The sequence below is a fragment of the Chlorocebus sabaeus genome, unplaced genomic scaffold (assembly GCF_047675955.1).
Source record: "Chlorocebus sabaeus isolate Y175 unplaced genomic scaffold, mChlSab1.0.hap1 unalloc_scaffold_152, whole genome shotgun sequence".
In the NCBI taxonomy this organism is placed as follows: Eukaryota; Metazoa; Chordata; class Mammalia; order Primates; family Cercopithecidae; genus Chlorocebus; species Chlorocebus sabaeus.
Window position 1 is genome coordinate 141,884 of NW_027327324.1, and position 144,179 is coordinate 286,062.

At 46.2% G+C, this 144,179-nt stretch overlaps 2 protein-coding genes, 1 long non-coding RNA gene and 1 pseudogene across 14 annotated transcripts; 2 read left to right on the top strand and 2 right to left on the bottom strand.

Moving 5' to 3' along the window:
* The first annotated feature begins 18,853 nt into the window (after positions 1 to 18,853).
* LOC140711102 (uncharacterized) lies at positions 18,854 to 39,766 on the top strand. Its single transcript, XR_012092243.1, has 2 exons — positions 18,854 to 19,394; positions 19,594 to 39,766. It is a non-coding gene; the product is annotated as an uncharacterized lncRNA (long non-coding RNA).
* LOC140711092 (SH3 domain and tetratricopeptide repeat-containing protein 1-like) lies at positions 37,016 to 84,418 on the bottom strand. Of its 12 annotated transcripts, none has more exons than XM_073014008.1 (8): positions 81,698 to 84,418; positions 81,078 to 81,205; positions 51,789 to 52,042; positions 49,347 to 50,227; positions 44,985 to 45,165; positions 43,658 to 43,814; positions 41,992 to 42,114; positions 37,016 to 37,413 (listed from the first exon to the last, which is right to left on the bottom strand). In XM_073014008.1, exons 4-8 carry the CDS (start codon positions 49,507 to 49,509, stop codon positions 37,060 to 37,062), a joined length of 978 nt encoding a protein of 325 aa, XP_072870109.1. In that variant the 5' UTR covers positions 49,510 to 50,227; positions 51,789 to 52,042; positions 81,078 to 81,205; positions 81,698 to 84,418; the 3' UTR covers positions 37,016 to 37,059. The 12 variants fall into 12 exon arrangements, with proteins under 12 accessions (XP_072870109.1, XP_072870110.1, XP_072870117.1 ...); XM_073014009.1 differs by lacking the exon at positions 81,698 to 84,418 and adding an exon at positions 81,323 to 81,521; XM_073014016.1 differs by lacking the exon at positions 81,078 to 81,205 and having other exon boundaries at positions 51,789 to 51,830.
* Positions 84,419 to 104,911: 20,493 nt separating this feature from the next.
* On the top strand, positions 104,912 to 113,530 carry LOC140711091 (zinc finger protein 705D-like; annotated as a pseudogene).
* A 24,618-nt stretch (positions 113,531 to 138,148) lies between these two features.
* Positions 138,149 to 141,490, bottom strand: LOC140711089 (ubiquitin carboxyl-terminal hydrolase 17-like). The gene has a single exon (XM_073014002.1). The coding sequence runs from the start codon at positions 139,844 to 139,846 to the stop codon at positions 138,161 to 138,163; it is 1,686 nt and encodes a 561-aa protein (XP_072870103.1). The 5' UTR covers positions 139,847 to 141,490; the 3' UTR covers positions 138,149 to 138,160.
* Positions 141,491 to 144,179: the final 2,689 nt, after the last annotated feature.

The following is a 144,179-nucleotide window of genomic DNA, read 5'->3' on the forward strand; positions in this document are numbered from 1 at the left end:
CTCCTCACAACAGGTGTCCAGAATGGGCAAATACAGAGAAACGGAAGTCGGCTGGCGACTTCCAGGTGCTGGCGGAAGGAAGGAGCAGGTGCTGACTCTTAATGGGTTCAAGGTTTCTTTGGCCCGTGGTGAAAAAGTCCCAGAATTACATACTAGTGGTTGATGTGCAGCTTTGAGAATATGCTAAAAAGACTGAATTGTATCCTTTAATATTGGGGCTTTTATGATTTGTAAATTCCTTTCAATTTCAAAAGGAACTCAAGAACTTCTTTGGTGTTGATATTTGGATTGTGAAAGAGACAGTATCCAAAACAAGTTACTATGTAACTCACGTCCCCAGAGTTAAACTTCATTTTCTGAGGATCTTAAAGGAAGTGTTTGAGCCTAGGAGACACAACGATCCTATACTAGATGTTACACCCCATCTTACTGATTTCTATCTCACATAGCCGTATTCAGGGAATACCGACACGTAAACGTGAGCTGAATGCTATGCAGAGGCACATTCCTCTTACCCGGATGATCTTTAGTGGTGCAGTAAGAGATGGGGTCATAGCAACGTTAGTTTAGCTAGTTTAATTTCCATGGCAACAGGAATTTGGCACATCTGATGAGTTAGATGTCCCTGCACAGCTCCTAACGAGGTTGCCCATTTCTGTGTGGTGTCTGTGTATATTCTTGCTGTGGAAAAAAGTGATAGCACCTGCACAAACAGTTGCCCGGAAACACGCACGAAGCTGGTGAAGGCAGAGGACAGGTAAGAGGGAAGCATGGCTCAGCCCTGGCAAAGAAGATCGTTATTCCGAACGCAGTCAGGTGGAGAGTCTTGCTGCTGGTGTCTGGGAAATGTGTTGTGTTTGCTTCTATCTGAACAGCTGGACCTGAGCGTGTCTGTGCTTCAACATTTAATCTGTACAGTATCCTCGGCAGGGCGTGTAGCTCTGTGGCAGAGGACACCCCGGCCACAGTGGATGTCAGCGGCGGTGGCTGGACTCAGGGTCCGTGAATGTTGCGTGATCGAACATGTTTGGTTCATTCTCAGCTCCTGCCCAGGTGCCTCCCGAGCTTCGGGTGCTGTGGCTCCCCAAACCCTTCCCATCTGTGTGTAGCATGACCACCACCTTCCTACCATGTGTTTGTCCTACCACGGCTGCCGTGTCTAACGGACACTTTGCTTTCCAGCTACTTTCCTATAATCAAAACCCTTGAACGACTTTGCCTGCGTTTCAGAGATGACAGGGTATTAGTTTTTCATGATTACTCTGAGGATTTCCAAAAGCAAATGAAACTTATGGGATGTAAGATATTAGAAGTGACAGTAATTATAGATGGCTTTTCTCAGTTAGTCTTTTGATTGTGGTAAAATTACATAGCACTCTAAGTGTATGGTTTGGTGGCATTAAGTGTGTTCACACTGTTGTGCCGCGGTCACCGCCATCCATCTCCAGAACTTCCTGGTCTCCCCACGCTTGAAACTCGATCTACCAAACACTAGCTCTCTTTCCGCCCCAGCTCTGGTAAGCAATACAGATTGCTTACAAAATAGGCTTTTTCAGTAAGAGAAGGGGCAAGGAAAAGAGCTCTAAAGACTGTCTTGAGATTTGAGGAAGTGTTTTATTTGTTGCTGTCTGGTTCCCAGTGTAAAGGAACTATTGAAGACATGGGAAGGCGAAGGTCTGTGACCTCAGGAAGTGCTGGACTGGGCAGCTTTCCTGCTGTACCGGGGGCACTTGTCCTCAAACCTACCTGAGATAATCGCATGAGGATGGTGCTGCCTTGTGACAGCTCTGAAATTGGTCTCCTTGAACGTTGTCAAGTACATAAGCTTTGGCGGTTACCATCTAGTGTCTGCGGGAGACCTAGAATTTGAACATTGTTGACTTTAGAACACACTCATTTGTATAACACTCTACCTGTTCTCATCAATGTGTTCTCTTTTTTTGCCTTAATATTCTGTGTTGCGGTAGCAGTAGTTGCAGCGGACGCTACTTCTGGTTCATGGTCATTGTCCAACACAAGCTTCTGGAAACCATGTGAAAAATGAAGGGGAAAGTGCTTTTCTGCAAAGGCTTTTTTTGAATATCTTGTTTTTTCTAGAATATCTGTTGTGGTGTAAAACGTTTTCATATTTACGGTTTTGTAACGTGTTTTACACTAGTTAGCTTTAAAACCTCCTGTTTTTGCATGTCATGGGGCTGCTTTGTCCTGTTATTCTATGATATAGCTGGTTTGCAAAACTATTGGTTATTTCCCTTTAAAAACCAAAGCAGCTTACAGATAGAGTGTGATTCCTGTAAGAATTTAATTGTAAAATTGATTTGTGTTCAATAAGCTTACCGAAATGACTAGATCAGTGGACAAAAAGATAAGAACATGTCAAGTCTCTGGGCCATGAAGGACTTCCAAATAATACACATGATGCACAGTAATTTCTTAACAAAAGATTAGATTTAGTACATAACTATTTAAAACCTCCACATTTTCTATTACAGCCATTCCACAGTGCCCATGGGGGTGGGCTGCAGGACTGCCTATGGCATCCGAGGTCTGTGGGTGTTGAGGTCCCTGCTCTAAAATGGCATGGTGTTTGCATATGACATACGCACATCCTCCTGCAGACAGTCATGTCAGGGTTGCTGGTATCAGCTATGCCATGGACATGCCATGGGAGTAGTTGTTTAATGAATAATAAATTCTGAATGCTTAGTACAAACACATTAAAAAATATTCTTGATCTATGATTGGTTGAATCCACAGGCCTGGAACCCCGGGAGAGAGTACAAACTCTAGAAGCAAAACAAACAAAGAAATTGAGGTCAGCAGTGACAGGTGTGGGATCACACTGAATCTCATGTGTTTTGCTGTGTGTGTCACTGTGTCCCGTGTAAACAGGAATCATTTGTAGCTTAAGGTAAAATAGGTAACAGGAAACATTACAGAATGGGCACGAAGGCGCACCCCTCATTACCCCGTGTTACAGCCAAGTGTCTGCCTCCTGGGGAAGGATCTGTTCTGTGGGGAGACTTCCAGATGTGTGAAGTGAAATGCCCTCCGAGAAGCGTGGCTTTGGCCGGAGCACATCAGACGAGAGTTAGCGTGGCATGGAGTTTCCACAGTGCCCCTCAGGCCTGCTACTTCTCTCCTCTCCCCCCACCCCTGGCCCTGACTCTTACCAAGGGAGGAAAGTTCAGCTCCAGTTGAGCCCCGCGCAGGGCTGTGGATCTCTAGGGCAGATGCCACCTTCGCCTGAATAGGCTGTGTCAGAGGAGGGTCTGGCTGTACTTGAGCTGTGAGAGATGCTCTCAGAGATCCAGCATCCTGAAAACCCAGGTGCTGAAGGTTCCTCCTCCACCGTCCTGCGGGGAAGGGGGTCTTATCCTGCTTCCCCTCAACCCGAGCTGACTTTTGTCTGTTCTGTACACCTAGTTTTTCAGAGCAGTTATTGTTAATCATCTAGCAGACAAACACCATAAGGTGACAGCCTGGGAGGGTAGATGGGGCTGTGGAAGATAGTTTCCTGAATAACAGTGTTCAGATTCCTGTTTTGCCGTCATTTGACCCAAGGCCTCCAGATAATTGAAATATTGTCAGCAAAACACCCATTTTGTATCTGAGTTTTTTTTCATGTTTGTTTTTGTTTTTGTTTTGTTTTTAAGGAATGGGTGCAAACTTCTAACCAGGGACCTGACAAAAGAGAAGGATTTCTTTTCAAAGTGAAGGTCGGGGATGGTTGGCATTTGCCATCTGTGACGAGCAGGGACCCAGGCTGCTTCCCTCCTGCCGCCCGACTCCTGCTGCCCGACTCCTGCCCCTTCAGCTCCTGCCCCTCCAGCTCCTGCCCCTGTTCCCACCAGCAGGAAGAGGAGCAGGAAGGTGCCTTTTCCCCTTTAAGGGGATGAGGTGAGAGTTGCACCTGCCATTTCGCTAGTCCCTGGGGTGATTCTCCAGCATGGGTGGGAGTTGGGTTTGGAGGCCTGAGCCCCGTGAAGCCGGGATTGCTTTTCCCTGAGCAGTGGGAACCTAGACTCTGGGAAGTGGGGTCAGAGGGTAGCCTTTGCTGCATCTGCAGGAGGGGCCTCTCGTCCCAGTTGACATCTTCACTGCAAAAGGGGGTGTGGGCTTCATGGTCCATTGACAGAACGTTACTTGTTTTTGTTTGTTTTTTAAGCACATTGAACCCTAATTCCTTTGGCCTTTACTAAAGTGGCACTTTGTAATTCCACATGATTTCATCGTTATACTCGCAGGAGAGAATGCTTCCTGTAAACCAGAAGGATCTCTGAGACGGTTCTCGGCCCATAGAGAGTTCCTTTTCCCAAGGTTAAAGACACAGCCTCAGGCGGGGTTGAGGACACACTGCGACAGCCTCAGGAGGTCCTGGACATGTGCCCAAGGTGTTTGGGGCACAACTTGGTCTTACACATCTTAGGGAGATGTGAGACAACAATATATGTGAGATGTACGTTGGTTTGGTCCAGGAAGGGAGGGACGGCTCGAAGCTGGGAGGGGTTTCCAGGTCACAGGTAGATCAGACAAATGCGTTTCTGGTGTACCTTTCCAGAGGAAGCAGTCAGATCCGCATTTATCTCCGTGTGCAGATGGTGACTTTGGGTTCTCTCCTCTGTCATGAGGAATTTCCTTGTGGATCGATTGGGAGGGAGGTACATGGCTTGTTTTTTTCTCCCCCAGTATCTGTCTCTGTTCAGAAAAGCATGGGAGGTAGGTTTGCCCTAAGCTGTTCCTTACGTTGAGGTCCCTTTAGCTTAGTGATTTTGGGGTCCTGAGATGTATTTTCAACTTCATGTTTCTGAACACACTGGCACTCTAAACAGTGTTGTAGGAGGCATCTAACTTACTTAGAAGAAGAATCTATTTGGAAGGACTTGAGCACCTTCATCCGTGAGAGAACCAAGCCTTTGTTTAGTTTGCTTTGCCCCGAGGCTGTTACTCTGCCCTGGGCTGTGCGGCCTTAGAAAGCTGTGCCCCTCTGAGCTCCTGCCTGTGGAATCGGTGACTTTGAAGTTAATCCAGCAGCTACATGTTTTGGAAAGCAGATTGCCTCTGAAAGTGTTGGTGATTATGATTCTAACACTAGAATTTCAGTGTGTATTTTCCACCCTTCTTACTTTGTCTCCTCATACACTGAGATGCTGCTGCATTTGCCCTTAGGCTTCACAGAGGGAGGGTCAGTTCTGACCCTATCTTAGATATTGACCTTTGAACAGACAGAATCGGGATTCAGAAAAACCCTTGAGCTGTGAGAGTGTGCTGATATCTATGTAAGTGGGGTTCATGTGTCAAACTCAGGTTTAAGAAAAAACAATTCTAGGCTGGGCATAGTGGCTCACACCTGTCATCCCAGCACCTTGGGAGGCTGAGGTGGGCAGTTCACTTTTGAACCCAGGGATTCGAGACCAGCCTGGGCAACATAGCAAGACCCTGACTCTACAAAAAATTAAATAGGAGTGGTGATGTGCACCTGTGGTCCCAGGTGCTCGGGAAGCTGAGGCTGGAGGATCACCCAAGCCTGGCAGGTTGAGGCTGCAGTGAACCATGATAGCACCACTGTGTTTATGGTGCACTGTGCCTGAGTGACAGAACAAGAACCACCACCCCCCAGACACAAAGTATCAATTCATGTAGAGGCCAGTTCTGCTGGGACCACCTGTTAAGGCTACTCTGGGCCTCACGGTTTTAGAAGGGTCTGTTCCGGGGGCGAAAGGGAGTGGCTTGAGGGCCTAGAAGCCAGTTCTTGTGGTTCAGCGTGATTGCGGATGTGGAGATGGGGGCAGGGCTCTCTAGGGCATGAGTGGGTAAACGGATGGGCTTCCAGGATGAGTCCCTGTGATTTTGCCTGGTTTACATCTGTCCAATACAAATCCACAGTTTCTTACTCTAGAAGCTTCTGCTGGGGCTGATGGACTGGCCTGGGGAGAGAGGGTACCCTCAGAGCCTCAGGGTGCCATCTGGTTTACGCAGAGCACTTAGTCACCTAGATCTAGGATTTATGGCACTACAGGGGACTCATCACACTTGGAGCAGCAGCCATCTGCATTCTAGACTTGGTTCTAGGCGAAGTACTTTGGAGTCTGTTGGTACCCTGTGTTCTGTTTATCTGTAAAACAAGTTAGAGTTATAACTAGTTACAACCTATGATTAAAATTTTACTACAGAATATGGCAGTTGTGGTGGAGCCTGGCCAGAGACCCCCACTCTCGTACGCTGCCGCGTGCTGGGGTTGCAGGCGTTGCCTGCATCAGCTGCCCCTCCTGGCGTGTCTGTGTTCTTGACACTGGTGCCCATCGAGGCTCGGCCTGTGGGACTTGTACAGCCATTTGTCTCTGTGTTCCTCTGAGGTTTCGCAGACTTCACTGTCCCGTGGCAGAGCGTACAGTATCGGCTTGCATCCTGATCTCCCCAAACCCCAGGACCGGTCAAGAGTTCCTGACACACAACTGCAGAGGGCCCCGTGGTGTGGATTTGCGGGTGACACAACCTTTCCCCAGTTCGGCCTTCATCTCCAGAGTTGGCTTTAGGGTGATAGAAGCTTCCTTCAGACTGGGGGGCCCTGAAGCTTTGGTGCTAGGAATTCGGTGACCGGCACGGATGATACCTCGTTTCTCTGCATTTGTAGCAATAGTTGTTAACATGACCACGAGATGTACAGAGGAAGGAAAAAGGAGGTTTTCTTTTCAGAGGAACACTCTGTGCTTTGGGAAATGTGGTCTCGGGGGAGCTGTAAGCACGCGCCCCTCAGGAGGGGAGGAGGCCGCGGTGTTACACGTTCCGGGGTTTGTTGGCTGTGTGTGTTCATCGGGCTCATGGAATGTCGGAACGTTTACAGGGAAAGTGGGGTTTGTTCATCCGGTTCGTGCAATGTCTGAACACCTATAGGGAAAGTCTAGCACACATGCAGTGAGTTAACCTGTAACATCCATGTTCGCCTTGGGGCAAGCGTAACATTTGAAATGAGGTTGACTGGGCGTGTCATGTACAAAGGTGAGCTGTTGGGCGCCGACGTTTATGCGCAGCCTCAGTCACAGCCAGGACTGGCTCAGGGTCTGCAGCTTGTGGCGGGAAAGGACACCCACGAGGTCATTCTGTCCAGTCGGGGCTGCCAGCAGGGTCCCAGGGTGGGGCTGTCTGGTCAGCCAGCGTCTGGAGTCCACCCAGGTCCCGTGGGCAGCGTTCCTCTAAACCAGGCTTCTGATTGTGGAGGAGTCTTCATGCTGGTTAACAGACTGTACAGGAGTAGCGCCGTGGAGCTTTGGGGTCCACCTTCCCTATGATGCCGGTTACATTTCTCTCCGGACCTCATCGTAGCCACAGAGAGTGCACCTCGTCTGACAGCAGGGGTTGCCGTGTTGATATAGTAATTTATTGTATTAACCTTTTTATTACTATTTTATTAACTTTTTTTTCTTTTTAAAGAGATAGGATATTGCTGTTACTCAAGCCAGTCTTGAACTCGTGGCCTCAAGCAATCCTCCCACCTCGGCCTCCCAAAGTGCTGGGCTTATATACGTGAGGCAGTGCACCCAGCCTACAGCCATGTTTTTAAAACTCAGCACTTTAAAAATCCTACTCCTTTCACCCCCTCAAGCACGCTGGTTAGCCTTGTGCAAACTGGGGTGTCAAGATCTTGGCCCCCCTTTTATTTTACCCTTTGACCTCAAGTTCTGATGAGAACAACAGTTACAAAATGGGCATTAGGTGATTCTTCTGTTACTAAAGCCAGAATTCTCACCAGTTAGAGATGTTTGCCCCCAGAGTCCCAGGAAGCTGTTTTGAATCAAGCTGGTAGCAAATAAGTAAGGAACTAAACTCTTGGTCCTCTGCTTAGTACCAGGGGAATGGGTTAGTGACTGATACCCTTTGATCTGTGCTCACGTGCTGCATCTCGTCACGGGAAGCAGAGTCACCCTGTGGAATAAAGTCCGGCTCACGGTGGCACGTCGAGACCCTCTGGGCTGTCAGTCCCTTTTACAGCGGCAGACTTGGAGACTCAGCATCGCGTGCAGAGCCCGGGCAACCGGAGTGCACCCACCTTAGAGACCACACGGCCGGTTGGCAAGGTGGACGTCCGGGCATATGGCCCTGACAGGCCGGCTGCGAGGTGAATTAGGAATTCGTTAGCAAAGAAATCAAACTCGCCTGTGGGTCCCAGCTACTTGGAAGGCTGAGGCGGGAGGATTGCTTAAGCCAGAAGGTCAAGGCCGCGATGAGCCATGATTTTAATACTGCACTCTGGCCTGGGTGACACAGGAGACTCCGACTCAAAAAAAAAAAAAAAAAACAAAAAAGCCAAACCTTACTCTTCATAGCAGGAGGGATAATTTATCAAAGTAACTGCCACAAAATCTTAGATGATGTCGGCCTCCATCAGCTCCTTCCTACCTGCAAACTGCCTGCTTTGACGTTGCCATCATTGGAGATATGTTAGGGACTTAGTATGGATTGACACCCATAGGACAAGCAGATCGTGGAAAGGTGGGAACCAGGGCTGGGAGGATGGTGACCACGGCCAAAATAAGAACCGTGGTGGGCTGGGAGGTCCATCTTCTGTCTAAAGTGTTTTTAATAATAACAAAAATAGTGTCTCAGGAGCATGAGAGGGCAGGCCACAGACGCGGAGAACATATCTGTAAAAGACTCATCTGATAAAGGCTGTTATCCAAACCATGCAAGGAACTCTCAAAACTCAACAAGAAAATGAATAACCTGATTAAAAATGGACTAAAGACCTGGACAGATACCCCAACAAAAAAGATTCACAGATGGCAAATCTACACATGAACAGATGGCCCACGTCTTATGTCATAGGGTGAGGCGTCAGAGTACACCCATCAGCCTGACCAAAATGCGAACTCCGACACCACCATGTGCTGGTGGGTGTGTGAGCATCAGGACCCTCACTTATCTCTGGGGGAAGTGGGGCAGCGGCTGTGGGAGGCAGCGTGGTGGTTTTCCTTGGAACTAAGCTCTCCGACCACAGGAGCAATCACAGTCCTGGACGTTTACTCAGAGGAGCTGAAAGTTTACTTCCATGTGGAAATGTGCACACAGATGTTGACAGCAGCTTTGTAATTGCCAAAACTGGAAAGCAACCAAGATGCCCTTCGTAGGTGAATGGATAAACTGTGGTATGTCAGATACTGGGATATTATTCAGCACTAAAAAGAACTGGACCCCTAAGCCATGAAAAGACACGGAAGGATCTTAAACACATGTTGCTAAGTGAGTCTCCAACCTGGACAGGCTGCCTGCTGTCTGAGTCCAACCACAGCACAGTCTGGAACAGGCAAAGCTGTGGAGACAGTCAAACAGTCAGCGGCTGCCAGGGGTTGGGGAAGGGAGAGATGAATGGGAGGAGCATAGGGGATGTGTAGGGTGGGAAACAACTCCAGGTGGGGCTTTCATGAGAGATCAATGCCGTTCCACGTCTGTGAAACCCACAGAGTGAGCAGCAGCAGGCCGAGTCCTCGTGTGAGCTGTGGACTGTGGGTGGTGGTGCCGTGTTGATGCGGGTCTGTCGGTCGTACAGGCATGCTGGTCTGGTGAGGGCAGGAGAATGATGGAGGCTGAGCCTGTGCTGGGAAAGGAGATACCTGAGGACTCTCTGTACTTTCCTCTTGATTTTGCTATGAACCGAAAATTGCTTTTAAAAACGTCTATTGAAAAGGCAAACAAAAGAGTACTGGCCAGACAGCATCTGTGTGAGGGTGTGGCCTGTGTTCTACGTTCAGAATTTCCCTGTTAGAATACACATATCTAAATTATTCAAAGTTAAACCTTTGCAGTCAGTAACTCACTACAAAGTGACAGTATCAGCTTGAGCGCTGCCAGGATGGCCAGGATCCTATATCCTGACCAGCTTCTCCCCTTACAGGTGCAGTTGACGTCCATGGCCACATCCCAGAAAGCAGTAGGGCTGGAATCAGGAGTCAGGCTTTGCGGGACAGAGAGGAAGTGAGATCTTGTAAGCACGTGGCTGAGGGTAGGCAAGGAGGAGCCCGTGGCAGGGAGCTGGCAGGGATGACTTTTTGATCAGTTGTCCTTATCGCTGAGGCCTTCTTAGACTTGGGGAGTTGGGAGTCCTCACTCTTGGGCGCCTCAGAAACCAAAGGCTGCTCGTAATCCTCAAGTTCCAGATGCCTCAGAGGAGGTACCTGGGTTGTTGGCTGCAGTTTCATTATTTGCTGCTCAGTGGGATTTCCCCGCAGCATTTCTGGTTGTTTTTAAGAGCTGATGTTTGAGCTATTTAAAATCACATATGGATGTCGATTTATCTATAAAAGTTAAGAATGGAATTTGAGTTCAAAGAGTTGTGAAAATGCTCAAGGTTGTGTACTAATGTATACATTACATTTGTGGAAATATCTAAAAGTCTAGGATTTATATTAAACACTTCTCTTGATTTTTGTAATATCTACCTGTCATTTTTCCATTTGATTCATAGATGTCAGAGGGCTTAAATTTTGAGTGTCTGAATTCACTGAAATTAAAACTTCTTACATCAAATGTAATTAAACTGAATGTAGCCAACAGTGCATGTTTTTATAAGTATTGATTAAAATATATATAAAAACACATATCCATCAACATGCAGATGGGGGCAACATATTAAACCATGGAAGTAGAATTAGTATTCTTTGTTTTCTCAGAAAACAAATTTTTAAAAAGCCAGGGGTCTTATAACTTTCTAGTTTCCAACTTATTTGCCCTAAAGTGGAAGATTAACAGCAGCAGAAGAGGAGATCCTGGGCCAGTGCAGGCTCTGGGAGCAGCGGGGTGAGTGCTGGAAGGAGCTGGCTGGAGGCAGAGCAGGGAGGTGATCAGGGAGGCCAGGATGGCCTGAGGGCATGCTGCTCAGTGAGTGAGAAAGGGTTCACGTTTCCTGGAGAACCCTTGTCTCTGCCCATGGAAAACCCAAACTCCTTCCAACTGGGATGTGCATCTCATGTAAAAGTTGTTACTCCCAGAAAGAAAGCCAGTGGATGTAGAATTTTTTTGTATACAGAAATTACTTGAAATTTGTTTCTAACCTTATCCTTTTCTTCCACCATCTTAATGTCCAGTAACTTCCTACAGGTGACGCACACATCTTAGGAGAGCGCTGTATTTCAGTTGCTGTTGGCTCCGATGTGACTTTGTGGTATCTGAGGTTCTGGCTCTGAGGTTCTGCCCAGAACGTGGCTCCTCCCTGCTGAGCGTTACTTGTTGAAGGCCCTTGTGGAAACTTTCCCTGTCAGCTCGTTGACCGCAACAGTCTTGGTTCAGAAACCTTGGACCTCCTGAGACTTCACACAGCCTTCTAAATTTTCTTGCGTGACCTTTTCATTTTAGTGTTCCCCATTAATTCAGCTGTTTTCCAGAATGTAAGTAAGCTGCTGGATGCAGGGTGGGGGGTGCCCTCCGTTGGCTCTGGGGAGAAGCATCGCTGTTTCTCCGGGTGGAGCTTCCCGGCCATCATGTTGTGCTCCAAGACGCAGCAGGGTTCTTTGGCAGAAGCAACCGTCGAAGGCCCGCGTCTCAGTGGCAGGGTGGCTGAGGGTATGCAGCCTCGCGGCCATACCGGCCCCTCCCCATCAATGGCACCACGGAGAGAAGCAGGGGGAGGCCTGGGATCTGTCTCCAGAGTCACAGCTATGCTTCCGAGACTGCGTCGTCCGTTTGTAACTAGACAAGCAGAGAAAGTGTTGGAGATAAGCAGGAGACGGTGTCTGTCCCTAATGTGCTCAGGCGTGCCCTTGAGAGGGTCAGGTTTCTGTGCAGTTGATCCGGACTCAGCCTGGCTGTGGCAGTGCAGGTGACTGCTGGGCTTTGGCAAGACTGCAGCCACTGTCCGTCTGAGATGGCCCCCTTCCCAGGTTCACGGTGCCAGCTGGGCGCCCAGGCCTGATTTCCCGCCAGGACGGAGGCCCTGTGTATGTGTTGGGGGAGGGGGCAAGGAAGGGGAAGGTGGGGTCCTGCTTTATTGCCGTATCCAATGCCACGCGGGGTTAGCACTCAGGAAACACGTGCTGTGTGCGTCAGCGATTAAGTTCAGAAACCTGGAAAATTCAGCAGTGTAGTCTTTGGGCATGCAAGACCCGTTCAGCCCTGGGGCTCTTTCTCAGAATTTCCTTCCATGGCATCCTCCTCATCCCGGGGGCCTCTGTCCCCGCATGGCTGTTGGCAGCTTCACAGCTTCCTCTGCCTCCCCTCCCAGGCCCTGGTGTGGCTGGGGCGGCTAGTGGCTGTGTGGACACCATAGCCAGTAGATCGTTGGTGCCAACGCCTTGGGCCTGGGTTACCTGAGCCAAGGACTCCAGTGCACGGCTGAGCTCACCCCGAATGCCTGGATCGGAAGGCCTAGGCTTGCAGAGGGCTGGGAGTTGGATATCGAAGGACAACTGCAAAGCGGAAGGGGAAATGGGTGTGTTGGATGGGCAGCTGGAGGAGTCTGTGCAGAGCCTGGGACCCGGAGTAGACGCAGAGCTGGCATAGGGAATCCGGTGACACAGCCGCCGTGGAAGTGGACAAAGTTACAGGCCTCAGATCGATATGGAGGGGCTGGTCTAAAACGATCCTCCTTTTCCTTTAATCCTAACAACTGCTGGCTTACAGGGTAGGGGAGTGAGATCTGTGGTGGTGGCGAAGAGAGACAGGGATTTTAATTAAATCCCTCTTTCTAGGAGGGCAAGTAGCCATCTCTGTAGGACAGTGAGCATTTTCATCTGAGTCAGCTCAGGCTGTTGTAACGAAACACCATTGACTGAGTGGCTTACGAACAACAGGAATTTGTTTCTCACAGTTCTAGAGGCTGGAAGGCGGGATCAGGATGCCGCAGAAGGGGGTTCTGGTGTGGGCCGCTTCCTGGTTAGCACACACCTGCCTCTCTGGCCCTGACACAGTGGGAGGGTGAGGGATTTGCTGAGCCCCTTTCTGAGGCACAAACCCCATTCACGGGGCTCCAGCTTCGGGAACTCATCACCTCCCAAAGACTTCCTGACAGCATCGCATTGAGGGTGAGGATTTCAACCTGTGTTTTGGGGGACGGGTAGGCAGTTTGTCACCGTCACCTTCTTTGTGAACTTCTGACTCAATATTGAGTCTGTATTCGGCTCTCCAGGGGACAGAGCCTATGTGGACACTGAGCAAGGTCAGAGCTGCAAGCATGTACACATTGAGGGCAGGGGAGCTGCCAGGGGTGCAAGAACGGGTCTTCAGAGTCAATCGGAGCTGCTTTCCTGGCAAATGTACTCATAAGCTATCCTGGCAGCATTTGCTCTTCACGAAGAGTCGATCAGGCAGTGCGGGCAGCAGGCAGTGTTGCCAGAAGCTTGGAACAGATGGGCAACGGAGAAGGGGCAGAGGCCACGACCTTGGGGTGGTCAGCAGCGCCAGGTGTCTGCCCTCCAGGCCTCACGCCTGTGACTGTGCAGAGACCGAGCCGACCGGGGCTTGCCAGCCAGTGTGGCTCTCATGCAGGTGATTATCGGGGTGTGCTTTCTATGTAATGTTCCCCCAACTCCATGCCCACCCCACCAATTTCTGTGTTTAGCAGAAATCATGCTGCGTTTCCTTGATGAAGTATTGAGTTTTCTATGGAAGTGTAGGAATAGCACAATTTGGCTCACGTCAAAATACTTTGCAGTGAAGCTGCATGGAAGAGGATTCTAGGCTTCCATTTGACGTTTTAGAGAATGCCTGAGTGTTACAGGACCCTCTTGCTTGTTAAAAACCTCCAGATGAGAAAGGCTACTGGTTAATAAAGGAGATTTTTTACATTAGCACAGAGAGGGTGGCTTGAGATAAATTCAGGGTAACGTAGGTGTGTTTGTAAGTCGTCAAAAGCACCATCTCTGTGCTGGCGACACATGTTTTCTAGTATTGATTTTCTGGAAAAGGATGACTGGCATTCGGTAGAATCATTGCAAAATTCACCTGAAAGGCGTCCACATGGTGCCTTGTTTTCTCCTGACATTCTGGTCACCACGAGGAATTATTGTTGTCCTCACCACTAGCGGGGGACTTTTCCTGAACACCTGCTCCTCTTTGGCATTGTGGGTGTGAAGGGGTCAGAGTGATCCTGTCTTCATGGAGCTTTCAGACACCACAGGGACAGTGTGGCACGAGTGTCAGGCTCGGGTGGGAAGGACGCTTTCCCCAGAAAATAGCTGCCGATTCCAGGATGGCCTTCAACCCCTCCTCCCTCTGTTCCTCCGCCTCATGTCTGAATTAAGGCTGTTCTATTGTAGCGGGGGTGTCATGTTAACTGCAAGTGTGCTTTTGTTCTGGGCAGCAAGTAAATTAATGGTATATTTGCCAAGGACAGCGAGGTTTGATTTGATGAACCCAGTGGGGGAAAAGGAGAAGGGACGTGGCTGTGTGGGGATGTGTGTGATGGGAGCAGAATGGAGTAGCCATGCAGGCTGGTGGGATGGAGGGACCACGCCCGCATTTCCATGGGGTCCGTCGATGTTTGTGCCACTATACCTGAACCTCTGTCTCTACTTCTAAAACCTGCATAGTGAGGAAACTCCTGATGGGCCTGAGTTGTTACTTCCTGTGACCATTGCTGGGAAGTGCCTCGGACGCCTCTCTTGGCTGGTGACGGCCCCAGGCCTGGACAGTGGGTTCGTCCTGGGCTCTGCGAGGGGCTTGGGCTCCACACACAGCAGGCACCTGCTCATTTCTTTGGACGTGAGATGTTGGCGCTCGGCTTGGAGGCCACCGCGATCTGGGTGTGGTCAGGACTGGTTCATCCTTTGGGGAGAGAGCGCCTGCCCGGGGGCCCCTCTGAGGTGCGTAGCCCTGCACTGACCTCACAGGATGCCCTGTCCTCCGGGGACTTCCGGCCATTCCCCTGGACCCTCAGGTGTTGGGAGTCAAGTGTGGTGTGTGTGTGTCACGGGCGGGGGTGCTGAGGACACCATGTGTCTGCTCATTCGAAGACACGAGATGCTGCGTGGGCTCATTTCCAGGGCGCCGTTGGCATCTAGGGGTGTGTGGGTGTCTTTCCACTGGCAGGAAATAACTGGTGGCCCATGTTACCTTTTTTGTCTTTTTTTGCCAAAAAGTCCTAATGCCAACGTTGCTGTCCCGCTGTGGGAACTTCCCGTCTCAGGCTCACTGGTCCTCCTGTTTCTGGGCTGTTGCAGGGTTGTGTTGGGATAACTGTGTTAACTTCGTTTGAATTTTCTTCATGTTCTTTTGGAAGAAGTGTTGACAGCTTGTGCTGCTTGTTCACCCCAGAGGCGAGGGTGTCCTTTAGGCCTGGAGGAGCACAGCCCGTGCAGACAGGTGCTCAGCCTCGGCCTCTCCTGTCATTCGCAGCCCTCACAGCACGTTTGCTCTTCGCTCCTCGTGCACACGGCTGGGGTTACAGGCTGCTCGCTCTGCTCTTTGAGATCCTCGGAAAAGGTGGTGTTTACACTGAAGGAGATTGGGGGTGTGCGGCTGATTTTAAATATGAGGAAATGACGGTAATAGAATGAGCAATGCCTAGCACTTAGTCTTGGGCTTGAGAAATTGTGTTTTAGAAGCAAAGTATCCCCAACTCCAGTTTTTTTCAAATGAAATCTTTTAAAGAGTTCACAAATATAAAAAGCCTAAAACTATGCAACAGAGGGCCTTGAGCCCAAGCCACTGCCACCTCTGTCTCCAAGACACCTCAGAAACTTGTTCTTCCTCCTCAGAGAACACCCCTTCTGCTCTCCCCTCCACATTCCCCCTCCACACTCCTCCCTCCACAGCCCTCCCTCCACAGCCCTCCCTCCACAGCCCTCCCTCCCCAGCCCTCCCTCCCCAGCCCTCCCTCCCCAGCCCTCCCTCCCCAGCCCTCCTTCCCCAGCCCTCCTTCCCCCTCCTTCCCCCCTCCTTCCCCCCTCCTTCCCCCCTCCTTCCCCCCTCCTTCCCCCCTCCTTTCCCCCTCCTTTCCCCCTCCTTCCCCCCTCCTTCCCCCCTCCTTCCCCCCTCCTTCCCCCCTCCTTCCCCCCTCCTTCCCCCCCTCCTTCCCCCCCTCCTTCCCCCCCTCCTTCCCCCCCTCCTTCCCCCCCTCCTTCCCCCCCTCCTTCCCCCCTCCTTCCCCCCTCCTTCCCCCCTCCTTCCCCCTCCTTCCCCCCCTCCTTCCCCCCCTCCTTCCCCCTCCTTTCCCCCCTCCTTTCCCCCCTCCTTCCCCCCCTCCTTCCCCCCCTCCTTCCCCCCCTCCTTCCCCCCCTCCTTCCCCCTCCTTCCCCCTCCTTCCCCCCTCTTTCCCCCCTCTTTCCCCCTTCTTTCCCCCTTCTTTCCCCCTTCTTTCCCCCTTCTTCCCCCCTCCTTCCCCCCTCCTTCCCCCTTCTTTCCCCCTTTCTTTCCCCCCTCCTTCCCCCCTTTCTTTCCCCCCTCCTTCCCCCCTTTCTTTCCCCCCTCCTTCCCCCCTTTCTTTCCCCCCTCCTTCCCCCCTCCTTCCCCCCTCCTTCCCCCCTCCTTCCCCCCTCCTTCCCCCCTCCTTCCCCCCTCCTTCCTCCCTTTTCCCCCCCTCCTTCCTCCCTTTTCCCCCCCTCTTTCCCCCTCTTTCCCCTCCCTCCTTCCCCCTCTTTCCCCTCCCTCCTTCCCCTTTCTTTCCCCTCCCTCCTTCCCCCCTCTTTCCCCTCCCTCCTTCCCCCCTCTTTCCCCTCCCTCCTTCCCCCCTCTTTCCCCTCCCTCCTTTCCCCTCCCTCCTTCACCCCTCCTTTCCCCTCCCTCCTTCACCCCTCCCTCCTGCACCCCTCCTTTCCTCTCCCTCCTGCACCCCTCCTTCCCCCTCCTTGATCTCCAGGGTAAGCAGATCGATAACGGGTTATAAACACGGAAAGGTTTTGGAAAAGCCGTCGTCCACTTTTCAACTCCATCTCTCCTGCCCGGAAGATGTAGGGAGAACCTGCCTTCAGCCCATCCTCATCCCGTAACAGGACAGAAAACCAAGAGGCAGAGACCCAAGTCCTGTCAGTGCCCTCAGGAAACCCCCCGTTTCCTCCTCATGGTGGAAGTGGAAACCATCCCGCTGGACTAGATCTTCCCGGAAAGCCCCTCCACCCTGAAAGCAAGGAATCTGGTTTGAACGCCCACACCTTGTTGGGGCCATCACTTTCTGCAGCTGAACCCTGTGTACGTGGCCCATTAGTCTTGCTAGTCCGGTGTTACTGGGTCCTGGGAGTTTCTGTGGGCTGATGGCAGGTGTTTACCATTGTGTTTAGAGAGGAGAATAGAACTTTATTGTGTCGAAATCAAACGATAACCATTGCCATGTGATTCCTTGGGTTGGTTGGGACCGGGGATGCTCACAGCTTTTTCTGAGGGTTAAGTTATTTTTTGAGACACTCTCGCTTTGTCGCCCAGGCTAGAGTGCAGTGGTGCGATCTTGGCTCACTGCAACCTCCGCCTCCTGGGTTCAAGCAATTCTCCCTGCCTTAGCCTCCTGAGTAGCTGGGATTATAGGTGTGTGCCACCACGCTCGGCTCATTACAAAAATGTTTAAAACAGGCAGGGTTTTGCCATATTGGCCAGGCTGGTCTCGAACTTCTTACCTCAAGTGATTGGCCCACCTTGGCCTCCGAAAAGGCCGGGATTACAGGCTTGAGCCACTGCGCCCGGCCTGATCCTGACATCTTTGAAAGCTGCCTTCATGTACCAAAAGCCAGTCTATGTTTGAAAATCAGACTTGAAGAGCCTAGCAGAAGACGGATATACTTCAGCTAGGTAAATAACTATGCATATGTTAAACATATGGGCCAAAATCTACCCCAAATGTTAACTCTTCTGCTTTACGTTTTATATCCATTTATGGTTATTCTTTCAGTATTAAGATTTTTAAAGATTCTTTTGATAATTATGGACAAATTACTAAAAAACCTCAGCTGCATTTGTAACACTTTAAAGTACTAATTGGATGATATTATTTTTCTCAGAGGCATTTTGGATAGCTACATAATTAAGGTTTATCTCTTTGCCAGAAATCTTTTTTTTTTCTAGATCAGAAACCTGAAAAGAAACAGTCCTTTGCATTAAGTGCTATTTCACTGTGTGACAATCTATTGTTGAATGTGAGAACAAGATCATCATGTATTTTTGGGATAATTCTTACTTCATAGTGATAATGCTAAGTGTTAAAATTATGGAACAATTTGTTTCTTTGAAAATTACTGTTTGCCTGCTCATCAGGTGGGAGCTGATGAGAACGTGAATGTAGAAATTAAATTGTATTTAGCTTGCAAAAAAGAAGTTTAAAAAAAAGCTTTTTTGTTTTGTGCTACTACTGAAATTGCTTAGCAGTGGAAATGAGGTAATTGCAGGCACCTAGAATTTTATATCCTTCACTTCCACGCTGGGAAGAAATTCTCCAACAAGCACAGCAATGTGACATTCTGATATAGAGACTCCTAGGCATCAAGCCCCATGGAAGGGGTGGTGATTACATGAGCGTTGGCGTTGATGCGGGGCACCCTCCAAGTTGGACGCAGGGAGCGAGCAAGGGCAGAAAGAACAGGCCCCTCAGGTGCCATGAGAAAACAAAGTGTTGGCAGCAGTGGTCGTGAGGGTTGGTGCCAGGGACCAGGAAGACGTGGCGGAGGGAGCATGTGCCTCAAGGCAGCCGTGGAACCCGCGGTCCCTGCAGTGAGGTCTGGTTTGCAGAGGACGTGGACGGCCACGCGGCAAGGCCTACAGACAGCTTGGACTTGGTTGTCTCAGAACTCTGGTGGGTGTTGCAAACGGCCCCACAGGGTTGCAGTGCACATTCTACGGACAGAAAGACGACGCTTGGAACTGTTCCCGGCACGAAACCAGCGCCCTGCGAACACTGGCCACTGCTGTCGTGACTGAGTGCTGTCCTCACTCAGGACAGTTCTGAACCTTGCTCTGCTCAGTTCACTTAATTGTGAACCTTGCTCTGCTCAGTTCACTTAATTGGGCCAGGAATGGGGTTGCCCTGCCTTCAACAAGTTTGACGCATTGCACGAGGACTCAGTCGATAATGTATTCTGTAAACACGCTCTCCCGCCAAGAGTGAGCGAAGCCCAGGGAGTGGGTGGTTCTTCAGTATTAGCCAGTTGTTTGTGTCGGGGCCAGTTGTGCGGCTCCCAGAGCGAGTGTGACCAGGAAGCCTCTCCCCCCGGAGGTGGCCAGCGTTCCTGTTACACGCGCCGTAAGCAGAAGGTGGGCACTGCTGGGGAACTTGCTCATGTTCCTGTTTTCTGATTGGAAATTCAAGGTTTCTGAGCATCCTACGTCAAATTTGTACATTGCTGAGACTGTACACATTTCAATACTTGTTTTTTTCTGCTTTTCGGATCTATACAGTCTGGCATTTGGCCGTGGCTTCCAGGACAGACTGGATGCAGAGCGAAGTCCTCTCCTCACTGTCAATGTTTGCCGATGTCTTTTTGTATAAAGTTTGTATTTCTTGAGACTTTCAATTAGGTTTTTGCTTAACTAGACTTTTAAAATTGCCATGCACATAATTCTACCAGTTACAATCATGAGCTGACATGGGTTTTTGGTTTTACTTTGATGAATGTTTCACATTTGCATGCTGGATGTGGGGGCGGAGGTCATTTATCTGCTTTTCATTTCCTTCTTGGTTATACTTAGTGACTTTCAGGTAAGGTGTGGAAGGCGTGGTACAGAGTGAATTGCAGGCCGCACTGTGGTTGGTGGAGGACAGGCGTGGGCTGCAGCGGCGTACACAGTGGATGAGAGAAAAGAGGAGACTTCCATCCTCGAGGGAAACACACAACAATTTAAAACACTGATCATCTAGCTTACATGAGGTCCAACAAATTCAGTTTGCAAAGTTTAACTTCCAAGTTAATGTAGTAATTTTTCCCCTAAGTCATTAATTTAGTATCTTATGTTTAAATACATTTTTTTGTCTAAAGCAAGTCATAAATTCTAAAATGAATGACTAAACATGGAATAATTTTGGCATACAGCGCCTGAAGAGAAAACTGCCAGTATGCTAAAATATTGCATACAGATGCTTAAAAAATCGAATGCAGCATTCTTACAATGCATGTGCTTTCAGCATGTAACTTGGTGAGTAGTTTTAAGCTCTATTTGTAGGAATGTGTATCTTGAATATTTCAGGGCACCACTGCAGATGTGTGCGTGAGATGTACAAATACTGAATGTCCTTCTTCCTTCCCTTAAATAAAAATTAGCTCCTTTTTTTAAAATTTAAATTTAAATTTTTTTTCAAGTAAACTCTTGCTCTTGTTGCCCAGGCTGGAGTGCAGTGGCACAATCTTGGCCCACTGCAACTTCTACTTCCCGGGTTGAAGTGATTCCCCTGTCTCAGCCTCCTGAGTAGCTAGGATTACAGGCACCCACCACCATGCCCGGCTAATTTTTATACTTTTATTAGAGATGGGGTTTTGCCATATTGGCCAAGCTGGTCTCAAACTCCTGACCTCAGGTGATCTGCCCACCCCAACCTCCCGAAGTGCTGGGATTACAGGCGTGCGCCATCGTGCCCAGCCAATTCCCTTCTGTACTGATTTATACAGTTGTTTTTACTTTTCGTTTTTTTGAGACAGGGTCTCACTCTGTCGCCCAAGCTGGAGTGCAGTGACGCAAATCTTGGCTGACTGCAGCCTTCCCCTCCTGAGCTCAGGTATCCTCCCACCTCAGCTTCCTGAGTAGCTGGGAATAGACACATGTCACCACGCCCAGCTAATTTTTTTTTTTCTTGTATTTTTTGTATTTTTAGTAGAGACAGCGTTTTGCCATGTTTTCCAGGCTGGTCTTGAGCTCCTGGACTGAAGCGATCTGCCCGCCTCAGCCTCCCAAACTGCTGGGATGACAGGTGTGAGCACCACATCTGGCCCAATTTTTTTTCCTTCCAGGATTAGAAGGAGACTTTCAGAAAACCCTTCAACCTTACAAACTTAATTTTCCGTAATAATATGCCTCTAGGATAAAAACAAGACAGAAACAAAGAAGTGTGTGTGGACTACAGTTAAAAATTTTTAAGGCAATGTAGCTTAGGAGAGTTGACATTTACAAAGAGCAGGAGGTCCATTCAGTGCCCTCTAGGCATTGGGAACGGCGGGCTGTGGGCAACCCTAACGTGTGCGGCGTCCTGAGACGTGATCGTGGCGCTCACGCTTTTACCGAGGGCCTCCCCCCGGAGTACCCGAGGCCCTTCTTCTGCAGTCGGCCAGCTAGGCAGCAGCTGCTGGAGAAGGAACACACAGTAAAAGACAGATGTACACGGTGTTATTGTGGCAGAGAGGTTAAAACCAGGCTCACTCTGTTCTTACTGTTTTAAAAAGCTACTAATGAAGTCCTTAAATATGTATTGCATTTCAGGATTTTAAAGCAGTGGTGGATGTGTCTGTGTTTCTCTCTAGCTCCCGTTCGGGTGCTCCCTGCGAAGAGAGCTCAGAGATGCCACGTTTTCTTGTTGAGATGACGGGGCCTGGAGAGGTGTGAACCCCGTGATGGGGGTTGACTGACCTGTGGGGAGGCTGGGTCAGCGTGGGGATCCACCCCCACTCCAGGTTCCTGTAGGAAATCTACAGTTCTAAGTCTTTCTGATATGGGTAAGATGAACCTGGAAGAGGTGTTATTTTTTAAGAAGTAAGTGCCATGCTCTTTTTTCCTCATACTTCTCCGTGTTTAAGCAGCATTGAAGGATAAGGCACTACTAGCATGTTGGCTTGGAAACAACCTTGTTGGTTATTTTACGTTGAATCTGATATTAAGGTTGTCTGGTAACAGAAGTTTTCCTTTAACAACATGGAACTCTGTTGAATCTGTTGCCCCATTGGCTGAGCCGTCTGAAGTCGGTGCGGTGGCAGCTGAAAACGCCGCTTCCCCTTGGAGGAAGCCTCTGGCTTGGCAGGAGGCACCGCCCTTGATTGAGGGAGTGAGGCGCCTTTGCAGGGCCCCCCACACCGCACCTGCGGTTCTCTCCTGCCCCTGTTGGCTGGCCAAGCAGCCTCGCGACAGTGTGCTCAGCGTGAACGTTCACGGGGCAGGTCAAGGCTTTTGTTCCAATAACACTGACTTTGGAAATGGCCAGTCGTGTGTGTTGAGCATGGCGAGAAAGACTTACGTGTGTTTCAACTTCTTGAACAAAGCAAGTTGATGTTTCGAAGGCTAATGACTTTGCTATGATCAATATTCAGGAGAAAATAGGGTTTGATGAAATAGAAAGACAGGAGTGGCAAGTGACATGCTTGTGCCCCGTATGACTAAGCGATGACCTGGCCCTTCCACACCATGGCCTCTGAGCAGCCAGCATTGCAGATACTGGGTCAATTTAGATGGGACTCCTGGAACTGTCAGCCACCCGGGAGAAATACGAGTAGTTCTGTGTGCCCACGATCATGGTTCCCGCTACTGTGTCCAACAATGTGCCAGGTTCCGATTTCAGCATCGGGGCAGACACAGCCCTGAACGCTATCACCGACGTAAGTCCGTGTGTGCCTCAACAGACGGGCGCCGGCTGACGCCAACCCGAGGGCCCCGGCCCTTTTTATCTACCAGTGCGCTAGAAACAGCCTTTTACAAATACCATGAATGAGAGCTTCTCGTTATTCCTCCTCCGCTAGAAAATGTTTTTAGACTCTGAGCATTTTTTATCTCATTCTCAAAAACTTTTACCGCCTCTTCTTCTGTGTGGCCACCAGCGGGGACGTAGCATGGCCAATACCCCGGGAGTGCCCGTGAGTACCTGCAGTGCTGAGGAGGGCTGGGCCGCAGTCTCCTGTGATTGCACCAGCATTAAAATCTGCTTTTTTTTTTGTAAATGCTGAGCCTAAATTTTCTTTAAACCTCCAATACCCATTATGATGAACCCCTGCCTTGATGCTGAGGGTAGAAATTGAACTGAATATTTTATAATTGTAGTCATTGTCCTGAACGCACCATTGCATTTGTTATTTCTTCGGTCTTGGCTGTTGACCTCATTTTCCCCTGTGTAAACCGGGGATGTTAAATTACATCTAAGGCAATATTGGGGCTAGTTGAGTATTTTGCCAAGAGACAATAATAAAACATAGAAATATATTCTTCTGGTTTTTTTGTTTCGTTTTGTTTTGTTTTGTTTCTTTGTGAGACAAGGTCTTACTCTGTCACCCAGGCTTGAGTGCAGTGTTGTGATCTCGGCTCACTGCAGCTTCGACCTCCTGGACTCAGGTGATCCTCCCACCTCAGCCTCCTGAGTACCTGGGACCACAGGCACGTGCCACCATTCCCAGCTATTCACGTGGGAGTCTGAAGATCCGTACCTAATGCAGGAAGCATTTCATTTTTTTTTTAAATTTTAATGTCTAAAATTTTTCGCTAATTCTCAAGTTTTAATTTTTCTTGTCCAACTTAGTTCTCACGAATATTTTTCAGTTTTTCTTTGCCTTTTTTTTTTTTGTAAACCCTTGGCATGAAACTTATTTCTAGCCATAGAAATAAGTATAAAAAAAGCATTTAACATACAGCACCTGTAGTAAGTAACGTTTAGCACTCGTTTCTTGCTTTTCTGAGCGTCTTAAACTCTCTTCACTTTCTTTGCGAAGGAAATCTGCCCAGGTTTTCCCGTGTTCACTGGCTTTGGGGGCAACTTTCACCTTATTTTTGGCAGTCACTAATCTCTGACCTAGACGTTGCTTCTGTTCTCCTGGTGATGGGTGTCACGGCTTTGCTGCTGCGGGGCCGGCCCGGCTCTGGGCTGACCTTCACGCTGGGAACATGGACATGAGTGTCTTGTTTCAAAGAGGGGATTCCAGCATGGCTTTCGCTGCTCTTTCTCCAGCTTTAGCTGGATTTTTGGGTCTGTGAAAGTTGGGTGTGCAATGGGAGGGATTGAAGCTTCTTTTTTTTTTCTCCTAATTGTTACCTAATTGAATCTTACCCAGAGAGAATGGGTGAATTTGAGAGCAATCACTGCAGTTAGTTGAGCATCTGAAAGATGTGGGACAAAGCTGGTGTTGCGCTCCCTGTGACTTTTTTATTTTCAAGTTTCCACACAAAGTAGAGGTCCTTGTGGTATGTGATGTACACTTCCAGGCTTGAAAAAAATCTCTCTTTAATTCCAGGGTCCTCTGCTATAAATAACTTTCTATTTGTTGTTTTTCAGTTTGTAAATATGTAACAAATGTGTAGGGTCAAAATTTGAAAACCGAAATACGTGAGGCAAACACCCCACAAATGATCAGTTCCACCCGCTTTGACTTCCCTTGGAGGGACTGTGTGATTTATTACGTGATTGTTTTAAATTCAGTTTTTCATTCATTCGAGTTACTCAAAGCTAGGTTAAACAATTTCATTTTCTTTCTTTTTTTTTTGTTTTGTTTTTCTTTTTTTTTTTTTTTTTTTTTTTTGAGACAGGTCCTCACTCTGTTTCCGAGGCTGGAATGAAGTGATGCAATCACGATTCACTGCAGCCTCCACTTCCTAGGCTTAAGCGATCCTCCCACCTCAGCCTCCTGAGTAGTTGGGACTACATGTGCATGCCTGTAGAAATAGAATAATTTTGTAGAATTACAAAATTTTAATTCTGTAGAAATAAAATAATTTTTTTTATTTCTACAGAAACGTGGTCTCCCTGTGTTGCCCAGGCTGGTCTGAAACTTCTGGGCTCAAGCAGTCCCCTTGTCTTGGCCTCTCAAAGCATGGGGGTTACATGGATGAGCTACCGCGCTGGGCCTGAAGTTAACTGATTACAATAGAGAAAGAACTGGAGCGTGTAGTTAGTTGAGGCTTCCGTTGGCCAGGCACAGTCACCTTGGTAAGGGTATGTGTGTGTCCTCATTGCACTTCTGATCCTGAGCTCCGAGGAATGAGGCTGTCTTGGGAGTGCTGTGCTTCTAGTCTCGTGATGGGTGAGTGACGCCGGCCGATCGAGGTCACCCTGGCAAATGCAGCAGCTGCTCAGGAGCCGGGACAGGGATGAAAAAGCTGCTGAGGGTCCCTCTGTGGACGCCTGAAGGGAGAGGGACGGAGATGTGAACATGGCAGCTGTGTTCTCCAGAGTCCTGTTTACTGACGGCCAAACAGGATGAAGCCTGAGAAGGTTTGGATTTGGGTCTGAACTGGGCTCGTCTGGCCACAGAACAGGAGCTGGTGACGAACTCAGGATATGAGGGTGTGAGGCGACTTGATGTGGATGGCTCCGGGTCGCTCCAGCCACTGTCCTGCAGCCGTCGGAGGCTGAGGATGTGTGGGAGTGAGCGTCTCTTCCCTGTCCGGCCACACCCTCTGTGCCCCATGACTCATGGCCTGGTCCTGGGCAGCATTTATGTTTGGGGTCTGTGGATGGCTCCAGTTGTTCAGTAAATTCGGTGATTCTCATTGGGATGATTGTGCCCCAGGGGATGTTTGCACCGTCCAGGGAGGTTTCTGGTTAGAACTGGGAGAAGGGATGCTCCCAGCTTCTGGTGCTGGAGACAAGGGACACTGTGGAAAGTCCCTCCAAGCACAGGGCTGGCTCCATAGTAGGAGTCTGGCTCAGGACGTGGCCGTGTTGTGCTTCAGAAGCCCTGGGCGGATCTGATACGGTGAAGTCGTCATTTTCTTTGGACACGTGTGTCCTCATCCTCACTCGTGATTTCCTTCTTGCCAGCATTGATGCTTAGCTGACGCCACAGCCCCTCAGAATCTATGCAGTGCTGGTGAGTGGGTCTTCTGGGCAGAACAGAATGAATGAAATACCTCAGAGCAGGTGCTACACATTCTCAGGATATGGCTGCAGGGAGTTTCGGTTGGACTCCTTTCATTCCCTAGCGCTGGCTGGTGCATTACTCTGTCCTGTAAGCTTGATCAGGTCACATCAGAAACACAGTAGGTGGGTGCCACGCTGCCGTCAGGTGTCGCGAAGGTGGCGGTGACCACAGCATTGAGAGTAATTCCTTGTCATAGTGGCCCCCCCCACCCCACGTACCCAGGGGCCCGGCTGTGTTCGGTCTTGAGAGTTTTATGCTTTTCTGGGCAGGGTCTCCCCCGTCTTGAAGCTTCCCTCCCCTTTTTTGGAGACTGAAGGAAGGAGAAGAGGAGCGATAGGGAAGGAGGGGAGAGAGGATTTGCAGCAATGGGTCCATTCCCACAGATTTCAATGTGGAGTTAAGGAGCCGAGACCTCCCCCACCTGCCCTCTTGTGTGCCTCAGGCACCAGGTTACACACACCCTCTGGCTTCCAGTGAGGGCTTCTTGGAGAAGCAACCAGCTCCCCGCAGCCAGTCTTGGTCAGTCCTGAGCTAGGGCATTCCACAGTAAAGGAGTGACATCACCTGTCTGAAAAGCATAAGGAGCCCCCCACGTGATGGTGCTGACGGGGCCACATCCTGGGTACCAGGCCAACGAGTATCTCCAGATAAGTGTTTCTGGCTGGCAAGCAGGCTGGCATTTGGATTGAAGTCCTGCACAAACTGCCATGGCCAGAGCCTGCAAGGCAGAGCCTGTACAGAGCAGCCCAAGAGCTGGGCATGTGCTGGGCCTGGGTGGACGTGGAGGCCATGCCATGGGGCGTGGGGGACCCTGCTCACAGCTCACCTCGTGGTCGCCCAGCACTGACCCACCCACCTTACCCTCCTACCCACCACTCTGTGAACTCATCTGCCACAAATCTCTACCCACTGTCGGAAGCCCTCGGCCCACACGGACTCCTGGCCTTGGGATGCTTTGGGTTGCACCAGGGCTGCAGAGCCTGGGTCGCTCACTGTCCAACTCTCCTGGGGCGATGTGGGCCCCGCCCTGCGTCCCAGCAGTAGCATTTCTGCAGCAGATGTGGGGATATTCACAGGAAGAGGGACACGTCCAAGTCCATACACAGTTGGTTTTGCCGCCAAGTGGATGACAAAAATACCTTGCTGTGTGGGGCCGCTTGGAGGTGGGAACAGTGAGCGTGTAGACCTGTCCTGCTGTTACCTTGGTTAACACCTTGAGGTGGAGTCTGGGAAACCCCGGTGCACATGGGCTCCAGAACCGCTCCCCTTTCTGACACCAGAGCCCATTTCCCAGTGGAACCCCAGAGCAGCAACTCGGGCTCTTGCTCACCTGTGTGGCTTTGTGTGCGGCTTCCTGCCGGTGAGCAGAGATGTGGCGTGGGGCTGAGTGTGGCCCGCCGGTAATCCAGCTGCCTGCCTCCTTCCCTGCCTGAGCGTGGAGGCTGCCTCTGCACGATGAAGGCTGTCACTTGGTGTGGTTCTTACAGCTGTGTGCCCATTCCACTGATCGTGGCCTGCCTGCAGGAAGCTACAGGAATGGCTTTGCCTTTAAACCTGCTGACCGCCCCGGCCTCCCTTACCCACGATGAGATGCCGAGAGCTGAGCTGTCCCGCTCGTGACTAACTCGCCACTGCCTGCAACCTGCTCTGCTGCCTGCCTCACCCCCACCCTGCTGTGCTGCCTGCAGGCCTCCCCTTTCACGAGGACCTGGGCTGTGCCCAGGCAGTCCCCTGTGTCGCTGAGGCCTGTCCTGCTACCGCACGGCCTCCAGAGCTCCCCTCGGCCCCTTGACCCGCATGAACCGGCTTCCGCTGGTGATTCAGGCCCCTTCTGTCCCTTCCTGGACCTCAGCGCAGGCCCTGGGGCTGGCAGGTGAGCACCCAGCACCCCCCGCTAACTGCTTGGCCCTGCTGCTTCAGGCTTACGAGAGCGCGTGCGACATGGCCGAGGCGTGAGGCCGCCACCAGGAGCTTTGCATCCACCTGTGTGTGGTGCCGGCCACGATTAGCAACAATGTCCCGGGCACAGAAATAAGCCTGGGCGCTGACACTGGCCTGAATGCTGTTGTCCAGGTAAGAGAACCCAGTTTCCTCCCATTGCTTTCTTTCATTTATTTTAGCAATTTGTTTTTTCTGTGCTAAGAATGAGCCAGATTTATTATTACTCTTCTCCACCCACCCCCACTCTTTATTAGCTTGACTTTATGTCGATCACACTGGCCAGAACAGGGTAAATTTTTTAGCTTCTCTGCCTTAGGGAGAATCTGTCTTTACTGACTAAAAGTGAGATGATATATTCAGTTCTAGGGGTCATGTTTCTATCCCACCTAGACTAGGGGAGCGGTGAGCACCATTTCTCTGGAGCCTGCCTCTCCTGCCTGCATTGACTAGCGAGGCTGCAGGGCCAGCTGTGGGAGCCTGCAGGAAGGGGTTTGAGTGCGTGGTACGTAAGAGCTCTGGGACACAGCCGTGTCCACTGGGGGCCGCTGCCTGGAACCACAGCCTTCCTGGTGAGATGAGAGGTTCTTGAGAGAGCTGCAATCAAGTCCTCCTGGGCAGGCAGCTTCACCAACATGTGCTATGGGAGGAGTGGATCCTGCTGGTGATGGGCGTGGTGCTGACAGCCACATGGTAGCCCCTCAGGTCCCTGATAAGCTGACCCACCTCTATGGTCATGAGCTGGACATGAGGACCTGTGGGAGTTTCACAGGCCTTTGCTGCGGAGAGGGTCCTCACTCAGCTGCAGACGGGACGGTGGCCACCTTGGCAAGTAGGGTCACATCAGTGGCTTGTCCGCCTTGTGCCTTCTGAAGAGCAGCCGCTGTCCTTTACCTTAGATCTTCACGTCCAAACCACCTCCGGAGTTTGCGGTGAAAACTCCCAGCCCTGTTGGAGACTCCTTAGTTCAGCTTGGCACAGAACCTCGGAAAACAGCAGTTCTGTTCCGGGTTCAGCCTCCTGTGCCTCCTACTTGAGCTGAGGGCCATCTCTCTCCTGGGCTTCTCCTTGTCGTGTTCCCTGGTGCTGTGCTGGCCTTGCAGAGGCTGGCCCAGGCTCGTTCCCTGGACTTTCTTGGGCCCCGTGCTTGTCCCCTGTTCATTGAATGCCGTTAGGTTCGGGCCATCGCTGGCTTAGCTCTCCTTTAGCACCTTGTAGATGTCCACACATGCTTCCACCCTCGCACCCCACACGTGGCGCAGCACAACCCCGGCCAGCGGCTGTGCTTTGCTGCGGGTCCCTTGCTGTAGCAGGGACGGGACCCCCACCCCCTGCCCTGTCTGGCCACCGACTTCAGTAGAGGCTCGGCTGCCGTGAGGGATAGCAGTCATGGGAAAACTGGCCTCCCTGCAGATTCACAGAGCAAAGTGGTTCTCACAGAGAAGTCAGTGGCTTTTTTCTACCTTAACGCTGTAGCAAACGCCACCTTATCTTTCACCACCAATTTATAGTTCTTTACACCCACGGAGCAACGTGCCGGTGATGTTTGAACTGTAGCCTGGGCTCTCGCTCCCATGGGACTCCTTAGGGAATTTCCTAGCAGGATCGTGTGTGTGCCCTTGCAGGGGGTTGTGTCTGCCAGGCACATCCCATTGTGTGGCAAGAATGGCTGAGGTCACAGGCTCTGCCTGACGAGTGCGGCTCACAGCTGCTGTCCACACAGGGCCACGCTTGGGATCGGCTTTTTTCTTGTCAGTGCTACTTTGACTAATTGCCTGAGGCACGGCTGGAGTGACTTGCTATTTTTAGAGGCTAATTCAGGCTTCAGATGCCATCTAGGTAATGAGGAGAGAGTTCAGGAAAGCTGTATCTAAGCTCCAGCAAAGGCGGGTTCTTCCATCCCAGCTTTCACTGCGTTTACAATGAGAGGAGCACACGGTCGGGGGCGTGGCTCAGGTGTCAGGGCTGCGCTGTTCCACGCACCCACAGCAGCAACCTGGCGGGAGCAGAACTCAGACACTCTCGGGCACAAATCAGCCTCTTGGGAGAGCTGTTTTGCCTGCGGAATTCTTTTGCCATTAAGTGGTTGATGTCATTCTTTGAATGAGTGACAGTAATTCCCCACCTCAGGGTGGGCTGCGGGGGAGATTCAGTTGGAAAAATAACCCATGAGGCTTTGTGCCTCTGGGGGTCCTGACGCCCCACCCACATTTTCCTTCCCATGCCCAGGATTCTCTAACACCAAGGGCAAGTCTTAAAGCCTTATGGCATCTTAAGTCTTAGATCGCAATTAGAGAGAGAGCCGGTACAGGTGGAACAGTGACACCCTCAGAATTCTGCACTGGCCCTTCAAGAAGGCAGTTGTGGGCTCTTTGGACCCTTGACGGGCTTCTGTCCTCTGTCCTTCCTAAGCACAAAGACAGGAATTCTTCCCATTGCCTGTTTCTCTCCCCACCTCGGCTTCTACACAATGCAAAGTGGCCCGCTAACTAGAGCCCGTGTTCAGTTTTGAATACATCAACCAATTATTTTGGGAGAAAAAGAATCTGTCAAACGAAGTATAGGTTGGAATGGTTTAATCAAGCCTGTGTTTATTCAACAAAGTGCGCTTTTAAATTTCATCCGAGGCACTCAAGTGAACATTTCCCAGTGGGTGTTAAACTTTCGTGCACAGACTCTCATATGGCTCCCAGTCTCAAGTCCACACCCCCACTTCATGCTTTTACTCTTGGCTGAGTCCCATGGAGGCCGGTTAGGGAATCCTGCAGGATCAGCCCTTGACCTGGACAGACGGATGGACAGACGACTGGCTGGGGAATACTGTGCTTATGTCATTCAGTGACAAGTATTTCTTGAGCGCCTGCTGTTTGGGCTCGGCCGGGTCCTGCTGATGGTGCAGTGGTGTGAGCCCAGCCCACCGTTCCTGCCCTCATGGAATTTGCAGCCTAGTGAGGACTGCAAGTCAAATAACCACGAGGTAACTGCAGGGAGAGACACCGGGGTGATTTCTATGAAGAGAGAACATGAGGTGCCCCGAGAGCCCATGACAGAGGGAACTTTGCGGTCCTAGAAACCAGGCGGTGTTTTCCTGAGGAAATGGCATTTCCCTCTGGGTCAGAGCTGAGGAAGGTGCCTGTGTGTGTCCCGTGGCCGCTGTGACCCTGACCATACACCTGGGGCTGGAAAATAATACTCCCTCTCCCACAGCTCTGGAGGGCAGGAGCCATGGACTGAGACCGGAGTGTTTGCTCCAGGAGAGTCCCTCGTGGCCCATTCAGGTGCCCAGAGCTGCGGGCCTTGCACGCCTTGTTCCCTGGCGCCGCCTCCTCCCATGTGGGTGTGCAGCATCCTGCTCCAGGGCCTTCAGCCTCTGCACCCCTCATCTGCCGATGCAGGTCGTGGCACTTAGGGCCCACCTGGGTAGTCATCAGAATTCACCTTTATCACCGCATGAGGGAACAGTCCCAGGTTGCAGGGATTGGGACCGGGATTCCTTTGGGGGTCGCTCTCCCGCCCACCACTGTGCCTGAATGTGACGCACACGGCGGCCAGCGTATCCAGAGGCCCCAGGAGGACCTGGGGTGGCTGGAGCTACAGTGGGACCTGGTGTCAGAACCAGGCGAAGCAGGGATTCTCGAGAAAGGCTTGACGTGTACTTGAAGTGAGCAAAGGGTTTTGAATGACTGGATCAGATTTATGTTTTTTATAGATGGGTCTCCAGTCTGTGTGAACAGATTGGAGGGTGCCGGGGTGGGAGCTGAGGCACAGGTAGAGGCCCCGCGAGGTGGGGTCCAATAGCCATCCCCTCTCCCCTCCTTGGCTATTGGGAGCCATGGTGGACTCATAGCCTGTTTAAGATATTGTGAGTAATATCGTCTCCCCCTCTGGAAATAATGAACTCTTTCACAGACGGGTGTACACCTTCAGTGTATTGCTCAGGGAACAGTGATATAATTAATTATTAAACGTCAAGAATCGATTGTAATAATTATCAGTAATACTATCAATTAAAATTTTACCATTAATATGGATAATTATTTTAAATAGATGATGTCAAATTACCGTTTAATAATTATATCATTTATTAATGTTACTAATTTTTAATATTATCGTTTTTTGCCAGCATCACTCAGTATTGATTTAAGATTAATTGTTGATATCTTTATTTTATTAATAGTGTTAATATTAATACTCATCGTTAATATTTTTAATCAGTATTAATATTTAGTATCTTTATTGTCATTATTAATCTCGATGATTAACATTAATTTGTATTATATTTATTAATATTAATAATAGACTTGTTCCTCATATGCGGTGGGTAGAAGATGATATTCCTCCCAATATCGCAGAAAGTGTACATTCCTCTATGATGTTTTTCCTAATAACCAAGGGATAGAAGATGATATTATTGAAACTACCGCAGTGTGTGTACATCCTTTCGATCATCTTGTTCCTTCTATCCAGGGTACGAGAGGATGATATTACTCCCAATATCGCAAGGGACCTGGACCTCCACTGTGATATTTTCCCTCACATCCAGCCGGGGAGAGGAAGATATTACCCCTCATATCACAGGGGTGTACATCACCTTGTGATGTTGTTCTGTATATCCTGGGATGGAGAAGATAATACTAATGGCAATATCGCAGGGGTTTTACACACCCACTATGCTATTGTTCCGAACAACATGGTATGACTCCCAGTATCACAGGAGGGGTACATCCTCCTGTGATATTGTTTCTTATATTCAAGGGGAGAGAATGATATTACTCCCAATATCGCAGGGGTTGCACACACCTCCTGCGACATTGTTCCTAATATCCCGAAGAGGAGAGCATAATATTACTCTCAATATCTCAGCGGGTGTACACCTCGTTTGTAATATTTTTCATAATATCCAAGATGGGAGAGGATGATAAGACTCCCAATAGGCCAAGAAGTGTACATCCGCCTGTGATATAGTTCCTAACATCCAGGTGGGGATAGGATGGTATTACTGCCCAAATCGCGCGAGTTATAAAACCCCTTCGATATTTAGTCTACGATCCTGTGGGGAGGGGATGATATTACTCCCAATATCAAAGGAGGTATACACCCCCTTGAGACACTGCACCCAATATCCACGTTGGGTGACGATGACAATATGCCCAATATCGCAAGGGATGTACACAAACCCTGGGATATTGTTCCTTATATCTAGAGTGGGAGAAGACACTATTACTTCCAATAACACAGGGACTGTGGCTGTGCACCCTTCCTGTGATATTATTCTTAATATCCTAGGCAAGAGAGGATGATACTACACCCAATATCGCAGGGGGAGTAAACCCACCCCGTGATGTTGTTCTTAATGTACTCAACCTCCCACCTCCATGGATATCGTTTCTAATATCCAGGGGAAGAGAGGATAACATTATGCCCAATATTGCAGGGGAGTGTGCACACCCTCTCTGATGTTGTTCCTAGTATCCAAAGGTAGAGACAATGATGTTACTGGCCATATCGCAGGGGGTGTACACCCTTCTGTGATATCATTTTTGACATTCAGTGGGGGAGAGGATAACATGAATCCCAATATCGCTGAAGGTGTACAGACCCCTGTGCTGTAGTTTCTAATGTACAGGGATGAGACAAGAATATTGCTCTCAATATCACCGGGGGTGTAACCACCCTGCCCCCTGTATGTTGTTCCTGATATGCAGTGGGGTGGAGGCTGATAGTACTCCCAATATCCCAGAAGGTGCACACACACCTGTGATATAGTTCCTAATATTCAGCGGGAAAGAGGCTGATTTTACTTTCGATATCGCAGTGGGTTTACACCGCCCCCAACCCCGGGGTATCTTTCCTAATATCCAGGCGGGAAGAGGATGACATGGCTGACAATATCGAAGGGGGTGGACACCTCTACTGTGATATGGTTCCTGATATCCGGGGGGTGAATGGATGATATGACTCCCAATAACGTAAGAACCGTACAGCCACCCTGGGATTTTGTTCTTAATAACCACAGCGGAGAGAGGATATTACTACCAACATTGCAAGGGGTGTACCCCCCTCCTGTGATACTGTTTCTTATATCCAGGAAAGAAGATGGTATTACTACCAATATTGAAGAGATATACAACCCCTATGGGATATTGTTCTAAAGATACAGGTTGAAAGAGGATGAGACTCCATCCAATATAACAAGGGGTGTACACACCTCCTGTGATGTGAATCGTAAAACCTAGGAGAGAATGACATTGCTTCCAAAAACACACGGGGTGTACACCCACCCTGTGACTTCGTTCCTGTCATCTAAAGGAAGAGATGATGATACTAGTCCCACTACTGGAGAAGGTACACACCCCTCTGGGATATTGTTCCTCATAACTTGTGGGGGAGAGCATGATATTATTTCCAGTACGACAGTGGCTTGACACCCAGTCTGTGATATTGGTTCTGCACACCAAATCTGTGCCCCTCATTTCCCATGCATTCTCTCCACACTTTTGGAACCTCGGGGGAGGCTTTGTCTTTGGTTACAGATGAAGAGACGAAGGGTCTGAGAGGTTAAGCAAGTTTGTTACTGGAAAGCAGTTCCGATCCAGACCCCAAGAGAGGTTTCTTGGATCTCACGTAAGAAAGAATTCCGGGCGAGTCCATAAAGTGAAAGCAAGTTTATTAGGAAAGAAAAGGAATAGAAGAATGGCTACTCTGGCCAGGCGTAGTGGCTCACTCCTGTAATCCTATAACTTTGGGATGCCGAGGCAGGTGGATCACCTGAGGTGAGAAGTTCGAGACCAGCCTGTTCCAACATGGCAAAACCCTGTCGCCACTAAAATACAAAACATTAACTGGGCGTGGTGGCAGGTGCCTGTAATCCCAGCTACTAGGAAGGCTGAGGCAGGAGAATCACTTGAACCCAGGAGGTGGAGGTTGTAGTGAGCCAAGATCACGCCACTGCATTCCAGTTCAGCCAATAGAGCGGGACTCCATCTCAAAGAAAAGAAAGAAAAAAAGAATGGCTGCTCCATAGGCAGAGTGGCCCCAAAGGCTGCTGGTTGCCCATTTTCATGGTTATTTCTTGATCATACGCTAAACAAGGGTTGGACTATTCATGAGTGTTCCAGGAAAGGGGTGGGCAATTCGCAGAACTGAGAATTTATGCCCTCCCTTCTGAGACCACGTAGGGTAACCTCCAGATGTTGCCATGGCATCTGTAAACTGTCGCAGCGCTGGTGGGAGTGTCTTATAGCAGCTAATGCATTATAATTAGCATATAATGAGCCGTGAGGAGAATCAGAGGTCACTCTCGTGGCCATCTTGGGTTTGGTGAGCTTTGGCGGACTTTACTGCAACGTGCTTTATCAGCAAGGTCTTTATGACCTGTATCTTGTGCCGACCTCCTATCTCATCCTGTGACTAAGAATGCCTAGCCTCCTGGGAATGCGACCCAGCAGGTCTCAGCCTCCCTTTACCCAGCCCCCATTCAAGATGGAGTCGCTCTGGTTCACGTGCCTCTGACAAGTTGGCCTGGGTTGAGTGTTCCCTAGTGTGTGGTTGTTGGAGCTGTTCCTAGGAGTAAGAGGTATTGCCAGTAGGAAACAGGTCTCTGTTAGCCCGGGGGCTGGCACTCTGCACCAGTATGTCGGCCTCATTTTAGTGGTGACAAAACTGGGGCTCAGAGACATCAACTCCCTCATCCCGACCCCCAGACTGTCAGTGGTGGGCTGGGGTTTGAATGTGGGGCTTGAAGACCCATCATCTCCTCTGGTCCCCCAGTCTCTTCTGCCCAAGAGGAACAGGATCCCAGGATCCAGGCCCCTCATGGCACCAGCCAGGGTGGGTGGAGATGGGGAGGCAGAGTTCCAAAGCCCCCCGGACTCTGAGGCAGGTCGGGGACCAAGAGCAACCCGGACCTACGGGCCCCACCCCGAGAAGAATGGCTGCAGGCCCGGCCCAGCGGGCAGGAGGTCTGTGTCCTCACTCAACGTGACGGCGCTTCCGGCTGCTCCAGCCAGGCCGTGCTGTCTTCAAGTTTCCAATCATGCGGCCTCCTCTCCAATTCCCAAACCCAACCCACAGAGACAGCGATCTGGGGTCTTCGTGAGGTTTGTCAGCAGCTCTGACCCGCTGCTTCCCACCAGCCCCGCGGCCGGTTCTGGAAAGCTCTCTGCTGCCCCCTGCTGGGGAGGCTCAGGGTAGGGCTCTGGCTGCAAGCATGGGGTCCCAGAACCTCCTGGCTCTGTCACCTCTGCTGGGTGGAAAACCAACCCAGGATTGAACCAGCAGATGGGTGCCTGATTCCTTATTATCAGAGCTCCGCCCACTGGCAAGTCTCTCTCGGGGCCTCAGTTTCCCCTTCCATTAAACGAGGGGCTTGGGGGATCCCAAGGAGGGGTAACTGCTTAGTGAGGATGGGAGGTTTCTTCTGGGGAGATGAATACATTTTGAAACTAGATGGCGTGAGTGGTTGCACAGGACTGTGAATGCACAAATGCCACCACATTATTCGCGTTGAAATAGTTGCATGCGATGTGAAAGTCACCTCATTTGAAGTGTTTAAAAGAGGGGCCTGGGAGAGTGCAGTGTACGTGAGAATCACGTGGGACACCCATAGTCTCTGAACCTCTGTTTTCTTGTGTAAACTGGCAAATAGACCGTGTGAACTGTATTCCCTGGGGCCAAGAGATTCCAAGAAGGAAAACCTGGGATTCCTGGCTCTGGGATGAGGTCCGGGGGCCAGAAGGGGAGGGGCATGTGGGGATGGCTGGGGTCAGCCCAGATAAGGCTTTCAATACTGGGTAGCAGCGTCTACACAGGTGGAAATCCCTGCATCTCACTTCCCGCAGGGCTGACCAGTGGCCAGAGGTGGGACTGGCCAGGCTCGGCCCAACCAAGTCTGGGAGCAGAGGAGACTAAGTGAGGGATCCCCGTCGCCACCCTCACTGGCCTGTGGCTCTCCTGACACCACAAGAGAGCTCCAGGAGCTGACCTTGGGTCCTAATGGGGGACACCTTCCTCGCTGCAGGCTGGCAGGGTGGTGTGGTGGTCAGTGTACTGGGCTCTTCGTTTCCACCCCTACCTGCTGTGTGACGGTGGGCCAGACACCTAACCTCTCTGTGCCTCTATTTCTTCAATGGAGCCCCCACATTTGGGCATAGTGGCCTGAAGGTTAAAGGCAAGGGCAGTACGAGACCTGCAGTAAAAGCTCTGAGCAGGGAGAGCAGGGAGCTGCCCAGGGAGTTCCACCACCATCTCCCCTCTGGCCGCCGAGGAAACCGAGGCTCATGGTGACCTGGCCCAGGTCTGTTGGACTCAGGGTCCTTCTCATCCCCAAGATCAGAGGGCTGCCACAAGGGAAGGAGCTGGCCCCTAGACCCAGCCCAGGAAGCACACAGGGAAGGATGCCCTGGGGACTTCGGTATGTTATTGCAAAAAAAAATTTATTGCTATATGAACCCTGCTTTCATTCCTCCATTTCCCAGAAAATGAGCCATGGGAGACACCAGGAGAGGCAGGAGACCATCCTCCTTGCACAATACCCACTCCCTTGGATGCTGTCCTCAGCGAGGGTGGCTGGGGTCAACCAAGGGGCCCACCCGCAGTGTGGCAGAGGAGGTAGGTTGACCCTGTGGACGTTGAGCTCGGTGGCAAAGGTCCTGGCCTTCTGGTAGAAGAAGAGCGACTTCTCGCGGTCCAGGAGGAAGTTGTGGGAGATGGTGGCCAGCCGCGTATAGATCTTCAGCTGTGCCTTCTTGTTGCCCAGGTCCACGGCAGCTGCCAGTGCCAGCTGGTAGTACCCGGCTGCATCAAATGGGTTCTGAAGGGGACAGGCCATGCTCAGCAAAAGGGGGACTCGGAGCCCATCTTCCCAGAGGCCATTCCTGTCTCCAGGTCATTCCACATGTCCAGCCAATGCTGGCTCACCCCATGAACCCTGAAGCCTGTGACACTGCTGTGGTCTCAGCTGCAGGAGGTGGGGACGACCCTGATACCCCTGGAAGCCTTCCTGACTGTCCCTACACCCCACTCACCCCAAGCCTCCTGCCCCAGTGCCACCCTCTCTGCAGGCAGTGGCTGCTTTCCCCATGGGCTGAGGTCAGGGCAGATCGTGCCTGCTCTGAGAGTTCCATGCAGGACCCGTGGCTCCAAGCCACAGCAGGGGCACAGTGTTGAGTGACCCAGGCTCCCTTCTGGCCCCTGTCCATGCTGACCATTTCCAGGCCCTCCAGGGGCCAGGCAGAAAACCATCTCACAGGTGTCCACTCTGGCAATGTTCCCTGAAATATTGACGGAGTGTGACTCCCCAGACATCCACTCTCATTGTCAATGCATCTTTGGCTCAAACTCACCATCGCTGGGATGGGATGCCGTCTCCCAGACCTCCTCCTTGACCCTCCCATCCCCCACCCGGCTTCTCCCCAGGCTCCTCCTCCACATGGGGGTCACCTAAGGGACCTCTCTAAGACCCATGCCTGGCCTGTCCCTCTTTACCATCTCAAGATGGCTCCCAATGACAAAGTCCAAGATGCAGCAGTCCATTCCCTCACTGTCCCACCCCACACACAGAGCAGGGGCGTGAGAAGGCCCCAAGTCACCGCCACTGCTCATCCAATGCCCCCAGCCCAGCCGAACACTGGACTCTGTGCTGGGTGCGTGGCTGAGCCTAACGTCCTTGCTCCCAGTCTGAGGGCCTTGGGAGTGAACACTGACCACACAGGGTGGTCCGGGCTGTGGCAGAGGGAAGCCCAGGAGGTCCCAGACTCAGCCAGGGGTGAAAGGCAAAGGCTTCCTGAAGGGGTGGGGACTTCCCAACTAAACAGGAAGGAGCCAGCCAAAGCATATGTCTCTACATGTGCCTGTGTGTACGTGTCCCTGTGTGTGTGCGCGCACCTGTGTGTGCCTGTGCCTGTGTGCATTTTCATCTGCCTGTAGTGTGTACAGCAGCTACTGAGTGGCAGGCTGAGCCAGGACACACCTAATCCACCCTATTCCAGGGCTCACTCTCATGTGTAGACTAAAGGGGACACCATTTTAGAGGCAGTTGGCAAAGATGCCCATTTACCCCTGCTTCTCTGCCAACCTTCCAGGTCCCATCCAGCCCGGCTTTTTCTCCCACTCCTCTGGGCCCTGGGTCCAGAGCCTCCTATACAAGGAGGAGGGTGTAGCCTTGGAAAGACAGCCGCCCTTGGGGAATTCCAAGGGGGCCTCCCTGTGGGAAGCTGGCCTGCGCTGACAGCATACTCACGATGAGGCCCAGAGGGCTGTGCATGGGAAGGAGGTGAAGGAGGCCACTGTCCCCCGACCCCAACCATGGACTTTGGCCTCTCAGGTACTACTTGGCGCTTTCCTTTCTCCTGGACAGGCGGAGTGGGCGGCAGGCTTGACCAAGAGAGAGAAAGGCCTCTTCTGGGAGGCCCGTCCCCCTGGGTCCCAGGCAAGCCCCTGAGCAGTGAGCAGCGTCCCCCTAGGCCTGACACCTGGCACCTCCATGTCTGGCTGGGACTTGGGAGGCCACAGGGACCACATCTGACCACCAGGTGTCACCAGCACTGGGCTGAGGCATATCGGGCCGCTGTAGGCCTGCAGTGGGGGATACAGGGCAGGGTCTTAGGGCTGCCCCGCTCCTCAAGTTGTTCTAAGGCCTCCAAGATCTCGGCCCCTGGACTGGAGTGCCCTGGCCCCTCAGCCCATAACGAGTACTGACGCGGTGCCGGTGTGATGCTAAGGAAGGGCGGTGCCTGCTGGGCAGAGGGGTAGAGACACCCCAGGTCTGAGTCTGCCAGTCCCAGCTCTCCAGCCCTGCAAGGCTGGGGCAGACAGAGCACAGCACGTCCCCTCCAGACACACCCGACCCAGCAAGGCCTCAGCCTGGCTGGCTGGGGCCCCGCCCCACTGCACCTGCCCTGAGCTGGGGTTTCCCTGTTTGTGAACCCAATGGTAAGATACTGGTCCCACCCCACCCTTCCTGGGTGATGTGAAGATTCAAGGTGTCTCGGGACTCCAGGAAGGAGTTGCTCCGTGCAGGCTGGCACCCTGCGCAGGCTTCCTAGAGGAGGTGCCAGGATTTGGGTTGGATCTTGCAACGTGGATTCAATGTGAGGATGATGCTGTCCTCCGAAATGTCCTTCTCCCGACCCTATTTTCTTTGTTAAATGCACCTTGACACTTGACTGTCAAGACTCAGCTTTGATGTCACCTCCTCCAGGAGGGCCTCCCTGACTACAATCCTCCTTCTTAACCCAGAGGCCACCATTGCCCACTCATGTGTCAGCCTCCCTGGCTGAGACTGAGTTCCTGAGGGTGGGGCCTGGCCATCTTGGGAGCTGAATTGTATCTGCTAACCTTGCTGGCTCCTCCAGCCGGGCATAGAGCTCCAGGGCGGCCACTGGGCCATTTCTAAGGAAGGCTGGAACCCAGGCCTCGGGTCTGGGTGGAGATCCCACTCCAAGGGGACTGGGAACACCCCGAGCCCTGCCCCTCCCTCCCACCTTCAGGTCATAGAAGATGATGTCACGGAGCATCAGGTACACCTTCACGTAGTAGAGGGTCTCCTCGTCGAACCCCAGTGGCAAGTTGCAGAGCTACAGGGTCTTGAGGTAGAAGTGCTCCGCCAGCTTGTCATGGCCCAGCCGGTGGCAGGCCACGCGCTCATTCAGCCGGTCCCCTGGGGTGCAGGCCAAAGGGGCAGGTGTGAGGACGTGGCTCCCTGGGGCAGGCAGGGCACAGGCCCCTCAGGAGCAGGTATACAGACCCCAGGCAGCACTCGTGGCTTGCCTCCAGGCACCTGTGGTCACCTGGGCAGCTCTGGCCATTCCCTTCTGGGTTCCCAGACTCACTTTCCCGTCTGGAAAGCAGAATTAATAAGGCCTGCCCCTGTCTACTGTGAGGCTTTGGCAAAGTCGGACCTGGATGGCCCAGCTCTGTGTCTACACATAGCCACCTGCCTCTGCTCACTGGTTTTAACCAGGGGAGCCCATGCAGTTCAGGTGCTCCCGGGTACCCCAGCTGCAGGCAACCCACAGATGTGACATCTGACTCCTCCTGGGTGTGTCACGATCAGATCCCCCTACCTTGGGAAGTCAGCTGCACACCTACTGTGTACTGGTCCACAGGACACAAGGCACTGGCACATGTGGCCTGCCTAGGGTTCGCTGTCTCTGGAGGGGGACAGACGACCCTGGCACAGCACCAGGGGATGCCCGGCCTTAAGGGGCAGACTGCTGGAAGGGGAACTGGGATTTTATCAGCCAGAGAGCCGTGTGGTTGATGACGGTGGGAAAGGCACAAGACAAAGGGAATATGCCACTCAGCCTGGCACATACAGGGACCAACGAGATGCCTGGCATGTCTAGAAGGCAGAGGGCACACTGGGCGGCCCTTGTGGTCAGCAGCGGGAACAGGCAGAGGAAGCAGAGCTCAGTCAGGCAGGGAACTCTGCACTGCGTGAGAGACCTCGGGCTGTTCCTCACAGCCGGACGGGGAAGCCAGTTGGGCAGATCTGCCTGCCTGGACAGGAGACCAGGAAAATCCAGCAGCTGTTTCAGCTCCTGGCCTGCAGACCCAGAGGCTGGGCTCTGGCAAAGTGTGGGTCCTGGCAGGGTGGGGGCTCAGGGGACGTACCCAGAGTGATGCTGAGTGCTAGGACCATGTGGGCAACCTCCAAGCCCTCCTGTGGCTTCTCCATTGTGACCAGGAGTGCCACCAGCTTGCTGCACAGCTGTAGCTGCGGCTCCACCCTGCGGTTGTCCGTAGTCACTGCCAGGGGCAGGGCCTGGTCCTACCACACAGGCAGGTGGGGTCAGGTTTCCCACAGCACCCACCTTGCGCAGAGTCCTCGTCAGAGCTCAAACATGTGCTTGGAGCTTCCCACACCCCAGCTACTCCTGCACCTCGACACAGCTCTGTGCTGTGGGATAACACATAGTTCAGACACCCAAGTTGGGGGCTGAAGAGTCACCTGAGGCCCATCCAGCTACTCCCGACAGCCTCAAACCAGCCTCTCCCACCTGAGCACTGGGGGTCTGACTGGGGGGAGCCAACCTCCTCTCTGCTCTAGAAACACCACACTGATCTGTGCCCAGGGCTGAGCCACACTGTGAGCTCAGAGGAAAGGAGAAGTCGTCCCACTTCGGGGTACATGCAGACCTGGGCCTCCCACTGATATGCTGTGTGTCCTTTGACATGTCCCTGTGCCTCTCTGAGCCTCAGTTTCCTCATCTGGAAGATGGGGACAGGACTTCCCACTCATGGTTGCTTGAGGTCATCAGGTACAAGGGTAGAGCAATTGTCACGTCCAGGCTCCGAGCGTTTTTCCCGGGCAGCGGCATGGTCATATGCCTCAGACCACCAGGTGCCCCACTGAGGCCCACCCACATCAGCCCACAGGCCAGCTCACTCGGTAGAAGGACATGCCTTCCTCCTGCTCCCAGGGCCCATTGAAGAAGATGTCTCCAACTGCCTCCAACAGCTCCAGCCCCAGGTTGGGGTCGCCTGTGTGCACGTCCACATTCTGTGCCACCTGAAAGGAGACAGAAGTTCGCTCCAGACCCACACCTAGCAACGTGGCTACGCGCACCTTTGCCAGCCTCTTTTCTCCCACACACTACAGGTACACCTGAGCATTTTTCAGACCCTGTGCATGGAGGCTGCCCCCACCACTGGCATGAGGACAATGAACTGATGCACCTGAGTGCCAGGAGGTGACTGAGCAGCTGCAGCCCAGGAGCCCGACACCTGTGAATCCTACCACCAGGGGTAGCCCTAGCCTACTCCCCCTGCACTCAAACCAGTCTCCGTGGCCCCTAAATTGCTGGGAGCCCAGCCCCTGTCTCCTTTCTGCGTTGTCACATCCCTGCCACATCAGCAGTGTTTCAGTGTTTGTGGGTGGGCCTGGTCCCCTCTTGGCCATGAGCTCTTGATCCCTCTCCTCAGCTCAAGGAGGTATACAGCAGGTGCTCAATAATGAAAGCTTCACCAGGCTCCTGGGCTTCACAATTTGTACCAGATCACACAGTGTTTCGGAAAGCCTCTGAAAACAGCCACTATGATAGATTCATTTTGTAAGGAGGTGTGCCACGTGTCGCTTGGAGCAAGTTCTTCTGTGTGTTAACTGAGTGGTCACATTATTTGAGGATGTGCTGTATACCAGCAAGTGCTGTGCACTGTGAGGGGCCGTGCCTCTGCCCTCAGGGAGAAGATGCTGGCCACCGGAGGAGGATGTGAGGGAACCAGTTGGAGGGAGGGAAAAGGCACACAACAGGTGCTCAGCAGTGGCTTAGGAATGAGTGGATGGATGGATGAATGGATGACGAGATGAAGACACATGGATGGATGGAAGGGTGTGTGGATAGATGAATGCTTGGATGGATGGATGGATGAATGGATGGATGGGTGGGTGGGTGGAATGATGTGTGTATGTATGGGTGGGTAGATAATGTATGGATGGGTGGAGGGTAGATGATGTATGTACATGTGGATGGATAGATGGTGGACAGACGAATGTATGGATAAACAAATGGACAGATAGATGAATGGAGGGATGCATTAATAGGTAGATTGGTGGGTGGGTGGATGGACGAACGGTGAATGGATGGATGGGTGAGAGGATGGATGAATGGAAGGATCAATTGGTAGGTGGATGAATGATGGATGGATGATGGATGGATGAACAGGTGAATGGATGGATGATGGAAGGATGAACGGACGAACAGATGGATGGATGGTGGCTGAATGAATGGATGATAAAGGGACGGATGGATGAACAGGTGAATGGATGGATGGATGGAAGGATGAGCAGGCGAGTGGATGGATGATGGATGATGGATGGATAGAAGAATGAACAGGTAAATAGGTGATGGAAGGATGAACGGATGGGTGGATGGACAGGTGAATGGATGGATAGACGGGTGAATAGATGGATGATAAAAGGATGGATGAATGATGGATGGATGATGGATGGATGGAAGGATGGACAGGTAAATAGATGATGGAAGGGTGAATGGATGGGTGGATGGACAGAGAGTGAACAGCACAGGAGTCCTCCTGCATCCCTTGCCACTCACCTGGATGTACAGGTCCACCAGCTCGCTCTGCCGCAGGAGGTAATAGATCTTCCCTGCTTGCAGCCAGGCATGTGCCTCCTCTCTCCTCTGGAGGTCAATGAAAATCCCCAGACTTCGTTTGGTGTAGTCCAGAGAGGATTTGTAGGCCCTGGAATCACTGGAATCAGACACAGGTGTCAGAACAAGGGCTCTCATCCTCCTGGAACCAGTCTGCCTCCTCCCGTGGGTCTGGTGACAGATGAATCTGGCATGTGGGGACTGGGAACGGCCCTCTTGTGTGTGCAGTGTTCTGCCCTTCCCAGGCTGCTGGGATGGCCAGAGTGAACACACACGGCATGGAAAAGATGAAGGACATCCTTCTGAGGGAATCGAGCATCATGCTGCCCTGTGGCAGGAGGAGTGTGCTAGTCCATCTCCCCTGCCTCCCAGTCATGGCCTGTGTCTCCTCCAGACGCACCAGGAGCCGTTAGTGTTCAGAGGCTATCTAGGCCGATGGTTCTCAAGGTGTGCAGGCATCACAGTCACCCGGAGGCCTGTCCTTATAGCTTGCTGGCCCTGCCCCCAGAGCTTCCAACTCCACAGGCCTGGGGCAGGCCCTAGAACTCCCACTTGCCACAAGCTCCTAGGTGACATGGATGCTGCTCTACTGGTCCAGGGACTACACTTTGAGAAGCATGGCTCTAGCACACTAGCCCATTTTCCTTCTGTGAACTTGAGGCCAAGACTACAGTCAGTCTCCCAGGTCCCTATGGAATCTGGCTCCTTCTCTGCTCTCTCAGTAAGTCCAACACTCAAGGGGCTGGGACTGCAGCAATGTCACTGGGCCCTATGGGTGGGGTGGTCAGGGCCATGGTTACCCCACCAGGTCAGGATGCTTGGGGGAAGCTGACTAGGCCAAATATGGGATGTGAGACCTTGAAACCCTGCCCCAGGGAAGCAGGTGACACAACTGGATCTGTCTTCTGTGGGAGAGAAGCCACAGGTGGCTGCTGTGGTCACATTTAAGGGGACAGACGAAGGCCAGGAGTGAAGATTCGGGGCAGGCACAGGTAAGATGACAAAAGCCACCATAGTAGGAAGAACAGCCCAGAGTGCACCTACTGCCTCTGCTGGGGTTGAGGTGACCTTTGCCCCAACAAGGGAGGCTCAAGCTGGGACTCATGGGCCAGCAGCAGCCCTGGGATGACCCCAGGCCGGCCAGCTCAAAGCATCTGATGCCAAAGCACCAAATGATCAAAAGGAGAGGGGCTGCTGGGCCCTGGGCCAGCTTCCCTGTGCCCTTCTCCCTGCCCGCCCCCACCTCCACCACTGCAAAACCAGCCCTTACCGCTCCGTGCCCAGGGACAGGTACAGCTGACTGATGGTCTCCAGGAGCTGCCCCTCCAGCACCTTGTCGGCCACCTTGCGGGCCAGGGAGAGCTGGAGATCGTGGTAGATGACATACTGGGCCTCGCTGGGCATGACGGCGCTGTAGAAGTAGCACAGCCACTGGACGGCCCGCAGCTGGTCTGGGCAGAAGACAAAATGGAAGACGTTAGTCTCCCAGCATCGAAGCGAGGCTGGCTGGGCTCGGAGGCCCCTGCTTGCCTCCTTCACACCTCTGTGAGCCTGGGCCCCATAGGCGGGGCGCCTGAGCGCAGACAGGCCATGCACCTGTGCCAGGGCAGACGCCAAGCACACTGTGACATGGGCACATCTTGGTGTAGATGCTCATGGTACAGGCCGGCCTTCTTTACAACTCCCAGGGCCGAGGTTGTGGATGGACACAGAGTGAACAGCAGGGGCTTGGCACCTGCACCAGGCCATCTATTTCTGCTTCACAAAGACCCTCTGGCCAGGATCAGGGCTGCCTTCAGCCTGAGCTGATGAGGCCAGGGGCACAAGTGGCCCCTGTCACAGATGGAACCCTGAGAGAGCAAAGCCAAGCATCACGTCTGCCACACATGGCATCATGTTGGGGGAATGGGATTCAAAGCTGGCCCCTGGCGTTCCCACACATGCTTCTCTCATGCAACCAGGCTCCCTAGCCACAGGCTCACTGGCCTCTCCCAAAGCCTGATTTTCTAGTGTCAGAAACATTCCGGAGATTAACATAGGAAACCAGGTACGCCGAATGGACATCTGTCACACACGCCACCCAACAACAGCCGAATACACAGTCCTCTCGAGCACCCATGGGACATTCCCCATGACAGACCATGTGCCAGGCCACAAAACGAGCCTCAGTGAATGGAGAAGGACTGAGACCAAAGCAGAGGTGTTCTTCAGCTGTACTGGCACAAAACTGGAAATCGACAGTGAAGGAAATGTGGGAAATTCAAAAAATATGTGAAAACTACACACTCCTAAACAACCAGTGAGTCAAAGAGACCAGCAGGGAAACCAAAAACTAATTTGAGAAGAATGCAAACAAACGCACAGCCCCGGCCAGTGCGGTGGCTCACGCCTCTCATCCCAGCACTGTGGGAGGCCGAGGCAGGAGCATCGCTTGAGTCCCGGAGTTTGAGATCAGCCTGGGAAACATGGTGAAATCCCGTCTCTATATTTAAAAAAAATACAAAAATTAGCCGGGTGGAGTGGTGCACATCTGTAATTCCAGCTACTCGGGAGGCTGAGACATAAGAATGGCTCTAACCTGAGTAGAAGTTGCAGTGGGCCAAGATTGCACCACTGCACCCCAGCCTGGGCAATAGAGCAAAACTCTGTCTTTAAAAATAAAAATAGCACAACGTATCAAAAATTCCAAGATGCAGCTAAGGCAGTGCTGAAAGGGAAATTTATAACTGTAAATGTCTACATTCAAAGAAAGAAGAAAAATCTCAAATCAAAAACCTAACCTTCCACCTTGAGAAACTAGAAAAAGAACTAAACCCAAAGTGAATAAAAGGAAGAAAATAATAAACGTGAGAGTGGAAATGGAAAGTAAAAATACAGAGAATGGAAAAACAAAAGAGATAACAGAACCGAAGGTGGGTTTTTTGAAAATAACACAATTGACAAATTGTTCACTAGACTGACCGAGGAAAGAAAGACGGGACACAAATGACTAAAATCAGAGACTGAGCACCATGGCTGACGCCTGTCATCCCAGCACTTTGTGAGGCTGAGGTGGAAGGATCGTGAGGCCAGCATTCAAGACCAGCCCGGGGGAACATGATGAGACCCCATCTCTAATAAAAATGAAGAAATAAAAAATTACAAACCCAAGTTTCTAAAATCAGAAATGAAAAGGAAACATTATTGCCGACCTGACAGAAATAAAAGGATTCCACGAAAACACTACGAACAATTGTACACCAACAAACCAGACCATCTAGACACAACAGCCAAATTCTTAGAAGGACACAAACTACCGAAAGTGACTCAAAAATGACCCCAAGGAAGCATGTGGGGTATCAGCCCCGCCCTTGGTCTCCTCGATCGTTCAGCGCAGGGTGGGGAGACAGGGAAGCATGATCCCCGTTCCCTGGCCTGCATTTCCAAGTCTGAATCCCCCAGCACCCCGGGGAGGGCCTCGTAGGAGGAGGTACCACAGGCTATTGTGCCAAGAGCCACTGGAGGCTGCAGTGGGAGCTGGGGCACTGGGTTCCTGGAAGGTCTCCTTCCAGTAAGAGAATGTCCCTGGGGAAGAAGCCTGGGTCTGAACCCCCCAACCCTCCTTGGGCAGATGTGTGGGACCGGGGCCCCTTCACACGGTCCTTTCCAAAATCTTATCCCTCCTAGGGCCAGGAGTGGGTGCCAGGCCTGTGCTGGAAATGGGCAGGTTTGGTCACAGCCCCTGGGGCTCTGGTCCAGGTCACAGGAGGCACCTCTGAGTGGTCTCACTATGCCATGACAAAGCGCTGCAAGACAGAGGGGACCCACAACAGTATCCCTTGTCTCAGCCATTTCCCTGGACTCAACTTCCTCATCTATTCTCTGTGGCCTAGATTTCGGACAGCCCTGCACACCTACTGTCCGTTCACTGCTCCGTCTGCAGTGACTGTTCGATAGCACTCCATGGCTCCCCAGTGCTCTTGGGGAAAAGGCCAAGCCACAGCCTGAGGCCCCAGGCCCTGCTTAGCGCTCCAGAAGAGCTTCTCACCATCCAGCACCCAACCCACCCCCTCCCAACTCTGCACCTCCCTGCATAAGCCCTGTTCACTCATCCCCGCTCCCACCCCACTCATCCCCGCTCACACTCCCACTCATCCCCGCTCCCACTCCCACTCAACCCCGCTACCACTCCCGCTCACTCACCCCCACTCACACCCCACTCATCCCCGCTACCCCTCCCACTCACTCACCCCCACTCACACCCCCGCTCACTCACCCCATCACACCCCACTCATCCCCCCTCACTCTCCCGCTCACTCACCCCATCACACCCCACTCATCCCCGCTACCACTCCCGCTCACTCACCCCTATTCACTCATCCCCGCTCACACCCCACTCATCCCCGCTCACACCCCACTCAACCCCGCTACCACTCCCGCTCACTCACCCCATCACACCCCACTCATCCCCGCTCCCACTCCCGCTCACTCACCCCCACTCACACCCCACTCACACTCCCGCTCACTCACCCCATCACACCCCACTCATCCCCGCTCACTCTCCCGCTCACTCACCCCATCACACCCCACTCATCCCCGCTACCACTCCCGCTCACTCACCCCTATTCACTCATCCCCGCTCACACCCCACTCATCCCTGCTCACACCCCACTCAACCCCGCTACCACTCCCGCTCACTCACCCCATCACACCCCACTCATCCCCGCTACCACTCCCGCTCACTCACCCCCGCTCACACCCCACTCATCCCCGCTACCACTCCCGCTCACTCACCCCCAGTCACACCCCACTCACCCCGCTCACACTCCCGCTCACTCACCCCCACTCACACCCCACTCACCCCGCTCACTCTCCCGCTCACTCACCCCATCACACCCCACTCATTCCCGCTCACTCACCCCCACTCTCTCACCCCTAGGCCTTCACACAGGCTACACCACCAGCCTCTCCTCCACCAACTATTACTTGACTAAATGCTCTCAACCCTCTGGTTCTAGACTAAAGAGGCTTCCCTAACCCAGGGCCAAGTGCTGCCCCGCCATCACGCCATTCACCCTTTTGTGGCTTCTGTGGCCTGAAGCTCACATTCCCACGCTCAGTCTCTGCCACCCGAGGACCCCACAAGCCCCATTTGTGGGTGGGGCCTGGCACACTGCACAACGAGCTGCTTTTGCATGAACTGCTCTGCGGCTTTGGGCAATCACCCGCCCCCGTGTCCTCTGTGAAGTGGGATGACAGGTGCGCAGGCTGCCAACATACCAAGCAGATAACACGGGCACAAGAACTGGTGTTCAGGGCCTGGCTCATGGTGGGGCCCGAAGTCCCAGCGCAGCCGAGCCTGCCTTGATCCCAGGGTTATGTCTAGGAATTCCCAGCATGCAGGACTTTCAGTGCCCAAGGCAGGATGGTCCCTGGGCAAACCAGGAAGAGCTGGCTGCCTCAGTAGGCCACAGAGGGCCTGGCCCTGCATGGGAACCGCCTGTCTCCAGGGCGCTTGCCAACATCTGCTGCTGGACATGGCTCAGCACTTTCGATGGTAGAAAAACCACCACTTGTTTCTGAATCATAAACCCCAGGTGAGCCCTGACCCGAGTGGCCCCAGAAGGCTCACAGGAGGAACTAGGGCACTCACTCTCCACATGGCCTATTTCTACGGTGACCAGAAGGGCCCACTCATAGTAGCCCTTGCCCTGCTGGGCTGGGCCCTGGCGGGTGCAGAGGTGGCCCAGCTGCAGGAGTACGTGGGTGAAGTCTCGGCCACACTCCCTGCAGGGCAGCCTCGAGAACAGCCGCATGGTCCCCAGGAGGTAGTGCTGGGCCAGCCTGCTGGCACTTGCATGCAGGCACAGGGTCCCGAAATTGGCCAGCACCACTGCCTGGTTCCTCCAATGGCCCAGGTCCCAAGCCGCTCATAAGGCGCAGTAGTAGCCCTCAGCTGCCTGCCTCGTCCGGCCTGTCCTCTTCACAGCCACGGCCAGCATGTTGGCCATTACACCCTCTGGTCCTCTCTGGCCACCACTGCATCCTGGACAGACTGCAGGATGTTCAGGGTCACCAGGCTCTGTCCATGAAGCACGTGAAGCCAGGCCAGGGCCACCAGGCAGTCCACGATGGCACGGACTCTGGTCATGAAGAGGCCAGCTTTCTTGGCCGCCCCTCGGGCATGTGCCAGGCACTCAGTCAGCTCCTCCTCGTCGCTAAAGCTGCAGAACATGCCGCTCAGCCATGGCAGTGCCACGTCGTACAGGCCACAGAAGCTGGCCTTGTACCCGGGGGCGTTCAGGAACAGCAGCAGTGAGCTCAGGGCCTCTGGGTCCTCCCAGTCGTCCTCAGCTTCCAAGAAGAAGGAGGGGTCCTCGGGGTCCTGCAAGCTCACGTTGCTGGATGCCGCACAGAGACCCCAGGACGCTGGCTCCAGGGGGCAGCCTGGGCAGGTCTTGCATTGTTCCAGAACATTCTTCACCTTCGACAGGGTCTCCTGTGGATCCAGGCCCAGACAAGATGGAGGTATTTCTGCAAGTCACAAAAACACCTAGACATATTAGAGTCCGGCAGTGAGTCCTTGGTCCACTGGGGGCAGGGTCCCCCCATCCCTGCCCTCTGTGTCCCCGGCGCAGCTTGCCATGAGCCCTTAAGAATTATGTGCAACGCAAACTCGGGGCCTGGAGCACGTACGAACTCCGGCACTACGGGGACAGAGAGAACACGCAGGCCCGTGGCCCGACTCTCCTACAAAATCACCCTCCTGTCCTGTTTTGTCGCCCACCTGACAGCAAGGTTTTAGGAGACTGTGTCAGAACAGTGACCCCTCAGAGATGCCTTTCCCTTTAGAAAGAATCAAAGCCTTCTAACTGGACCCATGAATATGCAGCACCACAACTACAAATGTAACTTCTGTCAGCATATTGGGCCCCCCGGTGGGGTACAGGAATCCATGAAATCCTCAACAGCCAATCAGAGCTATGGATCAGCTCAAAAGCTGCTATGCAAAATTGGTAAAGCCACCGACGGCACAGGACAGGGGTGTTGTACCCATGTGCCCAGCTCCGTGCAGGGAAACGGACCATCCCTGCAGGAAGGATGGGAAAGCTTCCAGGCCCCTGTGGCCACCTTCACCGTGGATGGTCTGAAAACCTGAAGCCCACGGTTCCTAAAGGGTTAACAAAGGCCAGACTGCTCCAGCAGCCCACTGGTGTCTGCTGGCTTTGGTGGATTCCTAGCCAAAGCCCCCTCCCAGAGGTGAGCAAACAAGCGCATTTCCTGTTGGAAAACCTGGGATGAAAGGAGGCATTACTGGGAAGGGAAAAACCTAGATTTAAACCGACCCTCTGTTTCAAGCTCACATGCAAAAAATATGTTCAATACAAACTGCCTCCTTATTCATCTGTAAAGCCTTAGAATTAAAAAAATAAATAAATATGATTTAGAGGCAAATGTCTGACTTGACTACACTAGATTAGCTAAGAAATCGCCCCCACCCAGCAGAGGCACACAGCCCCTCCCAGCCACTACCCTGGCCTCCGGGGCAGCTGGAGAGCCACGTGCCTTTGCTCCAGTGACTTTGGCAGAGGGTGGAACCACCCCCTCCCTGAGGCAAACCTACAACAGCCTTCCCTTCCCCCCTGGCTCCCCTCAGGAAGGAGAAGACCCTTCAGGGACCTCAGTTGAGGCCCCTGCAACCTAAGGCTCTGAATTCTGCTACCCGCTGAGGGCAGTGTGGCCTCCCATCTCTGAGGCAGAGCACAGGGTGAACTGCAGCTTCTCCAGGTCATGAAAAAGGAACCCACAGCTACATGTGGGTCCCAGCAGTGGAAAGGATGCCCCATCTCGGTTGGGGACCAGGCGGGGGTCAGCATGTTCATTGGAAGAAATGTGGGACCTCACGGCCTCCAGTGTCAGAGTAGACGGGAGGTTCAGGCCCACCTCAGGCGATGTCCCTCAAGTCCCCGGCCCACACCACAGAGGGGTGACAGCCGCATCCAATGCCCACCGTACTCACCTCTGTCCCCTCCCCTGCCATTACTCCAAAGCCCAGCTCATAACCAGAGAAGCCTGAGCCACGGGCAAAACCTACCTTGTTCCTGCGGCTGCTCGGTCTCAGCTTCCTCTACTGAGTCTGGCAAGGGAGAACAGAGAAGCAATGAACACCCCCAGCCAGCACCTCTGGTCCCATGTCAGGTTGAGCTGGTGTCGGTGTTGCAGGATGAGAGCATTGCAGGGTGCAAGGGTTGAAAGTCATATCGTCCTCTTCCCTCCTGGATCATGGGAACAACATCACTGTGTGGTGTACACTTTCTGCGATATTGGGAGTAACATCGTCTTCTGTGCCTTGGAATATTAAGGACAATATCACGGGGGGACGTGTACATCTTCTGCAATATTGGGAATAATATTATCCTCTCTCTCCCTGCATACTAAGAAAGATATCACAGAGTACGTGTTCACCTCCTGCGATATGGGGATTAATACCATCTTCTCCCCTTCCAGATATCAGGAAGAGTATCACACGGGGGTGTACGGTGTCTGAGATACTAGGAGTAATATCAACCTCTCAGCCTTGGAATATTAAGAAGAATATCACAGGGTGGATGTACACCCCCTGCCATATTGGGAGTAACATCAGCCTCTCCTCTCCATGGATATTAGGAACAATATCCCAGGCTGGGTGTACGCCTCCTGCTCTATGGGGAATCATATCTTCCTCTCCCAGGATATTAATAACAATATCACAGGGTGGGTGAACACAGCCTGCGATACTGGAATTATTATCATCCTCTCCCCCTCCAGATACTAGGAACCATATCACAGAAGAGCTGTACCCTCCCTGGGATATTGAGAGTAATATCATACGCTTCTTCCATGAATATCAGGAGCAATATCACCGGGTGGCTGTTCATTCATTGCTATGTTGGGAGTCATGTCATATTCTACCCCTCTCAATATTAGGATCAGTGTCACAGGGTGAGTGTATACCTACTGTGGTATTAAAACTAAAATCATGCTCTCTGTCCCTAGATATTAGGAACAACATCACAGGTAGGTGTGAACCCCCTGCAGTATTAGAAGCAATAATATGATTAATTAGCAAACATCAATCATCGATTTTAATAATTATCAGGCTAGTCTCGAACTCTTGACCTCAGGTGATCTGCCCGCCTCAGCCTCCCAAAGTGCTGGAATTACAGGCGTGAGCCACGGCGCCCAGCCAACACTACTTGACATCCCTTTTTGGACCTCAAATTTAGCATGCGGAAAACACACTTTTGATTCCCCCTACTATAACCCACTCCTCCCATAGTCTTCCCGATCCCAATAACAGCATCTCTAGTCTTCCAGTTACTCAGGCCAAAATCCTTGACATCATCCTTAATACTTCTTTTTCTCTCTCTTGTCATCCAACCCATTTAAACTCTCCTTTCAAAATATGTGCCAGACCTAACCACTTCTCACCTTCCTCATCATTTCCAACCAGGTCCAGCCCTCATCATAGCGCTCTGGGTTACGGCAAAAGCCTCCCAATCGCCAGGCACAGTGGCTCACGCCTGTAATCCCAGCACTTTGGTAGGCCAAGGCAGGTGAATCATCAGAGGTCAGGAGTTCAAGACCAGCCTGGCCAACATGGTGAAACCCCTCTACTAAAAATATAAAAAATTAGCCGAGCATGGTGGTGGGCGCCTGTAATCCCAGCTATCCGGGAGACTGAAGCAGGAGAATCACTTGAACTCAGAAGGCAGAGGTTAGAGTGAGCCGAGATTGTGCCATTGCACTCCAGCCTGGGTGACAAGAGCGAAACTCCATCTTAGAAGGTTTAAAAAAAAAAAAAAAAAAAAAAAAAAAGCTTCCCAACCCACGTCTCTCCTTCCACCTTTCACCCTGCCCTGCATTCTACCTTCCTCTCTCAAACATTTCAGAAAAAAAAAAAAATTATATCCACAGAGAGGGAAAGTACAAATGGGGTGAAATGTTTGGGGAATCTGAGGGAAGAGTATATGGGAATTGTCTGTACTATTTTTGCAACTTTTCCATAAGTCTGAATTATTTCGAATTCAAGAGTTAAACAAAGAAAAAAAAAAAAACATTATCTCCCTTTGTGAATCCATCCTGTCTTTCCCCTGGCAACTTAAGGACACTCTCAACTAACACATCTATTTTTTCATGAACACTAAAAGAACCCTTGCCGAGTTTTGACTTTCTGTGCTTGGCAGTAGAAGTGTGTGTGTGTATGTGTGTGGTGTGTATGTATATATAGAGAGGGAGAAATATATATATGAGTGTATATATATAAATATATACTATATTTACAATGGTAATGTATATATATATATAAATATATGTGTATGTGTAGATATATATAATACGTACCCCATAGCCTGTCCTTAACCAGTTCTAAACTTAGTCCGAAAAACACACATCTAAGCACAGAATTTCAAAATAATACGATGAATATTTTGATAGAGGGATGTGTTGCTATGGAACACGCTGCTAAGACACAAAACCTCCTAGATGGGACAATGAATGAACGAAGTTTGCACCTATAGGCACCCCCTCTGATATCCCCTCAAACGTTTATAGTTATATGCATTTGCTTCCGCCAGGACCCCTATTTCATAAGGGTTAGTTCTAGAGTCTAGCAAGTTCCTACTACAGCTGGCACACATATGCCATTCAAAAAACAGTGGTGGAGTGAATGACGAGTTAAGAACCGTTTGTCAGCCAGTGCTCAGTAATACAACATGCACTGGTATGCAAATGATATTTTTGTTGAAAGCAACAGCAGGATCACAAATTATCTTTCCAGAGAAAGCAAACCTCAAAAGCTTCTTTACCCTACTAAAGCACATTATAAGAAGCTCCCCTTATATAAAAGAAAACCTCCTCATTCGTTATCAATGGCATGTAAACCTAATAAGCCTCCGTCTCTGATGACATCTCTTCCATCCCCAGGGCTAGATAAAGGAGGTTCTGGAAACCCTGGGAGTTGTGAAGGTGGCTCCCAGCTCTGACAGTCTTGAACCCTGCATGCGTGGAGGTCACACAGCAGAAGAACAACAGAGGGAAGCATCATCAGACTTCGAATATGTTTGAACCAGAGATAGCAAATAGGCTGCAGCCAACTGAAAACACCAGAGATTCATGGTGGCCACCTGAGGGGTTGTGCTCTTAAAAAACAAAAATAAAAAATAAAAATTAAAAAATTAAGAAAGGAAGGGGTCAAGAATCCATCAGGTCTGACTGAGACGTGTATCAGTGACTAACACCCCGTATGGCAAAAGTACTCCGGTGCGCTTTGGGTACTCACAGCTTCAGCAGTATTCAAAGGCGTGTGCTCCCCTAAGACTAAGCCACGGGAATACCCCCAGCAACACTGCCAGGAGAAACATCTCCCATGGATTTGGCTAGAAATACAGTTGTCTTTAACAAATTCACACTGAATAAATCCTGACTTATTAGAGCCTGTGAGAATGGCATTCTCAATGATAACAGGTATCACTACAATCTCCAAACATCTGCGATCCTGCAGGGAGGAGCTGTGACAGTGCAGGCCACAGGCCACATGTCCAGAATGTTTCCCAGATTGCCTGTTACAGAATAAAAGAAATGAATCCCCCCCCAAGAATGTCTTCACTCACATTTAGCCAGTTGTTCCTTTGTGTGCATCTCTGTGCTAAAATGGCCATTCTTCCCCACAGCCTGAAGTCATATGCTAAAATAAGAGACTCACATGAAGTCAGAACCATGCAGATGCAAGGAAACCACCACAAAGGAAATGGGCTGGAGAGTGTGGCCAGGAGGATGGTACTTCCCAGGAAGCAATTACTTCATCTCTGCCCATGAAGCAGGCAGCTGTTATTGTCCCCCAGGCCCACGCCAGCCACTCAAAGTAGGTTCTAACCAAACTACCTCCAACAATCAATATAAATACACCACACAATTGGCTTCTGAAAGGACACCTTGCAACCAACAAGAAACTGTTAGCACAACTTTGACAAACTGTACAACTAAAAACCTTGGAAAGGGATAAACACTGCCACATTTTGACTCAAATACTGCTACGTGGTAGCACCGCAATAATTCACTGAAACAAAAGAATGAATGAGGAATACGTTTATATAGGAATCAGAGGAAGCATGACTAATCATTTAAAGAAATAGGTCAAGAAACTGCTAGGTTCAAATGCTACCGTGAGACACTGTCAGGGCCTTAGGCAAATTCACTTCTCTTGGTCCTGTTTCTAGGTTCATCAAAAACCAGCTTTGGATTAGGGAATCTATTGCTTCCCCAAGTCTTCCTTCTGTGATTCCAGCCCAGATTTTAGGACTGCTCTCCCACTTGGTATATGAAAGCACTTTCGATGTAGAATAGCACTAGTACATTTCTGTGTTGAATGCGGTTTGGGACCTACTCTATGAGGCAGAATATCATCATGTAACTTTAAACGTGACGACAAGGCGCACTCTAGATAAGGATAACACATAAGATGTGGCCATACACCTGTGCATGCCTGACAGGGAGATGGGGAAGTCTCATTTAATGAAGCCAGGGTGCCTGTTGCACCTGAACATCCTCAGTCCACGTCAAGTTCACAACGTCCTTCTGACATCAAACCACAGGTATCACATACTTTTCCATACTTTCCACCCAAGATTAAAATATGCAGAGCACCGTGATAAAGACACCTCCATTCCCAGCATGTTGGCTTTCATTCCATAGAATTACATACTTTCGGTGCAAAATGGTGACCAGGTTCCAGCGGCAAGCAAGACTGGACTCAGTGGGGACAGCAGGCCCTGCAGGAGCCACCACTCCTGTCGCCACAGTCTGATGCAGCTGCAGAGAAGCTGTGGCTGAGGCCATTCACTTTGTGAGAGAACTGCACAGGAGGGAAAAGGTAGGGAAGAGGGCAATGTCATGCTTCTGAGCCCAAGCCAAGGAATCGCATCCCCTGTGACTTGCACTTATATGCCCAGATGACCTGAAGTAACTGAAGAATCATAAAAGAAGTGCAAATGCCCTGTCCCAACTTAACTGATGACATTCTACCACAAAAGAAGTGAAAATGACCGGTCCTTGCCTTAAGCGATTATATTATCTTGTGAAATTCCTTTTCCTGGCTCAAAAAGCTCCCACACTGAGCACCTTGTGACCCCCACTCCTGCCCACCAGAGAACAACCCCCCTTTGACTGTAATTTTCCTTTACCTACCCAAATCCTATAAAACGCCCCCACCCTTATCTCCCTTCGCTGACTCTCTTTTTCAGACTCAGCCCGCCTGCACCCAGGTGATTAAAAAGCTTTATTGCTCAAACAAAGCCTGTTTGGTGGTCTCTTCACAGGGACGCGCATGACAGGCAGGTGCAGAGCCAGGGAAGGACCAGTGATGAGAACAGAAAGGAATGCGTCTCCCTGTACACACACTCGGATTTTATGACAATGTGCGCAGGGGGCTGAACTGGATGCCTGAGAACATTCCTCCAAGTTCTTTTGCTGATTTTCTAAATATTGGTGTAAAATCTGAACTCAGACAAAATTTTTTTAAATCGCTTCAATCAACATCTTTGTCTAGTGCTCAGCATCATATCTACATGATCATCTAGAAAACCAACTTCTGTTCTAAGGCTCACATCTTCCTATTAAGTCCCAGGGATTTTACAAGGGAATGCACCTCTCATTCGCATCAAGAACACACACAACTACTGTTAAAGAAATGATTAAATTGCTTACATAATTTTTTAAACACCCAGATTTGAAATACAACAGAGACAACTTTTTGATAGCCCTGCTTTCCAACTGCGAACTGCGAGTGGAGAAAATAACCTACCATGATTTCTAACCAGTCAACAACCTGTCTTCCCTGGCTGCAGTAGGAGCAATCTTTCTGAGCTCAGGATGAAAAAGAACCCAGCTGGTTAGGGGACAGACAATCTTCAGTTCTCAGTGGACTTCCCGGGTCCCAAATCCCCATGTGACACGTGGAAGTAAACAGCTATCATTGACCAAGCATCTGAATGCTTATCTCACCTCGCCATCTGATTCTCCTGCCATGCAAATTTAAAATTAATAAGCCTGCTATTAGAGAACAGAGTTGGTGCTACATCTGTCTTCCTAAAATTATGGATAATTACCAGCCCACAATGGCTTCTAATCAGATTTGAGTAGTCCCTTAGACAGGAAGCTAAAGTGCCTCAGCCCTAAACTGAGAAGAAAACAGAAACTGGAATGCTCTAGGTTTGATTTTTTCCCCCTTGTTCTAAAGTTGCTGTTCACGAATCTCCTTCTACTGTCTTGTTTATAAAATGTATGAGAAACAGGGAAATTCAAAGACATGATAGAAATGGCCACGTTTTCTAGGTACAAACTTTGTGAACATTATTTTTAGGTGTTGGGCTTTTTCTCCACAAATTGTGAGCCTGGAGTACATTTTCTCCCTCGTGGTTACACATTCAGAGTCAGGGAAAGTGGCTTTAGGAGTAAAGAGGGGAGTGCAGTGAGAAGTGACCGGACACTGAGAAGGACAGACAGGGACTCTACCTTGGTGGCCTACAGCATTCCTGGGCCTCCGACTTTACTTTTCTATCTGTACAAGGGATCTAAAGGCCCGTGATTCTAGGCCATGACAGCTCTTCATACACACATAGGCAAACATCACACGCCTGTGTGAAAAGCTGTGACACTTGGCTGATTTCCTGAAGAAGTTATCTTGTATCATTTCTACTCAAGTACTCCACCTCCTTCCAGACAAGTATCTGAGGATGATGGGCTATCCCACAGCCATGTGTGTAACCTCTGCTGCTTATGATCCCTGTTCATATAGCATTTTCCAAAAGCATTTGGTGTGAACTGACAGAAGAAAGAAGAATAAGGTTCTTTCAGCCCATTCATTCATTCATTCATTCATTCAACAAATATTGACTATCTATGTGCCAGGCACTGGTGATATAACAGCGAACATATATTTTTGTAGGTAGCGACAGACAACCAAAAAGTATGTTAAAGAGTGATCAATACTGTAGAGGAAAATACACCAGGAAACAGGAAAGAAGAATACCCCTAGCCACCCTACACTGGGGTGACGCTAGTGTTACAAAATGGAAACAGCGGCCGGGGGCGGTGGCTCACACCTGTACTCTCAGTTCTTTGGGGGACTGAGGCAGGCAGATCACCTGAGTTCAGGAGTTCAAGATCAGCCTGACCAACATGACGAAACCTTGTCTCCACTAAAAACATAAAAATTAGCTGGACGTGGTGGCACACAACTGTAATCTCAGTTACTCAGGAAGCTGAGGCACAAGAATCACTTGAACCTGGGAGGCAGAGGTTGGAGTGAACCGAGATCGTGCCACTGCACTCCAGCCTGGGTGACAGAGCAAGACTCTGTCTCAAAAAATGTAATAAAAAAAAAAAAATGTAAACAGAGAATAAGATACCAAAAGAAAGAACATGAACGATTAATTGTAACAAAAGCCTTTGTAAGCTGATTCTTTCCTTCCTGGATCCTTGTCCCTTACAAATGGAAAAAGAGGGCGGAGAGGGGGTAGTATCCAAATGATGTTGTAAGATGGCTTCGGGTTTCAGATGTCTGACAGCCATACTCATGTACTTCAAGGAAAAAGCTCTAGCTCTATAAGCAATCTGGGCAATGGTTTAATGATCCTGTAAGATCAGTACCATATTCTCTCATTTTTCATAGATGAGGAAACTGAGGCATAGAAAGGCTAAGTAAATTGTCCATGGTCACGGGTGATTTAGAAACTTTTCTTCAAACTTTCAAAAGTTAACTACTGCCACTATTACACATGGGTTTTTGTTTGTTTGTTTTTGTCTGTTTTGAGACAAGGTCTTGCTCTGACCAGGCTGGAGTGCAGTGGCGTGATGATGGTTCACTGCAGCCTCGACTTCCCGGGCTCAAGTGATTCTCGCACCTCAGCCTCTCCAGTAGCTGGGATTACAGGCATAAGCCAATACACCTGGCTAATTTTTTAATTTTTATTTTTTGTAGGGATGGGCTTTCACCATGTTGCCCAGACTGGTTCCAAACTCTGGGCTCAAGAGATCCTCCCAGGTTGGCCTCCCAAAGTGCTGGGATTACAGGTGTAAGCCACTGTGCACAGCCCTACAAATGTGACTCATACAAAGTGAGAGCAGTGAGCAGGAAGAGAACAGAGACTTCAGCGAGTCTCCTGGCTGTGTCAACGCCATATCCCTCCTCCATACCGTAATGTGTCTACACCCACCAAGCTCCTAGACGTTGAAGGCAGGCCAGCTCAGAGACGAAACAGCAGTCAAGAAAGAGAAGATGCAGACATGCGTCTTGATTTCAGCTCGAGCGTGCCTCTCTGCCCTGCAGCTGCACAGGCAGAAACCAGGGGCCGTGAGTCTCAGGCAGTGTGTTCGGTTCCTGGCTGGTAATCTTTTGGGAGACCATCCCATACAATTGGTGTTACACTTCTCAAAAAGGAAGTGTGAGTTTTATAGAAAAATCGATTCCGTTTGGGAGAAAGGCCTAATAAAACCACAAAAGGATAACACATTCATACAACAACAAATTCAATTCATCTGTCACAAACTGAAATCCCAAAGCCATCTGGGCACACAGCTGCTTTTCTGAGCTGAAATTCAACTTCAGTTGAGAAACAGGTCAACTTTGCTAAAAAGATTTCTTTTTCACATGCCTCCAATAAAAATTCCTTTCCCTCACTTGTCATTTTCCAGATTTAATGACTCTGTTGGCCTTTCTTTCATTTAGGCTGTGAACACTGACTACATGTCTAATACCGCCAGGACTCCAAGGGAGGCACCCTAGGGAACACAGATGACCACAGCACAGCGACAACCTCAAGGAGCACACACAGGGAAGGCAAGATGATACAATCGAAGACTTCACACAGAAAAGAACTTGGCATCCATACCCCGTCCCATTTCTAGAAAACAACGATGCTGACTTAGGAACATTTACCGAACAGCCTGCAGTGTGGAGGCAGCACGAGGGGGTTCCATGCGGGGAAGAGCACCTTCAGAAGGGGGCATGCAAGCAACGTGGAGGCAGGAGACGCCCCCACGCACAAGGGCCAGCCTGGGGGCCTGCAGAACTGCCCATGCATCTGGGAAGAGGGAGAGAGGACAAGATACTTAAATGCTCCAAAACGAATAGAAGCCTCCCAAGAACCTCCCCCGAAATGGGGCAGGGATTTACAAAAGACCAAACCGAGCATGCGCAGTTACCTGAACATAGCGCCACCAGAGCGAGCTATCAAGGAAGAAACAGGGTCACTAGAAGCCTGAGCCTCTACTCGCAGCTCTGCGACTCATTCACCCTATGACCTTGGTGAAGGCTCTTAGCTTCTGTGAGCCACAAGAGAATCATGGGAAAGCAGAAGATATGAAAGTGCTCTACCTTTTTCACAGAACTGCTAAGGGAATAAAATCAGATAACGGATTTTAAAATTCTCTGTGAATTACAAAGCAAAATGCAAACTTATGAAATCATTCTTAGCGTTAATAGCAGCACTGTAAAATTAAGAGCAGAGTTAAGACCACAGCATTTTCCATCCCCCGACTCCCGAGACAAATAGTGAGTCCAGCTGACGTATTTGGGCAACCCCAGTATCTAGGCTTTGAGAGTCTCAAACAGCTCATGAACTCTGACAGTATCACTCCAGCCCAGTGCTCATGAAGTTCTCCAAGACAGCCAACTGACCTAAAATACTACAGCTTTTTCAGCTGGACTTGAAGCCCTCCAAGCTCACAGCACAGCTAAACAATGAAGAAGAGGTTTTCTGCCACTAGACTCAAAAGCTGGCTTTCGTAGATTCCCATAGAAAGAACATTCAAGGCCAGGCATGGCGGCGCATGCCTGTAATCACAGCAATTTGGGAAACCGAGGCAGGAAGATCACCTGAGGTCAGAAGTTCAAGAACAGCCTGGCCAACATGGCAAAGCCCCATCTGTACTAAAAATACAAAAATTAGCCGGGCATGCTGGCAGGCACCTGTAATTCCAGCTACTCAGGAGGCTGAGGCAGGAAAATCCCTTGAACTCAGGAGGTCGAGGTTGCAGTGAGCTGAGATCACGCCACTGCACTCCAGCCTGGGCGACAAGAGCGAAAGTCCATCTCAAAGAAAAAAAAAAAAAAAAAGAAAGAGCATTCTTTTTTGCTGATGTTAAATTTCCTGTGCTTAACACAGAGAAATCATACAACACTGAAATCCCAAAAAACATATCATAAAAAGCATTTAGTGACTGAAAAGACATTCAATATAACCTGTAACAGTGAGTTCTCCTCCTCTTTCCAGCCAGCTCCACTAACGCTGTGACCCTTAACAATGCTTTCACTAACACAGAGGAAAATTAATAGGACTGCGTACCCCTCTCAGCTGACAGTTAAACCACTGTTTCTCCCTGGGCTCACTAAAGATGACCTTTACTCAAAACCAGGCTGCAACGACCCTGTAGATGTTGACTAACAATTTCAAAATTCCCATATTCTTTGTCCACTCCTAAGGAAGATGAACTGAAGCCAGGTGTCTCCAAGTCAGAACTAACAGAGGCCTTAAACATCAGATGGCCCATTCCCTTCTTTGACAACCGGGGGATCTAAAGCAGAGCTTATGGAAGAAAACAGCCTGTTTAGTAACAAAGCGAAAACCAAACCCTAGTCACCCAACCTCTGGTCCAGAACTCCTGCGACATTCCAGCACCCATACAGGATGAGTCTCCCTAACCAGAAACTCTGAAATCCACAACTTTTGAGTGCTGACGTGACGCTTAACGAAATGTTCATTGGAACAGCTCAGACTCTGGATTTTTGAATTCAGGATGCTCAACCAGCAAGTATAATACAAATATTCAAAAATCCAAAAATCTAAAGAAATCTGAGACACTTCTGGTTCCAAGCAGTTTGGATGAGGGATATTCAACGTGCATTTTTTTTTTCCTCTAATGAAGGAAATTAAAAACGAGGCCCAAGCAAAGTCATTCAATCCATACTAAAGTCATTCAATAGTTTAATTAGTACCCATTTAAAGTTAAGTGCTACCCGCAGATATTTAAAAGGATGAATACATACATGCCTATAATTCCAGAACATTGGAAGGCGGAGGTGGGAGGATCACCTGATGTCAGGAGTCCAAGACCAGCCCGGCCAGCATGGTGAAACTCCATTCCTACTATAAATGCAAAAATTAGCGAGGCGTGGTGGAGCACACCTGTTATCCCAGCTACTCGGGAGGCTGAGGCACGAGAATCGCTTGAATCTGGGGGAAGCACGTTGCAGTGAGCCGAGATCACACCACTGTACTCCAGCCTGGACCACAGAGCAAGACTGTCTCAAAAAAAAAAAAAAAAAAAGAAAGAAAGAAAGAAAAAGAAAAAAGAAAATTTAAATTGTGTTTTCACATGGAGCCCATGTTCCCAGAACACAAACCCTGCTCTGTGCTCCAAGGGCACACAGGGTGCCCCTTTACCTTAATGTTCACCATATTCCATGGCAGCCATTGGCACGTGTCTGTCCATCGCACTAGACTTCCTATGCGTGAGGCAGGGATCATTTATTATTACCTTTCTGTCCCCAGTGTCTGGCCTAGAAGACACTCGGTAAATGATTCCTGAATTAAGTCAGATACTAAAATATGTTAAACTTGTATTAACAAAATTGATTTAATAAGTTTGCCAATGCAGCGTTCATACCACACAGCTTAAATCTCAACCTGCAGACTTATCTTGTGTTCTGCTAGATTATCACCTATTAACATTCAGGAGGCACCTAGTATGTGCTAGGCATTACTAATTGCTGGAGACCTAGCAGTGACAAAACAACATTCCTTGTTCAAAGAGAAGTTCTAGTATAAAGCGGAATAGAAGGAACAGGCTAGATTGATGAGAGAGCTAAGAAAAGGACAGGCTGCCATGGGAAGCACCTGGTCTTGTCTGGATGGTACACAGTTAACAAAGTCTGAGTGCTTCATATAGCATAAGATCATCTCCTCCAAATCAGCGAATGAAGCTTTGATTCCCCAGTACCAGAAGTCACCATAAAGGTGTGCACAGCCACTTGCTTAGTGCAGGAAGTGAAAGCAAACGAACAAACAAAGCTCCAACTTCCAGAGGCAATGGTCCAATTATGACATCCTCTGGCTACGTTCAATTGAAATTCAAGGTATTCAAGAGGCCAATATTTAAGGCATAAATTAACCCAACCACTTAAAACTAAAGTAGTCAAGGGGTAAAGGTATAGTACCTTTTACAAATTTATTAGCTCTTAATATTTACATTTAAATATGACGATGATGGTGTAATAACTTTATTAACTAGTTATTATGTGTTAGGCACGAAACTAAGCACTTTACACACACATTTGCACGATCCTGTGAGATGATAATGACCCCTTGTCATCCCATTTCATAGATGAAAGTCAGGTTTATATAAGCTTAAAAACTTACCCCAAATGACACAACTACTTAGCAAAACCCAGGCAGCCTGACTCTATAGGCCTTGTTTAAAGAAGTAATATTTATAAACTGTCCAGCACAGCAGTGGTACAAACAAGAGTTCAATCAATGCCTAAAGAGTACTTCATACCCAAAATCGTTTCCCGCCAATCAAACTAGACTTACTCTGGTTCTGCATAACCAACTGTCAAATTATTGTTCCATGAAGAAAAGGTGGAATGGGTTGAGATCAGAATAGAGTGAATAACTGGGAAATATACTTGATGGCAGGTAGTAACAGGATGTGGCATTTAGGCTGTTTCCACATTTGTTTGGGTAACACTTTTTTTTTCACAGTTCTAAAGCACAAGAGCCATTCTAAGCTAGTGAAAGCATAAGGCATGTCTATGATCCAGGACTCCAATTCACTGTGGATCAGTGGATCTCAACCTTTACGGTATATCAGAACCACCTGGGGGTTTTTAACAGCACTAGAGCTGCCCAGGCTCCATTCCTACAGGTTCTATTTCAACTGGTCAGGAGTAAGCAAGCATGCTTTTTTCACAGCCATCCAGATGCAGCTAGGTTTGCAAACCACTGTCCAAGATGCTCTCACACTTCCACTCAGATCAACACACACTCACTGAGATTCTAAGCACTATGAATCGGGCTAAGTTAGCAAGTCAGGCTCCACTAACTAATAATATTGGCAAATAAAACAACATCAGAGATTTATTCCAGTCCAAACCAAACAAATTGCCGGGTGAAAAAAATGCCCTGGCATCGTTTGCCATGCGGAACAGCTTCCTGTATCTTCCCAGTCAGTAGCCTAGAGACTGACTCTGAGCCATGAGAATTCAAAGTCAGAGAAAAATGCCAGTCTGAGGCATCTGCCATACTTCTAGCACACCCCCAAAAGCGCCCATCCACTGTCCTAACAGGGGTCGAAACAGGGAAGAGCAGTGTAATACAGAAAACAGAGCCTGCTGGGCATCAAAAGGCTGGGGAATTCCAGTCCTAGCCCTGCTATCAATCGGTCTGGTCACTTGTCTCTGGTCCTGGTGTGGCCAACAGTTACGCGAGAGGGTGAGGCATAAAAACACAGATGTCAGGCAGCTCCAGCATCCAAAATACATAGAAATCAAAAAGCATTAAGGTGATATCAAGGAATGTATGCCATCAACCAGAAAAGTAACTGAAGTATTCCTTTTCCCATTCATAAGAAATCAAAAGTGGAAGCAGAAAATTGAGCAAACAGCCTACTAAGTTGACTGGGGCAACAGAATACACTCACGGATTCTGCTCACAACAGCGGGGGTGACAGACCAAAAGGAGAACTGCAGAGCGTCCCTCTCTCCTCTGTCCACCCATGACACCAGCACGTGAGTGCGTCCACATGCAGCTCCCAGTCTCCTGTCCCACTGACGCCAGAGTCCACTCACCGCAAGCCTACTAAGCGCCACATGTGCTATGATGCTCCCTCATCTCATCACCATAGACGTCCCTGCTGGAGGTGAGTATGTGACAGACGAAAATCACGGAGGCCTAGGGAGGTTGAGACCCGCATTCCCACTGCGGTGAGGGTGTGCTTGAGAGGGACCCCACGGCTGGGGCCTCCATGCCGCTCTCCTCAGTAATCACTCCCAGACCAGAGCAGCGAGGGGGAATTTTCTTCTTCTCACTATTTTCAGCCCCTTGGCTGACCCACCGTTGCCCAGAAAGCTATCGAGTTCTGGCAGCTCTGAGGCCACAAAGCCATAAACGCACGGGACACACAGCCCATCTGTCTCTAACGCGTCTTTTACTTGTCATGCTGGTCATGTCAAAGAGCAGATGGGTTAAGAAAGACTTGGCAAGTTACCACGAAATGACCCCTCCACTCCTTCCTGGGGGAAGGGTGACTAGCGAGCAGTCAGGCTGGCTTTCTTCCCCCACTCCCTGCATTCCTGTCACCAAGGAGCCACAGACAATCCCACCAAATAGAGGCAGGAGACAGCCGCCTCCTTCCTACAGCTGGAGGGGGAAGGGTCCTCTCGGGCCTTTCTAACTGCATGAAAACCAAACTGTGAGCTGTACTGACCCGGGCCTCACCCATGTTGCAGGCATGTACAACACAGGTGCCCAGTGGTATCATCAGGCAGAACTACGAATGTGCTTTCCATCGTCTTCATACAATGATTCCAGAACCGTTATCCACACAGCTCCACTTCTCACACATACGACGTACTTCAAGGATTACACAGCATGTTCATCATACCCCTCATCTGCTCCTCCCAGCAGCCTTGTGTGATCCCTTGAGTATGTTTTCTCATCTCCATTTCTTAAGAAATGGAGTTTCTGAGGTTATGAAATCAAAACTTTCCCAAGAACATCCAGCTAGTGTTAGAACCAGGATATGAGGGCTTCTGATTCTAGAACCGGTATTTGTGCCACTATTCCACATGGGCCCCTCCAGGGATTTCTGGCTGATCTTAAAATGCAGACAGCAAATCCGTCTCTCTAAAGTCCTGGGGTTCCCTATAGACAAGAAGTCAAACTTCTAACAGAAAGCTTATACTTATTTGGAAGGCTACCTGGGATATTTCTTTTAAGTTAGTTTGTTCATGTTCTGGAAAGATTGCTCCAATGGCAATGTGGGGCATGAAGTGTAGAAAGGATTCCATGATGAGGCAGAGAAACAATTCGGGGGCTCTTACAACGGTTCAAATGAGGCATGAGGCGCAAACAGAAAGGACAGAGGGAAAATGCATTGGAAAGAAATGCAAAATGAAGTCCACTCAGACCCAGGATGGAAAAAAGGGGATTAAGCATGATGGTGGTTTCTAGTTTGAAAGACTGATGAACAAGGATGTCATTAACTACTACAGAGTGGTACCTGGGGCCTGGGTGCAGCAGTTTGTTTAACCATTCACCTGCTGAGCAGTCTCCAGGTTGTTTCCAGTTTCCAGCCTTTATAAATAATGCTGCTATGAACAGATACATATAGGCTTTTGTGTGAACACAAGTCCTCATTTCTCTGGGATAACAGCTCATGAATGTGAATGCTGCCTCCTACGGCAATTGTACATTTAGTTTTTTAAGAAACTGTCAAGCTGTTTTCCAGAATGGCTGTACCGTCTTCCATTCCCACCAGCCAAGTGTGAGTGATCCGGTTTCCCTGCATCCTCACCAACATTGGTCTTGTTACTACTTTTTATTTTATGCATTCTGATAGGTGTATAGTGACGTAGCTTTAGTGTTCATTTTTCTGATGGCTCATGATGTTGAACATCTTTTCATGTGCTTATATGTTATCTGAAATGTCTCTTCAGGTCTCCTATTCATTTTCAAACTAGATGATTTGGTTTCACTGCTAAATTTGGATAGTTCTTTATATATTATAGATATGAGTACTTTATCAGACATGTGGTTTGCAAATAGTTTCTCCCAGTCTCTATCTCCTCCTTTCATCTTTATTTTGTATTTCACATTTTAATCCATGATCTATTTTGAGTTAATTTTTGTACGAGGTATGAGGTTTAGATCAGAGTTCAGGTTATTTTTCCTATGAATAATCAGGTAGTCAGTAACTTTTTTTAAGAGACAAGGTCTCACTCTGTCACCCAGGCTGGAATGCAATGACAAGATCAGAGCTCACTGCAGCCTCGACTCCTGGGCTCAAGTTATCCTCCTGCCTCAGTCTTCTGGAGTAGCTGGGACCACAGGCAGGTGCCACCATGACCAGTTCATTTTTTTAGTTTTTGTAGAGACAGGGTCTTGAGCCATGTTACCCAGGCTGGTCTGGAACTCCTAGGCTCAAGTCATCATCCCACTTATATGGGGCCAGGCAGTGGTACATGCCTGTAATCACAGCACTTTGGGAGGATGAAGCAGGAGAATCACTTGAACCCATGAATTCCAGACCAGCCTGAGCAACAGAGGGAGGCCCTGTCTCTGCAAAAATTTTAAACATTAGCTGGGCATGGTGTTGTACACCTGTGGTCCCAGCTACTTGGGAGGCTGAGGTGGGAGGATCTCTCGAGCCTATGAGGCTGAGGCTGCAGTGAGCCATGATCGCACCACTACACTCCAGCCTGGGAGAAAGTCAGACGTTGTCTCAAAAAAAAAAAATCCTAGAGCTTTACCCATATTAAAGACAGGTATTGTCTTTTTCAAATTTAATTACTGTTATATAATGGACATGTAAAATGTCCAGTTTGAAAGTTTGAAAATATATAACTCTAAGTATTCTTACCTTAAAATTCTGATTCCTACCTAAGATATTGCATACTGTTTACATAAGTATCACAATGCCGGGACAACAACTAAAAATGTGTAAGAGTAAGAAAAATGAGCATGTATACCTATTAATTAAGGTACATTTCCCCCTTATTACATAAAAAAGTCATCACTGCAAACCCCTATGACCGTATCCAAAGTAAACCTACAGTTTTACTTCTCTATATTATAAAATGCAAGGTTAAAACTCAAATACTAAACATTTCCTGAAGCCAAGAGTAGTTTACTTAAAATAAATGCCTAGGGTCTATATCAAAAATGTGAAAAAGCTAGCTACTTCATAGCCATTCCAATCTAAGTTCAGCTTTTTCTTTTTTAATTGACACATAATTGTGTACTGTACATATGTATGGAGTACACAGAGTGATGTTATAATACATGTAATGTATGTGTTCAGCATAATTAGCATATCCACCATCTCAAACATTTATCATTTCTTTGTGTTGGTAACGTTCAATACCCTTCCTCCAATTATCTGGAACTATATATATATATATATATTTTTTTTTTTTTTTTTTTTGAGACAAAGTCTTGCTCTGTTGCCCAGGCTAGAGGGAGTGGTGTGATCCCAGCTCACTGCAACATCTCCTTCCTAGGTTCAAGTTATTCTCCTGCTTCAGCCTCCCTGGTAGCTGGGGTTACAGGCACCCACCACTATGGCCAGCTAATTTTTGTATTTTTAGTAGAGACGGGGTTTCACCATGTTGGCCAGGCTGGTCTCAAACTCCTGACCTCAGGTGATCCACTCACCTCAGCTTCCCAAAGTGCTAGGATTACAGGCATGAGCCACCGCGCCCAGCCTGAAACTAAATGTTCTTGTTAACTATAGTCATCCTATGTTACAGAACACTAGAACTTATTACTATCCAGCTATAATTTTGTATCCTTTAACAAATTTCTCCCTATCTTCCTCTTCCCCCACCCTTCTCACCCTCTAGGATCCTATGTCTACTTTCAACTCAAATGAGATCCACTCTTTTTTGCCTTCCACATAAGAGAACATGTGCTGTGTAACTTCCTGTCCCTGGCTTATTTCATAGTATCTTCCAATTCCATCCACGTAGCTGAGAATAACAGGACTTCATCCTGTGTAATGGCTGAATAGTACTGCATTGTGTATAAACACCACATTTTCTCTATCCATCATCTGCTATTGGACACCGAGGCTGATTCCGTATCTTGGCTATGGTGAACAGTGCTGGAGGAAACATAGAGGTGCGGATGCCCCTCCGACACTGATTTCCTTTTCTTTGGGTATCTACACTGTAGTGGGACTGCTGGATCACACTGTAATTTCATTTGCAGTTTTCTGAGGAACCTCCATACTGTTTGCCATAGTGGGTGCCATAACTTACTCTTACTCTTTTTCTTTTTTCTCTTCGAGACAGAGTCTCACTGTGGCCCAGGCTGGAATACAGTGGTGCAATCTCGGCTTGCTTACTGTAGCATCCACCTCCCGGGTTCCAGTGGTTCTCATGCCTCAGCCTCCTGAGTAGCTGGGATTATGGGCGCCCGCCACTGCACCTGGTGAATTTTTGTATTTTTTAGTAGAGATGGGGTTTCACCACGTTGGCCAGGCTGGTCTTGAACTCCTGGGCTCAAGTGACCCGCCCACCTCAGCCGCCCAACAGTGCTGGGATTACAGGTATGATCCACCGCTCCCAGCTAATTTTTGTGTTTTTAGTAGAGATGGGGTTTCACCATGTTGGCCGGCTGGTTTCCAACTCCTGATATCAGGTAATCTGCCCGCCTCGGCCTCCCAAAGTGCTGGGATGTCAGCGTGTGCCCCATGCCCAGCCAGCTGCTCTAGTTTACACCCTCCTACAGTGTGTAAGAGCTTCCGTTGTCTCCATATCCTCACCAGCACTTGTTACTTTTTGTCTTTTTGATAATACTCATCCTAACAGGTGAGATGATACCTCACTGCGGTTTTGATTTGCATTTCTCTGATTATAAGTGATGCTGAGCATTTTTCTCACATATTTTTTGGCCATTTGTATGTCTTCTTTAAAGAAATGTCTGTTCGATTGGGTGTGGTGACACAAACCTGTAAGCCCAGCACTCAGAACGCTAAGGCAGGAGCACAGCTTGAGCCTTGACCAGCCTGGGCAGCAAAGCAAAACCCTAGCTAAAAAAAAAAAAAAAAAAAAAAAAAAAAAGAAGAAAAAAGAAATATCTGTGTCTGTTCAGCTATTTGACCTCCAAAAACTAAGAGCCCATTTTGTAACCTAACAACCTGCCTGATTCAGAGACAATCTGTGTTTGGTTCTAATCTGCTACTTCCTATGTGACTTTGGGAAGTTCCCTTAGCCACTTTGAGCTCAACTTCCTCAACATTAACCAGGAATAAGTACCACCTGCCTCTGCTGGTTAACGCTGAGGGCTGAAAGGAGAATCTCCACAACTCCACTTGACAATGCCGCCTGGCGGAAGCCCCTCAACGCGGGACTGGTAGGATCATCTGAAGCTAAGTACAACTTTCCTTTCCACTGTCCCAGGCTCACTCTGCATACGATTAGCAAGGAATAGCGAATAAAGGAAACCGAAATACTTGCTTAATTTTTTATAAGAAATTTTTAAAAAGTTGGGGTGGTGGAAAAATAGGAGGGAGAGGAGGGGAAGGAAAAGCAGTCGGTCACAAGTTTTAGAACAGGGCTCATACCTGGCCTCCTCACTCAGGCAATCACCAGTCCCCACCCCCTGGGGAGGGATACTTTCTCGGCTGGCTTCACCCACATGGAAGGCACTGCCACAGGTGTTCAGAAACCAGGAGCACTTTGAAATGGGCAATGTGCTTTGGGTAGGAGACCTACAATTTCCCCCAAAGAAACCACAGCACAAAAGTGACCCACATAGGAGGTACCAAGGGCTGTAAATACTTGTTGGCAAAAACTGATGTCATACCTGCTGTACAGGAGAAACACACCCAAATAAAACTTGCCAAAATAGCAGAGAAAAAAATTCAGCAGACATCCAGTACCATTCTGTTACAGAAATATTTATATCCCAAAGCCAGGGACCTCTCTGGAACACTGTTTATTTCCACGTTTCATGGAAGATGTTTGAGTGCTCTCACGTGTGTCTCAACAAACTTCCAGTCCCTGCTCTAAACCCTGTGACTCCTCAGCAAAACCCAAAAACAAATATCAGTTTTCCTTCCAAATGAGAAGTTTCCTGACTTAGCGAAACCAGCATCAAATCCACTTATTATGAGATAGCTGATTACAGGCGAAGCCCTCTAGTCCCAGGATGACTCCCCTCCTGCAGGAGTGGGAAGGATGGGCATAGCACTGGCCTGCCAGACCACATCTCCAGGCAGTTTGAAACCATGGCTGCTCAGCTGAGCCACGATAAAAATCGAAACCAAGTATCTCTGAAAAGTGTACATGTCAAGAACCAGACCTCGGACCGGACTTAGCAGAAATGGATGTTGCAAGGTTTGTTCAGAGACCTCCTCTCCATGCCCCCTTTCCCCGGGACCTCCCTCCTTGCACCTGGGGCCCAGGGCCAATGGACCTCTCCCTTATCTCTAGCCCAGTGCATTTTCAGGAACAGCTCCCAGACTGTACCAGACCCTGAAATGTATTCACTGAATGCACTATTTCTTCAAATGATCATAAATCACCTGACTATAACAACAATTGTTTTAAAAGTGTTCTCTCTCTCTCTCTCTCTCTCGGGAATTCTGTCATGAGTTTGAGCAAGGAGCTTTGCTTCTCTCAGTTGCAGTTCTATCATTTGCAACATGTTAAAAATTACTGTGTTCACCCATAGCATTGTAATAAAAAGCCTTAAGACCCACTTCATGTAGTCTGCCTGGAGCACAGACGCTGTCACATGGTAAATGCCCACTGAAGGTGAGTTATCTGTAGCTATTATTACCCACCACTCCAGCGAACGAAAGGAGTCGATCAGGTCTCATCGTATCACCATGAAAGGAAGTCCATGTAGACTGCGGAGTGGGAGTAGGGGGACTCAGTGTTTATCAGGTACTATTTTGTTTTTTACAAAGTGTACATACATATTTGTAGGTACACTGGAAAAGATCTGGAAGGAAATACACCCAGTGTTAATAGTGACTACCCCAAAGACACATTCATCCAAACAAACAGAAAAACACTCACTATCTTTCTGCCTTCCATATCATTTGAACTATTTTCAATAAGCATCTATGGCTTTTGTAAAGTTTTTGAAAGGAATTTATTGCATTTTTTTCTGGAGAAACATGAGAAAGGAGCATGAGAAAGGTGGAAACAGAAGGTAAAATGGAATGGGACTCAATGGAATTGAGTCCAAGCCAGGCTCAGCAGGCACACGAACCACACACCTCTCACTACAACTCAACACCAGCTCTCTCTTCTCTTGGTCCAATGGCCCAAGACTTAGAGGTAAAATGTTTATTGTGATCACATCAATCACACCACGGAGCTTGGAACCACCCTTCAAACTCCTCTGGTTCTGTGTACCTGCCCGGGGCTGTTAGCTTTCCTCCTGTGTCTTTGGCTGGCCTGTAATCCCCTAGTGGTGGAAATGCACCCTGACACTTAGCCATCATCCCCACAACACTCAGCACCGCATAGAGACCAGGGCAGTGATGTCCACTCGGACTGTGATTCTACTTATAAAGCAAAGGACCAGGGACCAGATGCGACTTGTCTTTGGTAACTCACCAGCTGTTGCTGGAACCAGAACAAACTCGGGTCTCCCGATGCCCAGAAAAGAACTAGTGCCTCTCCCACTAGAAAAGTGATGAAAATGTTTTGCTTGCTGTGAAAAGATGTACTACTGGAGAAGATGGGTGCAAGTTCTCATGGAGGCACTCAGCCCAGATCACCAGGAAACAGGGCTGCCGGATGAGACACTCGGCCCAGGTCATTAGGAAACAGGGCTTCCGGATGAGACACTCCGCCCAGATCACCAGGAAACAGGGCTGCTGGATGAGACACTCGGCCCAGGTCACCAGGAAACGGGGCTGCCAGATGAGACACTAAGCCCGTCCACCGGAAAGGAAATCTGGCTGGGCACTGGAGGGAAATTCACACAGCCCAAGGACAGCAACAGCATGAACAAAACAAGAAATACCTGACTGGAAAGCCATAGCCTGGCTAGCAAATTCGAAACAGAGCCACAGTCCTAGCAGCACACATCACTGCAACACAGAGCTTCAGGCAGTGTGCGCACACTGTAAGTAGAAATGTAAAATGTCCATGCTTTTGGAACAAGCGGGCTATTTTTGTGTGTGTGTGTGTGTGTGTGTGTATCTGTGTGTGTGTGTGTGTATGTGTGTGTGTGTATGTGTGTGTGTGTGTATCTGTGTGTGTGTGTGTATCTGTGTGTGTGTGTGTGTGTATCTGTGTGTGTATGTGTGTGTGTGTATGTGTGTATCTGTGTGTGTGTGCATTTGTGTGTGTGTGTGTATGTGTGTGTGTGTATCTGTGTGTGTGTGTGTATCTGTGTGTGTGTGTGTGTATCTGTGTGTGTGTGTATCTGTGTGTGTGTATGTGTGTGTGTGTGTATCTGTGTGTGTGTGTGTGTATCTGTGTGTGTGTGTATCTGTGTGTGTGTGTGTATCTGTGTGTGTGTGTGTGTATCTGTGTGTGTGTGTATGTGTGTGTGTATCTGTGTGTGTGTGTGTATCTGTGTGTGTGTGTGTGTATCTGTGTGTGTGTGTGTATCTGTGTGTGTGTGTGTATCTGTGTGTGTGTGTGTGTATCTGTGTGTGTGTGTATCTGTGTGTGTATGTGTGTGTATCTGTGTGTGTGTGTGTGTATCTGTGTGTGTGTGTGTGTATCTGTGTGTGTGTGTATGTGTGTGTGTATGTGTGTGTGTATCTGTGTGTGTGTGTGTATCTGTGTGTGTGTGTGTGTATCTGTGTGTGTGTATCTGTGTGTGTGTGTGTATCTGTGTGTGTGTGTATGTGTGTGTATCTGTGTGTGTGTGTGTGTGTGTGTATCTGTGTGTGTGTATGTGTGTGTATGTGTGTGGGTGTGTGTGTGTGTGTGTATGTGTGTGTGTGTGTGTGTGTGTGTATGTGTGTGTATGTGTGTGGGTGTGTGTGTGTGTGTGTGTGTGTATCTGTGTGTGTGTATGTGTGTGTGTGTGTATGTGTGTGGGTGTGTGTGTGTGTGTGTGTGTGTGTGATGTCAAAGAAAACAGCTGAGAGGAAACTGTTGGCAAGGAAATAGAAACAGGCGCCCTTACACATTGACAGTGAGATAACGGTATGGCCCTAACGGAAGGGAATCCGGCAACACCCATCAATATTTAAAATGCGCAGAGCCCTGGATCCCACAATTCCATTTCTAGCAATGCATCCTATGAACATATTCACGCAAATATGCAAGAATTATGTACAACTCAGCATTGATTAATCCAAACGGTTGGGAACAACCTAAATACTTACCAGTGGGGAACTGGTGGAGAACCGTGTTTATCTTATGCCAACATCTGTGTTTTTTAAAAACATGACACATAGGCTGGGCACGGTGGTTCATGCGTGTAATCCCAGCACTTTGAGAGGCTGAGGCAGGTGGATCACAAGGCCAAGATATCCAAACCATCCTGGCCAACATGGTGAAACCTCGTCTATACTGAAAATACAAAAATTATCTGGGTGTGGTGGAGCACATCTGTAGTCCCAGCTACACAGGAGGTTGAGGCAGGAGAATCGCTTGAACCCGGGAGGCGGAGGTTGCAGTGAGCCGAGATCATGCCAGCCTGGTGACAGAGCAAGACTCTGCCTTGGAAAAACAAACAAACCAAAACTGGCAACAGTGGTCACAGGGCAGTGATGGGAGTAGGACTGCCTTTCACTCTCCAGTACGTTTTGAATGTCGCTTATATTACATATTCAAAATATATGACTACAGCAAATATTTTCAAAGTAACTATGAAAAACTGGGAAAATAATATCTAACACACAGAACTGCTGTATAATTAAAGGATGAAAAACAGGCACTATCAGAGTTCAAAGGAAGAAAGATTAATTCTAGCTTGGATGTCAGAGCGGGGATCGTGTAAAGGAAGTGAGTATTTCAAGTCTTGAAGGATGGAGAAGATTTAAAGAGGCAGAAGTGTGGCGATGATGTCCCAGATGGAGATAAGAACATAGGCGAAGACCATAGCCCAGATGGAGATAAGAACATAGGCGAAGAATATGGCCCAGATGGAGATAAGAACATAGGCAAAGACGATGAAGAGATGAGAAGGTATAAATTCTAAGTGCAGCTCTCAGGCTGGGCTTCAGAACAGGGCTTAGGCAACAAGCTGGAGTGCAAGGCTGATGGCGGGAATGGAAACACTGAAACTCAAACTTGCATATCACGCCCTGATCATGAGCCTTGAATGCCAAGCCAGGGAACCCGTCCTTGATCTTAACAATGAAAAATCACTGGGCCAGGTGTGGCGGCTCATGCCTGTAATCCAGTGCTTTGAGGGGCTGAGCGAGAGGACTGCTTGAGGCCAGGAGTTTGAAACCACTCTGGACAACACGGCAAGACTCTGTCCTTACAAAAAATTTAAAAATTAGCTAGGCAGGATAGCACACCTGTAGTCCCAGCTACTCAGGAGGCTGAGGCGGGAGGATCACCTGAGCCCAGGAATTTAGGGTTACAGGGAGCTGTCATGGCACGCCTGCATTCCAGCCTGAGCAACAGAGCAAGGGCATGTCTCAAAAATCAAATCAAATGAAATAAAATCACTACAAGTTTGTATAGACATAAAGTATAAAATCATACCATATATGATTTAATCCAGCTGTATAATATAAATTAGAGGGGGAAAAGAGAAATTAGGAAGCTATTATAAGAAAACAAGACTCAACTAAGACATGAGCAAAGGCCCTGGGCTCACAGCACTATCTTTATATAAAGGAATGAACTACCACATTTATTTTCATGGCATCACCAATTCAGATACAGGCTACAGTATTCTGGAACCATCTCTGTATCAGTCAAATCAGATGGCCATAATACCGTAGGCAAATACCATCAAAAACACCATAGGATGTGTGGTTTAAGCATTAGTTTATTTCTCACAGCTCGGGAGGCTGGAAGTCCAAGATCAAAGTGTCGGCCAACTCAGTTCCAGGACAGGGACCTCTTCCTGGCTTGCAGACAGCCATCTTTCTTCTTGCTTCCTCACACCAGGGCAGTGAGAGCTCTCTGCTTTCTCTTTTTATTTTTGAGAAAGTGTCTCACTCTGTCACCAGGCTGGAGTGCAGTGGCACAATCTCAGCTCACTGCAACCTCCGACTCCCTGGTTCGAGCAACTCTCCTGCCTCAGCCTCCCGTGTAGCTGGGATTACAGGCACGTGCCACCACACCCAACTAATTTTTGTATTTTTAGTAGAAACAGGATTTCAGGATGGTCTCAATCTCCTGACCTCGTGATCTGCCCACCTCGGACTCCCAAAGTGCTGAGATTACAGGTGTGAGCCACCACACCCGGCCTGGTTTCTCTTCTTCTAAGGGCACCAATCCTGTCAGACCAGGGCCCACGCTCATGACCTCATCTAACCCTAATCACCTCCCAAAGGTCCTACCCCCTAATACTATCACACAGGCAGTTAGAGCTCCAGTACAAGAATCTGGGGGAGACATAAACATTCAGTTTATAACAATGTCTTTTCAATCTTGTTGAAAAAAAACAACCAAATGAGTAGGCGACAAAGTACCTTATATGTAAACAAGTCAGGACTTTTCATATTTCTGCTAACACATTTAGGTCAATTTAAAATGTCTGAAAGCAAGAGTCAGAAGCAGAGATAAATGAAAGTTAGTTACTCTGCATTTTAGGCCCACATTGAGCTGTCTTCCAGTGACATTGTGGCACAAAGAACACTGCTTTCTATTCCTGGTTTTGCCTGTATTTCCCTGTATTTTTCTGTATTTTAACTGGAAAATTTCCCTGTATTTCCGTTTATCTCTAAAATCACTTGGTTGACTTAGCAGACCTCCAAGGTCCCTTCCATTCACAAATTCCACAAATAACTTCCTACCAACAGAGGCTACACAAATAAACTACACTGACGAAGGGGAAAGCTAACACTAGCAAACAATGAGATACACACAAGGTAAGACGTATAGAGAACTGGATCAACCACAAACTGGTGGACGATGAGCCGGCGGTGCATAAAAACACATTCCCTAACGATGGACAGAGAGGCAATGGCGCCGAGGTAGTATTGTTGAAGATTTCCTCTTTTAAATCTTCAAGATAAAGGGCCCCATTGTTTATATTCATTCTGATTCAATGTGAATGTGAAAACTTCCTCCAGGGGACACAGACATCTAAAATCTTCCCAATGTATCCAATTTGTCACTTGATATTTTTACTGACAAGAAAAATGAGGGACTGAATATACAAACAGGTCTTGCCTAATCACATGTAGAAAGACAGAACTCAGATCACAACCTGTAGCTGCCCACCCAGGAAACCAATCCCCTATCTACAGTCAACAGCCAGGAGGCCAGCCAGGCTAGCACATCAGACAGGAAGCCAGACTGCTCTCTCTCCACAACCCAGAGACTAAACCACAACTCTGTCCCAGGTGACCAGGACTTGACTCAAAACTGACAGCCACCCTAATTTTGGCCCATGTTTCCAGTTAGGATCATTCAGAGAAAGCCAAATAAGCCCCTAACCAATCACATAGGACACCCCACTTCTGCACAGCCGCCTCCAGCCCCCACAACAGCCTCCACTGGGAGCCGTTCTTTCCATCCTGAAGCTTCCCCACTCCTCATCCGCCACTCACTTGCATGTCAGTCTCTGCCACACGCAAGTGACGGTGCCGACTCTCTTGCCACAGCAGCTCTGAGAAAGTCGTCTCTGCCTGTCTCATGTGGGTGGCCTTCCTTCATTTTCCTCAAAGAATAAGTCTTAAATGAGGGGCTTCTCTATATGGTCAAGCTACACAATTCAGAAGCCCAGCATGGCAGATTCCAAGCCTGGAAAGACCATACACCCCTCAGGTCCTCTTTCCACAAAACACAGCTTCCTTGAGTTCTTCAGTCACTCCGACCAACCAGGGAAGGAACCACGTGTTATGGAAAGATCAAGGGCCTTGAAGTCAAACTTCTGAGTTCATCCAGTACTTCATCTTTCAACTTAAGAAATTACATGGCCTTGGCCATGCTGGTGGCTCGCATCTGTAATCCCAGCACTTGGGGAGGCTGAGTTGGGTGGATCACCCAAAGTTGGGAGTTCAAGGCCAGCGTAACCAACACAGAAAAACCCCATCCCTACTAAAAATACAAAATCAGCCCGGCGTGGTGGCGCATGCCTGTCATCCCAGCTACTCGGGAGGCTGAGGCAGGAGAATCACTTGAACCTGGGAAGCAGAGGTTGTGGTGAGCCGAGATCACACTATTGCACTCCAGCCTGGGCAAGAAGAGCAAAACTGTCTCAAAAACAAAACGAAACAAAACAAATGATGTGACCTTGAACAATTTTCTTAACTTCTCTAAGCCTCTATCTTCATCTTCAATAACATAATTTTACCTCCAAGATTGCATTAAATGGAATCCCACATGTAAACCAGCTGGCAAATATTAGGGGCCCTACAGCTGTGCGCTGCTACTGCCGCCCCACTTTACCCCAAGGGAGAAGCGCAAGATGTCCAGAAAAAGCCTGTTGATCCCTACACCTCAGCATCCTGTGTTCACACAAGGCGCAGTGGCATCCAGACTTACCGGGGTCACCCAAATACAAGACATGGTTTGATTTTTCAACTTAGGTACACATGGCTTCTAACGTTCACCATATGTGATCCATAATTTAGAAGAGATTTTCCTACACTACCCTGTGGTTCTATTTTAGTAGACTTAGATGTGCCATAATAGCTCACTCTCTTAAGCCCTCTTCAGTATCAAAAACAAAACTTTCATCTGTAACACAGTCATCAACAGTGAAAGTGGAAAAGGCACCTATGAGTCAAAATGACCCTCTGCCCCGCCCTGCCCCACCCTACAAAAAGCTGTTCAGGAGGATTTGGGCTGCTTATGAGAACGCTGTCTGTATTCCCAGGGACAGACAAACGCCTACCCTGGTTAGAAGCTGCGCTGCTCAGTCTCTAGGGTAGAAAGTGCCCAAACCCTCTACCCAAGGAGAAGAGAAGCAAATGGGGTGGCTAGGTTCCAGGATGTGGACTGTTTAGTGTGGTTTCTGCAGTCCAGGTCACCGCCATGGGTGAAGCTCTTCCTTCCTTCTTTTCCACCCAAGTGGCCAAGGTCCTACGGCTGCTGTAGGGCCTCTTCCCTATGAGTCAGCCCAGGCATTCCCCTTCCCTTTCCTTCTGTTTTTTTGAGACGAAGTCTCGCTCTGTCACACAAGCTGTAGTGCAGTGGCATAATCTTAGCTCACTGCCACCTCTGCATCCTGGGTTCAAGCAACTCTCTTGCCTCAGCCTCCCAAGTACCTGGGATTACAGGCACCCGCCAAAACGCCCAGCTAATTTTCATATTTTCAGTAGAGACGTAGTTTCAACTTGTTGGCCAGGCTGCTCTCGAACTCCCTACCTCAGGTGATCCACCTGTCTCGGCCTCCCAAAGTGCTGGGATTACAGGCATGAGCCACTGCGTCTGGCCGAGTCAGCCCAGCCATCCTGACTTTTTGTTCTGGTAAAATTACTTTCTTCTACATCTACCTTCCAAGTAGCTAAATCAGAGATCTGGCCCTTGGGGCAGGCTTGAAGAATCCCTGTTTTTGGTCCTCAAGAGGTCCTACCAGGGTCTGGGACAATTCCAAGACTTGTGTTCTGAAAGAGGAAAGAAACCTCACATACACGGCTCTCGCAGAGCTCAGGCAAGGCTTGGGAGGGCCCTAAGGTTTGGGTGTGCCATCTATGATAACAGCTAAGAGATCTGAAGCCAGCTGTCTGGCTTCAAACCTCAATTCCAACAGCACTGGCTGTTTGATGTTAGACGACGTCCCCAGGCTCGCTGTGGTTCAGTTTCCTCACTGTAAAAGGACCACAATAAGAGAGTTGCTCTGAAAGTTAAGTCAATTGGTGCGTATAGGGTATTCAGAATAATGCTTGGCACATGGGGGACTTCAATAGACACGTACTGAACAGAGTAACTTAGCAATTACTAAATATACTCATGCAGGCCAGGCGCGGTGGCTCACGCCTGTTATTCCAAAACTTTGGGAGGCTGAGGCGAGAGGGTCACTTGAGCCCAGGAGTTTGAGACTAGCATGGGCAACACAGCAATATTCCATCTCTAAAACTGTGTGTAACATACATGTATACATACACTCAAATGTTCACAGTGTATTTATAGTATACAAAATAGCTGGAAAACAGACTTAACTATTCACAATGGTTACTTCTAGAGAAGGGGAAATGCAAATTTCAGCTTTTTACCCCACACATATATTCTTGTATCATCTGAAATATTTAAGCAAATTGTATGTATAAATTTGCCCCGAAACACATAGCAGAACAATGTAGTTTTCACTCAAAAATCTTCAAATCATGATGGAATTGTCCTGTGAAAGTAAAGTTATAGAGATGAAAAGCCTCCCTCCAGCCTAAATGCTCTTTCATATGACCTATATTACACAAACCAATGCAGACACCCCAATCCTTTCCCCACTGTCATAAGAATTTTTCAGTGAACTGCGTTCCCCTTTACAAACTAGATGATAGTTACAGTTACCAGGCAAGAACGTGGATCCAGTTCTGCTTTTTCAAAGGCCAATGTTTCTCCCATAATAGCAATGCATTCTTCAACCGGTCAACTGCCCCCAACACCTGAGCTCTCTGTTGTACACAACTCAACGAGGCCTGGGAGAAAACAGGTGCAAATTTCACTTAGTAACAACACATCCCGCCTGATTCCTCTGCTGGGCTAGTTCTCAAGTCGTCTTTTTCTAAGCTTTCATTCGGCTCTACCACACGTACCTAGGCTGGGTAAAACACTTGACCAGGTTTTTTTTTTCGAGACGGAGTTTCACTGGGTCGCCCACGCCGGAGTGCAGTGACGCCATCTCGGCTCAGAAGCCAGCGCCCGGGTCCATGCAGTCCCCTCCGCGGCAGACGCGGGGAGCCGGGGAGCAGAGGGGACCGGCCCCTACCGGCAGGGCGACCGGGACCCCCGCGCGGGCCCACGCGATATCGTAGCAGGCACGAAGCCCCCGGTGCCACCCGAGGCCGAGACAAAGCCCAGGCGCAAGGACCCCGGATCCCGACCTCGGACCCTGCGGAACCCAGCTCGGAGCCGCCACGCCCGGGGCAGAGACCCCCGCCCGGTCCGGAGACCTCGTTGCCCGTTCTCACCTCAGGCCGCCGCCTCGGAGCGCTGGCTCCTCGCCGCGGCGCCTGGGCCTACTGGAGCGCATCTGAGCAGCCGACAGAGCCGAGGCAGCCTCAACCACGGAGCCCCGGGGCGGGGCCGCTGCCGCCGCTTCAGCCCGTGTTCCACGCTCAGGATCCGGCTGGGATCAAGGAGCTGCAGCTGTCGCGGGGCTGCGGCCGGAACACACACCATGCAGGTGCACAGGGCCCCGCCTGCCGCCCGCCGCCTCGCCCCCAGCGGAGTCGGGCGCCCAGGGCCCGCCCCCCGGCCAATGGGGAGCGAGCCGCGCGGAGAGGGCGGGACCTAGGGGAACAAATGGAGGCTGGGCGGGGCGGTGCTGGGATTGGGCGTACAGGGTTCCGCGGGAGGACCCGACCCAAGAGCTGGCCGGATCCCGGCCTCCTAGAAGACCCAGCTCTATGTCCACCTGCAGTCTGCTCTACAGGACGCGCTCATCTCAAGCCCAGAACTCAGGCTTTTAGGACAGAGAGCGAGAGACAGGCTTGCTTTACAAAAAGTGAAACTGAGGTCCAAGGAATAGGATTGCCTGCTGCTCGAAGTCACGTAGTCCCATTCACTCAGTCACTTTGTGATTCAGCAAACATTTGGAAGCACCTATGGTGGGCTTTAGGAGTGAAGTAGGGCCGGGCGCGGTGGCTCGCGCCTGTAATCCCAGTATTTTGTGGGGCCGAGGCAGGTGGATCACTTGAGGCCAGGAGTTCGAAACCAGCCTGGCCAACAAGATGAAACCCCATCTGTGCTAAAAATACAAAAACTTAGCCGATCGTGGTGGTGCGTACTTGTGGTCCCAGGTACTGGGACCTGTGTAAAACAGGACCTGGACCCTGAAGGCACTCACTCAGGGATGCTGCTGGGATGGGTGGATGCACAGTTCAGGTCTTCATGGTGGCTGAGGCTGACCTCATCCCCATCGCTCTTCTCACAGACACCTGAACACTCATCACTCCCACGCTCACACCCACCACTGAAAGCCTGGCCCCTAATCTGATTTGCCTAACAAGGTCTCCAGATGAACAACATGCTTCCCTATCTCTCCCCTGCTAGGGCCCCACTGTGCTCTGGGATGTACTCAGGGATCAGGAGAACAAAACCTCAGGGAGTGAAAGGACATTCCAGGGTGCAGGCCTCTGCATCCCCCTCCATGCCCTCACCCCTGCCTGACACACCCTCACCCCTGTACCTGGCCAGCTCCTACCAACCCTTAAATTCTCACCAAGTTCAGTGGTGGCAGCCACACCCTAAAGTGACTGACTTCCCAATAACCTATGCCCTTGCATAGTCTTCCTGACCTTGGGTACGAGCAAACCGGTGACTGGCTTCTAACCCATAGAGCCTGGCAAAAGCAATGGGATGTCACTGTCACAGTGCATCACCTTCACACACTTGAGAGAAATGTTCCGCCTGCAGGCGCTGCCGGAGGGAGATGATATGCTGAGAAAAGACCTTTGGAGGGGCCCCGTAGGCAAGGAAGCAAAAAGCTGGGCCCTTGCCAAGCGGGTCCGAGGAAATGAATTCTGCCAGCAACCTCAGCGGACCTGGAAATGGATTCTGCCCTGGTGGAGCCTCAGATGATAATGCAGCCCAGCTGCTTAGCGTTAGATCCCAAACACAGGATCCGCTAAAATGTGCTCAACTCCTAGCTTGCCAAAATTGGCTTAAAGGTGTGTGTTGTTTTAAGCTTCTCAGTTGTTAGTTATTGCCTGTGAAAGTGTTAAAATATGAGACAATAACTTAGGTCCCTTCCCCATCACACACATTCTTCTTTCTGGCATTCATCACAATTATAGTTATTGATTGAAAATCTCCCTCTTGACTGGGTGCAGTGGCTCAGGAGTTCCAGACCAGCCTGGCCAACATGGTGAAACCCCATCTCTACTAAAAATACAAAAATTAGCTAGATGTGGTGGTGCAATCCTGTAATCCCAGCTACTCGGAAGGCTGAGGCAGGAGAATTGCTTGGATCCAGAAGGCAGAGGTTACAGCGAGCCGAGGTGACACCATTGCACTCCAGCCAGAGTGACAAGAACAAAACTCCGTCTCAAAAAAAAAAAAAAATTGTCTCTTGCCACTAGCATGAAGGTCCCATGAGAAGAAAAACGGAAACTCTTGCTCATAACAGTGCCCCAAATGCCCAGCACGGTGTAGTTCTAGGGCAGTGGGTCGATGGTGGAAGCTTCTGGTTGGAGGGCCCAGCTGGCCCTCCCAACTGCCTTCTCCCTGGTGAGGTTCCATTATAGAGAACAGAATAGTTTCTTGCCTTTCTAGAGTCCCTCTTAGTGGGGATTGGCCAAGTGACATTGTCCTGCCCTGGGACACATAAGTGGAAGTTGGCTGAAAGGTTTCTAGCCATGGTGTGCTGGGGCGATTTGAACCAGGACATGAGATCTGACCATCCTTGTTCGGGAATTCTGCAAGTTGGTTGTTCAACACATTCAGTACTTCAAAATATTAAATAATATAAACTCGCAAATTAAAAAATGCATTAGACCAGCAAATTAAAAAATGCATTAGACCAGCAAATTAAAAAATGCATGGCCCACGTCTAACACATTGGAAGCCTGAGGCAGGAAGATCACTTGAGCCCAGGAGTTCAAGACCAGCTTAGGCAAAAAAGGAAGACCCTGTCTCCACAAAAAATTTTAAAATTAGCTAGGCATGGTGGTGTGTGCATCCAATCCTAGCCACTCAGGAGGCTGAGGTGGGAGGATCGCTTGAGCCATCTCTTCAAGGCTCCAATGAGCTATGATAGTGTCAATGCACTCCAGCCTGGGTGACAGAGCCAGACCCTATCTCAGAAATAAGCATATTTCATATATCAATAAATTTATAATAAATGTATATTTATATATACATTTATGTATTACAATTATATATTTAGACGTAAATATATATTTCTTGTTTTATTTATTTATTTTGAGACGGAGTTTAACCCTTGTCACCCAGGCTGGAGTGCAATGATGCAATCTGGGCTCACCACACTCTCCACCTTCCGGGTTCAAGTGATTTTCCTGCCTCAGTCTCCTGAGTAGCTGCGATTACAGGCACGCACCACCATGCCTGGCTAATTTTTGTATCTTTAGTAGAGATAGGGTTTCTCCATGTTGGTCAGGCTAGTCTCGAACTCCTGACCTCAAGTGATCTGCCCACCTCGGCCTCCCAAATTGCTGGGATTACAGGTGTAAGCCACTGTGCCCAGCCTATATGTTATATTTATATATTATAATTATGTATATTAATTTTATATACTTATATATAAATATAAATATAAAAACTTTCCTTGCCTTCTCTTGTTTCTACCTACAGTCAGTCCCATGACTTCAAATACTATCTACATGTAATAATTTTAAATGTATATTTTATATATATATATATATATATATTTTTTTTTTTTTTGAGACGGAGTCTCGCCCTGTAGTCAGGCTGGAGTGCAATGATGCAGTCTCAGATCACTGCAACCTCTGACTCCTGGGTTCAAGCGATTCTCCTGCCTCAGCTTCCCAAGTAGCTGGGCTTACAGGCTCCCAGCACCACGTCCAACTGATTTTTGTATTTTTAGTAGAGACAGGGTTTTGCCATGATGGCTAGGTGGGTTTCGAACTCCTGACTTTAATTTGTCTCCCGCCTCGGCCTCGTAAGGTGCTGGGAATACAGTGCTGGTCAAAATATTTTTCTGTTTCCAAGCACTTTACATGAGAGGAAAGCGGAGAATAAGTCATCTGACACTCTACTGTTAAAAAAAAATCTTTGTGCCTCTCTTCTTTTCATCTTTCCTAAGTGTACATATTACCAAAATGTCTTTAGGTTGAGGTCCCCACGTGAAAACTTTACAGGGTGTCGAGTTCTCAGCCACCCTCCTGTCTTTTCCTAGTCCTGGTATTTTAGAACTGTCTGGGGATGACCCAGGATACCCACAGTGGCCATGTCTTTTGGAGGGTCTAGTGAGTATCAGCCCCGGGGTCATCTCATCGCCAAGGACAGCCTGAGGTAGGGGGTAGAGTCTCTCAGGGGAGTAGCTGGATGCTCTTGGCCTTAGAGGAATCTCCTGGTATAGTTTCATCTAAAATGGTGACCCCTTGGGTTTATTAAACTTTTAGGACATTAAAATGAATGGACAATACAACGTAATGTGATTAAAGCTAGGTCATTAAAACTGTTCCTCCAGCTGGAGTTTTTATTCCTCGGAGACACATTGACGGTCTGCCAATGGGATGGTGACATTGAGAGGAAAAGGCAGAAATGATTTCTGCTCTCTAGATTGTCTCAGACTTGTGAAGAGAGAAAAACTGTCCCAAAGGACAAGGAAAACCCACCCCAGAGAGGATGTGCAACAACCTGAACATTAAAATGCACTGAAGGCGCACAGGAGGACAAAGAGCAGTGCCAGTGCCTCCTAGGTGGTCACTGAGTACTTTACTGAACAGGATGGGTGTCCCAAGGGATAGAATGGCCTGCCGTGACACTTAGAAAGGTGTTGGAGTCTGCACTGCCTCTCCCTGAATTTGTTACCTTGAAAAGGCTTCTCCACTTATTTGAGTTTCAGTTTTTCATTGACTGTAAGATACATTTTTATCTGTACAGCTTGAAAGATAAACATACTATTTCCAAAGGGGCAAAGTAAAATGATGTATTTTATTTGCTAAAAATTCGTATTTATTTATTGCCCAGAGTGAGTGTAGTATTAAAGGTCTGTTCTTTTCAAAGGTAATTTCAAATGGAATTGTAGGACTTAGCTTTGTCAATGCTACCGCTGAAATAAAAGTGTGATAGATAAATTGGTGATTTACAAAGATTCACCAAAATGTCAGTTTCCCTCTTGTAGCATGGTGAAGAATTTATGACAGTGGACACATCTGTATCCTCTTATCTGGATACCTGAGGGTTTTTTTTTTTTTTTTTTTTTGAGACACTGTCTTGCTCTGTAGCCCGACTAGAGTGCAGTGGCGCCATCTCTGCTTACTGCAACCTCCGCCTCCCGGGTTCAAGTGATTCTCCTGTGTCAGCCTCCTGAGTAACTGGGATTATAGGCAGCCACCACCACACCCAGCTAATTTTTGTGTTTTTAGTAAACATGGGGTATTAGGCCTGGCACAGTGGCTCAGGCCTGTAATCCCAGCACTTTGGGAGGCCAAGGTGGGCGGATCATGAGGTCAGGAGTTCCACAGCAGCCTGACCAACATGATGAAAACCTGTCTCTATTAAAAATACAAAAAAATTAGCTGAGCCTGGTGGCAGGCACCTGTAATCCCAGCTACTCGGGAGGCTGAGGCAAGAGAATTGCTTGAACCCAGGAGGTGGAGGTTGCAGTGAGCCAAGATGTTGCCACTGCACCCCAGCCCAAGCGACAATGTGAGACTCCATCTCAAAAAAAAACAAACAAACAAACAACAAAACGACAGGGTTTTGATATGTTGGTCTGGCTGGTCTCAAACTCCTGACCACAGGTGATCGCCCTCCTCAACCTCCCAAGCTGCTGGGATGACAGGCGTGAGCCACCATGCCCTGCCCACTCTATTTTCTTTTTATTCCCTAAATTTTAATATGTTTGAGTTTGTCTGTTCCTTTGTTACTGTTTTCTTACATAAAAGAAATTCTGCCTAATCCTTCGGAAAAAGAAAAAATCTTCCTGTGACTTCTGAAAGTGTTCTGGTTTTATCTTTCACATTTGAATATATAATAAGTTGATTATGGTTCATGGAATAGAGAAGAATACAATGCATTTTCCCAAGTAGATGCCAGCCTGGTTTGTCTCATATTTTAAAATGCATGTGATTTCTTTTTCTATTCTACAGTGCCTACTCTATCATTCATCAACTTTCCATATAAATGCTGGGTCATTAACACTTTTTTTTCCCTTTGATCTTCTTACTCATCTCTCTGCTAATACTGTGCTGTCCTGAATATTTTCGTTTGAAAATCTTAGAAGTATGTTAGACAAGCCATCACTCTTTTTTGAGATGACTAAAAATCATTAGACATTTGTCATTTTTACTACGTAAGAAAAAGTAGTTTTTCTTGCCCAAAAACAACCTGAGCTGGGAATTTCTGTGATTTCATAGGAATAACATCTGGAAGTGGTGATATAAATGTCATTTTAAAAAACATGTGTCACATTTCCTCTTATTCCTTTCTACCTTGATATTGTGCAATAGAAATTTTTAAAATTGTGACATTAGTATTACCAAATATCAATTATTGGTTTTATTTACTACTCAGTTAAATCTAATGAGCCTACTCTGTCTTGGTGTAATCACATCACATGGGCTCAACTCCTCAGTTAACAAGTGACAGCATGTGTAAAATATTGTCTACCAGGGAAATTCATTGAACACTTAGTGTTCAGACTGTGTTTTGGTGTCTGGTTCCCTAAGCACCACTGCAGTGACACAAAATAATAGACCTTCAGCAGAAAAAGTTTTGGCAAATATAAGCCATTTAGATGCAGTGAGTCATTCTTATTACTTGGGTTGGTGGAATCCCTTTCAAAATGTAAGTTACTAATACAAACAAAGATGGAACTTTGCGAGCAGGCATTTTTAAGAATAAGTAGTCTCAAGACTTATAATATTAACTCTCTTATGCACATCAGGTAGGACTTTATTATGACAGATACTAGAAATGTACAAAGTGAAGTTAAATGGTAACTCCTAGCAACATATCTTACGCCCTGGTTTCTCTAATAAGATGGGAGTTTCTACTTTGCTGTTGCCTTTTTGAATAGTTCAATTCTAGCATTCGTACTGCTGTGTGGGAGGGAGTATGTGTGAACAGAGTAAGAGTTGTGACAATCAAGTCACAGAATAAATGCTTGAAATTTTAGAATCATGTAAACAGCTTATGGATTGAGTATAGATTCCCAGTGCTGTCAGTTCCACCCATCCTTCTATCCACATGTGTGGGATGTTCTAGGACCCCGTGGCTTTTGAGGATGTGGCTGTGAACTTTACCCAGGAGGAATGGGCTTTGCTAGATTCTTCTCAGAAGTTTCTCTGCAGAGAAGTGATGCAGGAAACCTGCAGGAACCTGGCTTCTGTAGGTGAGAATGACAAAACATTTCACTTAATTACAGAAGTATTTCCCTATCATCAGTGCTATTTGTGATTTGGAATGTGGCAAGGGAATGATTTGGTGAAGAAATCAGGCATGGGCACTCTGTACAATGAACATGAAATCTAGTAATGTTTCTATAGTTTGTAAAAATTTATGATAATTTTGTGGGTCTGTATTTTAGGAAACAAATGGAAAGGCCAGAATATTGAAGATCACTTTGAAAAATCTGGCAAAGAGATAAGATAATTTGCACTGAGGAGAGGAAATAAAGTCCTCTGAAGGAATCTTAGCTTGTCATGAACTTAAAAACAAGCGATCAAAACAAATAAGAGTCACTTGAAATTTATTTCTTTTTAGAAAAATTTCACCCAAAATGTAATGTGCTTCAGTGTAGCAGTCAGTATTTGGAAAACAGTTTACTTGAAAATAGTACTACAAAATTGTGCACATGAATGTTACTAATTTGGTCATAGCCATGCAGGTGGTAGCGGTGTTTTCAGTAGTAACCCATTTACTTTCAAATAATTCAGTCATGGCAAAAAAAAAAAAAAAAAAAAAAAAAAGCATTTTCCTGGGTATTGGTAGCAGTGTAAGTCAAAGACCTATTAATAAGTAGAAAGTTATTAAACCAACCAATAATAATGTGCTTGTCTTTTTTTTTTTTTTTTTTTTTACAGAATTCATATGATACAGAGACTGTGTGAAAGCAAAGACGGTAGTCAGTATGGACAGTTGTCAGCCAAATTCCAAAGCTTGATCTGAATGAGAACATTTCTCCTGGATTAAAACAATGTGAATGAAGTATTTGTGGAAAAGTCTTTGTACGTCATTCCCTCCTTAACAGGCACATCTTAGCTCACTCAGGATACAAACCATATGGAGAGAAGCAACATAAATGTGAACAGTGTGGGAAACTCTTCGTTTCTGTTCCAGGTGTTAGAAGACACATGATAATGCACAGTGGAAATCCAGTTATACATGTACGATATATGGGAAAGCTTTTTATTTTCTCAATTCAATTGAAAGACATCAGAGAACTCACACAGGAGAAAAACCCTATAAATGTAAACAATGAGGTAAAGCGTTCACTGTTTCCGGTTCTTGTCTAATACATGAACAAACTCATACTAGAGAGAAACCCTACGAATGTAAGGAATGTAGAAAAACATTCAGATTTTCTTGTTCCCTTAAGATGCATGAAAGGACTCACACGGGAGAAAGACCCTATAAATGTACCAAATGTGATAAAGCCTTCAGCTGTTCCACTTTCCTTGGTTACTATGGAGGCATTCATACTGGAGAGAGACCCTATGAATATAAACAACGTGGCAAAGCCTTTAGTCATTTGAGTTCCCTTTGTAACCATAGAAGTACTCATACGGGAGAGAAACCCTATGAATGTAAACAATGTGACCAAGCCTTCAGTCGCCTCAGTTCCCTTCACCTCCATGAAAGAATTCATACTGGAGAAAAACTCTATGAATGTAAGAGATGCGGTAAAGCCTACATTCGTTCCAGTCAGTTTACTCGCCATGAAAGAAGTCATGATATAGAGGTTGGGTGTAGTGACTCAGCCTATAATCCCAGCACTTTGGGAGGCCAAGGAGTGTGTATTGCTTAAGCCCAGGAGTTTATAACCAGCCTGGATTAAAACAATGTGAAACAACCTGGGCATCATGGTGAAACCCCGTCTCTACAAAAAATAAAATAATGTCAGGCGCGGTGGCTCACGCCAGCTACTCGGGAGGCTGAGGTAGGAGAAGGACGTGAACCCAGGAGGCAGAGCTTGCAGTGAGCCGAGATCGCACCACTGTACGCCAGCCTGGGCGACACAGCGAGACTCCGTCTCAAAACAAATAAATAAATAAAAATAATTAACTGGGCATGGTGGCACATTTCAGTGGTCTTAGTTCTTTTTCAAGGACATAAAAAGCAATGGGGGGTTGGGGAAAAGCCCTGTGCATGCAGATCACGAGGTCAGGAGATCGAGACCATCCTGGCCAACATGGTGAAACCTCGTCTCTACTAAAAATACAAAAAGTAGCTGGGTGTGGTAGCATATGCTTGTAATCCCAGCTACTCAGGAGGCTGAGGCAGGAGAATCACTTGTACTCAGGAGGCGGAGGTTTCAGTGACCCGAGATTCTGCCACTGCACTCCAGCCTGGTGACAGAGTGAGACTCCATTTCTAAATAAATAAATCAATACACAAACAAATAAATAAAGCCCCTTGAATGTAAGAAATGTGGTAAAACATTTACTCTTTCCCATTCCCGCATAAACATGAAGAGGCTCACACTGCAGAGAAACCTTCAGAATGTAGGAATGTGGCCAAACCTTCCGATTTTCCTGTTTTTGAAGATTTGGGAGGACTCAGACTGGAGAAAAGCCTTTTGAATCTAAATTTGTGGTAAGGCCTTCAGTTGTGTTAGTTCCATATGAAGACATCAGCTCAGTCCTGAGAAAAACCCTATGAATGTCCAGAACGTGGGAATGTTTCATTTCTCTCATCCCCACTCAAGGACCTATGAAAATGCACACTGTAGCTGGCTGGACCTTGTAAATACAAGAACGTACACAGGATTAAGACTCTAATAGTTTAGAAACTGCAAGAATATTTTCAGTTTTCACATTTACTTGAAAAGTCATGTGAAAACTCCCATGGGAAAGAAGCTCTATAAGTGAAGCTTTTCTAATTTGGAAAGCCTGACGCAAATTAATTATCGTGCAGTGTTTGAAAAAAGTGTATGAAATGTTACACAAGTTACAAGTATATTGTTTTTATCAGTGACTCATTCTTAAAGAGTCTTGAGTATGCATTTCACGTTGTTTTGCAGGGAACCCTTGAGGTGAGAGTTGTGTAAATGCTCTTTAAGCAGTAGTACTTGAGTTTCATAGATAATGAGATGAAGTTTGTTGGTAGAATTTTTGTCTATTCATTTGATAATGTCCTGGATTCATGGTTGAATTTTGATGTTTTTCTAATATGTAGGTAAGTTCAATTTTTTTATTTCATTATTATCTTTTTTTGAGATAGAGTCTCACTCTGTTGCCCAGGCTGGAGTGCAGTGGTGTGATCTCGGCTCACTGCAACCTCCACCTCCTAGGTTTAAGCGATTCTCCTGCCTCAGCCTCCTGAGTACTTGAGACTACAAGCGCCCGCCACTACATCCAGCTAATTCTTTGTATTTTTAGTAGAGACAGGATTTCGCCATGTTGGCTAGGCTGGTCTTGAACTCCCGACCTCATGATTTGCCTGCCTCGGCCTCCCAACGTGCTGAGATTACAGACATGAGTCACCGTGCCCGTCCAGGTAAGTTTCATTTGTATGTATTGCCCTGTGATTAATGGACCAGTGAATAATGATTGTGAATTTTTGAGATAGTCTTACTAGCCTCATTTGGTAAACTTTGATTATACCTTGTTCATTATACACATTCCACCTTTCTTTATTAAAGGTAAAATTACTCTTGATGTAAAGATGTTTGTTTTTTGCTAATACTGAGTTGGTATTAATTCCTAAGTACATAAAGTTTATCATAGAGTATCATCTCGTGAGTTCTTTGCATCTGTTGCCCTTTATTCTTTATTATTTCTGTCTGTTATTTGGATCGTTCACTTTGAAGGAAGGAGAGAGGACTGTGATAGGACGATACGTTGTAACCAATCTGAGGGAGGAAGCATTCAGTCTCTCAGTCACATATGATAACATTGAGCTTTTCATCGATGCCTTTGGTATTGTAGAAGATCGTATTACACCATTAAGGTATGATAGTTTATATATTGTATTTTAGAGTATTACAGTCCTACCAGTCAGTGTCACATGATTCAGTTCCCTACCAGTCAACAGACAAACCAATCACGTACTCCTGTAGGAACAAAGGAACATCCTCAGCCGGGCACAGTGACTCACGCCTGTAATCCCAGCACTTAGGGAGGTCGAGGCGGACGGATCACGAGGTCAGGAGATTGAGACCATCCTGGCTAACACGGTGAAACCCCGTCTCTACTAAAACTACAAAAAATCAGCCACGCATGGTGGTGGGCACCTGTAGTCCCAGCTTCTAGGGAGGCTGAGGCAGGAGAATGGCATGAACATGGGAGACGGAGCTTGCAGTGAGCCGAGATCACACCACTGCACTCCAGCAAGGGTGATAGAGCGAGATTCTGTCTCAAAATAAAGGAAAAAAAAAGGGAACATCCTCACTTTTGTAAAGTGATACCACTCCCGGCTCCCAAGTTAATCCCTGTTTGGGCCTGTGGGAGCTTACGCCATCTTCCTATATGTAATTAATAACTGATGTCTGGCTTATCTGTTTAGTAATAGATATTATGTGTTTAACGGTGCCAGTAAACTTAGGGTGCTCATTTCTTCCTCACCAGTGGGGTGCATGAGACGCTATTGAAACAATTGGCAACGCAACACGAATGGAATGGACCAGCCCTCATGCAGGACACCTGCTCAACTTGACCTACCTGCTGTTGGCTGATGGTTTCGTAACACATCAGCAGTCACCTGAATCAGAACCATGAGCTGACGATGGGCCTTCCCTTTGTTCTGCACAGTGTTTTGTGGTCTTCAGGTGTTGTCATCTTCTCCCACACTAAAATGCTCTCATCTCCTAGACATGAATGTTTAATTGCACCCCAGCATGACATTTGGCCTGTGCTTAACAGGCAGTTTTGAGGCCCCGTATTATTAATGCACAGAAGCACAGCACATAAGCCGACACTTAAGTCCTAATTAGCAAGAATCAGGCTGTATCTCTGTAGTCCCTGCATCTACTCTGGTCACCATCTCTGTATGTTTAGGGCAGCCATGTGAACATTATTAATTACTGTACACTCCAAGACAATAGTAATTATGTAGGCAGAAGTAGTGGCCTTGTTTGTTTCTTGTGCTGCTGCTCCCCTTGCCGCTGTCCCCTACACCCTCCTGATGAGGTGTACATCCATGGTGCCTCATGGTTCAAGAGAACTAGTAGATGGCTCACAAGAACACTCTGTCGCTACTGTCTGTGCCTCTGTCACAACAAATATCCTGATCCTTCAGTTTTAAGGGTGCAGGGCCATTTTCCTCCCTTTCTTACTGGTAGTTCTCAAGATAACTGTATGATATGCTGGGAAAGCAATATCCTGATAATCAGGTGACATTGGTCAGAACAGCCCCAGGCTCTGTTAGAGTCCCTGCTTGAAACAGAGTGGCCTTTAACGTTTGTGTCCAGCAAACCACATCGTGGGAGAAAACCCAAGGTGGGCTGCTTTCTGGGGTCCCTCAGTTGTAGTGCAAGTGAAGCATTTACAGTCAAAACTCCATCCATCTGCTCTGGGTAGCCTTCCTGATCTTGTGGTAGCGGTTCATATTGAATCCTAGGCTTCTGTTGTCTTTTGTTTGTTATTTGTAAGTAATAAACTCACTTTATGGAATTTATGTATGGATGTGTTTGGTCTCATTGTACTCAGAAAAGTTGGTAGCCATTACACAGTGAACCCGCTTCATAATTGGTGAAAACACCTATGCCCCCCTTGTGCCACAGCAAGGAGGTTAACTCAGCCAAACATAAACTTCATGTTCCTAAAACCCTGTAGCACAATTATTACCATGTGGGAGGCCTTTAACGATGGTGATACTGATTTGAAGAACTCTGAAGGAAGAAATTTACACAAATGGGTTGGGTACACGGAAGTCCCTCCTAACTTAAAGCAAACCTTACTTTCCTCTGCCTAAAAAGAGTGGAGAGGGCAGGCACGGTGGCTCGGGCCTGTAATCTGAGCACTTTGGGAGACCAAGGTGGGCAGATCACAAGATCAGGGGTTCAAGACCAGCCTGACCAACATGGGGAAGCCACATCTCTACTAAAAATACAAAAATTAGCCAGGCGTGGTGGTGGGCACCTGTAATCCCAGCTACTTGGGAGGCTGAGGCAGGAGAATTGCTTGAACCTGGGAGGTGGAGGTTGAAGTGAGTCAAGACCATGCCACTGCACTCCAGTCTGGGTGAGAGGGCAAGACTCCGTCTCAGGGAAAAAAAAAAAAAAAAAAAAAGGGTGGATAAGAACTGAAACAGGTTTAAAATTTCACCTAATTGGGAATGCAAAGTTTACAAAAATAATATTTAAAATAAAATGCTAAATGAGTGCTCATTGAATTTTATGCCTCCACAAAGTAGGTTGTGAATTAACTTCCACATCTGTTGAAAGCCACCAAAGTTGGGAAGCCTGCATGTCTGAAATTCACATGTGGCTCAAATAAGAATTATACCTGGGGATACCCAAAAGTTTAAATATGGTATCCCCTGTAATATTATGAGGAATTACTGTACAGAAAACAGGTTGCCTTCCTTTAACTCTGTAAATAATATTATCTTGCCTAAATTCTCCAAAACGCATCGCTCTGCGGTATCCTATAGTGGACATAGGTTTCCTGACCAATGAGCACTAAAAGTAAGTGTGTGCAACTCACCTATGTTCTTATCAAAATGGAAATCCCCGAATCCCACCAGTTAGAATAACATGACAGAATGTCAGGTTTTTGGAATATATAGGTTTTCTGTAAGGTTATTAGGTATTGATTCCATTTTTAAAGTAGATATCAATATTTTTAGATTACCTATTTCTCCTATGTTTTAGTATTAATAGATTGTGTCTTTTAATTCATCCAGTTGGTCTAATTTACCAAGTTTGTGGGTTATGGAGATTGTAATATTCTTTATTATGTTATCATCCATGGGCTCTCTAATATAAAGGCCTCTTTTAATTTTTCTATTATTAGGTTGTTGTCAAAGTAATTGTGGTTTTGGACCGTGAATTTTAAATTTTTATAACTAGGCTGCAACACATCTTTATTAATCAAAATAGAACCCATTACAATGGACTGGGCACAGTGGCTTACACCTGTAATCCCAGCACTTTGGGAGACTGAGTCGGGTGAATCAGGAGGTCAGGAGTTTGAGACCAGCCTGACCAACGTGGTGAAATCACATCTCTACTAAAAATACAAAAAGTAGCCAGTGTGGTGTCAAGTGCCTGTAATCCCAGCTACTCAAGAGGCTGAGGCAGGAGAATCTCTTGAACCCAGGAGGCAGAAGGTAGAGTGAGCCAAGATTGCACCTTTGCACTCTGGCCTGGGCGACAGAGTGAGACTAGGTCTTAAAAAAAAAAAAAGAAACCATTACATTGAACACATTTTTGCCAATGAGAAATAAACTTATTTATTCCGTGCTTTCAGGGTTCGATGAACTCTTGGAAAGCATTTTCTGCATCCTGCTGGTTGTGTAAGTGTTTTCCCTGCAAAAAGTTGTCAAGATGCTTAAAGAAGTGGTAGTTGTTTGGCGAGAGTTCAGGTGAATATGGCAGATGAGACAAAACTTCATAGCCCAGTTTATTCAACTTTTGAAGTCCTGGTTGTATGACATGTGGTCATGCGTTGTGGAGAACTGGGCCCTTCATGTTGACCAGTGCCAGCTCCAGGTGCTGCAGTTTTCCATGCATCTCATCGATTAACTAGGCATACTTCTCAAATGTAATGATTTCACCAGGATTCAAAAAGTGTAGTGGATCACAAGACCAGCAGCTGACCACCAAACAGTGACCATGACCTTTTTTTGGTACAAGTTTGACTTTGGGAAGTGGTTTGGAGCTTCTTCTCAGTCCAACCAGTGAGCTGGCTGTTGTATGAAATCCACTTTTAGTGGCATGTCACAATCTGATCAAGAAATGGTTCATTGTTGTTTCATAGAATAAGAGAAGATGACACTACAAAAGGATGATTTTAAAAATATTTGGTCAGCTCATGAGGCACCCACTTATCAAGATTTTTCAGCTTTCCAATTGGCTTCAAATGCTGGATGACCATAGAATGGTCGACATTCAGTTTTTCACCAACTTCTCGTGTATCTGTAAGAGGATCGAATTCAGTGGTTGCTCTCAATTGGCCGTTATCAACTTCTGGCCCAGAGCCTGAGGCTGAGGCTGCCATGACCACCCTGTTGTCTTCCTTCTGGGGTCCCCAGGAAGCTCCCAGGACTGAATGATCCCCACAAATACAGTGGCCAGGATGGGAGGGCTGGAGGTCAACTACCCTCCCCCCGCCACCACAACCAAGAGGCCCCCATGGAGGTTGGCCCCGAGATGTGGGTCCCTGTGGGATGCAGGCTCCCACGGATACTTCAGGGGATGAGCACGGGTCCTCCTGGCTGACAGGACCTGGTGGGCACTGGGTGTGTGGGGCCTGTATAGTTGGGTTGGACAGAACTGGGCCTAACCAGGGAGCCAGAGACTGGTGTGTCTTCCAGATTTCCTATGAGATCCCCTATCTGGTCATAGATGATGGTGATTGCTCTGAATCCCTGTAAGGTGTTAGGTGCTCCATTCTTACCAAGTTTATTTTGTTACCTGGTAGAACTTGGCTCATAAAGAAGAAAATGGTGAAGAGGAGGACAGGAATCCTTATGGCTGAAGAAAGAAGAAAGTTTGGCTTCATTTCCAGGAGGCAGAGAAAACTTCCGTCCGTGGCTCTCTAGCACCAGTGGAATGTCTCTGTTTGGATAAGAAGAGCCTTTCTGTACGTCATTAGGGATATTCATAGATAGAGGTGCTCTATGCTTGCAAAACTGCTTTGATGGGAGGACTGATGTGGAGGCACAGTTTTGGCCAGAAAACCTTGTTAAATGGGAACATAAGCTACAAACATTTTGGCAAAAGATGAAAGTTTATGAACAAACAACCATTTATATTGTTACAATAAGTTAGACTGTGTTGAGAAACCAGTTGCTTTCGTTAATGACCAGACATTTTGTTAGTGAACACTTCCCAGACTTTACTAGCCCTGCTAAGAATTAATCACCCCACTTGCTCCTGGTCTGAAACCCCAAAGTGCTTTGTTGATGTTACAGTGCTTACTGCCTTGTATGTTAGATTAGTGAATGTATATTTGCCTCTTCCACTACTGTATGAGTTTCTTGCTTGCTAGGACAAGGCTATATTCCTCAGAGCAGAGGAGGGAGTTGAATCATGCGGCCATTTATTCTCAAATCCTCTTCACCAAGTGGAACAAAACAGAACAGCGAAAGACCACTGCACATGGAAGCAGGAGGTCTGGATTTGGGTTCTAGATCTCTAGATCTATTACTAACTGGAGGTACGGATATAGTCAGGAAAATTGTCTTCCTTAGGTGCTTACTTGATAACACCTATAAATGTTGAGATCTGTTGGATCTAGATCAGGGGATTCTCAATCATTACTATGCATAAAATCAACTGGAAGAGTTGCTTTGGTATACAGATGCTTAGTTCCATCTCATGATATTTTTACTGTTTTTTAAAATTGATCTAGTATTTTTCATTAAATAATGTAAACTTTCTTAGTCTACATCTAATACAACTCCCACCGGCATACAAATACATTGAATGATATTAGCAGCAGAATCTTTAAATAAAGTAACCATATACAACTATTAAACCACTTTTTTCATTCCTTATTATTTCATGCTGTTTGTCACCATTGTCATCATAATCAGCATCATCCTACATTGCTGAACAGCCATTATGAACCATATGGCATAAACATTTTTCCTACTCATAAGGAGCATATATTCTCTATATGCATATGAAATTAATGTCTGAACAAAGTGGCTTAAACAAGGCAGAAGTTTATTTCTTTCTCACTTATATCTATAGTTACACCTATCATGGCTGGTACAGATGCTTGCCAAATTCATTAGGGACACAGGCCCCTTCCAGCTGTCTGCTCTGCTGTACTTTAGAAGAGGCTCCAGTTTGGCTGCTAAATGCCCACCTATCATTTTTTAATTCCAGGCAGCAGGAAAGAAAATAGCCAAGAGAGAAAAACAAGGGAACATCTACCCCTCCCTTTAAATTTTTTAACCAACCACCTCTTTTTTTTTTAACCCAGTTTGTTGAGCTATGATTACATTTAAAAAGCTGTACATGTTTAAGGTATGCATCTCAGTGAGTCTGGGGATAAGTATACATCATGAACACCACTACCCTTAAGATTATACACACATCCTTCACCGCCCAAAGTCCCCCCCATTATGATTATTATTATTACTGGTAAGAAATGTTGGTAAGAACACAAAATCCACCCTTTTAGCAAATTTTCAGTATGCAATACAGTATTCTTAGCTCTAAGCACTATGCTGTAAATGAGACCTCCAGAACTTACTTATATGGTATATCTGAAACTTTGTGCTCTAACCATATCTACCCATTTCCCCTGCACCACGGCCCCTGGTAACCACCATTCTTCTCTCTGCTTTTGTGAGTTTGTCTATTTTAGATTTCAAATGCAAGTGAAATCATATAGTTATTGTCATTCTGTGGCTGGCCTATTTCATATAACGTAATGTTCTCGAAGTCCACCCATGTTGTCACAAAAGACAGGGTTTCATTATTATGTAACACTGAACAATATTCCAATGCATGTATGTATTACCCATTTATCCTGATACTCTCCCTCCACCTGCCTCCCAACAGGCCCCAGTGTGTGTTGCTCCCCTCTCAGTATCCATGTGTTCTCATTGTTCTGCTTCCACTTGTAAGTGGGAACATGCAGTGTTTGATTTTCTGTTCCCGGGTTAGTTTGCTGAGGATAATGGCTTCCAGCTCCATCTATGTCCCTGCAAAGGACATGATCTCATTCCTTTTTATGACCGCATAGTATTTCATGGTGTATATGTACCACATTTTCTTTATCCAGTCTATCATGGATGGACATTTGGGTTGATTCCATGTCTTTGCTATTGTGACTAGTGCTGCAACGAACATGTGTGTGCATGTATCTTTATAACAGAATGATTTATATTCCTTTGGGTATATACACAGTAATGAGCTTGCTGGGTCAAGTGATCTTTCTGGTTCTAGGTCTTTGAGGAATCACCATACTGTCTTCCACAATGGTTGAACTAATTTACATTCCACCAACAGTGTTAAAGTGTTCCTATATCTCAACAGCCTCATCAGCAGGTAGTTTTATTTAAAAAATTTTTGAGAAACCTTCATACTGTTATCCAAAATGACCATAGTAGTTTGTATTTCCACCACGAGTATACAAGGGTTATCTTTTATCCACATCCTCACTAATACTTGCTATTCATCTTTTTGATAACAGCTATTCTAAGAGGTGTCAGGTGACATTTCATGGTGGTTTTTATTTGCATCCCCCTGACAATTAGAGATGGTAAGAATTTTGTCATATATTTGTTGGCCATTTGTATCTTTTCTTCTTGGAAATGACTATTCAGATCTTCACCTGTTTAAAAAGAAATTTCAACTTTTATTTTAGATTCAGTGAATGTATGTGCAGGGTTTTACATTGGCACATTGTGTGATGCTGAGGCTTGGAGTATGAATGATCTTGTAACCCAGGTAGAAAACATAGTATTTCATGGTGTATATGTTTTTCAGGTCTTGGTCCCCACTTTCCCTTCCCCTTCTTGTAGTCCCCAGTATCCGTTGTTCCCGCTTTGTTCTTACTTATAACTAAGAACATATGGTATTTGGTTTTTTCTTCCTGCATTATTTTAGAATAATGGCCTCTAGCTGCATCCAAGTCGGTGCAAAGGACATAATTTTTTTAATGGTTGCGTAGTATTCCATGGTGTACATATACTATATTTTCTCTATTCAATGATAGAGAAAATATTCATGTCTTTGCTATTGCAAATAATGGTATAATAAATATATGAGTGCACACGTCTTTATGGTAGAACAATTTATTTTCTTTTGGATACAAGGGTCAGTCCCCATGGCTGCTGTCAAGGGCTAGCGTTGAGTGCGTGCAGCTTTTCCAGGCTCAGGGTGCAAGCTGTCAGTGGATCTATCATTCTGGGGTCTGGAGGATGGTGGCCGTCTTCTCAGAGCTCCACTAGGCAGTGCCCCAGTGGGGACTCTGTGGGGGCTCCTACCCCATATTCTCCCTCTGCACTGCTGTAGTAGACATTTGCCATGAGGTCTCCACCCCAGCAGGCTTCTACTGGACATACAGGCTTTTCCATATATCTTTTGAAATCCAGGTGAAGGTTTCTGATATGGTTTGGCTCTGTGTCCCCCCCCAAATCTCACCTCAAATTGTACTCCCACAATTCCCACATGTTGTGGGGAGACCTAGTGGGAAATAATTGAATCATGGGGGCAGTTTCTCCCATATCGTTCTCATGGTAGTGAATAAGTCTTACGAGTTCTGATGGTTTGATAAGGCGAAACCAGTTTTGCTTGGCTCTCATTCTCTCACTTGCCTGCTGTGTTGTAAGACCTGCCTTTCGCCTTCTGCCTCCCCCCAGCCATGTGGAACTGTAAGTCTAATTAAACCTCTTTCTTTTGAAAATTGCCCAGTCTCGGGTATGTCTTTATCAGCAGCACACACCTGTACTTTGTGCAACTGCAGGTTTAATATCCCATGGCAATTGCCAAGGCTTATGGCTTGCACCCTCAAAGCAGTGACCCAAACTGTGTCTGGGGCCTTTTTAGCCATGGCTGGAGCTGGAGTGGTTGAGAGGTAGAATGCTGTGAGCACTGTCCTGCCCTTGCCCTGGCTGGTTCAGCCCTAGGCCCAGCCCACAAAGCCAGTCTTCCCTTACAGGCCTCCAGACCTTTGAAGGGAGGGGCTGCCACCAGCCAAGGACTGTGAAATGCCTTTCAGGCTCTTTCTTCATTGTCTTCTATTAGCATCTGCTTTCCTTTTAGTTATGCAAATGTCTTCAGCCTGCTTGAATTTCAGAGGATACCAATGGCCTTAAAAGTACCATATGACCCCTAACACTTCCTGACTTCATTTCTGCAATGTATTTTAATTTTTTACATCATCATGAATATTGAAACTTTTTATATCTATTCACTTTCCATTTGTTTTCAAGTCCAGTTTACTTCCAAATAATTTTAGAATATAGAGTCTCCATAAGACTCTAGTTTGTCTGGTTTCTTGCTGTACCCCATGACTGGGAATGCTTTCTAGTACATACAATACACTCAAAAGTACTTACGAGGCTGCATGCGGTGGCCCACGCCTGTAATTTCAGCACTTTGGGAGGCCGAGGTGGGCGGATCACGAGGTCAGGAGATCGAGACCAACCCGGCTAACATGTGTGAAACCCCGTCTCTACTGAAAAAAAAAAAAAAAATAGCCGGACGTGGTATCGGGCGCCTGTAGTCCCAACTACTCGGGAGGCTGAGGCAGGAGAACGGCGTGAACCCGGGAGGCAGAGCTTGCAGAGAGCTGAGATCTACTACTACTGCGCTCTAGCCTGGGCGACAGAGCAAGACTCCATCTCAAAAAAAAAAAAAAAAAAAGTACTTATCAATGAAAAAAGGAATGAATCTTCCTATTTTTCCTTCAAAATAGCCTTAACTCTTTGGTTTCCAAGTTGATGTGGGGTTTTTAGTACTTGTCTCAAAAATCCAATCAAATTGACCCTGGTGTGTCTCCAGAATGAAGTTTTGATGAGGTTCAGTATCTGTGCAATCAGGGCATGTCTCTTGGAATGTAGTGCTGATTAGGTTTATCAATTGTTTTTTCCTATATAAGGGGAAGCCAATCAGAGGATGCGTTTTCCCAGAGAAGGAGCATCAGAAGAGTTTAAGACCTTGGGGGAAGAGAGTCTTGCTGCTTGCTTGTGGGACTTGCCTTGGAAGGTAGATAAGTTCACAGCATCCTCCAATTTTTTATTTTTGGTGAGTTCTCCAAGCACTGAGATGTGAACTGGTCTCATTCCCTTACAATGATACTGTTACCAGTAGAAGAGATTCGAGTTACTGGCAGCATATCTGCATGGGTCCATAAGCAACTTCAGTCCTTGCTTCCTCAGAAGAAAGAATTCGACTGAGGGGCATACAGCGGAAAAAGAGACTAAGTTTCAGAGCAGGAGTGGAAGTTTATTTAAAAAGGCTTTAGAACAGAAAGGAAAGGAAAATTCTCTTGGAAGAGACCCAAGTGGATGCCTGAAGGTCCAAGAGAGAAAAGAGAAGGGCCTTTTACCTTGATCCTGGGATGGGCTTCCATCTTTCCCATGATTCTTCCTTTAGGGAGAGTTTCTGGCATGCACAGTGCTTTCCTTACCCTTTGGAATTGAGCATGCCCGGTGTGTTTAGGGAGTTATATGCATGTCCATCTGAGGCTTTCTTTCCTTTTCCAGCGGAGTGTGTCCCCGGAAGATTATACTTTGTCATTTTTGTCTCTTAACATGAATGCCCAAGAAGTTGCTTCTTCCTGGAGTCTGCATTTAATTAACATTTTTGATGTTAACAGGTGTAGACCACCATGAAATGGCCTCTCTCTGGTGCTGCCTAATTATCATTTTTAGAGAGGCAAAGTGATCATTAACAGACCATCACCTGACATTTCTAGTGGGTAGGGGAAGAGCCCTCTCCTGCCCTGCTCCTGCTCTTCTACCTGTAACAAGACAAGCCTTGAATATCATCAGACATGTGTCCCATCAAGGCAGCATCTCATTATTAAACTTTACTGTGTGAATTGTTCCTTCACATCCTCATATTCTGTGCTCACTATCTGTGTGCCTTGTCCATTTTTGTTTTGACCATATCTCATTATTTTAAGTGCCTTCTCCAAGATTCTAGATCTGCATTGACCAATAGAGTAACTACTAGTCACATGTGGCTATAAACTGTAAATTAATTATAATTAAATAACTAAATGGCATATCCTTAGTAGTAATAGCCAAATTTGTGGCCAAACTAGAAATTCTGTAACTACATATGTGTGGTAGTTACTGCATTGGACAATGTAGATACAGAGAATTTCTTTCATCACAGAAAATCATGTTGGCCATGTTGGCTGCTACTTACTTTTATTTTATTTTTATTTTTTATTTCTTTGAGACAGAATTTTGCTCTTGTTGCCCAGGCTGGAGTGCAATGGCATGATCTCAGCTCACCGCAAGCTCCGCCTCCCAGGTTCAAACGATTCTCCTGCCTAAGCCTCCCTAGTAGCTGGGATTACAGGCATGTGCCACCACGCCCACCTGGTTTTTTTTTTTTTTCTATTTTTAGTAGAGACGGGGTTTCTCCATATTGGTCAGGCTGGTCTCAAACTCCTGACCTCAGGTGATCTGCGTGCCTCCGCCTCCCGAAGTGCTGGGATTGCAGGTATGAGCCACTGCGCCCGGCCTTATTTTTAAATTCTATTTGTGTGCTTTATAGTTAAATTATATTCTGCTTCTCTATATTCATTTCCTTTCACGGATTTTCTCAGGCAATTCTTAAATTTCATTCATTTACCTTCTTGAGGAAAGTACTTAAATCATTTTTTAAAAATAATGTACAGCAAATAATTTTTCCACGGATATTGTTTTAGCTTTATTGTGTTGGTACTTTTACATACTATATTCAGGTGTTATTATTTTTCATAACTTACTTTAAAAATTGTGCCAAGTTTGTTTAAAAGAGATTTCTCCCTTGATTTTCAGAGGTCAGATTGTGTCTTCCATTACTGTTATTTTAGTTTAATTTTATTTTATTATATGTAAATATGTTGCATATTCCTTTTTTAAAAATGTGAGATTTTTTCTCTCTCTTGTTACACAAACTTTTTATGCAGTGTTCATTATGCACTTTAAAAATAAGTATTTTGTTTCAAGGCATAGTGCTTTCACACATACAACCTTAGAATAATTTTAAATTCCATTCCACTTTCACCATTCCTGAACTACTTTGAATATATTGGATGTTGGAAGCCATAAGAGGTTTTGACTTGCAATCCAGTCAAGATGATAAGATTTTCCATTTATAGTGTAATCTGATATATATTCGTTTTGGTTTCATACTTTTAAAAAATCTATTCTCTTTTACTTTGTAGTGACCTTTGCTTTTCTATTTGTGCATTGCTAGAATGTCAGCTGCTGTTTCCCTAGCACCTGAGATGTTACTCAACACTGTATAGTGCTGGTGTTGAGAATTGAGAGAATCTACTAAATAATAGCACTTTTCAAGACCGCAGTTCTGAATTAAAAGGAAGGGAAAGGACAGGCAAAAGAATATAGACATCAGCTATTTTTACTGAAGATCTGTTGGAGAACATGGTTTTGGTGTCCAGGAACTTGAGACCTAATACTGCATTCCTAATACTTCACTAAGGTGTACCTAAATAGCCCTGAAAGGGCGAGGAAGTCACAAGTCAGCCTCTTAATTGTTATGGGTGTCCTTAAAATATTAAGGGAATATTGAGGATGCAGAATGGCTCCTTCCTCATGACTTTTTAAGAGATCTGGGCCGGGCGCTGTGGCTCACGCCTGTAATCCCAGCACTTTGAGAGGCTGAGGCAGGTGGATTACCTGAGGTCAGGAATTCCAGACCAGCCTGACCAAAATGGAGAAACCCCGTCTCGACTGAAAATACAAAATTAGCCAAGCGTGGTGGCGCACGCCTGTCATCCCAGCTACTTGGAAGGCTGAGGCAGGAGAATAGCTTGAACCTGGGAGGTGGAGGTTGCAGTGAGCTGAGATTTCACCATTGCACTCCAGCCTGGGCAACAAAAGCGAAACTCTGTCAAAAAACAAAAAAGGAGAGAGAGAGAGAGAGATCCGGAGGGAGATACTAAGCTGTGCAGACTCTCATCTTGAAGTCACCAAATACGTAAGTTGTTATTCCTGCTCTGGTGAGAAGTTTGTCAATACAGTTTTTCCATGAATTAATGAAAATTTTAGACCCATAATGTAAGTTTAAAAAAATTTATCCTAAAGATTGCTTGTGTATGTATGTGTTTTGAAATGTATTTAATCTCTATATCTTGAAATAGTTTTTATAGATTCCACACAAGGGTCCGTTAGGAAATAAGTGTGTTTTAATTTTCTTATAATATTTGTCCTTTTTTGTCCCTGGCACAGTTTGTATATGACCATTTAAATTACTTTTAGTTCATGTTTGGGTTATAATCACACACAAATATTCTCTAAGGTCCAAATCTTATTTTGATATTCAAGGAAGAGTTTACATGGTAATAATAGTAAGGGTTACAGCTGGTTTCACTGAAGCTTTGTAGACATTCTCTAATACCTTATCTTTTTGAAGAAATATCTGTTCTGCTTGAATTATAGACTACATAATACATGTACTGTCAGGTACATTCATGGAAGGGACAGGCAGAAGGAGTCATATGTTACTGGAGTCTTGATGAACAGATGTAGGAAATAGTCCAAGGAATAAGAAAAAAGTTGATATTGAAAAGTGCTTGTTGAAGTCTGTAAATGTGCATTAAAATGTGTCAGTAAAAATAGACACAGTGAAGTTTGGGAACTGGGGTCTGAATCCTGGAGTCCCCAGAATCATAGAGAACCTTGATTAGGGGAGTAATTTTGTAAAAAAAACCAGAAGAGGCAGTGACAAGGCAGAATAGAATTAAAAGTATTTCTGTGTCATTTTCTAGTTTTGTAATTTTGTCATATTTGTCAAACTCTGTTGATTATTTATTAAACTGGTAAACTACAATCAGCAGGGTTATTATAAGGGTTAAATAAGGAAATTTATGTATATCTGTAAGCACAATGTCACAATTAATACAAAGTTACCCTTGTTATTTTTCCTGGACTTCATGTACAAATGGGTCAGTTAATTTTTTGTTATGACACATAATTATCATTTGTACATAAAATATATTTAATTATTTTTGTATTTTTAGCAGGGAAATAATACAAACATGTTTTCCCCCATCTCAAACACATGAGTTCATATAAACATATCCATCTATATACCTACATATCTATGTATGAATATACACATGGACATCAGTATTTCTCAGCAAATATATATCATGATAATCAGAGATATTGCAACTAACAAAGACTAATATAAACCATGATTGCAAAAATTTTAGATACCACCTTAGTAAAATATCAGATTGAGCTGCTAAATTTCTCTCAGCCCTAAGTCATTTTGTATTTTCTGAGCATCCCAGAGGATTGTGACTGTATACACAGGACAGAAACACCTTGACCCAGGGCACTGCTGCGAATTTCTGATGCAGGGGATTTTAAGGGCTAGATAAGCGGGATGGGAGTGTTGACCCTCCAAGTGAAATAAATTCCTGAATTGATTATCCCCATCCTAAAACAGATTTTTTTTTTTTTTTTTTTTGTGATAGAGAGTCTTGCTCTGTCGCCCTTGCTGGAGTGCAGTGTTAGGATCTCGGCGCACTGTAATTGCCTCCTGAGTTCAAGTAATTCTCCTGCTTCAGCCTCGTGAGTAGCTGGGATTACAGGCAAGCACCACCATGCCCAGCTAATTTGTGTATTTTTAGTAGAAATGGGGTTTCGCCATTTTGGCCAGGCTGGTCTCGAACTCCTGACCTCAGGTGATCCACCTGCCTTGGCCTCCCAAAGTGCTGGGATTACAGGCGAGAGCAACTGCAGTTGACCCTAAAACAGATTCTTACTTGATTGATTTCCGAGTTCCAAGGGGAAATGCAAAAGTCGAAATTGAGAGAAAGTAAAAGTCGAGTAAGGCTTCAGAAGGCTGTGATTGGTGTTGGAGAAACATTGCTAGGGCATAAAGCTGGGATAATAAAATCTGAGAAATCCCACAGTGTTTATCTACAGGTAGAAATCATATTCCACATGTGGGCGGAGTCAGGGATCCCTTTGTTTTAAAATCAGTGAGGGACTTGAATATCTGGACTTGTGTCAATTAACATACAAAACTCAGTGCTTTTGATGTTCTCATTCACAAGATATCTGTGTTCCTTCTTTGTCAGAAACCATAGTCATAGGCTTCCTAATTTTGACCGTGGGAAAAGAGGAGAGGCCTCTGCGTGTTTGTGTCTGTTGGTCAGGCTGTGGTGCAGGTGGTGTCACACTTCAGTGAAGGTCTGGCTTTTCATCACAGGTTGGTCTGAAAATTATGTACAAGGCTGGTGTCTCACGTGTTCTTTCTCCAACCTCAGCTTTTCTTAGTGCCTGAAGTGTCTGCAAGTGGAAATCCAGAAAAAGACAGAGAGAAACTGAGTTCTTGACAATGCATTCACTAGTGAGTAGGGGATGCCTCTTTCTACTGAAATTATATCCATATTGCTGGCAAATGGGCAGTTTTCTCCAGTTTGCATGGGTGTTTCATTTTTATTCTTTTTTTTTGTTTGTTTTTATGATGCAAAATCCACCCAGCCTGGGTGTTCCAAATGCAATCAGGAGACTTTCAGGTATCTGGCCTCCAATTAAGTTTTCTCAGGACTCTAGGTTGGGTATCATGTGTCAAAGATTCCTAAATTATCAATATAATTTCTAATATTACACTACTTTATTCCAGCCCCTATGCAGGCTATTTACAAAAAAAGACATGAGAGATCTCATTTATGTATTTCTTTTTCTTCCATCCATCCTGTAACCTCATAGGGAAATAATTGACCCATTAACTGTCCCGTTGGCTGAAATAGACTTAGGATTGTGATGAATGCAGGCAATAGAGATGCGTGAAGAGCAGAAGATCACAGCCCAATAATGAGGCTGATGTTCTAGGAGCTGAGTTCAATAAATCCCATGTGATAGGCCTTGGGCAAGAGCTGCACAGTGTTGAGGAAGAAGGAGAGTTTGATAAAATATGTTTATGCTTTTAAAAACTTTGCAAAAGGACAACTAAAGAAGTCATTATTATTCTTATCCCCATTCATTTTACCTTTTGATAATTAAACTTTTTGCCTTCTGGTAACTGAAAGTAACATATAAGAAATACAATTACTTAACTATGGTTGCACACTCAGGAGAAGGAATATTGTAGATATAGTACAATTTAGGGTTCTGTGGAAATGCTCTATAAGGGCTGGTTAGAAAAAAACAAAACAGTAAAGAGGCCTTTTTATCCTTGTACAAGCCAAGTGACAAGTTAAAGTTAAAAGAGAGGCAGTGAAAACTGATGTTTGGATTGCCCAGAGAAAGTTGAGAACAGGAGGCTTCATATGACAGGAATCATCAGACTAAGACTTCCTCAGTATAGCAGCCTCAGCGGTCTTGTCTTGTGCAGCTGGACTGTCTTTAAGCCTTGTCATGAACACCTGAATTACATAACATTAGAGTGACTATATGTATGAATTGAATCCTATATTCTGCGTAAAACTTGTTCAGTTCTGAAGAATGCTGGAGTCTGGTTCATGACTTTCTAACTTTTTAATGAATAAGGGACCAATGACCTGTATTTCATAAATATTTGCTAGATAGGAAACATGTTTTCCATTACTTCTTTAGATTATTCAAAACACATAATAGGTCTTTTAACCATTTGATTGGTGAAAAACCTGTGGTTTATCTAGAGAAACAATTCATTTAATCATGGTCCTGTTTAAAAAGTAGTAAATCATGGTTATTTGCCTTGTGACAAATCTGTAATTTACTTGAAATTCATGGTAAATTTGTTTTATTTATGAAGGTTCAAGTGAAAATTTTATAATCAGTTATGTACAGGTGATTAACACATTACTGAAAAATATCTGGGCTATATTATGCCACATCTCATGCGATATTTCTTCATAAGAAAGTTTAATGGATTAAGAGTGGGTATGTCTCTGTGAGTGAATCTGAAAGGCAGATACCAGCTTAGTATTGAGAATGAACTGGCTGGAACCTAAAACACTGAGTGTTCTGCATACCCAGCTCCTACCTATGTCATCTCAGCCTTCCTCCTCAGGACATTAAAAGAGATTCTCTGTCTAAACTAAAATGTCTGTGATGTTTTAGAACAAAGTGACTTTTGAAGATGTAGCTATTGACTTCACCCAGGAAGAGTGGGCCATGATGGACACATCCAAGAGAAAGTTGTACAGAGAGGTAATGCTGGCAAACATCAGTCACCTGGTGTCCCTCGGTGAGTCCCTCAACATTCACATATGTATGTAGACACACATTGACTCATTCATTCAATAAGTGTTGGAACAGCTTCCCCATATCTCACTCTAATCTCCTCTGATTCTCTCACAGATCTTATCTGAAAAAAGTTTGAGCTCTCTAAATCTGTCTGAAAGAAATATCTTTATTTTATTTTATTTTATTACGTTTTATTTAGTTTGTCACTCAATTACAATGTAATCTTGACAAGGATTTCATGGTTTCCTTGGTACTCAGTCTCTAATACTCAGAACACACCTGGGAACTTAATGAATATTTTCAATGTATTAAATTAAATATTTTCTAAATAACTCTTCTGCTTTAGTCGCTATGCTTAGGCTGAGACCAATTAGTAAAAACAATAGCAATATCTTTTCTGTATAGAACACCAATTATTTTTGTAAATCGAATGTTTTTTTTTTTGTTCTGCATGAGAATAATAATAAACATACTGTGCAGAGGTTTAATTAATCTCTTTCTGAAAAGACTGTGTATTATGCATTGTGTCTTGGAACTTAGGCATGGACTCAGCATTCATAGGTCCTGACTGTTTTAAATTTTCTTTTCCTGATGGACCTTTCGTTTGGATTTATTTTCTAGTCTCACGTTGGGTCAGAAAAATCCTGGGGAGTTTTCTGTGTTCTAGGTCTTGTGGCCTGAGCTGACCTTCACTGTTTTTATTCTTCCTCGGTGGCCTGCCTTACAGTTGGTGATAATGCACATTTATTGACAGTGAACTCAAAACACATGTACTGTTTCCACTAACAGGGTACAGATAAGCAAATCCTATATAACTTTGCAGCTGGAGCAAGGAAAAGAGCTCTGGCGGGAAGGAAGAGAATCTCTGCAAGGCCAGAATCTGGGTAAGCAACAGGGTCCTGTGCTCTAATAGGAGGAGGTGCTTTGTCAATGAATAATATCAGTCAAATATTAATTAGCGGTTTTATCAAATGAGTGGTAATTTCTAAAATGTAGGTTAAGCTACTGGAGCAGAATTCCTTAGATGTTATTATCATTTTGTTCATATGTCAGATGCTACTCTTGTGTCCTCTTGCCTTTTCTTTTACTTTCGGGAAAAGGATAATTCATGTACTTGTTGGGGTTAAACTGTCACATGCTGCCTCTTTTCCCGATACCCCTGTGAAGACTATCCCTCTATTTACCTGCCTGATATCTCATCTCCATTTTAACTCTTTTCACATTTTAATTTTAAAACTCTTTTCTAATTGCTGACGCTGTACAATCTGTTTCTTCTATTGAAGGATTTTCTTCATTTGACACATTTGTCACATCTAAGTGTTAATTTTTGAAAAAAAATAAACCGGCCTTGGGGTTTTTCAATTACCATAATACCAAGGTAACAATTTATTTTTCAATTATTTCAGACAAGGAAAGTGCCCTTAAGAAAAAACACACGATATCCATGCATCCTATCAGAAAAGACACATCCACCGTTATGTCAATGGTGAGTTTTATAGCTGTGTACACCAGTCATCTAAGTTAAACACCTGGTAATGGGTTAAGTTAGTAATGACGCACAGTCACCTGAGTGTAATTAGGCTGGCATTAAGTGCTTTCTAAGCAAAAGAAAATTTGATACTTTGAATTCAATGAATAAAGTGACCTGTGCTCTAAACCATAACATGAGATCTTTAAAATAGAACAAGTGCATATACATTGCTTATGCTCAGACTTTGAAAGATATTGATATCATCACAATTAATGGAAAAGCTCTGCAGTTGGGATCATACAAAAGAGAAAATATCTGTGTCTGCAGGAGATAACGTGTATGCAAGTGTCAATCGAGAAAAATGACGAGACAAGTCTCAATCATTTTAGGAAATTTATTTGCCAGAGTTAAGGACATGCACCTGGGGGACAGGTGTATACCTTTCTCCAAAGATGATTTTCTCTAAATTTAAAGGGGGAAAGGGTGGGATATTGAGAAGTACACAATTTTCATGCAAAAGGTGGGTAGAAAAAAATAGTGATTCGTGCATTTTTCTGGCTCAGTGAATCTGGATTTTTTTACATAAGATGACATAAACAAATGAGGCAGAGGAATAATGCAGGAGAGCTGCATTTTATATAAGACAACATAGGCAAAATTGGGCAGGGAAACAATCGGATATGCATTTGTGTCTGGTGAACTGGGGATGACTGCGCCTGTAAAGACAAGCTATCAGTTTGCATTGCCATGGTGTAACTTTAACAGCTCATGAGGAATTTCCTTGTGGGCAAAATATGGGGGAGGCATGTAGCTTTTCATCTTGTAGCCATATTATTTAGGAACCAGAAGAGGGAGGCAGGTTTGTGTGACCCTGTTCTCAGCTTGATTTTTCCCTTTGGTTCAATGAGTTTGGGGTGCCAAAATTTAATTTCCTTTCACACAAGTAACACTGGAAAGATTACAACTGGGCTCTACCACTGAATGGTTGGTCTAGGATTCAAAGGTGGTGAAATGAATGTATAGATGTATGTCGGTAAATCATTAAGAGCTTTTAATCTTTGTCCCTGAAGGAGAACTCTCTCATTTTGGAGGATCCCTTTGAATGTAATGATTTGGGAGAAGATTGCACTCACAGTTCCACAATGACTCAGTGTTTGTTAACTCAGAGTGGAAAGAAACCCTACGTCAGCAAACAGTGTGGAAAATCCCTTAGTAATCAGTTCTCCCCTAAACCACATAAACAAATTCATACTAAAGGTAAATCATATCAATGTAATATATGTGAAAAGGTCTATACTAATTGTTTTCACCTTAGATGGCACAAGATGACTCACACTGGAGAGAGGCCATATGCATGTCATCTATGTGGAAAATCCACTCAGTGTTCTCACCTTAGAAGATATGAGAAAACTCACAGGGGAGAGAGACCGTATAAGTGTCATCAGTGTGGGAAAGGCTTTATTCAATCCTTTAACCTTCGAAGACATGAGAGAACTCACCTTGGATAAAAGCGTTATGAATGTGATAAAAGTGGAAAAGTCTTTAGTCAAAGCTCTGGCTTTAGAGGACACACAAGAATTCACACTGAAGAGAAACCACATGCTTGTCTTCTATGTGGGAAAGCCTTCAGTCTATCTTCTGACCTTAGATGATATGAGAGAACATGCACTGGAGAAAAGCCATGTGAATGCCATTTATGTGGGAAAGCCTTCAGTCAGTGTACTAATCTTAAATAACATCAGAAAATTCACCCTGGAGAGAAAATGATAAATGTCTTCAGAACATATTCTGACTTTAGATGACATAGTGTTAGGAATGACGAATGTAAGGAATATGGAAGAGACTTCAGCTGCAGTTGTAACGTCTAAACATGCCAAAGGACTCACATTTTGAAAAATTACTATGATCAACATGGACGTTACTTCGGTTACCTTTATTCTTCAGTCCTCATCAATAAATTCATATGGAAGAGAAATTGTATGACACGTATGTACCAAAGACTTGTTAGTGATCTGATCATAAATGACATGAGAGAGCTGAAACTGTCAACATAATAAACTAAAAGTCTTCAGCAACAGTTTTAATAACTTAAAACGTGTGGGACTTTCAGGTAGAGAATCTCTAGCTCTGTGTTCAGTGTGAAAATGTTTTTATGTGCAATTTGTTGTTAAATAACGTAAGAAAACTTTACCTGGATGAACCCTTTATTTGTATTTTCTGTGAATAAACATTCAGCCAAGCACTAGGCTTGATGTTCACAAGAAAACACAGTGATAAAATGCTGCTAAAATGGAAAATAAGAGAGGAAATCCTTTATAAGCTAAATAAGAAGGGAAAGTCTTTCCAAGGGCAATGAATTCTCTTGGAATACCAAACACTTCTTACTGGAGAAGTTATGCCTTGAAAAATCATGAGAAATCCTTTCTTCACAGAGAAACGCTTGTGGCACATGTGAGATTTCACACTGGACAAAACATGGTTACCATCTTGAAAGGAGAAGATTCTTTAGGGGTAATTCATTTCTTATTTGACATTAAGTTTCTCACATTGAGGAGCTATCAAACTTGAAAATCACTGTGGAGAAACCTGATAGATTTCTCATCAGAAAAGTGAGTCAAGAAGGTAGACCTCTAGAAAAAACTCTTAACATATAGTTTAGCATAATAATTCAGAAATTTGAGAAAATGTCTATTCATAAAAATGCAGCACATAAACATATAATAGCAAAGTGACCTGGGCATAAATTGAATGCAGAATTATATAAGAAATCTCATTAAACATTTCCAATAGATCAATACTTACAATGTTGAAAGAATACAATCGGTTGTTGAAAAAACTTAGTGTGTTGGTGAAGTCCTTCTTTCATTTATGCAGCCCTAACAAATCGATTTGCATCTGCATTCCTTGGCTTATGGGTCGAGATTCTACCCCAACTTCTGAGTCTCCCCAGTCTTCAACGGTTCTTTCCTCACAGCTCACCTCCCTTTACTTCAATGTCCACGAAAACCACTTGTTTCCATCCAACCCTAGAACTGACACATCAGGGATCTTCAGCCCCACTTGCCAGATTTCTCAGTGTGTCATTGCATAGATTTAGCAAGGAAATGGAGGCTGGATCAAAGACACCTAGTATATGCATTTGGGTGTCCCCAGCCCTTGCCTGTGTCTCTGAGTAGTTACCTGGGATCAGAGAATAAGGCAGCCCTGCTCTTCTATCCCTCAGAAATCTCTTGAAATTTTGTCCCTGAAGCCTCTCTAAGTGGAGGTAGCAGTTCATCTCATGACACCCCAGAATTTACTCAGGTAAGTCCTGAGTTATTACACAGAGACAGACACAGTTGTGTTCCTTTTACTTCTATCCAGAAGATAAAACGCCAGCATGCTAAAACAGCCGAACCTGTCAGCCACCATGCAAGCCTTTCCTATATTCGATTCAATGTACTTTTCCAGAAGCAAAATGAAAGTTCTCACAGATGAGGCCTCCTCTGCCTTGTCCTCAGAATTGGAAAATGTATTGTCCATCGAGGAGCCTCAGTACTGAACCTAAAACTCAAGAGAAAACATTTCCTGAATAATAAGTGGGATGACGACTTGAAATTTTGCAAAACAGGCACAATCTTAATACGATAGGCCTTACTAAGGCTAAATGGCCTTATCCATGGTTGAAATTGACACATAATTATATTAAAAAATCTCCACAAGTGATTGATTTTACTCAGCAGCCAGGGTTTATGTCAGGTGTGAGGATAACGAGCAAGAAATTCAAGCCCTTGGCAAACTGGTTGGAGAGGCAAGGATTGTGTCCAGGTAGAGCTCATAACATTATTTATTGTTTAATCTATTTAATTAAACATGTAATTTACCCTCAAACTGTGGCTGACATTATATGTAGTCCTGAGCCACATTAAGATGTACTATTTGTGCTCTGAAATTCTACGGGATTTGACAAGTGCATGGTGGCAGATCTCCAGTATTAAAGCATAACACAGAATGCTTCTTTTATTCAAGCTCTTCTTCCCTTCACGTAGAGAGAATCAATCGACTTTTGTATACTAACTTTCGAATTTGTTTCTTTATTCCCATCTTCTTTAATTAAAGCACAAGATATCGTACTCAATTTCCATTTGATCTTCCAAAAGAAAGGTACTGAATAATCCATACCTGAATTTCAGTGATTCAGACTCAGGTCCACCGCTAAACAGTAAAGGCCAAACGTCCTGTGCTGCCACCTCATGGCCGGCAAAGGGCAATGAAATCCATCGTTCCGGCCATGCAGGGCGCATGCGCGGTCTGCTTCCCTCCGCGAGCCAGATCTCCAGGGAGGACCTGAGTTTTCTTTAGCCAGGGTGAGGGAGGCGCCGCCGCCCTGGCTTTGGGGCTGGGGCCTCCGGGGAGGTTCCGGGTGGGGGCGTTGAAGAGGCCGCTCTTTTTGCAAGGCTCAAGATGGCGGGCCCTGCACAGGCCGCGCTGTTCCGCGCCCTCAGGGCGTCAGTATCCCGTTGGGGCCGGATGCCCCCGCTGGGCCCGGAGCATCCTTGGCTCTGCCCTCGCAGAGCCGCACTGAGGCTGAGGTGGCGCGGGGGGCCTGGGCTCCGAGAGGAGTGGCGGCAGCGAGGGCTGGAGGACCCGGGCTCCGGGGCTCCGGGGCGTCTGGCCTGGATGGGACTGAACCCATCCAGGGACTGGGACTCCCGGGTTCTGGTGCGGGTGGATCCTGGGCAGGCTCAGGACCAAGTCCCTCTCCTTCCACCAAGGAGCGCCCAGAGGCCGGCGGGAGCTCCAGGTTCACCTCCTCCTCCTTCAGGTGTTTACTTTTCCTTTATTTCTGTAAGGCCAGAAATTGGCGCCATCCTTCACATCGGTGAATCGGGACCCTAACACCCATTACCCCAGGTTTATTGTTATTGCCATTAACAGTGTTGGTGGCATTATCACTAAGACCATCATTGATTATTAGCAGGTGGGTTCATCATTTTGTCTCACTATGCATTTTTTTTTTTTTTTTTTTTTTGTGATTGGTTTTGTATGACGTTGAATTGAACTTCTCTAATCTTGACTAGTGTTGTCAGATTCCTGAAGAGCATTCCGGAGGACAACCCCTGCCTTTAGTGCAGCCACAGAATTTCGTGGGCACAGGAGAGCACCTAGAATATTCCCCTTTCATTGCACAGCAGCTTTGGGAAATGGTGGCTGCCTGGCTCTGAGATGAGGTGGAAAAGACCGGACACTGGGGCAAGTGATAGCACCTCCACTGATGTTTTTATGAAGCCAGTGCACTGTCTCCCACGTAGACTTAGAATAAAATCTGATGGCTCTAAAAGGCCATGTTTGCCCTTCCTGGACTTCCTGGGAGCCTTTAAACCTTGTGTGGTTCCTAAAGTGGCTAAGTTGCCATATCTGTGCCTCGTATGGCAGCACCAGTCTTTTCTGGGCCAACAAGGGCACTTAGAATGTTTCCAGAAGCTCAGGCATGCTGTCTCTGTTCCTCCCTTCTGTTCAATGGCAATTCACTGCGTCCCTGGCTGACATAGAACATCCTGCAGAGGGATGGGGTTGGGTGACTTCCTGGCCAGCCTTTCCAGGCAGTTATCTTTGAAAAACTTGAAGAGACTCACAGAGGCCATTCACTGGTATTTCATGACTGCAAGTTGGGTTTCTGGTTCCTTGAGTTTACTTAGAATATCAGAATGGCTCTGAATGGCCAAGAAACCCTCCCTGGTCTTGGAAGTTGTCAAAAGCTATTACTGGGCCTCTGAAGAGTCTTTAAAATTTTTCAGGGTGCAGCTGAGAATAGGAAACTTTTCCAGGTCTAGCCCAACCAGCTCAGGTCGAGTCCTGAAAAACTGATGGGTATTGGGGGAACTCATCTTATGAAAGAGCAATTGGTGGCAAAGCTTGGTCTCCAGGACAGCTGTGTGTGTATATGTCTGCAGAGCATGCCTTGTAGTCATCTTTAGTAACTGAAAACCATTTGTGAATGGATAAACTATATTCCTTGCTGTACAATAGTGAAAAATTCATATTAACAATGGTAGTAATAAAAATATTGATGAATATTAACAGGAATGATGATCATCATGATACTAGTACTAGTGGTTATAATACTGATAATAATACTAACCCTATGGACTTGGGACATACAAGTTTTCCCTAAGTGTATAATAGGCATAAATATTTGGTGGTGTAGGGTTATTTCAAGTCCCAGAAAGCAAGGATGAACATCTAGAACGAGAAGAAAAACTATCTGGAGGTTGGCATGTACACACCTGGGGACTCCTGTGTTAACTTCTGGTGTTTCAGCCTAAGAGGGAATGTAAATATAACCCTGGTCCTGTAACACCATGCTGACCAACACCTACCAGCTTTCAGGAGATAAGATAGCTGGCTGATGGGACAGGGATCCAGAGAAGTTACGTGTCCAGACCAGTACATGTTGCCCAGTGGCAGAGTTCATGACAAGCAATAAACCCCAGGATAATGTCATTCCCAGCCACCTGACTGTCATCTGCTCTTTCATGGCCCCTCTCTACTGGTACCTCTAGGCACTGGCATGTCCTCCAGAGGCTGTAGGAGGGCATCATACTCAGTACTCACCCACCTGCAGGAGGCAAGAAAGATGGAAAGAGCTAAATACCATGGTTTCTGGATTCTTTTTGGTGGGCATGGCATATTTCGCATTTGCTTTACTAATGGTGGAACCCAGTCAATGGTTTGCAATACAGCTCTGGATGACTCTGGACACCTGTAGAGATTTTGACAATTTCCAGAAGGTCACAAGTTCTTGGAGGACTTTTTCATGAGTTCTTTGACTGAAAAGGTGGTTCAAAAAACTACTGTTCTGACTTAGAAAATGTTGCAGAGGCTGGGTGCGGTGGCTCATGCCTGTAATACCAGCACTTTGGGAGGCTGAGGCAGGCAGATCTCGAGGTCAGGAGTTTGAGACCAGCCAGAAACCCCATCTCTACTAAAAATACAAAAATTAGGGGGGCGTGGTGGCATGCACCTGTAACCCAGCTGCTCAGGAGGCTGAGGCGGGAGAATCGCTTGAACCTGGGAGTCGGAGGTTGCAATGAGCCAAGATTGTGCCACTGGACTCCAGCCTGGGCGACAGTGAGAGACTGTATCACAAAAAAAAAAAAAAAAAAAAAAAAAGAAGAAGAAGAAGAAGAAGAAAAAGAAAATGTTGCAGAGACTCTGGTGAACAGGTAGTCCCTCTCCTGCCACTCCAGGTAAAAGTTTCTTGGCCACAAACCTGATTTAGCAGTATCCCTTCATCTTAGGTGGGTAACAGAAAACTATTCATGACCTATCCAAGGATGGAGGGGGAATTTGACTTAGAAAACTTTTAGGTGGACTAGTTGGTGAAAGAAAGTGCATTCTAGGGCTCACAGGCCTACACATAGAGTTGCTAGCACATAAAGCATATGTATGAATTCTTTCTGAACCCATGGCAAGACCAGGGTGCACTTCATCCATCTCCTATGCTGATATGAATAGGTACTTGCCCAAAAAATAAAAGAATAACTCACGAAGCCCATTCTACAGGACACCAGGTGATACAGTAGGAGTCTTTGGGTTGCTGTGGTATGTATGTTTTAAGGTTGTCTTTTAATCATCTTCAGCAAATTCAACAGTCTTCAGAACATAAAAAAAAAATTATTCAACATTGCATAATAACTACCACAAATATATCCATGATAAAGAACTGTACCCACATAATAATAACATTAATAGCAATCATAATGGTGTGATATAAATGTCATTTTAATGAAGAGAATAATTAAAAAGCTGGTATTTAAGAGCATATTCCTGTAAGCCTGTGACATCGTTCCCATATGAGCCCTCATGCTGTTGATTACAGAGAGAGGCTTGGAGCTGCATCTTGGAATATCTTCTGTGATGGCAAAGAAGAGTGGCAGTAGGGAGAATAATTCTGAGCCACATGAGGACTTGGACAAAAGTGGAGATGCCTGTGCCGCGTGGAAATACATTACCAATGGACTATGGAAAAGGGTCTGGCCAGAGTCCGGCCTGACACAGGTCATACAAAAACTTTCAGTAGTTCACCCCAAGAAATGACTGGTCCAGGCTGTAGATGAGAAGCACTGGGCAGACAGATCCACACTCGCTTCCTGAGTCTCAGAAGTCTGGTGTGCATCGAACATTAAGCCCCCAAGCCTACTGAGACTTCACCTCCTGTCTGGTCTTCTACTATCTGATTCTTGAGCCCCATCACGTAAGTGCCATCTCCATACTGGAATTGCTGACAATGTCTGATGGAGGGTTTCACCCTGGGTAGTCAGTACCAGCAATGGATGAAATACCAGAAGGGAGGCTCCAGAGCTTCCATAGAAGACACATTCTAAAGTTGCTCGGGTGATGAAATGGTCATCTCATAGATTTTCAGCAGAACTGCAGCATTTTGTGAATACCTGAGTGAATGCAGAAAGTATCCAGACGCATGGGCATTCTAGGAAGCTCCCTGTGTAAATCAAATACAAGGAATATCTACTTCTGGGCTCAAAAGCTAACTTAGAAAATAAAAAAAGTGAGATGCTGGTAGAAGGCAAATAACTCCACTTCAGTTCCTGAGAGAAAAATGGTTCTGTAACCTCTGAGTTTATTTAGAAAAATTTGGAGCCTCAGAAAGACCAAGTATATCATTCCTGATGTTTCCAGGACAGATTGGACTGCTTAGGCCTCTGGGACTATTCTAAGTCCTCTCAGGTTTCCATGGGAAACCGTAACTCTACTCCTAGAGCTCACACCACCCCTGAGCAAACTCATTGTTTTCTAAATATTCCAAGAAAGTCCATCCAGGGTATGCCTGTATTGGTGAATTTCACCTTGGACTGGCAGGAGAACTCTGAGAATGATACATCCTGACTTCACTTGATAAAGGTAGGGGAGCCAAGAAGTCCAGATCTGGAGAGCACCTGAAACACCAGATGACAGAGGGACAGTAAGGAGGTGAAGTCAGCTATGGAGGTGGAGCTTCATGTTTAATGCATGTAGGATTCTGAGTTCCAGGACTGATGGGCTGGTGGGGATGAGATACATGTCTTCTTTGCAGGGAGCCAGGCCAAACCAGCCATCTGGTTGCACTACTGAAAGCTTTTGTGTGCCCAGTGGTAGGCAAGACACAAGCCAAACTCTCTTCACCTCTGGCTGGTAGTCCTTGACTAGAGAGGTTTGCACACAAGTGGTCCTATTAGCCCATGCTCTCCTGTGGCTTGCTTTCCTTTCACCTGTTTCTCATGTTTGCCATCATGGAACACATTTCATAGTGAAATTCTTTGACTCTGACTCCAAATTACACAAGGAGGACCCAATTTGTGAACTTTTCATATATTTAGGAGAATCTCCACATTGATTTTTGTATCCTTATGTTCATATTGTCACCAGTATTCAAATTCTTACTATTTAGGTCATTGCGTTCACTATCATAATTGTTAAATATTTTTCATTTATCATTTATTTTTATTGGTTAATTTTTGTGGCAGCTGTTATATAACAATCACTAGAGTTTCTCTATTCATGAAAGATGTCCATGTTAATGGAGGTAACTAGGAGTGTTACTTTACAGGTATGTAAACACAGATAATCTTGGCTGAACTGTGGCTATATTGTCTGGTGTCCCTTTGAAGGTGAAGCCTCTTGTGTTATTCTAAGTGACCTCTGGAGACAGAAACTGTCTCATAATTGCAGGGACGACTTGAGAAGGCATCCTGAGCCTATGCAGAAATGCAGAAGCACTTCCATGATCTAAGCAACCTATGTGAAGGCCTGAAAGCCAAAGCAAAGCTGTCCAACAAAACGTTTTCCTAGTAACACTGGAGGCCCATCAGTCACTCCTCCTGGTCTGGAAATGCCAGAAATGTCATCCGTGGTTCTTGTGAGGGTCCAGATCTTTTCAAAATCACCTCAGGAGCCACAGAACCACTCCATCCTACCTGAAATTGCAGAATGACTCTTCTTTTGACCAGAGTCTCAAAAATATATTCATTGATAGTTTTGGTTCCTGGGAGCCGCCATTGCTTGCAAAAGATGTGCCAGAGACTAGACATTTTCTGTTTCCTCACTTGTCCGGGGAAGACTGAAGTTTTTCTGGAACACAGAAATGGGAATCTGACCCTCTGAGCAGCCTCAGAATTTTCTAAGTCTTCCAAGCAGAGTGGAAGTTCTGGTGAGGACCCATTGTACCCCCGATGGTCTGGAATCACATAGGATGATGCGTTTAAACAACTCTAGGTGGAGATATATTTTCTGAGATATTCCAAGGAGGAGGGATACAACTGGACCAGATGTTAAAAGGGCAGCTGAGCATTAAGTGCCTATGTAGTGTTTGCAGCTTAATGTCCCATGCAGAAGGGGACTCTGGGCTCTTGTGTTAGAATTCAGTGTAATTCTGGGGTCCTGCTTTTCTTCCAGGAAATCCCACTTCCATCTGGATGTCTGGATGAACTACTGAAAGCCACTGAGTGTCCTGCAGCAGGTGAACTGTGGCCAGAACCCAAGGATGAAGGGGGCTCCTTCTGTCTGTGACTGAAGAGAAAGCCTGAGGTATAGCAGACCCAGGCCCCAGAAGGATGGAAAAAATGAGGTGGGGAGTGAGGGGACCTCAGAGGAAGACTGAGGTCTGCAGAATCCCAGAGTCAAGGAGACAGTGCGGTGTCCTGGTGGTGTCCTTGATGTTCCAAGAGGGGAGATAATCCATCTCCTGAGTAAAAACTCCATATGGGGTGAGGAGGGGAGAAGTAAACAGAGGGGAAGCAGGGAAGGCCAAGACAGTGACCAGCCTTAGAGCAATTTTAACCAGAAATGGACACAGACCCTGGACCCCATCGCGGGGTTGCAGGCCAAGGACCGTCTCTAGGAGATGCATGGCTCCCTTGTGGGGTTAGTGGGAGTAGGCATTGTGACGTCTGCAGGGGTGTGGAAGGCTGGGCGACGGGAGCAGCTTACTGGGCTGGACCAGAAATACTGAACTTCTTTTCCATCAGTGAAATCCACTTCCGGGTCAGAAAAAACTGCAAGTTCTGGAGGGGCAGGGCCTAGGAGGAGGTCAGGGCCTGAGCCTTCCTGGTTTGACCCCCCTACCCCCCATGTTTCTGGGTCTGTCCTCACTTCCACCCAGCGGATGTTGAGTATCCTCCTTTGAGTCCCCACGAGTGTGTTGTGTGCAGTGGGGCCAGGCTGCTTCATCCACTGCACGTTAAATGTTTCCAATACTTTCTGGCCAAAGTTTAGAGTTGCCAGACCACTGACTTTGAATGTTGACCTGGTTCCTTTTGAACAGAGTAAAATCTATTGAAGTTTAAGGTCACCTCTTTTCATGGATGGTGAAGAGGCAGGCTGTTCAGGCGCAACTGCCTCAGGTCTGGAGGGCGGCGGAGGTCACTGTGGGTGGTGGGTGAATCCGGAACCTCTGTGGTTCTAGACTTTCAAATATTTCAGTTTTTCTTTTGTAGTTTTTGTTTGTTGCTTGCTTTTTTCACAATGGGAACTGGAATGTAAGATGCAAAACTAGCCTGTGGGGGACATGTATTTTCACAACAGTAACCACAGAGTGTAGTTTCCATTTCTATTCCCTGTTCATGTGGGAGGCAGAGAAGGAAATCAAGTGCTCAGTTCTAGGGACATCACAGGACTAGGACATGTACAGTGAGGGTGGAAGGCAGAGGCATTGCTTTAGGAGAATAAAATTACTGCATGCACACACATATGTATGTATATGGATGTATGTACACAAATATGCATATTTATAGATTCTGTTCTCCCTCTCTATATATAATTTTCTTTATTTCACACTTGATATGATTTTTTTTATTATACTTTGTGTTCTAGGGCACATGTGCACAATGTGTAGGTTTGTTACATATGTATACATGTGCCATGTTGGTGTGCTGCACCCATTAGCTTGTCATTTACATTAGGTATACCTCCTAATGCTATACCTTCCCCCTCCCCCCACCCTACATCAGGCCCCAGTGTGTGATGTTCCCCTTACTGTGTCCAAGTGATCTCATTGTTCAGTTACCACCTATGAGTGAGAACATGCGGTGTTTGGTTTTTTGTTCTTGTGATAGTTTGCTGAGAATGATGGTTTCCAGCTACATCCATGTCCCTACAAAGGACTCAAACTCATCCTTTTTTATGGCTGCATAGTACTCCATGGTGTATATGTGCCACATTTTCTTAATCCAGTCTGTCATTATGGACATTTGGGTTGGTTCCAAGTCTTTGCTATTGTGAATAGTGCTGCAGTAAACATACATGAGCATGTGTCTTTATAGCAGCATGATTTATAATCCTTTGGGGATATACCCAGTAATAGGATGGCTGGGTCAAATGGTATTTCAAGTTCTACATCCTTGAGGAATCGCCACACTGTCTTCCACAGTGGTTGAATTAGTTTGCAGTCCCACCAACAGTGTAAAAGTGTTCCTATTTCTCCACATCCTCTCCAGCACCTGTTGTTTCCTGACTTTTTAATGATTGCCATTCTAACTGGTGTGAGGTGGTATCTTATTGTGGTTTTGATTTGCATTTCTCTGATGGCTAGTGATGATGAGCATTTTTTCATGTGTCTGTTGGCTGCATAAATGTCTTCTTTTGAGAAGTGTCCGTTCTTATCCTTTGCCCACTTTTGGATGGGGTTGTTTGTTTTTTTCTTGTAAATTTTGTTTGAGTTCTTTGTAGGTTCTGGATATTAGCCCTTTGTCAGACGAGTAGATTGCCACAATTTTCTCCCATTCTGTAGGTTGCCTGTTCACTCTGATGGTAGTTTCTTTTGCTGTGCAGAAGCTCTTTAGTTTAATTAGATCCCATTTGTCAATTTTGGCTTTTGTTGCCATTGCTTTTGGTGTTGTAGACATGAAGTCCTTGCCCATGCCTATGTCCTGAATGGTATTGCTTAGGTTTTCTTCTAGGGTTTTTATGGTTTTAGGTCTAACATTTAAGTCTCTAGTCCCTCTTGAATTAATTTTTGTGTAAGGAGTAAGGTAGGGATCCAGTTTCAGCTTTTTATTTATGGCTAGCCAGTTTTCCCAGCTGCATTTATTAAATAGGGAATACTTTCCCCATTTCTTATTTTTGTCAGGTTTGTCAAAGATCAGATGGTTTTAGAAGTGTCGTATTATTTCTGAGGGCTCTGTTCTGTTCCATTGGTCTATAGCTCTGTTTTCATAACAGTACCATGCTGTTTTGGTTACTGTAGCCTTGCTGTATAGTTTTAAGTCATGTAGTGTGATGCCCCCAGCTTCGTTCTTTTGACTTAGGATTGTCTTGACAATGCGGGCTCTTTTTTGGTTCCATATGAACTTTAAAGTAGTTTTTTTCCAATTCTGTAAAGGAAGTCATTGGTAGGTTAATGGGGATGGCATTGAATCTATAAATTACCTTGGGCAGTATGGCCATTTTCACAATATTGATTCTTCCTGTTCATGAGCATGGAATGTTCTTCCATTTATTTGTGTCCTCCTTTATTTCATTGAGCAGTGGTTTGTAGTTCTCCTTGAAGAGGTCCTTCACATCTGTTGTAAGTTGGATTCCTGGGTATTTTATTCTCTTTGAAGCAATTGTGAATGGGAGTTCATTCATGATTTGGCTCTCTGCTTGTCTGTTATTGGTGTATAAGAATGCTTGCGATTTTTGCACATTAATTTTGTATCCTGAGACTTTGCTAAAGTTGCTTATCAGTTTGAGGAGATTTTGGGCTGAGACGATGGGGTTTTCTAAATAGACAAGCATGTTATCTGCAAACAGGGACAGTTTGACTTCTTCGTTTCCTAATCAAATACACTTTATTTCTTTCTTTTGCCTGATTGCCATGGCCAGAACTTCCAACACTATGTTGAATAGGAGTGGTGAGAGAGGGCATCCCTGTCTTGTGCCAGTTTTTAAGGGGAATGCTTCCAGTTTTTGCCCAGTCAGTATGATACTGGCTGTGGGTTTGTCATGAATAGGTCTTATTATTTTGAGATACGTTCCATCAATACTGAATTTATTGAGAGTTTTTAGCATGAAGGGTTGTTGAATTTTGTCAAAGGCCTTTTCTGCATCTATTGAGATAATCATGTGGTTTTTGTCTTTGGTTCTGTTTATATGTTGGATTACGTTTATTGATTCGAGTATGTTGTACCAGCCTTGCATCCCAGGGATGAAGCGCACTTGATCATGGTGGATAAGCTTTTTGATGTGCTGCTGGATTCCGTTAGCCAGTATTTTATTGAGGATTTTTGTGTCAATGTTCATCAGGCATATTGGTCTAAAATTCTCTTGCTTTGGTGTGTCTCTGCCAGGCTTTGGTATCAGGATGATACTGGCCTCATAAAATGAGTTAGAGAGGATTCCCTCTTTTTCTATTGATCGGAATAGTTTCAGAAGGAATGGTACCAGCTCCTCTTTGTACCTCTGGTAGAATTCAGCTATGAATCTTTCTGGTCCTGGACTTTTTTTGGTTAGTAGGCTATTAATTATTACCTCAATTTCAGAGCCTGCTATTGGCCTATTCAGGGATTCAACTTCTTCCTGGTTTAGTCTTGGCAGAGTGTATGTGTCCAGGAATGTATCCATTTCTTCCAGGTTTTCTAGTTTATTTGCGTAGAGGTTTTTATAGTATTCTCTGATGGTAGTTTGTATTTCTGTGGGGTCGGTGGTGATATCCCCTTTATCATTTTTTATTGCATCTATTTGATTCTTCTCTCTTTTCTTCTTTATTAGTCTTGCTAGCTGCCTATCAATTTTGTTGATCTTTTCAAAAAACTAGCTTCTGGATTCATTGATTTTTTGAAGGGTTTTTTGTGTCTCTGTCTCCTTCAGTTCTGCTCTGATCTTAGTTATTTCTTGCCTTCTGCTAGCTTTTGAATGTGTTTGCTCTTGCTTCTCTAGTTCTTTTAATTGTGATGTTAGGGTGTCAATTTTAGATCTTTCCTGCTTTCTCTTGTGAGAATTTAGTGCTATAAATTTCCCTCTACACACTGCTTTAAATGTGTCCCAGAGATTCTGGTATGTTGTATCTTTGTTCTCATTGGTTTCAAAGAACATCTTTATTTCTGCCTTCATTTCGTTATGTACCCAGTAGTCATTCAAGAGCAAGTTGTTCAGTTTCCATGTAGTTGAGTGGTTTTGATTGAGTTTCTTAATCCTGAATTCTTGTTTGATTGCACTGTGGTCTGAGAGAGAGTTTGTTATAATTTCAGTTCTTTTACACTTGCTGAAGGGTGCTTTACTTCGAACTATGTGGTCAATTTTGGAATAAGTACAATGTGGTGCTGAGAAGAATGTGTATTCTGTTGATTTGGGGTGGAGAGTTCTGTAGAAGTCTATTAGGTCCGCTTGGTGCAGAGTTGAGTTCAATTCCTGGATATCCTTATTAACTTTCTGTCTCGTTGATCAGTCCATTGTTGACAGTGGGGTGGTAAATTTTCCCACTATTATTGTGTGGGAGTCTAACTGTCTTTTTAAGTCTCTAAGGCCTTGTTTTATGAATCTGGATGCTCGTGTATTTGGGTGCATATATATTTTGGATAGTTAACTCTTCTTGTTGAATTGATCCTTTTATCATTATGTAATGACCTTCTTTGTCTCTTTTGATCTTTGTGGTTTAATGTCTGTATTATCAGAGACTAGGATTGTAACCCCTGCCATTTTTTTGTTTTCCATTTGCTTGGTAGATCTTCTTCCATCCCTTTATTTTGAGCCTATGTGTGTCTCTGCACATGAGATGGGTCTCCTAAATACAGCAAACTGATGGGTCTTGACTCTTTATCCAACTTGCCAGTCTGTGTCTTTTAATTGGAGCATTTAACCCATTTACATTTAAAGTTAATATTGTTATGTGTGAACTTGATCCTGTCATTATGATGTTAGTTGGTTATTTTGCTCGTTAGTTGATGCAGTTTCTTCCTAGCATCGATGGTCTTTACATGTTGGCATGTTTTTGCAATGGCTAGTACTGTTTGTTCCTTTCCATGTTTAGTACTTCCTTCAGGAACCCTTGTAGGGCAGGCCTGGTGTTGTCAGAATCTCTCAGCATTTGCTTATCTGTAAAGGATTTTATTTCTCCTTCACTTATGAAACTTAGTTGACTGGATATGAAATTCTGGTTTGAAAATTCTTTAAGAATGTTGACAATCAGCCCCCACTCTCTTCTGGCTTGTAGAGTTTCTGCCAAGATATCTGCTGTTAGTCTGATGGGCTTCCCTTTGTGGGTAATGTAACCTTTCTCTCTGGCTGCCCTTAACATTTTTTCCTTCTTTTCATCTTTGGTGAATCTGACAATTATGTGTTTTGGAGTTGCTTTTCTTGAGGAGTATCTTTGTGGCATCCTCTGTATTTCCCGAATTTGAATGTTGGCCTGCCTTGCTGGGTTAGGGAAGTTCTCCTGGATGATATCCTGCAGAGTATCTTCCAACTTGGTTCCATTCTCCCCATCACTTTCAGGTACACCAATCAGATGTAGATTTGGTCTTTTCACATAATCCCATATTTCTTGAAGGCTTTGTTCATTTCTTTTTACTCTTTCTTCTCTAAATTTCTCTTCTTGCTTCATTTGATTCATTTGATCTTCAATCTCTGATACTCTTTCTTCCAGTTGATCAAGTCGGTTGCTGAAGCTTGTGCATTTGTCATGTACTTCCTGTGTCATGGTTTTCATTTCTATCAGGTCGTTTATGGACTTCTCTGCATTGGTTATTCTAGTTACCCATTCGTCAAATCTTTTTTCAAGGTTTTTAGTTTCTTTGTGCTGGGTTCGTAGTTCCTCCTTTAGTTCTGAGAAGTTTGATCAACTGAAGCCTTCCTCTCTCAACTTGTCAAAGTCATTCTCCATCCAGCTTTGTTCTGTTGCTGGTGAGGAGCTGCGTTCCTTTGGATGGGGAGAGGTGCTCTGATTTTTTGAATTTTGAGCTTTTCTGCACTGCTTTTTCCCCCTCTTTGTGGTTTTATCTACCTTTAGTCTTTGATGATGTTGATGTATGGATGAGGTTTTGGTGTGGGTGTCCTTTCTGTTTGTTAGTTTTCCTTCTAACAGTCAGGACCCTCAGCTTCAGGTCTGTTGGAGTTTGCTTGAGGTCCGCTCCAGGTAGGTTCCTCCCAGTTAGGCTCTCCAGTTAGGCTACTCGGGGGTCAGGGACCCACTTGAGCAGGTAGTCTGTCAGTTCTCAGATCCCAACCTCCATGCTGGGAGAATCACTACTCTCTTCGAAGCTGTCAGACAGGGACATTTACATCTGCAGAGGTTTCTGCTGCTTTTTGTTTAGCTATGCCCTGTCCCCAGAGGTGGAGTCTACAGAGGCAGGCAGGCCTCCTTGAGCTGCAGTGGGCTCCACCCAGTTCGAGCTTCCTGGCTGCTTTGTTTACCTACTTAAGCCTCAGCAATGGTGGGCACCCCTCCCCCAGCCTCACTGCCGCCTTGCAGTTAGATCTCAGACTGCTGTGCTAGCAATGACAGAGGCTCTGTGGGCTTGGGACCCTCCAAGCCAGGCATGGGATATAATCTTCTGGTGTGTTGTTTGTTAAGACCCTTGGTAAAGCACAGTATTGGGTGGGAGTGACCCAATTTTCCAGTGTTCTGTGTCACAGTTTCCCTTCACTAGGAAAAGAAATTCCCTTCCCCCTTGCACTTCTTAGGTGAGGCGATGCCTTGCCCTGCTTCGGCTCTCACTCTTTGGGCTGCGCCCACTGTCCTGCACCAACTGTCCAACATGCCCCAGTGAGATGAACCCGGTACCTCAATTGGAAATGCAGAAATCACCCATCTTCTGTGTTGCTCACGCTGGCAGCTGGTGGCTGGAGCTGTTCCTATTCGGCCATTGTAGCACCAACCTCACTTGATATGATTTCTAAATTTAAATACCTTTGGGACAAACGCGAATTGTGAAGGGATTTAAAAATGTCAGTGAAAAATGGAATTAAAAATAAAAATATAAATATCAACTTTATTTCTCAATATAATCTCTACTGAGGTCAAGACACTGCATTAAGGGATGATCCCAACCATTCAGTCCATTCCTAAAGAACTGAGGGTCATGGGAATTTAACCATGTCAATGCAGTCTTCTACTATTAACTAAAGAAAATTGGGTGCCCTTTACAGTTATTTCAAGATTAGGAAAAATAAGGTCAGAAGAAACCAAATCAGGACTGTAATGTTGATGCCTAATAATTTCCCATGAAAACTCTTTCAAAATTACTGGTGTTTGTCAAGAGGAAGGAACAGAAGTGTTGTTGTGGTGCAGAGGGACTCTCTAGTGAAGCTTTACAGGGCACTTTTCTGCAAAAGTGTTTGCTAATTTTCTCTAAGAACTCTCCTACTAAGCAAATATTATGGTATTTTGATCCTACAGAACGTCAACAAGCAAAATGCCTTGAGCATCCCCAAAACCTCTATGGCTTTTGCTTTTGAGAAGTTTGCTTTTACTTTGACTGGAGCACTTCTACCTCTTGGTAGCCATTGTTTTAATTGTGCTTTGCCTTCAGGATCCTATTGATAAAGTCAATTTCACTCCCTGTTATAATTCTTCAAAATAATGCTTCAGGATCTTGATTCTGCTTGTTCAAAATAGTCACTAATAGCTCTGCTTTTGTCCATAGCTGATCTAGGCACAAGGGTATTCAGGACTCATCAAATGTAAAGTTTCTCAACTTTCACGTTATAGTCAGTATTGTGTAAGCTGAACCAATTGAGATGTCTGTGGTGTTGGCTATATCTCTCGTTAATTGTCAGTTCTCCTCAATTAGGGCATAGAAACAATTTTTTTTTCTCTCAAAAATTGGAATGGATGCCCCTCCTCTGTGGGCTTCATTTTCAACATTGTCTTACCTCTTCTTAGAATCAGGTATCCGTTTGTAAATGACTGATCCTTCAGGTCATTTTTCCCATAGATTTTTCATAAAGAATAATTTATTTCACCGTTTTTTGTACCCCAGCTTCACCATAAATTTGATGTTTGTTCTTATTTCAGGTTTGGCAGAATTCAAGTTCGGCAGAATTCATGTGGCTCTTTTCAGACTGATGTTTTAAATCCTGTTCACATATGTTAAAACAGGTCCGGGCATGGTGGCTCACGCCTGTAATCCCTGCACTTTGGGAGGTTGGGCAACATGGCAAAACCCTGCCTCGACAGAAAATACAAAAATTAGCCTCTACAAAAAATACAAAAATTAACCAGACAAGGTCCCAACTACTTGGAAGGCTGAGGCAGGAGAATCGCTTCAGCTTGGGAAGCAGAGGTTACTTTGAGCCAAGATTGCTCCACTGCACTGCAACCTCGGTGAGAGGAGTGAAACCCTGTCTCAAAAATAAAAAAAAGTTAAAATAAACTAGCATATTTGTGTTTTGATGCAAAAGCTAAAAGTTCATGCATAGTTTTTTCATAATTGTTATTTTGCATGAACTTATTGAAGCCCCCTACTATTTGCCATAATTTTCTCATCTTATTAATTTCTATATACATACAGAATTTCCAATTTGTGTAAACCTTTCTTCCCAGTTACTGAACAATTATTTTAAATTTGAAAAATATGAGCTATTTTAATCTATATATTTTTTTCTACTTCTGAATATTTTAGAGAAAATATGGATAATGACACTTGTAAAATGGAGATGTTTGGAAGTTTCTGTTACCAATGACAAATTAATTTTTAAATAATTTCAGGAAAATTCAGGTGAATGTACTTTCATATGAACATTCATAGTAAAACAGATTTTTGCATTTCTACCCTTGATAAACTTTAATGTAAAATATGTGAGTAAATGTGTACTTTTCCGTTCCTCATGAACATTCTCAAGTTTATACTATCTGGATTTTCTCAGGACGAAATACAAGCTGTATATGCTGCTGAAGTGTCTCAAAGTTTAAGTCCCAAAGAGAGTGCCCTACTGTTTCTTTTTCTTTTTTTTTTTTGAGACGGAGTCTTGCTCTGTAGCCTGGACTGGAGTGCAGTGGCCGGATCTCAGCTCACTGCAAGCTCCGCCTCCCGGGTTTACGCCATTCTCCTGCCTCAGCCTCCGGAGTAGCTGGGACTACAGGCGCCCGCCACCTCGCCCGGCTAGTTTTTTGTATTTTTAGTAGAGACGGGGTTTCACCGTGTTAGCCAGGATGGTCTCGATCTCCTGACCTCGTGATCCAACCGTCTCGGCCTCCCAAAGTGCTGGGATTACAGGCTTGAGCCACCGCGCCCGGCCGAGAGTGCCCTACTGTTTTTCCAATATTAATTTCTAAGTTTTACCAAGTTACACGTTTTTTTTTTTCCATAAAATATAAAATGTTTTGCCTCCAGCAGAAATACATTTTGGAACATAACTTTCCTGTAGGTAAGGGGTATAAAGGAAGCTTGGATTTGTTCTGAGAAAGGGAGAGGGTACTTCTGCCCATTGCCATGCACATCTGATTTTAGAGCTGAATGTCTTTCTGAGCTTGGTTCACTCCTCTCAAACTTGCTGGTAAATGGACACAAATTAAAGAGAAATAATTGTACACCATTTGGGATCAAGGAATCCAGATATCTGAACCATTGTTTATTATTAGCCCCTCCCACCCTCTCACCCTTCCAGAGCTCTAGTGTCTATCATTCCGCTTCTATGTCCAGGTGTACAATTATTTAAATCACACTTACAAATGAGAACTTCATGTGTTCATTTGTACAGATTCTCTTCCACCTAGCTACCTCTGAGACTGCAAGAACAATCACTCCCCCCCTCCTCCTTCTCAGCCTACTCAAACAGAAGACCAGGAGCATTATCTATCTATCTATCTATCTATCTATCTATCTATCTATCTGTCTGTCTGTCTATCTATCTATCTGCGCACACACGCACGTACACATATATATACACACACAAATATATATACACACATATGTGTACATATACACACACTCATAAAGAATTTGCATTTTAAAGAATGGCAGACCCATAGTTGTTCAAAAATCAACTATATAATTCTGTATATGATAAATGTTTACTAGAAAGTTCACATTGAAAATTGCAAACACGACTTAGAAAAAATAAAGTTTTTAAAAATTTTATTTTATTTCATTTTAAGTTCCAGGATACATGTGCAGGACGTGCAGGTTTGTTACATAGGTAAGTGTGTGCCATGGTGGTTTGCTGTACCTATCAACCCGTAACCTAGGTATTCAGCCCCACATGGATTAGCTATTTATTCTGACGCACTCCCTCCTCACTCACCCCCAGACAGGCTCCAGTGTATGTTGTTCCCCTCCCTGTGTCTATGTTTTCTCATTGTTCATCTGCCACTTATAAGTGAGAACATGTGTATTTGGTTTTCTGTTCCTGCATTAGTTTGCTGAGAATCATGGCTTCCAGCTTCATCCATGTCCTTGCAAAGGACATGATCTCATTCCTTTTTATGGCTGCATAGTATTCCATGGTGTATATGTATCACATTTTCTGTATCCAGTCTGTCACTGATGGGCATTTGGGTTGATTCCATGTCTTTGCTATTGTGAATAGTGTGGCAATGAACATATGCATGCAAGTATCTTTATAATACAAGAATTTATATTCCTTTGGGTATATACCCAGTAATGGCATTGCTGCATCAAATGGTATTTCTGATTCTAGGTCTTTGAAAAATCACCACACTGTCTTCCACAGCGTTTGAATTTACATTCGCTCCGACAGTGTAAAAGTGTTCCTGTTTCCCCACAGTCTTGCCAGCATCTGTTGTTTCTTGACTTTTTAATAATTGCCATTCTGACTGGCATGAGATGGCATCTCACTGTGGTTTTGATTTGTATTTCTCTAATGATCAGTAACGTTGGGCTTTTTTTTTCATATGTTTGTTGGCTGCATAAGTGTCTGTTTATATCCTTTGCCCACTTTTTAAAATATTTTTATTTTCGCTTTTTAAGACAGAGTCTTGCTGTGTCACCCAGGGTGGAGTTCAGTGGCACAATCTCGGGTCACTGCAACCTCTACCTCCCAGATTCAGGTGGTTCTTCTGTCTCAGCCTCCTGAGTAGTTGGGATTACAGGCACCTGCCACCACATCTGGCTAATTTATTGTATTTTGAGTAGAGACTGAGTTTTACCAGGTTGGCCAGGCTGATCTTGAACTCCTGGCCTCAAGTTATCTGCCCACCTCACCTTCCCAAACTTCTGGGATTACAGGCATGAGCTACTGCACCCAGTTTTTGCTCACTTTTATATGGGGTTGGATTTTTATAGTTTTGGGTTTTACATTTAAATCTTTAATCCATTTTCAGTTCATTTTTGTATAAGGTATATGGAAGGGTCCAGTTTTAGTTTTCTGCATATGTCTAGATAGTTTTTCCAGCACCATTTGTTGTTAAATAGGGAATCCTTTCCCCATTGTTTGTTTTCATCCAAAATAAAATGGTTGTAGATGTGCAGTCTTATTTCTGATATCTCTATTCCATTCCATTGGTCTATGTGTCTGTTTTGTACCACTACCATGCTGTTTGGGTTACTGTAGCCTTGTAATATGGTTTGAAGTCAGGTAGCAGGATGCCTCCAGCTTTGTTATTTTTACTTAGGATTGTCCTGGGTATATGGGCTCTTTTTTCATTTCATATGAATTCTGAAGTAGTTTTTTCTAATTTTGTAAAGAATGTCCATAGTAGTTTATGGCAATAGCACTGAATCTATGAATTACTTTGGGAAGTATGGCCATTTTCATGATATTGATTCTTCTTACCCATGAGCATGGAATGTTTTTCCATCTGTTTGTGTCCTCTCTTATTTCCTTGAGTAGTGGTTTGTAGTTCTCCTTGAAGAGGTCCTTCACTTGCCTTGCTAGTTGTATTCCTAGGTAGGTATTTTATACTCTTTGTAGCAATTGTAAATGTGAATTCATTTGTGATTTGGCTCTCTTCTTGTCTATTGTTGGCGTATAAGAATGCTTGAGATTTTTGCATACTGATTTTGTATCTTGAGACTTTGCTGAAGTTGCTTGTAGCTTAAGAATCTTTTGGGCTGAGGTGATGAGATTTTATAGATATAGGATCGTGCCATCTGCAAGAAAAGAAAGTCCAACTTCCTTTTTTCCTGTTTGAATATGCTTTATTCTTTCTCTTGCCTGATTGCCTTGGCCAGAACTTCCAACACTATATTGAATAGGAGTGGTGAGAGGGCATCCTTGCCTTGTGCCAAATTTCAAATGGAACACTTCCAGCTTTTGCCTGTTCAATATGATAATGACTGTGGGTTTGTCATAAATGGCGCTTATTATTTTGAGGCATGCTCCATCAATACCTAGTTTCATGAGAGTTTTTAGCATAAAGGAATGTTGGATTTTATCAAAGACCTTTTCTGAGTCAACTGAAATAATCATGGGTTTTTTGTCTTTAGTTCTGTTTATGTGGTGAATTACATTTGTTGATTTGCATATGTTGAACCAGCCTTGCACCCAAGGGATGAGGCCGATTTGATCTTGGTGGATAAGATTTTTGATGTATTGCTGGATTTGGTTTGCCACTATTATATTGAGAATTTTGCAACAAAGTTTATCAGAAATATTAAGCTAACGTGTAGTAAATACATTGAAAATAATAACAGACGGATTAAAAGACTAAATAACATGAATCCTAAGTGTTTTCACAACTGATTTCTAGAGTAAAAGCATTGCCAAACTAAATGAGCTTGGTCAAAAACTGTACAGGGTCTGAGATGTTGTCTCAACTTCCATTACTCATTGTGAGGTGGACCTGCAGCAACTATATTTGATGCAAAACTTCATGTTGATGGAAGCTGAGATGTCCTGCAGCCTCAGAGGGACAGAATTCTGGTGTGTCTCCCTTTGCCCTGTCAGGAATAAAGATCTAGACTCTACAGGTTTTGTCAAAATTTACAAGATGTAGGAAATGGGGCAGGATTTAGGCTATGAGGCAAAGCCTAGAGATATAAAGAAACAGCTTCTGACCCAGGGCTCATGAAGTCAGGATAGTTTCAGAGGGGATGGTGGAGTGAGCATAGTACAGTCTTTGGAACCATTCCTTCCCCTTTTTTGTTCATAGGCCAGATGTGCTTAACCAGGGGGCATCTCGGTTCTGATGAACAGAGTCCTGGAGAGACAAAGGGGCAATCCTGAGGAAGAGGCTCAACAGGGAGGAAGGAGCCAGCATTTTGTCTCCTGAGAAAAATCCTTCTCCCTAGGAAACCATAGGATTTTCCTTGGTCCCAGTGAGACTTTTCCTGAGTGAAGAGAGCAGAGAGAGCAAGGGACTGATGTGTTATCTGTTTCCACCTCCTGCAGTGATTCTGAAACCATGGGGGACAGAATTATCTTCAGAATCATGAGCAATCCAGATGCTATGGTTTCACACAAGACATTGGAAGTTCTTATCTCTAGGGGGTAGGTACTGGTCATTGATACTCTTTAAAGCTCATTCGCTGATTACAAAGTGAGCCAAATTAATAATCTACTGCAAGTTTTACTAAACTCAGTTTACTTGACACACAATTCACACAGACACATTGTTAATATACACATTTTGATGCTTGGACAGGGTTGGACCCAAGATTCTGTACTTCTATGGAGCCCTGTGTTCTGCCCAGGTGTCATTTACTCTCAGGTAAGTAAACTTATCACCATAACTAACAAGAGATTGATCTGTGATGATTAGAAATGAGAAGATCTGTTGGTTATGTTTTATTGGGATGGATTCTATTAACATTTAAATACAGTTTAAAAACGCAGATTTACAATGAAAAGTAACAAGCAAATATAAAACGTGAAGGGGCTATTCCCCAAACTAGTTTCCATTGAAATACCACCAGAGAGAAACAACTCTCAGGACAGGGATACTGCTTCAAAGACACAGATTTCACAGCTGGATGGTTGATCTCGAATTTCCGAAAATTCCGTCCTTTACTCATGAAATGCAGTTTATTTAAGAACTTTCTAATTTGACTGTAGTTTCATACTCACACACTTCAGTGTGTTGTGTATTATTCCATTGCTGATAAGTATAACTTATTTGAAAATGAATTACATACTGGTGAGAAAATTTTCCCTTTAAATTAAACTTAAACTCACACCATAAAATTAGCAGCATCTGTTTGTCTGTTCCAAGAATTACCTAGGTTCTACCCAGGGCACCTGAGATCAGTTGAAAACAAATGCAAAAAAAGTTGGAATAAAAAGTAAGAACACCCTTCCAATGTTACAAATGCATCCCAGTCTCAATTATTCACATTCACGAGAATGATTCACCTATATACCACTTTAGCAAAATTTCACCGACTCTCGCCTACCAATTGACTAATCAAAACAAACCAAGACAGAACAATAAATTCAAATTCATCCAGTAACCTGAGGGGAAAACCTACACCTCTGTAGTCTACAGATATTTACACAGGATGTCATCTACTGTGAAAACACATGCACAGAGACAGTCCCTTCACATGATCAGAATACTCACAACTCCACAACAACATATTAGATATGGGATCATCTTGAAATGCGGCCATCACTAACCAGTTGTCCCTTTCACATAGACAAAAACCTGAGGACCACATTATGTTGTGTAGAAATGACTGTACACCTGTGTGCATGTGTGTGTGTAGGGATCCGGGGAATCCAATAGACATTCCAGCCTCTTGATTTTTTCCATGTTCAGGCTCTTGATTCTATATCCGAGTGAAATGACTTGCCAGTGGGGAACAAGATAAGTCTTTGCAGGAAGCGCTCTGGTGGGAGCTAGATACTCAAATCATAAAGCATCGAGTGTTGGAAACATGCACTGAAGTTAGACGAAATACTCAATGCACAGTTTAGACGGTGAAAGACTTTCAGGTAATCATGCAATCACCGACCGGCTGATTGATGACATTCCCCGAATTTATGATTGCAAGAAGAGACAAATGCTCATAACATTCTATTTCCGGTGGTTGGGGACATACGATGGTAACATACTGTCTGCCAGTCATGCTCATCACACTGTACTTTGCACACACGTCACACAGAGACACTGTTAATACGCACATTTGTGTGCTTGAGCAGGGTTGCACCCAAGATTCTGTGGTTGTACGGAGCCCTGAGTTATGCCCTGGACATCTTTACTCTCGGGTTGGTCAACTTGGATCTCTGTACCGAACGAGAAACGGAGCCTGAAATCCAATCAGCGAATACACAAAAGGAAGGGGCCATTTCCCACAATCATTTCCACTGCAACACCACCTCGGATGAACAAGTCTCATTGCTGGTCAGGGACTGTGCTTCAGAGATGCACCTTTCGCAGCTGGACGATTGACCCAGAATCTCCCAAATGCCATTTTGATACACACCAAATGAGATTTATTTCAGTGCTTGCTGATTTTATTTTAGTTGAATACACACACGCTCCTGTGTTTGATTTCCTTTATTATAAATACGACTTACTTCCAAATGACTCACATACCAGTGGGATGATTTTCTGCTTCAATTCATTGGAAATGGACAGCATTCAATAGGCAAGTGTGTCTGTCTGTCTGTTTCCAGCATTCTGTGGGTTCCACCAAGGGCACAAGTCCTAGGGCGCCTGAGGTCCATTCAACAAGCAATGTAAAAACGGCGAGGCAGGTTCAAAAGAAAAACACCCTTCCTCTCTTCAAATGCGTTCCAGTTTCCACTACTCAAGGTAGGGAGAAGGATCCACAGAAGTCCCACGTTCGCAAAATTTCAACTTCTGGTGCTCACCAAGAACTGACGAATGAAACACACTCCAAGAGAAAATAGTCAACCCCGTCCCCTGCAATAACTTCACGTGCAACCCTACACCGCAATATGTCCTATTCAGAAATTCACACTGAATGTCATCTTCCATGAACACAAACACACAGACAATCCCCCCACAGGTTCAGAAGACTCACGACGGCAAAACTCGATGTTTCCCATGTCTGGGCTCATCCTGAAACGCAGCCGTCACTATCCAGTTGTCCCTCTTGTGTAGATAGAAACCTGGGCTCCTCATTACTTTATGTCGGATTGACTGAGTATGTGATGGTGTGTGTGTGTGTGCGTGCGTGAACCCCCTCGTGGGTGTGTGTGTGTGTACGTGTATGTGTGTGTGTGTCAGTTTGTGTGCGCATGCACTCCTGCGTTTGGGTGGAGACTTTTCCTGAGATCACTGGCACACAAACAGAGCCCTCTTGCTGTGTTTGTTCCTCCCTTTGGATCTCCTGGTCCTCCCTTGCAGAGAAGTGAGTGTGTCAGTGTTCATGGACTCCTGAGGTGTCAGTTTCCTTGAAGAGAGGTTCAGCAGGGAGCTTTGCTGTTCAGGATGATGGTTGTTCATCCCACTCTTGTATTTTGATGGATGAATCACAAGCACGTTGGGAGGCAGGGTACATTCGACTTTTCTGACGTTGAAGTCAGGCTTGGTTTTGTTTTGCTCTTGGAGGAACTTCCAGTGGTCTAAGGTGCTTTCCTGAGTGGCTCTTTCCACTAAGTGCTCCTCCAAGTCGGGTACCTGGAGGCAGGGTTCTCTCTGGAGCTCTCCTTGCGTTGCTCGCCTGTCTTTGTGTTCAGCGCCAGGGGCTCCTGGTTCCCTGCCTATTGACACACTCTCACTGCATCTTTCCAGTTCACTCTTCTGGATGTAAAAGAGGACATAGGCCTGTTGACTCAGGACAGAAGCGATGCTACAGGCAGTGACCTTGGTGTCATCCATTTTATACCACTGGCCTCCTGGAGCTTTGACATAAGAGAGGTAATGTCCGTTGTGACAACTCCACCCAGCGTGGACCAGCACAGCATAGAGGACATAGACTAGAGGTCCTGTGTTCTGCTGAGACATGTATGGCTGCATGTCAAGGCACTCAGGGTATTGCACATTCTTGGCAAGTTTGTTGCCTGTGACATCGGAGAATCTCTTCAATACAAGGATGAGGACCTTGGCAGAAGTGTGTAGAGTGAACGTCTTGGAGGCAGGTGCCTTCTGGAGACAAAGACCACAATGATAGGCATTCTCTCCATTGAGTTCTTCGGGCTTCACCACCTGTTCCAAAGCTTGCTTCACACTCTGAGCTGCCTGGATATCCAGGGCGATGTCCAGGTAAGGGTCAAAGGTGTCCGAAACGCCCTGGCAGTGGAGACACTTGATTTGAGATCTCCAGCAGCCTCCAAATATCTGGTGGATGAGGGTGGTGTCTTCAGAGTCATGATCTACCTGCTTGTGCCCGGGAAAGCATGCCTTTTTCATCGCATCCACAATAAACATCAGAAACTCATGGGCATCTTCCTGCTTGCCTCGATGGAAGCCAGCAGCCAATGCCTGTGAGGGCTGGATGACGTGGCCAGGACAGTGTAGGGCCCGTGTAATGTGAGCTTCCATCGTACACAGCATGCAGCACTTGTGACGCTGACAAAGTTGAGAGTGCTCCTGCGACAGCATGTAGTTGGCAAGGGGTGGTGTGTATGTCAGGCACTGCAGGGAAGCATTCAAGTAGCAAGTATTTCCCATATTCTGGAGCCCAGCCCCCACCGCAGCAGGTCTCCTACTACTGAGAGGAAGCTTCTTTCTGGGGGCAGGCTGTCTTGCCACAGGAGCCAAATCATCACAGAGGTTGACTTGGGTCTCAGATGACAGTGGTGACTTCTCAGGTAGAGAAGTCCGCTGAATTTCAGCAAAAGCTGCATCTGGCTGAGAAGATATGAGTTTTGAAAAGCGGTTGAACTGCCACTCACCTCCCAAGTGGAGTGAATCGGCCTCCATGTCGCCAGGAGCAAGGATCACAAGCTTTTTCTGCTGGGACCACACGTTGCAGAAAGACGCTATCTCTTCCGAGAGAGTCTTCAAATGACGCGCCATCTGGCTGCATCAGCCCTTATATAACTCACCCCCGCCTACCGCGAACACCCCACCCACCCATCAGGTACGCGGTCCACCAATCCAATATCAGCACTCAGTTAAAGAATGAGTCATAGGGTGTGTCCCCTTGTATTCCCCAGGGAGTTCACTTAAAACTCCTGGGGAATGCGTTAGTTTACTTAAAACAGTGGTAGGGAATAATTCTGTCCTTACAAAACAATGTGTGTGTTTGTGTGTATGTGTTTGCTTGCGTGAACTTGTGGGCATGCGGAATCATGCCCTGTGTTTGAGCTGCGATGTGCTTCTAACTATGTGCTCTTGGCAGATACGATCATCCTTTCAGGCATTGAAGGACAGGAAGTCAGACCTGTACTTTCTGACTTGAGAATCATCAATGAAGTACAGTTAATAACACAGTGTATTTGTTTCCTTAATATCAAAGAAGAAATCCGTGCAGTCTAATAAGTATTCTAGCGATAACCTTTCCATGTTCAGCCTATTGATTCTGTGTTCGAGTGAGATGACTTACCAGTGGGGACCAAGACATGTCTTTGCAGGAAATGCTCTTGTGGAAGCTATATACCGAAATCATAAAGCATCAAGTGTCGGAAACATGCACTGAACTTAGACGAAATATTCAGTGTCCAAATTAGACTGTGAAAGACTTTCAGGAAATCATGCAATCACCGACATACCAATTGATGACATTCCCCGTATTTATGATTGCAAGTAAAGAGAAATACTCATGACATTCTATTTCCAGTGATTGAGGTCATATGACCGCAATTTAAGAAATCATGAAATCAGAAAACTTGACTAATCACAATTTAATCCAACTAAAACCTTTGGTTCATTTAAGAAAGGATGAATATAAAACAACATATCACACAGCATGGGAGATAATATTTTAATACGTATGTGATAACGGATCAACATTTGAGAGAGATGAAATAAATAGTTGTAAATTTGAGAATAGCATATAACCAGAATTAAACACTGTAAATGCCTGGGTGATGGGAGTGAGTCCCTGTCTCAGGAGGAAACATAGAGATTTAAAAGCAGGGCGTCTAAAAGAGATTTGCATACCATTGTTAAAACTGGCGGTTGTTTTAGTAAGAAAGGGAAAAATAAACCATTTGTCTTAGGGATTGTTGCATGTATTTTTCATCGTCTGAGATGTTGCTTCCAATTCCAGTTAAGCATTGTGTGGTGGACTTGCAGTTACCACATTTGGTGGAAAATGTCATGCTGATGAAGGTAGACTTGTTTCCCAAACTAAGAGGGACAGAATTTGGGTGTTTCTTTGGGACTTTTGGCTTACTAGGAATAAAGATCCTGGCTCTAGGGATTTTCTTAAAATTTTTCAGATAATGAGAAAGAGAATAGAATTTAGGCCAGGTGCCAAGGCCTCGAGGTGTACAGAAGCATCCCCGGTCTCAGGGCCCATGAAATCAGGATGATTTTAGGGAGGATGGTGGAATGAGGAGAGTGTGACCTTTGGTCTCCTTTCTTTCCCTTTTCTTTTCATGGGTCAAGTGTGCTCTATCAGAAGGCTTCCCCTTTCTGTTGGACAGAGTCCTGGAAGAAGAAATGAGCGCTGCTGAGAAAGATGCTCCACAAGGAGGAAGGAGTCACTATTTTCAGGAGCATGATCCGCAGAAGCATGAGAAATCCAGATGCCATGGCTTTACACAGGATGCTGGAGTTTCTTTCCTCTGGATCCGGGAACTTGGCATCAGTGTTCTGTAATGCCCATAACTGATTTTGAGGTGAGTCCACTTGATAACCTGTCTGCGTGTCATGCTCATTACACTGCAATTCACACACACGTCACACTGAAACCCTCTGAATGAGCATATTTATGTGCTTGAACAGTGTTGCATCCAATATTCTGTGATTCTACAGAGTCCTGAGTTCTGTCCTGGACATCTCTGCTCTTGGGTATGTCAACTTTGATCACTATACCTAATGATAAATGTGCCATTAAATCTAATCAGCAAATACACTAAAGGAAGGGGCCATTCTCCATAATTGTTTCACTCTGGTAGGTCAACTTTAATAACTGTACCTAAGAAGAAATGGATCTGTGATGATTCCACATCAAAGAACCTGTTGATTTTTTGTCATTTGAATGAATTATGTTAACATTTAAATAGAGTTTAAAACCCCTGATTTCCCATGAAATCTAATCAGCCATGAAATCTAATCAGCAGATACACAAAAGGAAGGGGCCATTCTCCAAAATCGTTTCCACTGAAACACCACCACCAATAAACAAGTCTCACTGCAGGAAAGGGATCCTGCTTCCAAGATCCAGTTTGCACAGTTGGACGATTGACCCAGAATCTCCCCTAATGCCATTTTTTTACACCCCAAGTGAGATTTATTTCTGGGTTTTCTAATTTTAGTTCAACTGAATACACACACTCCTGTGTTTCAATTTCTTTCAAACACCTTTTAATAATGAAGTATCTTGCTGCTTCACCGCTTATATAACTAATGCCCACCCACTGGTTCCACTACATTTACCCATCAATTACCCAATTTACCAATGAAATATCAGCAGTCAATTAAGTTTTGTGTCTTAGGTTGTATCCTTTTGCATTCCTCTGGGAATTTAATGGACACAACTTAAATTGTGATTATGGAACAGTTGAATCAGATTTACTAATCAGTGTTATGGGCAAATATGATAGGAGTGGAACTGGGTTAGGACAGTGGCTACACATTTGCCTTATTTCATGTAAAACAATGCCAGTTAACAATTGTGTACATATTAAACAGTTTGTGTCTGTGTGTGTATTTGTATCTTTGTGTCTGGATGTGACTGTGTGTGTGTGTGTGTTGAGAAGTACTTCCAAGCATGTGCATCTGGGAGATAAGATCATTCTTTCCACGATTGAACGACAAGAAGTTGGAACTACATTTTCTGATTTGAGAATGTGTAGCGATGTTATGTAATTAACACAGCATATTGTGTCTTAATTAACATGGAGAGATCAATGGAGTCAAATTGACATTCCAGAGATAACCTTACCATTTTTGACCAATTGATTCTATATCACGTTGTAATGATCTGGCTGTGAGGACAAGACAAGTCTTTGCATGAAATGGTCTTGTGGAAGCAATATATGCAAATAATAAAGAATCAAAAAGGACTATGCCTTCAATTTGCAGAAATATTCACTTAAGTTTGATGAAATTCTCAATGCCCAAAATAGACTACAGAACACTTTCAAGAAAACATGCTATAACCCAGAGATTAATTGATGACATCCACCGAAGTGATGAGTGCAAGAAAAGAGAAATATTCATGGAATTTTATATCCAAGCGTTTCTTGTATATGACAGCATATTTTGAAAAGTCAAAATCAGAAAAACTTGACAAACAGGAAGATATCTAAGCTAAAACCTTTTGTTCATTAAAGGAGCGATGAGAGGCAGTTCCAAGATGGCCGAATAGGAACAGATCCAGCCTCCAGCTCCCAGCGTGAGTGACACAGGAGACGGCTGATTTCTGCATTTCCAACTGAGGTACCGGGTTCATCTCACTGGGGCTTGTTGGACAGTGGGGGCAGGACAGTGAATGCAGCACACAGAGCAACCGAAGCAGGGTGAGCCATCACCTTACCCAGAAAGTGCAAGGGGGAAGGGAATTCCCTTTCCTAGCCAAGGGAAACCGTGATACACAGCACCTGGAAAATTGGGTTACTCCCACCCTAACACTCTCCTTTATCAAGGGTCTCAGCAAACGTCACACCAGGAGATTATATCCCGCATCTGGCTTGGAGAGTCCCACGCCCACAGAGCCTCCCTCATTGCTAGCCCAGTAGTCCAAGATCTAACTGCAAGGAGGCTGCAAGGCTGGGGGAGGGGCGCTCGCCATTGCTGAGGCTTGAGTAGGTAAACAAAGTGGTGGGGAAGCTCGGACTGGGTGGAGCCCGCCACAGCTCAAAGAAGCCTGCCTGCCTCTGTAGACTCCACCTCTGGGGAGAGGGCATAGCCAAACAAAAGACAGCAGAAACCTCTGCAGATTTAAATGTCCCTGTCTGACAGCTTTGAAGAGAGTAGTGGTTCTCCCAGCATGGTGTTTGAGATCTGAGAACAGACAGACTGCCTGCTCAAGTGGGTCCCTGACCCTGGAGTAGCCTAACTGGGAGACACCCCCACTAGGGTCAGATTGACACCTCACATCTCACACAACCGGGTACCCCTCTGAGACGAAGCTTCCAGAGGAATAATCAGGCAGAAACATTTGCTGTTCAGCAATATTTACTCTTCTGCAGCCTCCACTGCTGCCACCTAGGCAAACAGGGTCTGGAGTGGACCTTGA

Coding starts and splice junctions, on each gene's coding strand:
- LOC140711092 (XM_073014004.1), bottom strand. CDS start 49,232: ATGTCCAGCAGCAGATGTTGGCAAGCGCCCTGGAGACAGGCGGTTCCC. Junction 45,166..48,973: donor GTGCCCGTGTTATCTGCTTG/GTATGTTGGCAG, acceptor TCTTCTGCCCAG/ACCAGCTGCGGGCCGTCCAG. Junction 43,815..44,984: donor CTGTCCCTGGGCACGGAGCG/GTAAGGGCTGGT, acceptor GTCTGATTCCAG/TGATTCCAGGGCCTACAAAT.
- LOC140711089 (XM_073014002.1), bottom strand. CDS start 139,846: ATGGCGCGTCATTTGAAGACTCTCTCGGAAGAGATAGCGTCTTTCTGC.